At 33.1% G+C, this 143,403-nt stretch overlaps 11 protein-coding genes, 2 long non-coding RNA genes, 1 other non-coding gene and 2 pseudogenes across 32 annotated transcripts in view; 10 read left to right on the top strand and 6 right to left on the bottom strand.

The window, feature by feature from the left end:
* Positions 1–1,146: 1,146 nt before the first annotated feature.
* Positions 1,147–2,613, top strand: LOC107955349 (uncharacterized). The gene is made up of 2 exons (XR_001699938.2): positions 1,147–1,866; positions 2,345–2,613. It is a non-coding gene; the product is annotated as an uncharacterized lncRNA (long non-coding RNA).
* Positions 2,614–9,965: 7,352 nt separating this feature from the next.
* Positions 9,966–10,850, top strand: LOC107956334 (metacaspase-9-like; the record flags this gene model as incomplete). The annotated part of the gene is made up of 2 exons (XM_016892032.2): positions 9,966–10,215; positions 10,489–10,850. Coding segments are annotated over exons 1-2 (612 nt in total), but the record flags the coding sequence as incomplete, so codon positions are not given.
* Positions 10,851–10,868: 18 nt separating this feature from the next.
* On the top strand, positions 10,869–12,054 carry LOC107956859 (metacaspase-9-like). The gene is made up of 2 exons (XM_016892352.2): positions 10,869–11,235; positions 11,320–12,054. The coding sequence occupies exons 1-2, from the start codon at positions 10,869–10,871 to the stop codon at positions 11,565–11,567; spliced, it is 615 nt and encodes a 204-aa protein (XP_016747841.1). The 3' UTR covers positions 11,568–12,054.
* Positions 12,055–13,547: 1,493 nt separating this feature from the next.
* LOC107955350 (transcription elongation factor SPT6 homolog) lies at positions 13,548–23,130 on the bottom strand. Its single transcript, XM_016891100.2, has 17 exons — positions 22,631–23,130; positions 22,438–22,527; positions 21,984–22,116; positions 21,748–21,814; positions 21,392–21,542; positions 21,179–21,308; positions 20,850–21,096; positions 20,575–20,760; positions 20,374–20,499; positions 19,900–20,286; positions 19,724–19,834; positions 18,850–19,629; positions 18,024–18,165; positions 16,740–17,908; positions 15,935–16,144; positions 14,887–15,352; positions 13,548–14,462 (listed from the first exon to the last, which is right to left on the bottom strand). The coding sequence occupies exons 1-17, from the start codon at positions 22,659–22,661 to the stop codon at positions 13,954–13,956; spliced, it is 4,935 nt and encodes a 1,644-aa protein (XP_016746589.2). The 5' UTR covers positions 22,662–23,130; the 3' UTR covers positions 13,548–13,953.
* Positions 23,131–28,599: 5,469 nt separating this feature from the next.
* On the bottom strand, positions 28,600–32,007 carry LOC107956335 (pentatricopeptide repeat-containing protein At4g21190-like; annotated as a pseudogene).
* A 6,737-nt stretch (positions 32,008–38,744) lies between these two features.
* LOC107955351 (dnaJ homolog subfamily C member 2) lies at positions 38,745–43,777 on the top strand. 5 transcript variants are annotated; one of them, XM_016891106.2, is made up of 3 exons: positions 38,769–38,901; positions 40,694–40,796; positions 41,427–43,777. In XM_016891106.2, exon 3 carries the CDS (start codon positions 41,514–41,516, stop codon positions 43,458–43,460), a length of 1,947 nt encoding a protein of 648 aa, XP_016746595.2. In that variant the 5' UTR covers positions 38,769–38,901; positions 40,694–40,796; positions 41,427–41,513; the 3' UTR covers positions 43,461–43,777. The 5 variants fall into 5 exon arrangements, with proteins under 5 accessions (XP_016746596.2, XP_016746595.2, XP_016746594.2 ...); XM_016891105.2 differs by having other exon boundaries at positions 38,796–38,901; positions 40,131–40,796; XM_016891104.2 differs by having other exon boundaries at positions 38,848–38,901; positions 40,124–40,796.
* Positions 43,778–44,991: 1,214 nt separating this feature from the next.
* LOC107955352 (SAC3 family protein C) lies at positions 44,992–54,487 on the top strand. Of its 5 annotated transcripts, none has more exons than XR_001699940.2 (11): positions 45,021–45,883; positions 46,396–46,496; positions 47,378–47,599; positions 48,980–49,234; positions 49,325–49,410; positions 49,518–49,614; positions 50,364–50,456; positions 50,664–50,818; positions 53,142–53,201; positions 53,792–53,834; positions 54,070–54,487. XR_001699940.2 is itself a non-coding variant. In XM_041116174.1 (10 exons), exons 1-8 carry the CDS (start codon positions 45,574–45,576, stop codon positions 50,811–50,813), a joined length of 1,314 nt encoding a protein of 437 aa, XP_040972108.1. In that variant the 5' UTR covers positions 45,020–45,573; the 3' UTR covers positions 50,814–50,818; positions 53,792–53,834; positions 54,070–54,487. The 5 variants fall into 5 exon arrangements, 1 of the variants encoding a protein (XP_040972108.1); XR_005928900.1 differs by having other exon boundaries at positions 53,792–53,876; XR_001699939.2 differs by having other exon boundaries at positions 44,992–45,883; positions 53,792–54,487.
* Positions 54,488–55,829: 1,342 nt separating this feature from the next.
* On the top strand, positions 55,830–58,963 carry LOC121202858 (dnaJ homolog subfamily C member 2). 2 transcript variants are annotated; one of them, XM_016891102.2, is made up of 2 exons: positions 55,830–56,035; positions 56,601–58,963. In XM_016891102.2, exon 2 carries the CDS (start codon positions 56,686–56,688, stop codon positions 58,639–58,641), a length of 1,956 nt encoding a protein of 651 aa, XP_016746591.2. In that variant the 5' UTR covers positions 55,830–56,035; positions 56,601–56,685; the 3' UTR covers positions 58,642–58,963. The 2 variants fall into 2 exon arrangements, with proteins under 2 accessions (XP_016746591.2, XP_016746592.2); XM_016891103.2 differs by having other exon boundaries at positions 55,961–56,299.
* Positions 58,964–61,813: 2,850 nt separating this feature from the next.
* On the bottom strand, positions 61,814–66,104 carry LOC107955353 (transcription factor MYB33). Of its 2 annotated transcripts, none has more exons than XM_016891109.2 (5): positions 65,816–66,104; positions 65,594–65,703; positions 64,319–64,734; positions 62,727–63,723; positions 61,814–62,405 (listed from the first exon to the last, which is right to left on the bottom strand). In XM_016891109.2, the coding sequence occupies exons 3-5, from the start codon at positions 64,679–64,681 to the stop codon at positions 62,098–62,100; spliced, it is 1,668 nt and encodes a 555-aa protein (XP_016746598.2). In that variant the 5' UTR covers positions 64,682–64,734; positions 65,594–65,703; positions 65,816–66,104; the 3' UTR covers positions 61,814–62,097. The 2 variants fall into 2 exon arrangements, with proteins under 2 accessions (XP_016746598.2, XP_016746599.2); XM_016891110.2 differs by having other exon boundaries at positions 65,598–65,703; positions 65,816–66,067.
* A 3,597-nt stretch (positions 66,105–69,701) lies between these two features.
* Positions 69,702–73,120, top strand: LOC107955355 (protein GET1). Of its 7 annotated transcripts, XM_016891113.2 has the most exons (9): positions 69,816–69,923; positions 70,536–70,592; positions 70,691–70,864; positions 70,972–71,051; positions 71,138–71,208; positions 71,873–71,943; positions 72,036–72,117; positions 72,423–72,472; positions 72,861–73,120. In XM_016891113.2, the coding sequence occupies exons 3-9, from the start codon at positions 70,703–70,705 to the stop codon at positions 72,927–72,929; spliced, it is 585 nt and encodes a 194-aa protein (XP_016746602.2). In that variant the 5' UTR covers positions 69,816–69,923; positions 70,536–70,592; positions 70,691–70,702; the 3' UTR covers positions 72,930–73,120. The 7 variants fall into 7 exon arrangements, with proteins under 7 accessions (XP_040972107.1, XP_016746607.2, XP_016746602.2 ...); XM_016891118.2 differs by lacking the exons at positions 69,816–69,923; positions 70,536–70,592 and adding an exon at positions 69,724–69,808; XM_016891117.2 differs by lacking the exon at positions 70,536–70,592.
* Positions 73,121–75,078: 1,958 nt separating this feature from the next.
* LOC107956336 (type I inositol polyphosphate 5-phosphatase 10-like) lies at positions 75,079–82,917 on the bottom strand (annotated as a pseudogene).
* A 3,137-nt stretch (positions 82,918–86,054) lies between these two features.
* On the bottom strand, positions 86,055–90,898 carry LOC107955356 (type I inositol polyphosphate 5-phosphatase 10). 3 transcript variants are annotated; one of them, XM_016891120.2, is made up of 10 exons: positions 90,143–90,898; positions 89,907–89,999; positions 89,724–89,802; positions 88,515–88,596; positions 88,299–88,403; positions 87,578–88,088; positions 87,311–87,504; positions 87,057–87,165; positions 86,524–86,672; positions 86,055–86,351 (listed from the first exon to the last, which is right to left on the bottom strand). In XM_016891120.2, the coding sequence occupies exons 2-10, from the start codon at positions 89,970–89,972 to the stop codon at positions 86,207–86,209; spliced, it is 1,440 nt and encodes a 479-aa protein (XP_016746609.2). In that variant the 5' UTR covers positions 89,973–89,999; positions 90,143–90,898; the 3' UTR covers positions 86,055–86,206. The 3 variants fall into 3 exon arrangements, with proteins under 3 accessions (XP_016746609.2, XP_016746610.2, XP_016746611.2); XM_016891121.2 differs by having other exon boundaries at positions 90,245–90,898; XM_016891122.2 differs by having other exon boundaries at positions 90,325–90,898.
* Positions 90,899–93,935: 3,037 nt separating this feature from the next.
* LOC107955357 (SUN domain-containing protein 1) lies at positions 93,936–97,277 on the bottom strand. The gene is made up of 2 exons (XM_016891123.2): positions 95,880–97,277; positions 93,936–94,476 (listed from the first exon to the last, which is right to left on the bottom strand). Exons 1-2 carry the CDS (start codon positions 96,984–96,986, stop codon positions 94,171–94,173), a joined length of 1,413 nt encoding a protein of 470 aa, XP_016746612.2. The 5' UTR covers positions 96,987–97,277; the 3' UTR covers positions 93,936–94,170.
* A 1,887-nt stretch (positions 97,278–99,164) lies between these two features.
* TRNAE-UUC (transfer RNA glutamic acid (anticodon UUC)) lies at positions 99,165–99,236 on the top strand. Its single transcript has one exon. It is a non-coding gene; the product is annotated as a tRNA-Glu (tRNA).
* A 5,599-nt stretch (positions 99,237–104,835) lies between these two features.
* LOC107955358 (heat shock 70 kDa protein 17) lies at positions 104,836–112,232 on the top strand. Its single transcript, XM_016891125.2, has 14 exons — positions 104,836–105,696; positions 106,582–106,814; positions 107,564–107,723; positions 107,907–108,152; positions 108,256–108,392; positions 108,702–109,041; positions 109,176–109,337; positions 109,589–109,663; positions 109,739–109,839; positions 109,964–110,033; positions 110,241–110,297; positions 110,393–110,454; positions 111,442–111,514; positions 111,623–112,232. The coding sequence occupies exons 1-14, from the start codon at positions 104,947–104,949 to the stop codon at positions 111,815–111,817; spliced, it is 2,661 nt and encodes an 886-aa protein (XP_016746614.2). The 5' UTR covers positions 104,836–104,946; the 3' UTR covers positions 111,818–112,232.
* Positions 112,233–142,707: 30,475 nt separating this feature from the next.
* Positions 142,708–143,403, top strand: part of LOC107956860 (uncharacterized) — a 3,984-nt gene continuing 3,288 nt past the window's right edge. Inside the window, exons 1-2 of the long non-coding RNA XR_001700290.2 lie at positions 142,708–143,132; positions 143,320–143,403. The exon at positions 143,320–143,403 is cut by the window's right edge and continues 306 nt beyond it. This is a non-coding gene — a long non-coding RNA (uncharacterized lncRNA). The remainder of the gene's footprint in view (positions 143,133–143,319) is intronic.

Here is a 143,403-nt window from a genome sequence, read left to right as displayed (position 1 = left end):
TTTGAAATACGATCTTTTCTATTAATATTAATTTTAAAAAGTTCGAATTAAATCAAAGTGGTTGCTAAAGATTTTCTCGTCTCGAGATATCGAAGTGTCACATCCCGTAAGTTAGGACACGATACCATGAACTCCCGAGCGTAAGTTGTCTTTAATCCTAATTGGAAATCCATATGCTTTAAAACTCGAAAAGGATATTTGCTATTTAGAAACAATGAGAAAATCGAAACCTCATAAGTTAGGGAACAATTCCTTGATGTTCCAAAATGCAAAACATTGCCTTATTTGGGAAATTTCGTTTTTGAATAGTAACAAGTATGATATTTAAACGACATGTTTTATTTATTTAAATTAAAATAAAGCAATTTGTTGGATAAATGTATTGGGGTTTAATTTGTAAAGCGATGATATGAAATACAATATAATAATAAATATAGGCGATAATACATAACTAACATCACGTAAATATACAACAATAAGGTAAAGATGCAAGTGAACAATTTATGATACATGCAATGACGATAATGGCTCACATACATCATTCACATACTAACATTAACAATTAAGGAACAAAATATATTTAGCAATCTAAAAAAAAAAAGTCTAAAGCAAGTAAAATTGAATAAAATAAAATAAACAAGACGATTTAAAAGCTAATAGGCAAGTTGAAACAAAATAAAGTAAAATACGAATTTTTTTTTTAAAAAAGAAAAAAAATCAATAACGTATAAAGCAATTTAAGAAAAGATAATATGTATAATTTTGGAACGAATAATGTGCATATAGCATGAGTAATAAAAATCTATAATGAATAATAAATAGAATGTTTTTTTAAAAATAAATAAATAGAATTTGGAAAGGTATATGAAAACAATTTAAACTAATGGAATAAATTTTAAATAAATAATACAAAAGACGATTCTAAGATATAAAATGGTAGTTTTTAAAGTAAAATATGATATATAATGTGTTACGAATAATGTTTTCAAGATAAGATAAAATAATATAAATTTTTTTACCAAAATAGCATGCAAATTAACGAAATATAAAATAAGCAAACAAATTACAAAAGAGAACATAACATAGATAATATTTATATAAAACTTGGAATAAACAATTCTAATGAAGAGTGAAAATGAAATAAACTACATGTGTATATGTTATAAGAATTGATGGGTAAAAGAAAACTTAGAATAAACGCCTATAAAACAATTTTTGTTTAAAAAAAAGAAGGCAGATATACAAATGACACATAAATTTTAAAACAAAATACATTATAACCTCTAGGTAAATAGCAAATGAAGCACGTAATAATACGTGGTAAAACGAATCGAAATAGAAAAGCAATACCAAATAAAAGAGTAAAAGAAACAGTATACATTATAAGTGACAGAAAGCTACCAAAGTCTAAATCGAAACGCGCTCGAAATTGTGAGGACTAAATGAGACAATATCCCAAATCCAATGCGATGCGTTTTGACTTCATAGGCCAAGGATTAAAGCGAAAATGAAATGAAGTAAATGGGCGAAATTTAAAAGAAAATGCAAAAGGGATTAAATCAGATAGCCCAGGAAAAGAGGAGGTACCATGACTGAAAATATCCCATTTTAGCCTTTTAAAAATGCTGCCGTTTCTGTGACCCCTTTAAGCCATTCTTTTTCTCTTTTTTATTTCAGCTTCTATTGTTTCAAGAAGGAAACAGAGGGTCCCTTCCTCTCCCTCCCTCCCTCCATGGCCACCGCAAAGCAAAAAAGAGGAACTTCCGGTTCCTTGCTCCCACCACGGCCAATGGTCGAAACCCCGGGGTTCGACGGCCTCCAGATCGGCGAGAGGACACCGAAACGTACCCGTACCGTGAATCGGAAGTAAGTCTTTTTCTTTCTTTTATTAATATTTCGTGAAATAAAAAAATAAAAGAACGAAATAGCAGACGAGAATCAAAACTGAAAACCAAAAAATCTCATTTTTGAAAGTTTGTTCTTTTTTATTAATCTCCCCATTCAAAGTGTTCTTCTCCCCTCCTCTTTCCTTTGTCTATTTTCGTATAAAAATAAAAATAAAAAAACAAATGATACAAAAAAATAAAATGAAATCAGAACATAGAACAAGACTAGCAATAAAATCAACCTTCCTGTTTTTGCTATTGTGATTTTGTTTGCTAAAGTTCGTGTTCCCCCTTTTCAGTACAATCTCCTCTACTCCAAAGATGAGATTTTGGCTTCTTTTTTTAAAGCCGATCTCCAAAACATTTCTTTCATTTTTATTTTGTTTTTGCTCTTTTGTTTATTTTTTCCCCCATCATTCGCGTGCTTCCTTTTGTCTTTGTATTTGCTTTCATTGCAGGTGCTATGCGACGCGTGGAAGAGGCGACGTTCAGGGGTGTGGTGACCGAGGTGGCATGCGTGGGGTGAGCGGCGGCTGAAGAAAGAGGCTAGGGTTGCTGAAACAATTTGGGTAGTTGGGCTAGGGTTAGTTTTAGGCCTATTGGGTTTATTTTGGGCTAAAATCTGGGTATTGGGTTTTAATTAGGTTTTGTTTTAATTTTGGGCCATGTATTGGACTATTTTTTGTTTATTTGGTTTGGGTTCTTTTTAGGCCAAAATTGGCTATTACACTTGGTTCAATTCGAAATATTAGATTATTTTATTTAAAATTGAACTGAGCCCAGATAATCATATACCAAAAGAAAAGCACTTATATCTAGCAAAATGAAGTGAATACCCAAAATTATGGTCATTTTATTTTTATTTTTCCATTCATAACCGAAAAACAAAAAAAAATTATTCAAGAGTTTTAAGTCTCAAAGTGCATGATAAATACCGTTAAAGCTCAATACAGTAGAGGAAATTAAGTGAAATATTTCAGATACAGAAAATATGAAAATTTGCCTATAACTTCTCCACCAAGACCTACCAAAGCCTAGAGTAGTAAGGTGGGGAAGTAAAATTAATCATTGTTCGTACATGAATTTTTCTAGGATAATATGAATCATTTCAAATAGGTTTATTGTTCCGACCCAAAATACAATTAACCCAACAAACAAATAGCATAATTTTTAAATAAATCTAATATTTGTATAACAAAAATATAAATTAATATTATAAATATCTAATCCCTTAGCATCTCTTCCCTGCTACCACATAGATATTAGACAATTTTTCTCCTTTGATTATCCCTTTGGTTTTGTATTTCGTCTTCATCCTCTCGTGAATCTCGTTTCCCTTTGTTTTGTTGCCTTAGTCAGCAAACCTTTTTTTTTTCAGAGTAATTTTTGAAGTTCGAAAAGGGTGAATTTTTCAAGCCATAATTAAATTAAATATTTTTTATAGGAGTTAAAATAAAATATTATTATTTTAATAGTTTATATCTTTTTAATTTTTAAAAGATTAAATTAAAATTTTATTATTTTATAAGGGTTAAAGTAAAATTTTACCATGTACTAACTTAAAAATTCATAAATTTTAAAAGAATAAAACTGAGGGGTCGGGACCTTTCCAGCCCCAAAATGAATTTGATACATAAATTAATTTTGGATTCCCATTTTCAAGGGGGCTGTATATATACTTACATAAAATTAAAATTTACGTATTAATTACACATTGAATAAATATTTATATAATTTCAAAGTTTATTCTAACAAATTAAGACTTAATCCACAGCGAATAAAAGATTATACCTATATGTAAAGAATGTACATGAATTTTTATGTTATTTAATCAACATTTATATTAACTGAAAATATTTAATCAGTATTTATAAAATATTAGTTGATTTTATTAGTATGTAAAACATTCATGGGCAACTAGGTTTATGTTAGATTTATATTTAGTATCAATATGTTTGTTTAAGTTTGGCTCAATTTAAAATATTAGATTATTTTATTTAAAATCAAACCCGAGTTTAGATATCGTATACGTAACCAAAATAAAGAGCCTTGAATACTAGAAGAAAAGCACCGATACCTGGCAAAATTAAGTGAATACCTAAAATTATGGTCATTTTATTTCTATCTTTTTATATATAACCGAAAAAAAAAAAGATTCTTCATGAGTTTTAAATCCCAAAAGTGCATGATAAATACCATCAAAATTCAATACAGCAGAGTACTCTGATACAAAGTATGGAAAGGTGTGTATAACTTTTCCGCCAAGACTTACCCCCCAGCCTAGAGTAGTTAGCTGGGAAAGTAAAATTATTTCTTGTTCATACATGGATTTTTCTAAAATAAAATGAGCCACTACAAATAGAATCATTGCTCAACCTAGAATACGATTAATCCGACAAACAAATAGCATAATTTTTAAATAAATCTAATATTTGTATAATAATAAATAGTGAAAAAAAAGTAAACATATATTGAATAACAAAAATATAAATTAATATTTATAATATCTAATCCCTTAGCATCTCTTCCCCGCTACCACATATATTTTATACAACTTTTCTCCTTTGATTACCCCTTTGGTTCTGTATTTCGTCTTCATCCCCTCGTGAATCTCGTTTCCCTTTGTTTTGTTGCCTTAGCAGGCAATTTTTTTTTTCAAGTAATTTTTGAAGTTCGAATAAAGGTGAAGTCAGAAATTTTTTTTTAAAAAAGTCATAATTAAATTATATTTTTTTATGATAGTTAAGATGAAATCTTATCATTTTAATAGTTTATATCTTTTTAACTTTTAAAAGATTAAATCAAAATTTTATTATTTTTTAAGAGCTAAAGTAAAATTTTACCATGTACTAACTTAAAAATAAATTTTAAAAGACTAAAAACGAGATTTATCATTTTAAGAAGAGTTAGGGCCCTTCCAGTCCCAAAATGAATTTGATACGTAAATTCATAAATTCATCTAGATTCCCATTTTACATGAGGTCGTATATATAATTACATAAAATTAAAATTTACGTATTAAATTACACATTGAATAAAAATTTATATAATTTTAAAATCTATCCCAATAAATTATAAATTTTGTTTAATTTTCCTAAGTCATCCCTTTCTACTCAAGAGATAATTTTTAAGGGTAGTTTACTAGATATAGCGACAAAAAGAATATCACTAGTTTTTCTTCCCATATATACAAATCTAGAAACAAAAAAGAAAGGGGTTCGTGGACTTTTTCTTCCATGACTTTTTCTACATTATATTCATGTCATTTAGTCATTAAATTCTTCCTCCTCCCATATCAACAATTATAGGTATGGACGGTGCTATTTCCACATTGTTGATGTTGGCCTATTGTGGAAATATCCATCTTGTATTTGATTTTTTAAGTCAAACAAGAGAGGGTAAATTACATTTAAGGTTATTCCGCTATTAGTAATTTAAAAAAGTTACAAATTAGTCATTCAACTATTCAAAATTTATCATTTAAGTCATTGGACCATTAGGTTGTTAATGGATGTCTGACATGATCGTTAACTCACTATTCATCATAGGGTAAAATACACCCAAGGTCACTTAAATATTAGTAAGTTTGCACTTTGGTCACTCAATTTCAAAAGAGTTACATGTTGGTCACTAAACTATTCAAAAGTTTTAGGGTTTTAGTAACCTCTTTCAGTATTGTATTCTAGTAAGCTCACCATTGTCCGACCTCCTCCTTTAACAAAGAAACACATCAAAGTATAGCTCTTTCCTTCCCCTTTCAATTTTATGATTTAATTTTCCTTAAAATGGCCTAAAACTCCGTTGATTCAAACTCAAAACTCTAACAAGGAAGCTATTTGATCTTTGTCTACAATCATCGGATGGTCACTTGAGTCCAATATGTTCATCTTCTCAATAAGACTTTATCCTTGACCTTTTGTTTGAGCCTCCATCGCCCAAAACTTTTCGATTAACTCCTAACTGAATCCAGTACTTTTATGTCTCATTTTTTATATATATTTTCATTCTCTTTTCTTTGATTCTATAAGTCCTATTTGAGGATGCTAACATAAGAGACTTTCTTCCTTCTTTTATTTGTTATTATTTGGCATTTTTGTATGATTGATTGTGGTTGTAGTGATATTTGGTTGTTGGTTTGGGATAAGGGTGTGTGAATAGTGTTGAGGGGAGGTTAGATTTTCTCTTAAGAGAAGTCTTCGAAGTATTGCCCACTTGAGAGCCAACAAAATCCTCAACAGAAGGTATTGTCCTTGTGTCAAGGTTTTTTCCTCAACCTCTGCAAAGAGCCATTGTACCATTATCCACCAACCTAGCCCCCCTTTGAGAATTGTATAGCGGCTCTTTATGGAGGCTAGGGAAAAAATCCCGACACTAAAACAATACCTTTTATTGAAGGGTCCATCAACTCCCAAATAGATGACACTTAGAACAGTTCTCCCAAAAGAGAGCCCGATCTCCCCTCAACAAATAGCTTGATTGTGGGTTTTCTTTATATTAGTTAGGCGTATAAAGAAATATATTTATACTTATATTTTTAAATAATATTAATTGCATAATTTTAAATTATATAATTAAATTTATATATTAAAATGGTAGGGATCCGCTTACACTAGTGTGAAACTAAAGTAATTTTACACACTTTATTAATTTAACAATCCAACCATTGAATTTATCCAACCATTGAATTTATCGATATTATTGTATGATTCATGCTTGCAAATTTTCAAATTGATTTGATATTTCTATCTTATCAATCTAAAATATTTTATATATTAACATTTATTAAACAGTTAAAAGTATTTTTACATAAAACAAATAGTTAGAAATCTTTAATTTACGTCAAATTTGTCATGTGTGATTTATATAAATGAAATATGAAATATGAAATATAATATTTTTATCGTTAAAATATTAATTGTACAAAAATATACGGAAGGGTATAAACTACTTTAGTTTAATTTTAGTTTAATGCCCATAATGGTCATTTTGCTTTCTTACTATAAATCTACAAGCTATATGTTTAAATCCTAAACACACATCTCACCAGTGATTTTAATCTCATCACTATAATAATTAATCTCACTATCACCTCTATTTTCAATCTCACTAGAATTAATCTCGTCCCTAAAGGTGGTGACCGGAGCAAGCAGGGAGAGTGGCCCCCTTAAAATGAAAATTACTTTTCAGACCCCTAAAATGGAAATTTGATATTTGGTCCTGTCTAAAATCTATAAAATTATAAGTTAAACATTGTAAAATCATAATTTATCCCAAAAAATGATAAAATTTTTATTTAAGACCTCTAAAAATTATAAAAGTATAAATTAATATAATTATAAAATTACATTTTAACTCTTATAAAAATATATAATTTAACTTGAATCCTTAAAAATATTTTTCTAACATCACCCCGATTCAAATAGACCCTAAGACAAAGAAATCAGAAGCTAGGCAACAGAATCACGATTGTAGGATGGACAGCACTTGCAGACAACGTGAGTCGCGACCAAGATAAAAACATAAAGACGAGGTGGTGGACGAAGGCGAAGCAGATCATATCAGTGCTGTTATAATCATTTATCTTTGACCACCACCCTATATTTTCTATCTTTTATCTTCTTTGTCTGAAAAAGGAATACCTAGCTGCCTTTTGTTAGAGCTTTCTTGCTTCTGTCAGGAGCCACCTTCTTTACGCTATGTCCATCACAACACCTGTCTTCACCCCAATTCAGATTAATCACCCACTCCATATGTTGATTTCTTAGTAGAGGCCAAATATATCAAACTTGTACCATGGAAAGCTTTTCATATTATTGTTTTTGTGTGTATAAATTTACACGTAGTCAATCAAGCACTTCGTGCAACTCCATTAAAAGTGTTTAAAAGTAAGTACAAATAGTTGATGATACATTGGTTTAATGTTAGGAAGGAAACTTTAGTAACTTTTAGGTGGGGTTTGGATGGATAGTTGGTGTGGTGGGATTTGGATGGATAGTTGGTGTGGTACGGTTCGTTTAATTTATTTTTGTCTCACATTACAGTATTGTTACATTATCTAATCTCTACACTACCGTTATTTTTACACTAACCATAAGTAAATACACCGCTCATCCAAACTAAGCCTTAATTCTACATTTAAGTCCAAAAATATATTAGTTTGTAATTATTCTTTTGAGTTGTTACAACGGAAGTTATAACTTGTTTCGACAATTAAACAACGCAATATAGTGATTTGAGTAACTTATGTATAAAACATTCTATTACGGATTTAGATATATTTTAATTATTAATTTAATATTTTAATTAATTATTGAGTAAAACATGAATGTAATGTTTAATTAATATTGTAACTTTTAATTTTAAAAAATACAATTAATTTTTTTTTTTGATGAACCAAATAATTTTATTTTTTTATTGAAGTGAGTCATCTAATTAACTAATAGTACATATAAACCCAATTTTTTGAATAGTGCACGTCTTTTGCTCTATCCATGTATATGTATAATATGTATTATTCTTGAACACCAAAAGAAACAAATAAAATAGGCAATTATTATATCATTTATTAATTTGGTCCTTTCTAGTTAAATTTCGTCTTTTAATCTTTTAAAAGAATCAAATTTAACTATCAACCTTTTAAAAATAGACATGTTCATGGATTAGGCTGGACTCCTAAAATATAAAAGGGTTTGGACAAAAATATAGACCCAAAAAATGGACTTGGATAAAAGCCTCAAGTAAGGCTTTTTTTCCCAACTTGACCCGAATTTACAAAAAGAAAAAAATATTGTTTTCTCATTGTTTTCCTGCTATTTTACTATTATGTTACTATTTTTTTGCTGTTATTATTTGGATATTATATAAGTTTTATTTTATTGTTAATTTTGCTATTATTTTAGTAACATTTACTTGTTAAGTTACACCTATGTTAGTGTTATTTAAGTATAAAGATTTTTAAATTTTATTTTCAAGTTGTTGGGAAACATTTATTTGAATGTTTTTAGTGTTTTATATTTTTTTTAAATAAAATAAAAATTTTTATATAGGCAGGCAGGGCCAAGTTCAAGTTTTAGCATTTTTATTCAGGTTAAACTTGGGTAAAATTTTAGGCCCATTTTTCGAGCCGGGTCAAGATCGAACTTATCAAAATGAGCCTAAAATTTTGTCAAGCCCCAACCCATGGCAGGCCCATTCAAAAACAATCGAATTGATGTTTTTAATGAAAATACTAACTAAAACATTATATTTAAACATGGCAACTTACATGGTAATCCACATGTACTTCATGTTATTCTCTTAAAATTATATAAATATTTTTTTGAATATTTTTTTACTTCATGTTATTCTCTTAAAATTATATAAACATTTTTTTGAATATTTTTTTCATAAATTTTAAATTATTTATTGTTGTGACATATATGACAAATAATATTAGATCTGCATGAAGTACATGTGAACTACCACATGGATTGTCATGCCAACATAGTTAAAAAATTAATATTCTAGTCAAACATTTCTGTTAAAGAAGAATAATATAAAAAATTAATGATCAAATTTAACTAAAAAAATAAGAACCTATTTAACAAAAAAATGTAAATATTGAGAATTAAATTTCGAAATAAAAATATTGTAGGTGCCAACTTGTCGTGAGCTTATGAGTTATATGACATTGCATGGTATAACCTAAACTAGTTTGATCGTATATATATATATATGGGCAAAGGCGGATACAAGAGCGGTTGGCAGAGGCTCTGGTCCCCCCTAAATTGGAAAATTTCTATTTAGGTCCTTGAATTTTTTTAAAAATTTTAAATTAATAAAAGTAAAATTGTACTTTGACCCCTCAAAATTATAAAAATTCGATTTAATCTTTTAAAAATTATAAAGATATAGACTATAAAAAATTAAAATTTCATTCGGACTCCTTAAAAATTTGTTCTAGCTTCGCCCCTGTATATGGGTTCTTCCTGCAACATCCGAATTAGAAGACAAGCAAACTCAAAGACAGAATGAAAACAGCTCTTCTGGTGGGATGCAACTACCCCAAAGTTGAAAGGATGTATAAATGATGTGCATGCCATGAGAGACGTGATTTTGAAAAGGTTTAATTACTTTGATCCTCAACATGTTGAGCTCATAACCGATGAACCAGGGTCCCTAAAAATGCCTACACGTGCAAACATTATGGCTGGACTTGCAAAAATGGTGAAAGCGGCTAAAGAAGGAGATGTCCTATTATTCCACTTCAGTGGACATGGAGTTGAGGCAGACATGAAAACAGGCCGGAAGGATGATGCGATCGTGCCTTGTGATCTCAATCTCATTTATGGTAGGTTTTTTATTCTTCCTAATTAATGGTGTCTTATAGTGGAATTTGCACAATAATTTTATTTTATAAAGTAAATTATATTAATTTTAAAAAAAAATTGTCATTTCATTTTTTTATGAATAAAAAAATAGAAATATAGTGCCCATAGTAGGGTTTGAAGTTTGAACCCACAATTTCATAGTTTTCTAAAATTGACCCTTAAACATTGACCCATTGAAACCCAAAGTCAACAAATCGAAAATTCAACCTTAAATGTCAACAACATTGGATTAGATGTTGTCAACAACATTGGCCATCTTTTGACCGGAATCTTTCGAGACAACGTCAGTTTAAAATTCGGACCCTCTCAGGAGCCAAGGTCATTAACGGAGGATGAGGGGATTCTATTAAGTGGGTGCCAAGCCGATGAGCTATCCCTTGATTTGGAACCGAGTGACAAAACCCAAGGAAAGGCGTATGGGGCCTTTACATATTCACTTCAAAAGATTATCAACGAGACCAATGGTACATTAACCAAAAAACAGCTTGTGATGAATGTTAGGGATGAAACAACCAGCCTTGGATTTCACGAGCAAGACCCTTGCCTTTATTGCAGTGATAAGAATGCTGGTACAGCTTTCTTGGCTACCATTCCAACACCCTTAGCCTTACCCATGATTAAGGAGCTGGTGCATAACAAGAAAGCTGTTCTTGTGGGTTGTAATTACCCAAAGACCCCTTACAACCTGAAAGGATGCATAAATGATGTGGAGAACATAAGAAGGTTGATTATGAAAAGGTTTAACTTTGATCGACGGTTTATTAAGGTGCTGACTGATAATTATATACCAGGCTCATGGGCTATGCCTACGGGTATAACAATTAAGGCTGCACTTTATGAAATGGTGCGAACTGCTAGACCAGGAGATGTCCTGTTCTTCTACTTTAGTGGACACGGAACAGCTGTTCCTATTTTGAAACCCGGTCAGCCTCTCAGACTGGATGAAGCTATCCTGCCTTGCGATTTTAATCTTATCACTGGTAAGCCTACACCTAGCTTCTAATTTCCCATTGCATCCATGCATACGTATATGTTACAACTAATTAATTATACTGTTTGCACAGACGTGGATTTCAGGGATTTAGTTAACCAACTACCCGAAAAAGTAAACTTCAGGATCCTTTCGGATTCGTGCCACAGCTGTGGCCTCATCGACAAAGAGAAAGAACAAATCGGTCCCAACACTTTACGGAAGGGCGAAAAATCACCGGAGTGTATAACTCGGGGTAAGAGCATTGAATTTCATGTCATACATGATATCATAGACCTAGTATCAGATGCTGCCCACCAAGCAACAAACATAGCGGAGTAGTTTTTTGGATTTTTCGGAAGGAATATTGTGTCACTCAAATTCAATCACGAAGCTGCAAAGCAAAAGGGGTTATTGGATTTGCAGCCACATGAAGATAAAGGGATATTGGTAAGTGGGTGTGAAGCATACGAGACATCATTCGACGTGGTCCTCGACGGAAACTTTTATGGGGCGTTTAACGATGCAGTGGTGAAATTATTTATGGGAGGGGATGCTAAAATAAGCAATAAGGATCTTGTGACAAAAGCTCGAGATGAAGCAAAATGGATCTGATCAAACCCCTTGCCTTTATTGCAGTAATGCCGATTTACATGCAGATTTCTTGGGTGAGGTTGCTTAACCATTGATCGAAATGGTGTTGCTCAGGCTGTCAAAATGTAGAATAATAATGTGATATATGTTCATTGTTGGTTGCACTATTAGTAATGCTGTAATAAATTTGACAGCAACTGCTATCATTGTTTAACCGTGGTCCCTGTACCTTCTTACATATGTCTGTTTTGCGTGAAAATCTAGAGCACCCTCTGTATTGGAAGTTAAGGCTTTCATCCTTGTTCCATTTCCTATGTATATATATTAGCCTATGTTTCATCATAGTAAATAAATAAATAAAGGTATAATATCAAATTTAACCCTCAACATTTGCATCTTTTATCAATTTAAACCTTTTTTTTTTTTTTGAGATAAATTTGACCATCAAGCTTTTAAACAATAGTCAAATCACTTTTTTAATGAAAATGTTGACTAAAACATTAATCTTTTAACTATGTTAGCGTAGCAACTCACGAAGCAGTCCTTATGTACTTCTTGTTGCCCATATAATGGGGTACAATACCATTTGAAATAATAGAACCAGACACAAACACTAAAGACATCTCATAAACTCTTTAATTTGAGTTATTTAAAACTTTGAAATGTGACTGAAAAGACATTTGTTCTAAAAAAGATTTCTCATATTAACATCGACTCAATAAAGCAAAAAAAATATAAGCTTGGATCATATGTATTAAAATGTTGCATACTTCATAACTTCATTCGTAAGTAGAATTGAGATGATCCATAAGTTGAAAGTACATGAAAAAAGAATATCTTAATAATATTAATAATACATATTCAGATTCAGATGATGAATAACTCTATCAAGGAACAGATGATGACAATGAGTATTTGTTAAATGTTAAATAGGAAATAGCTCAACAAATATGAAATGTTAAAATAATTAGATAAAACTGCATATAACGTAACCAATTACAATTCGTTATGATTATAAGAGAGTATAATTATTGTAATTACCACCCTAATAATTACACTTTCATTCAATTATATTGTGTTGTCCAAACAACCTTAGATCTTTTCAAATGTAAAGAATAAATTACATATTTAATATATTTAATTTTAAAAAAATTAAAATTCACATATCAAATTACATATTGAATCAATATTCATATATCCAAAAAAAATGTTTATATATAATTTTTGAGATTTAAATGAATTATGAACTTTACTTCCCTAAGCCATTCCTCTCTCATTCAAGAGATAACTTTTATGAATAGTTATAAGTTATCAAAGTGGGATAATTTTTATGCATCTCTTGGAGAGTTTTATGCTGAATTGCTTCATTATTTTTCAAGTAGTTTTACTTGTAATTCCGCATTCAATTAGTAGACATTCTTTGTGAGAGGTTAACCTTTGTAAGAAGTTGGGACTAACTATTGAGGTCCCAATTAATTCTTTGTATAAGGATAAATCAATTGTACAATAAAACTTTCCCTGAATGTTTTCGACCTATGTTATAGGCATATGATAATCTAATATAACTTAACTAGATGTTATTTAAAGCTTGTTTCGCTTGGCGAATACAAAGGCAAATGTAAATACATCCCTTTTATTAAATCTTTTAAACATGAACTGGTTATATTTTCTTAATATTTACATTTTAACCTCAACGTGCTATAATTACATATCATAATTAAAGAAAAATACAAAAAAACATCCCTACTCTTACTTCAAATTATCAAACAATAAAAATATATACAAGAACGAAGGAAAAATGGGACCACAACTCCATCCTCCAATGTTGATCCTTGATTCCTTTTTTTACCCACATTCGTATTTACTTGGTAGTTGTAAGACTTAATATTTTTACTCAAAACCCTTTAAAATAAGAAGTTAAAACCTCACCTTAAGCAAAAATCTACCACTGCCATCTCTATGCCTACTTGATTTAAAGTAATAATAAATATATACACTTGCAGTACTAATAAGATTTGATTTTTATTAGCAAGAGTGAATAGGTAGCCTACACGCAAAGCTAAAGACGCCGCTTAAAAACTAAGCCCTATAACCCATGGCTTGGTTAAGGGGAAAAACAAAACTTCTGAGGGTTTCACCAACCACCAGAATTACTGCTCTTGGGAGCAGATCCCCATCCAGAACCCCCATTGTCAGTACCACCACTTGCTTGGTCCCAACCTCCACTACCGCCACCCCAACCACCGCCGCTGCCATTGCCACCTCCACTTTCAGTTCCAGAAGCACCCCAACCGCTGCCACCGCCACTGCCACTCCAGCCACTGCCGCTGCCATTGCCATTTCCACTTTCAGTTCCAGAAGCACCCCAGCCACTGCCGCTGCCACCTCCACTTTCAGTTCCAGAAGCACCCCAACCACCAGGGAAAGCGTCTGTACCTGGAGAGTTTTGAACTTTAGCTCCTGGGAAACTGCCCCAACCACCATCATCCCCTTTCTTGCTGCTACCTGAATCCCATTTGGGGGTATCATCATAAGATGAATCTTGCCCATTGTTACGCCCCCGGTTGCTGCTATATGAGCCACCCCTACCACGTCCACGACCACCACGTGGAGCACCACTTTGATGCCCATCTCGGCCACGACCTACATGAAACAATCAAATTGACCACAAATTGGACAAAACTTGAATATACAGGAATGTGTACAAATAAAGGGAGCAACATTCTAGGTAGCTTAATTCTAAGTTTTTCTAATGTACAGGCAATTATTACTAATTTTCTCGCACAACAAATGAACTTCATTTATTTACTGCAAGAAAATTATAAAAATTCAACAAAAGCTAAATAATTAGTCAAAACTAAAAAGATGCATTTACTGAAACATGTAGTCAAATGGTTCGGAATCAGGCTGGCTTTTCCATTGTCAAACAAACTTTGGCAGTTCACATTCAGAAGACTAATAGAAGAACTAGTGGAGAATTTGAAAATGTCAAGTGGTACTCAGTAAACGGAGATGCATTTAATAGATAGATTTAACACAAACAATAACTGGTTATTTCAATGTTTACCTGTTCTAGAACCTGGAGTGGAAGATTGACCCCTGTCATATGAATGCCCTTTCCAACCACCCATAGATCCCCCAGAAGAGCCATCAGCACCAGGGCTCCGCATTGGTACCATTGCCGCAACTGATCTAATTGATGGAGCTGACTCATGCTGTGGATCGTCAATATGCTTCTGGAAATAAGCAACCAGACGATCAATGTCCTCGAACATCCTTTTTCGGAACTTGAATCCCTTAGGATATAAGCCAATATACTCGTGATGTGGATTCGAAGTCCGTATATAAGTAAGAATAAAAGTGCCAGGATGTTCATGAGAAATGCCAAAGCAATACACTATTCTCATAGGATACTCTGATTTCTCAATCTTTAGAAGCTCATCAACCTCTACTTTAGTTCCCTTCCTGAACTTGCGATAACTCAGCATTGCCTTCAGATGAGACACAAGGGGGTCAACATATCGATCCATTACCTGCAATTTAAATGCATTCAAAAGACATCCATTACATACATTCTTATGCCTCGCAATATATCATTTTATGTTACAACAATTTATTCAAAAAAAAAAAACAGATTTTCAATGTTAATGGTTTCTTCCTAATTTTGTTTAGGGGGCTTCTGCATTCAAAGATAATAAATAAATATCATTTAATTCATTTTTATTAAGATGATCCATACAGCTTTAAAGCCAAACACATCAAGGGGCAACCATGAATTCTTGCCCAAGCAAAAAGAACAGTCAATTAAAAGTTCAGAATCCTCCAGTGTAAGTCCTCAAGGTTTAAGGCATTGACAAACAGGTTTTTTGTATGATGATAACAACCAAAAAACAATCAACATTCATTTCTTCAGCATCTATGTTCTAACCCTGAAATCTGTCTTCCAGTTTATGATCAGCCATTGTTTCTACAAGTGCACAAGATTCCTACTGCAACCTAACTCCCAATTAAGCAAAATGCCTATATGGTTATTTCCAATTTATTCACATCTCTTGCAAAGTTTAAGGCATATATCAGAAAAACCCAGGAAAACAAGAATTAAGAGAATGACTTACCTCATCCAAATCCTCAAAAGTGTCTTCCCCAATTTTCAATGTCTTCCCAATGCGGAGCAGGCTGGTAATGTCCTTGTGTTCTTTTCCACCTTCAACTATATCCTTGTGAGCATAAACTCCATTATAAACTTTGAGAGTTAAGGTTAGAAAAGAAGGCCCACGAGAACTGGGACGGATGATGCTTTCTCCAGGATCCTTATCGGATAAATACTGCCCAACACAAGAAAAGAAAAACATGATTAAATCCAAATATATAGTCAGTCATCAGTTTAAAGAAGCAAAACAAAATGAGATTGCAGATATTTCATATTTGAGAAGGAAGCAAGGTGTCATGGCTTTAAGCAACCACAAGCTGCCTTGGACAATAAATGCATCCAAAAGCTGCCAAATGTGCAACATCATCAAACAATCAAGTCATCATTTGTTAATTTTGTATATTCTATGGGATTAATTGTATTATTAGATGTTTGGATACCTTAGGTTACAGCAACTGGTCTACTTATTCACCATTACATATTCATCAAAACAGGGTTATCAATCCAAAACCTGCCTAACGTGCAACATCATCACAAACAATCAAGTCATCATTTGTTAATTTTGTATTTTCTTTTTGCACACGAAAGATGCATTAAGATTGAAATAGTATTATTGCAAGATTGGAAGTTGGAACAAGGAAATTGAGAAGAGTTTATATTTATTCTTTTGAACTTATAGAATATACTATATGACCACATACAAGGGTGAACTTAAAATTAATTCAAACCAATCAAAGGTATACTTATAAAGTTAATTACTCGCAACATACCTCAATAGCTTCATCGGCAGTAATATTTTGGAAGCGTGGATGGACAATCATCCTCGGCTTAAAATGTTTCTTGGCCATTTCCCTCTCTTTACGAGCTTTCTCTTGGTCACTCTGTATGCTGCTTCGCTCCTCATGGTAGTAAGGGTCAAGGTTCTGGACATGCTGGTGTCGGCTTCTCATCTCACTGTCTTTACAAACCAGGAACACCTGATACCTATTCTTTTGAATTGATTTGATCTTGCAGGTCAGGATGTCACCTTCATGCAGCCTATCAGACAACTCGACAATATCTCTCGAGTCATCTGCATAGTCTTCTTTCATAATCATCCCAGTCAATCCAGATTCAAGAGCACAAATAGCCCGTCCACCTTGCACTCTGCGAACTGTTGCTTGCACAACCCGGCCTTCTGCCAGGGCATCCTCAGTTTCACCCGAAATCATGTAGAACTCCTCATCTTGACTTGGTTCTTTATATGGTTTCCGCCAATCCTGAAAACCCTGAATTAGTTCCCTTCTTATATCAACAAAGGTCTCCCTCTTACTCACGCGCTTCTTGCTTTCTAGATAGTTATCAAGACGAAGGCTTTTTAATAAACTTGGTCGGTCCCTAACATGTTCTATTGCCATTTCCAATGCATCATCATCATCATTTTCACCTTTAAAATCCTCATAATAAACATCTTTGGCCAATTCCTGGGCAACAAGATAAGATTCTGGATGTATTCTAGTGTCATCCAACAAATCAATGAACTGGCTGCTATTGGCAGCAAGCCCACTCCGACGGACACGTAGAAAGGCTACCGCATTGACAAAAACCTTCTTCCCAAGTCCATGGGCTTGCAAAAAGTCTTTTCGACTGAAAATTGTTCCAACTCTTACTAATGACCTCTGCAGTGATGCTGCCTTTCTACTCCCAATACCAGAAATGAATTGCAAAGGAGCAAACAACCATTCATGGCTTGCAGCCAAATTAACATCAAGGCCAACCTGGTTTGCAACATCAACCAAAACCTGTTCAATTATGCTATACTTCTCATCTGCTGTTAGAAAGTTCTCCATGGGATTAAGCTTCCAAGACAATATTTCCTTCTCAGGGCCACACAGAGTTGCAACCATTGCCAGTGGATTTTGAAGATAACGCCCAAGAGCAACAGCCCGCTTAACAATGCCTGATAATATTTATAATGGACTAGATCATCAATAAATCAAGATGGATAGAAACTTGCATACCTAACAACAATTCAAAAACTACAGGCAGAATATTGTGAATGAAGATCTATTCACCTGATGTGCCAGGTAACTGATCCGCTGAAATCCGAGAATTTTCATAGAGACGGGGTAGAGACTCATCCCCATATACAATGCTCAGCTCATCCATTTCATGCCCAACATCTCTAGGATTTTCCTCCACCATCTTAAAAATAATCTGGTAAAGAAGACAAAAACTAGATAGCATGAAGAACAGACCATTTAAGAATCACAACTTATTGAACACTGAAAATTCATTCTTTCTGCTAAAAATGACATACTTGATATCAGAATATGATCTGATAACAATGGAATATACTAAATAAGCACAAGGAATAAAAGGACCAACTATACAAGACAATTAAAAATTGAGAACCCAACAACTTCATAAACAATTACAGTTCCATTATCATAGTTAATCAGGATGCTTGAAGCAAGTATTTCAGCAAGTAATTTGGGTCCTTTCAAGAGGAAAAATACAGAGATTTGTTCTTGATAACATGTGGGTCTTTTTATGAGGACAAGAACAGAAATTTTGCTCTTCATAACATGTGGGATAAGTGATCAGAATACTGAAGTAAGATTTACCTTTAGACGGTTCCCAAAAAAAAAAGATTTACCATTAGAAGATAAGAAATTCACTGAAAGGGACTTAAATGACAATAGGCCTTAACAAAGTGAGACACATCTCAAACAATGATCTGCAAACTTAGAAGTGGTAGAGACATGCTAAACTAATATTTTGCTAAAATAACAACAAAAAGAAATTAACCAAGAAAAACAAAACTAAAACATAAAGCTAAAGGACACTATTTTTGATAAATGGAAAAGAAAGCCTACATCTCAACAATGATAAGCCTACCTCATAAATATCATCTTTCAAGCGGGTACAAGACAAATTCACAGCTCCAAGAACAACAACATGTGGTTGATGATCAGTCATAAACTTCAAAACACGCTGCTGATCATTTTTCTTGCGTTGCTGGTCATTAATATTTTGAGACCGTAATGTAAGAGAACCAGTGTAAAGCACATCAAGCACCTCTCCGGATGAATCTAACATCACAAAAGTAGTTGCAGGCTTCCCAGGGCCCCAACAGCATGCCATGACACGTGGTGCAGCTTCCTCGTCAGAATTAATATCATTTTCCTTCTTTTGATAAGGCCCCACGGAAACTTTACTCCACAAATCCTTGCCATATTCCAAAAGTAACCAGTTCTTAGCTCCACTAGCCAACAAGGATCTTGCTTCTTTCTCCATCGATGGCAAAAGGAAACCAAAAAGAGCATCATTCAGTATCTGCTTTCTCTGTTCATTCCATTGTTGAGCAGATTTACTGACGCCATTACTGAGATATCTTTCATTACATTCTTTAATCAAGTCATCCATAATTTTTACTGGCAGCTTAAAAGTTACTTGAAGAAGCTTCTCCTCTTCAGCCTTCTGGATGAGAAGCCACTGTGCATCCTCAAATTTGCTCAATGGTTTTTCCCGCAGCCACTTAACACCAGCAAACTGATGGAAAGAATCTATGGCTATTTTTCCATCAGGTGTTGGACTGGTTGATACTACAGCATTCTCCATATGGATATTACGAACATATGTCTTGACAGATGGCTCACAACTTATCTCAAACGCCGCCTAGAGGAAAAACAATAAATAAGTAGACATGATAAAACAAGGTTGTTATGGTCAACAGTAGTACTTATTTGTTCATAAGAAGAACACTGTATACCATATGTCTGGCTCCTTTGAGGACGGATTGTGGAGTCTCAAACATTGCACATGTAAAGTTTGAAGCCATCTCTTCTGGTGTCTCCTTAGGATCTTCCAACTCATCAACAGGCTACAATCAAAGAATGAGCATTAGATCTCAATAGAATATAGCAGAAATTACCCAAGCACACTTACCAACTTTTCAAGAGATAGCTGAGATCCAAGTTGCTGAGCACTGTATCCAAACTTGCTTGCAACCTCCCAGAGACCAGCCTTATAGCAAATACTATATTGTGATCTCCTCTTTGGCCTCTTATATTGACCTTCATCCGCACCAACCTCACCTGGTGGGAAATGCAAGTTAAACTTGGCATCAACATCATCAACTTCCCTTTCTGATTCTGCATCCTTGAGATCTTTAAGAATTGACTCAAAAAGTTGTTGGTTCAAGTTAAGTCTTGTCTCATCATATATCCGACGAGATTCTTCTTCAAATCGCTTACTATAATATGACTGAAGGCCACTCTTCCTCTTTTGAAGAAGCAGCCATTTCCGGTCCAGATCCCGAATTGCCCAAAGTATCTAAAATGAAGCATAGTATCCATTATTAACAGGAATAAACTTCTGAAGTTGATTAGATACACGATAAAAAAATTTTTGATTAGTTACCTTGTGCCACTTTATTGTAGGTTTTTTATCAGGTTTTTCCTGATCAATATCATCAACCTCATGTGGCTCAGGATCTTGCAGCAGACTCAGGCACTGCTCCTTGCGATACATAGCAATAAAGGGAATCTGAAAGAAAGAATACTAAGAAAAACGAAACCAGTGCAACAGTAGTCATGTATCAATCAAATCAGTAAGTCGTACATCTAATTTCTGGACATGTGTTAGGTCCAAAAACCTCATGATGTCATCCTTGTTTATAGAAAGATCCGTCCTTTCTTTACCAAATAACAGTACTGCACCACTAGTAAGCTGTTTATGCATCCAGTTGCTCTCTTCTATTATGCTCTCTTCATCCATTGGAGGACTGCCAGTGCTTTCCTCAGAAATCTACAAAAACAAATGTGAAGCCAATCGACTTATGTTAAGAGAGATTAAGGGAATAAATAGTTAGAACATTAATAACTATATCAACAAACCTGCATTCTTTCTGGAATATCAATGGTCCGAATTTCATCATCCTTTACCGTCATATACTTTTCAGAAAGAACAGTGGGTTCGAATTGATCTTCAAGTCTCCTTTCTTTCTGATCACTATAATCTAATCCCTGTTTGCGTAGCTGCAGGAGTTCATCAACATCACCAAATATATCTTGAGCTTCCTTTAAAGCAGATGACGAAACATCAAATGCATGCTTTGATTTCTTATTCTTCATCTTCTTCCGTCTACAAAACAAGTTACTTCAAGAGACTTCCAAAATTAAAGTATAAAAGGGATCGGCATATTCATGCAGCACATAGGTTGTACCTAACAGAAGCCCCAGGCACATCATCTTCTTCTACAATAAAGTCTGCCATTTCATCTTCTTCACCCATATCTCCATCCTCTTCCTCTTCTATTTGTTCTTCATCTTCAGGAAGATCTTCAAGAGGTTGCCCTAAAATATTACATATACCAACCAGTTATTTAAAACTGAATTCAAATGATAATGATAATGGACACTATGCTTAATATACAAACCATCATCATCGCCAAATAAGGTACGCTTAAGCTTTTCCTCAGCAGTTGCTCCACCCTTCATGCTACCATCAAACTCATCATCAGAGAGCCCATATCGTACCCCATCTAAATCCCTTTGAGCCTTTTTTAGCCGCTTAAATTTCTTGCTACCCTGGAAAAAATTGTGAAGCAGAAAGCTCAATTACATAGGTAAAACAGTTGCGCAGGGAAACAAATTATACAAAAATAATCAGTATGATCAAATCTACCATTAATTCCGCAAAACTAAAAGAACTTAAATGAGATAAAATTACACTCATAGAACTTAACAATAATCATTTTTTATTTCTTCGGGGCAGGGAATCAAATCTAATAACCTTTGGTACATTAACGTCATTCTCCCGGAGGAGCTCATAGTCATCTTCATCAAGATCCTCAGCTTCCCTGAAAACATTGATATAAACATCATCAGAAATTAGCTAAACTACCCTCTCTGACTAATAGAATGATATGAAGCTTTCTTAAACTAAATAAAAAAATACTAATAATATCTCATCTTCATTTTACAGAAAATGTAGCAGTAACATAGCATCAATGGAGGAAAAATACTCACTTCTTCTTTCTTTTTTTCTTTTTTTTCCGCCTCTCCTCGTCGCTATCTTCCCTCTCTTCAGCTTCATCTACCTCTTCATCCTCCACATCATCAACTATGAATCCATCATTCTCATATTCATCTTGCCCCTCATCTGTTCAAAACAAAAATAAATAATCAAATAACTACAACGAATTTATGAACCCAGAAAAAACTGAAGAACACCCTCCCGCCCAAATGAGCAAAATATAACACCCATCATTCATGGCATTCAACCCTAATTATTTTATAATGAATTCATGAACCACTGACAAAACAGGAAAAAAGAATAACACCCATCATGGCATTCAGCCCTAATTTTATTTTCTTTCTCATTGTTTCTCTAAAAATTTAAATAAATAAAAAAACGAACTCAGAACTCAAAAAAGATCCCCAATATTGAAAGGAGAAATTGGATATCAGAAACAAGCTATACCGTCTTCTTCTTCGTCGTCGTCGTCAGGGTCGCGGCCATTGAGTGTGTCTCCCTCAATGGGCTCTCCATCTTCGTCGAGTTCCAACTCCTCTGCACGCATTGAACCCCCAAACCCAAAACAAAAAAAAACTTGTAAGAAAATTTAAGGATTCGTTAGCAAAAAAAAAACCAAAAAAAATTATTACGGCATCACCTTCTTCGTCAGATACCACGTTTTTGCCCATAGTTCAGAAAAGAAAACCAATGCAGAGAAAAACAGAGAAGGAAAGACTTCACAATTTGCGAGTGGGATTGAAACCACCTAAAATCGTTCTGCTTTCATCTGATAGAAAACCCTAGTTATTAAATATTTAAATAAATAGAAAAATTTACTTATTCTTAAATAATAATTTACCTAAAATTTCTATAACAAGCATATGAAAATATAAGAACTTATTTAAAATACAATTTTAAATTTAAAAATATTAAAAACACTACAATTACTTATTATAATATTTTTAAATTTATTAATAATAACATATGTAATATATAAATATTAAAATGAAAAACTCATATTAAATTTTGAGTAAAAACTTAATTGATCAATAAAATATATTATCTATTGCATCTCAAATCAATCAATAATATTATCAATATTAAATTTTATCTCACTCGTGAAATGGATGAATGAAAATTTTTTAATATTTTATGTTAAAAATATATTTATAAAATTATTTTAATAAATGGTTATTAAGTAGTGATAAGAGAATTTTATTTAAGTTTACTGATTTTATGTTAGATTCTTATATATTTTTTTCGGTTTTTTTAAATATTATATGAAAGTATTAAATGATAAAAATATCTTTATAATAATATAAAAAAAAACCTATCATTTAATTTAAATTTCTTTTAACTATTAAATTTATATTTTTTGTCAAATCACCTCAAAATAAATAGAAAATTAATATTTATTAACATTACTTGCGTAGTGGCATTCATGTGAAAATTTGACTATCAATACAAGTTTAATAGCTAGAAGAGATGAAAAAATAAATAGAGAACTAAAATAACATTTTTTTAAAAGTTAGAAGGTAAAATAAATTAATATACCTAATATAAATTATCTTTTAAAATAATAATATTTTAAATTTTTTACAACTAGCTTGGTGTCAAATTAATTTGTAAGATCAACTTAAGTAATTTTACATTGTAGATAGATATATAATTGAAGAAGCTAATAAAGTGTATGTAACAAAAATTAATGGTAAATTACACCAAAGTTAACCCTAAAATATTCTGTTTTAAATACAATAAAATGAGAAAAAAATCAGTCGGAAAACTGAAAGCCACCTAATTCATTGATAACAAATCATCCACTGTCATAAACCAAATGACAAAAGCATTTTATTTGGAAAAAGGAAAACACTAAAAACTAGCAGAAGACAGGTAAATGGATGGCCTTCATTTTGGAGGTGGGAGAAAGGTGACGTCATCGGTCTCTTGGACCAGAAAAAGCTTCTTTGTCTCAGCAGGAACCTTGAATGTTGCTTGAAGAACTTTAGGTGGTATAGCCTTCCATGCCTCAATGCTTTCAGCCAAGTGGGTGAACACAGGGTTGAAACTCAAATCACAACTTGCTAAGGTTTCATAATTGGCAATATTAATGGAGTTTTTAATGGATTCAAAGTCTTGGGGTTTAATGGATTCAAAGTCTTGGGGTTTAGGAAACAATGGCTTATTTTGGAGTGGTGATGATTGAGAACCACGACAACCTATCTGGATCAGCAAACTTGTCACAATCAACAGATTGCCCACTTTGACAATGGTTTACAAGACCCTTTTGCCGTCAACGCCAACCACTTGGAGGCGACCACTACCTTTGACAATGTATGTAACCCGCAAGGTTGAATCACACGAAAAGGGTCATGAGCAAAACCCATTTTAGCATCCGATGAGCTAAACTTGGAAAGGACCAAACTTTGCGACGAACTGGTTCTCCAAAATTGGCGATTCAAGGAAGAAGAAGAGGAGATGATTTGATAAGGGGTGTAGAAAAAAATAGGCTTAAGGGTGTTATGAAAGGAGACGAGAAGGTTTTTAAAGGATTTTGAATCGTCGAGGGAGCAGCAGAGAGTGATTGAGTGGGTGACTCGATGAAGAGTTTTACAGGTGAGGGAGGCATTGGCCAGTTCTCGAGGGGTTAGCCATGGAAGGATAACAAGAAAAATATAGAGAGAGAGAGAAAAAAAAAAAGACCAGCCTTTCTGAGGGTAAACAAGAAAAGGGAAGGGAGAGAAAAAGAAGAAAAGAAATAAAAAGAGGTGGTGACGATTGCTTTGGCCGAAAGAGGTGACAAGAAGTGAAGTAAAAGTAGACAAGAGGAAGGAGAAAAGAAAGAAAAATGTCATTTTTAAAGGGACTAAAACAAAATTTTTCATTTTATAATTTTCACAACAAAATATAAAATTGCTGAAGTGGTAGGTCCAGTCAATTTCTTGTTAATGAGACCATTTTAAGAAATTATTCTAATGGCAAGGAATAAATCAACAGATGGATCATTATTATTTTTTAACAAAATTAAATAAATTAAATAATTAAATCTTATGTAATTTTTGGAAGAGAGATAAATTTTGAAAATTTTACGTATTTTTTTATGTAAAAAATAAAAAATAAAAAATTATCATAAACATAAATATTATTAAATTATCAGTAAGATAAATATTATTTTTCTTAATATTTAAATTTTTTAAAAATTAAATTTTAATTTTAATTATTTCATTAAATTTAAAAATTATTTTAAAGAATAATATTTTAATTTCTTCATTTTTAACATATATTTTTCTATTTTCTTTCAATTTTTTTAACTAATTCTTTTAAATTCTTTAGTGTTAAATTAAAAATAAATTATATTTTAATTAATAAAATAATAAACAGTGCATTTAATTATATTATAATTTAATAACTTAAAAGATTTTAAACTATTTACTTTTTAATTCTTTTGATTTACAAGTTTTTAAATTTATTATTCATTTCACTATAAATAATTTAATAATATATTAATTAAAATATTTAAATAAACATGTTAATAATGCTTCAATAATTTTTTAATTGTATATTAAATTTTCAAATAAATTATAACTATAATCATATAAAATATAATCTAAAGTCTTTAATGGTCATTTTGTATTCTTATAATAATTCACTTTATCGTCACTGTTGTATTTGCATCAAAACATATATTCCATCATTGATTTTAATATCACTGCTATAGTAATTAATATCACTACCGCTACCTCTATTTTCAATCTCATCGTCCATCCAAATGAACCTTATTAAATCCGATGACATTGAAAATAGTGGTAACGGTAAGATTAGTTATTATAGTGATAAGATTGAATATTGTATCGATGAGTTTAAAATTAATATTGAATGACCAATCTCTAGTGCAACTAAAATTTTCCATCAGCTAAAGTAGTAAATGCCAATGCACGAGGGTTTTGGGGCATTAAATGAAGTTTTAAATTGATGTTCAATAGATTCACGACACCAACTTAGTTAAGTGCTTAATATATAAAAATATAAAATTTTAAATGGAAAAAAAATACATATAATAAATTTGTCGCGTCAGTCATCTAATGCAGTATATATATTATAATAAATTTGTCGCGTCAATCATCTAATGCAGTATATATATTTAAAAACAATACATATAATAAATTTGTCACGTCAATCATCAATGCAGTATATATATTTAACAATCTCATTATAGGTTTTGATCATATTTTTTTTGACACAATGCCAAAAATTACTCATAACCCCTCTCCAACCCATAAATAGGAAGATAATACGTTTCAGCGCACTCGAATCTCTTTCTTCCTACATAGCAATAATGCTCATGTCAACTGAGTTAGGATTGGATTGACAATGCAATATAAATTTTTTTTATTATACTATTTTGGTGTCTATTAAGCATTTTAAATGCGTGAGTTATGTAAGTAAAGGTGTTCAGAAATTGAGTCAAGTTTGAATCGCTAAGTATGATATTTACATACTTTATGCTTATCCAAGCTCGACTTTGCCCAAAATATGAGTCTAAAATTTTATTCAAACTCACCTATATTTGCAAAAGACTAACTCAAACCCATTTTAGGCTCGCACATATTATTTTTAAAATATTTATTTTATTTTACTTTATTTTAATATTTAAATTAGAGTAGTATTATATATTCAATATAAGTTTATTTTTAATATGTTATAAATTACATAATATATAAAAATAATATAATATAAAATATTATAAACTTAAAAAGGGTCGAGCCGGACTTGGCCCTTAAATGTTCAATCTCGAGTCCGACCATATTTTAAACAGGCCTAATATTTTTGTCTAAATCCTCTCAAAATTTCGGTGGATCTACGAACCTTGGCGGGCAGTCCGACCCACGAATAGGTTTAGGAGTATGATCTATTTTAAATGATTTTAATGAATAGTACAAACTTAAATATAACTTGTAAAATAGTATAATAATAAATTTAATCCTCAACATTTACATTTTCTACCAAATTTGTCTTTAATTTTTTTAAGCTAAATTGTACCCTTAACTTTTTCAAAAAAAAAAGTTGAATCATGCTAAACAATTCAAAAATTATAAAATGAAAAAAACAAAATTGAAATAAATAAATATAAAAAATTCATAAAAAAAAGGTGAAATACATTTTTTTGAAACTATTCCATATTGGGCTTATATTATTAAAAAATAAACCAAACTACAAAGTCTAAATACAAGCTTATTATCCTAACCGGCCCACTATTTCAGCAGGCCTCTAAATAATTCAAAATTATTGAAAAAACGATCCTAAATAATTCAAATGGCCAGAAAAAAATCTAGATATTATAATAGAATAGTCTAGAATAGCATTTATTTCGCCGAACCAATACCCAATCAGGTTCTCTGAAATCTGTCATCCCAACAGTCATCATTTCATTTCTTTTTTGACGATTTCACTCCATCAAAAAGCTTTTTCCTCTCAGAACGTTTCATTTTCTTTTGTTTTGAAGCTTCCTCTTATTCTCTCTGTTCCACTAACTGTTAACATTAATGGAAGACAATTAATAATGATTGTCATTAATATTTCGATATGTGCTTGAAAGTGATATTAATGGATTCCTTTGCTTGCTGTTTGGTATTATATATATATGCTCCTATCAATGACCGGTCTTGACCTTCTGTGTTGAATTTCTTTATTATTGCGAGTGAGTCTCCTTCGATTATGATTGACTGCCATCCCTTTGTGATTCCAAGTTGTACCGTTTTCCAACAGGCTATGGCTTCAGCAGCAAATGCAGAGGCAATACTTTGGTGGATCTCGGAGTAGGATAGAAGAACTATCCCATCCGCATCTCGAGCCACGATACCTGAAGTCGAACAATTTTGACTTTCATTGTAAGCACCGTCGAAGTTAGGGTCCGTTTGATTGCCAGTAAAATGTTTTCCGTAAAATGATTTTTGGAAAATGTTTTACTTTTCTGTAAAATGATTTACTGAAAAATATTTTCTGGTGTTTGATTGAATCTGTGTAAAATATTTTCTGCTGTTTGGCAGGTTTCCTGAAAATATTTTCCGGAAAAGTTATTTTTACCTATATTTTAAATTGTTTTTACATATATTGCAATGATTTATTTATAAATAAATAAATCAAATTAAATATATAATAATACTCAATTATTAAAATATAAAAGCATTGCAAACTACTTCCGAAATTTACTAATTAGTAGTGAATCAATTGTAGTAATCTCCTGATGAAATTATGCTCAGCATAAAAGCAATTTTTTTGTTGTCTTACAAACAACACAAATAGCATCATTATCAAATTTTAGCCACTCTCAAGTATAACCAATTCTTTAGCCAACCAATCTACATTATAACACAAAGCTAACTCCTATAAAATTTATCCCAATGCACATATTTACAGACATAAATATGTATATATGTATGCATTCAACAAATACATAACCATATGCATGCAATCAGCTATGTTCTTTGAAAGCTACTACTAGATCAAGCATTGCCCCAATATTATAGGCTGCCATCCAATAGAGAGGAAAAAATACAAGCGAAGAACCCAGCTTTTTACCTAGACATATGGCGAAACGTGCTCACGCAACTGTTAAGAAAAAATCACTCATGGCCCAAAAAAGAATTTCATAGAACTAATAGTAAAATCAAAATGAATGATACATACAATCAAAATTTTCAACTGACATCTATTGATTTAATACAACCAGGTAAAGAGGCAGACAACCATCTGATATCTATGAAGCAAATGAACTAGCAATATGCTAGAAATATCAGGAATTGCAATCAAGAAAGGCAATAGGCTCCATTGAAGTCCCCAATTTAAATTGAAAAGAGCAGTATTCCAGAGAGTCTATTATGTTGCCATGATTTCCAATTATAACAGCAGTATTCCAGAGAGTCCCTCCATGATTTATATCCCTCTCAAGAATTGAGCTTATAATGACCATGTTATACTTGAGTGCAAATTCCTGAAGAAATTGTGTAGACTCCCCGTTAACAGGTTCTGCAAATTCACACCACCTCTTTTCTCATGTACAGAAGGCAAATGGCATCATCTATGCTTCCTGAACTTGCATCATAGACTCATTAATTTGCATTTTCAGAATATTATGCATCGATCAATAAAATTGACCATACCTGCAGCATAGTATGTTGACTCCTGAAGCACCAGCAGCATCAATTATTGGTCCTAATTTCAACTGATTATTGTGCATCAATTATCCCGAAAACTGATTATTGTTTTAGGCAGATAGAAAGATTAAAAGCACGAGGAAAAGAAAGACACCGCTATGTACCATATTCACTAACCATCTCAACTGTGCTACACTGATTTTTAAGGGAATATAAAATCAGAGTTGGGAGTAATCAGATGCAGTTTATGGTTAGTCACAGAAATCAAAGAAAGATAGAAGAAATGCTCAACTATCCATTCAAATTATGGTACTGCATAAGAGTCTTGAATAAATGGCAAAAAAAAAACATAACTCAAACATCTTCTCATGCATGTCCTTGTGGTAATAAATAGAAATCATTTTATCAAAGAAAATACGTGGGGTGCTTTCTAAATTATCAGAAAATAGTTTGACCCACAGCTCTTCAGCCTCTTCAAGTCTCTCATCCTCCGCTAAGGCATTCAATAAGGTGAAATACGTTCCCATTGTTCTTCTTTGACATTTGCTTAACATCCACTTTATCACCTGCAAACCAAGTGCACTTTCCTAGACTTAACTCTTTTTAGTGTAGAAAGCCAAAAGAAAGGATAAAACTGAAGAGAAATGATTACCTGAATTATTCTCTTCCATTATTGTTCGTTCTGTAGGATCTTCAATGCTTTCTTAACTGTAATTAGAGGGAACTCTAGTTCCCATGTAATAAATGAGTCGAGAGCCCCGTAAACTTCCTCCTTGACATTTGACAGTTGCTTAACCTACATAAGGATGGCCGATAATAGATGACTATTATCCCAAGATTGCTATAAAAAGAATCAAATCCGTGTCTATAATTACTTCGCAACGAGCTCACTCAGCTTAAGTCACTCATTCCAGAATCAGCAACCATTAACGATATTTGTTTTGCTAATATTTAACTTATAAAAGTTAAGATAGTAAAGCAAACAAGAACTTACACAAGTAACAAGCTTTGCTGATTTTGAGACAGTCCCAATTCTATTCCTTGATTCCTATACCCGAGGATACCGAGGTCTTGGACCTTTAGCAGCGCATACCTGAAAATTATTTCAGATTTACTAATTCACCAATAACACCATTAAAATTTCAAACTTCATACAGCATTCCCTTCTCTCTTTAGGGTTTAGGAGGAGACAATATATCTATACATGCGAAAATTTCAATTGAAAGCCTACCACGGTATTCCTAGGCCTCTGGTTAATTTTAACTGATTCCAATCTTTTAGTAACGAGTGGCAGAGCATATCTACAACAAAGCATCCTGATATAATGCAAAACCAAAAGGAAAAAAAGAAAGAAATTTTGATTAATTGTGGTAGCATTAGTTGCCATCCACTAAACAATTTTATTGCTTCAAGAAAATCTTAAAAGAAAAGGTTAAACTTATATATTCCAGCATTTTCTCAGCAACCAAACGCAATTGCTTAAACGAGACAGAACTGAAAGAGGAATACCGGTTATATCTTGAGGGTTTAAGAACCAGCAAATTTCAAGGTTGAGACTTGAGAGTTTGCTTCAGCGTTGTAGATGGAAGATTTTTTCTTTCCTTTTTTCAATGGTTTGATCAAAAAATGTAAACAATTGGTGGGCTCCGATTGTGCATAATATTAGCATTATGCTACACTTGAAAACATAAATAAAATGTTTAATCAACAAAGTGAAGACAGATAAATTACAACCCGAAAAGCGGGAAAAAAGAATAAGAAAAGACCTGGTAGAGTTGAGGCTTGAGATTTGCGCTCAAGAGGTGGTGAAGCGAAGTATACCCACAAATTGATCCATCTTTGAAACTTTGCTTTTCTTCTGTGCTTCCATTTTCTTTCCCAATTCCATCAGTTTTCTCAATTTTCGGATTCCCTCAATTATTGCTCCGAAATCAAAACATAGAAAAAAGGTTGATGAAAGCCGGTGTCTGGTGTTAAGAATCGGTGTTGGCTGATGGCAAGCAGAAGATCAGGTGTCAAGCGAAGGGGAAGGGGAAGGGGAAGGGAAAGGGAAGATCGGTGTCTAAAATTTTCCTGAAAATGTCTTACCGAATTAGAAACGGTAAGTCATTTTCCAAAATTTAACACTTCTTTTTCCCGTGTTTGTAATTGATTTTACATGGGGAAAATATTTTCAGCCAAACAAACACGGGAAAAGGCTGAAAACCTTTTCCGGAAAATGTTTTACTACAATCAAACACACCCTTAATCTTTATGAACTCGCCAGTTGGGTGTCTCCATCTACTGGGTTCTGTTGTTTTTTCTAACTCTCTTTCTTCGATACCGTTAAGTTCATGTATGTAACTATTGATGAACTTTGTAATGTCCTTCCCAGTACTAACTGTTTTCTCATGTATTCATTTATTTCAGTCTCCCCATATGGCCCAGAATGCACAGCAGAAGAGGCAGCATTGACAAGGGGTTAGCTGATTAAACACCCAGATAAGCCACTATACAAAGTCCATGTTTTGTATCCTTACAATATACTGTAATGACAATGCTGTCCATGCTTCCACTGTAACAGGGCATTCTCGAAATAAGTGGTTCATTGTTTTAACTCTTTCACCACACCTGGGACAAATTGTATCAGTTACTAGCTCTCTGTACTGCATATTTACTTTCGTAGGTAGATAATTCCTTGAGAATCTCCAGATTGTAATCTTTATTTTTGTTGGTAAATGCAAAGTCCAAAGCTTTTTGTAAAAATTCCTGTAGATGGTTTGTAAAGCATAAGCTCTAGGGTTTTCATTAGAACTCTGTAATAGTTTATAGGCACTTCGAACCGAGAATTCACCCGATGATTCACTCCCCTAGATAAGGAAGTCATCATGAGGTGTTCGTACCAAAGGGATCCGGAAAATTCTTTCAACGTCTTCTTCTGCGAAGGTATCCTTTATCAACTCATTTTTTCCACAATCTATTACTGTCAATTAGCTCATTAACTTTAACATTACGCATATAATTAATCGTAGTAGATAATCTGAAATTAACTGTATTTGGAATCCACGCTTCATCATTGATCAATATATTCATACCCGTACCAACCCTCCAGCATAGTCCCTTTGCCAACGTAGCTTTCGCTGCCCAAATACTTTTCCACACATAAGAACCAGAATTACTTAAACAAGATTATAAAAAATGATTATTTGGAAAATATTTAGCTTTAAATACTTGCGTAACAAGAGCATTCTGATTATTAATAATCCTCTATCCTTGCTTCGCTAATAAATAAATGTTAAATTGGGCCATATTTCTAAAACCTATACCACCCTCCTCTTTTGAACTGCACATGACCTTCCATTGGCACCAGTGAATTCCTTTTCTTCCTTTGCCTTTTTGCCACCAGAATCGAGCAAAAGTATTTTCAAACTCTCCACATAGTGATTTTGGTAGGAGAAAGCATATCATCGCATAAGTTGGAATTGTTTGAAGTACTGATTTTATGAAAACCTCTTTCCCCCATTGAGATAGCAGTCGTGCTGTCTAGTTTTCAATTCTCTGTTTAATTCTGTCTTTCAGGTTTTGAAAAGTTTCCTTCTTTCGTTTTCCTACCACATTAGAAAGGCCTAAATATTTTTCCATATTTGTTTATTGTCTCACTCCCATTTCATTGGAGATGTTTTCTTTGATTCCTGCTACTATATTAGAGCTGAAGAAAATCGTGGATTTATTAAAGTTCACACATTGGCCGGAACAATTCTCATACTCCTTTAAAATCTTTTTTAAGGTCTCTGTTCCTTTCTTTGTAGCTTTGTCAAACAAAATACAATCATCTGTAAATAATAAGTGTGAAATCGTCGGACCTCTTCTGCTAGCCTTAACTCATTTTAGCTCGCCCTCTCTTATTACCAGCCTGGTTAGGGATGAAAGCCCCTCACTACAGATTAGAAAAAGAAAGGGACTAAGTGGATCACTTTGTCTGAGTCCTCTAGTAGGTTTGAAGACCCTGCCTCTACTTCCATTAATGGAGACTGTATAGGAGACTGTTGAAATACATCTCATGATTAGTGACACTCATTCCTCTTCAAATCCCATACGAAACATTACTGCTTTTAAAAAATCCCACTCCATTCTATCATAGGCTTTACTCGTTTCTAGTTTCACTGTCATAAATCCCTTTTTCCCTGTTCGCTTTCGATGTAAAGTATGCAGAATTTCATAGGCTATCAGCACATTATCAGATATTAGCCTTCCCGAAATAAACACACTTTGAGCATTGTCAATACATTTTTCCATAAATACTCGAAGACGATTAGCAACTGTTTTAGTTACAATTTTGTATAAAACTGTGCATAGGCTAATGGGTCTGAAATTAACAAGACTTGTGGCATTGGAAGTTTTGATAAGTACTATCTCGGTTAAGTTTAAAGATTCAAAGCCCCTACCTTCATTCAATACGCCCAAGCAGAAATTCTCCACGTCTCTCCCCACAATGTGCTAGAATTTTTGGAAAAATAGTGCCGGTAAGCCATCATATCCTGGTGCTTTAGAAGGTCCCATTCGTTTTAGTGTGGAGAAAACCTCTTCCACCGTATATTTAGCCAGTAGAGCTGCGTTGTCATCGGAAGAAATGCAATTATCAATGCCTGTTAACAGGTGGGATAGATTCCTGATTCCATTTGAGGAGTATAGATTCTGGAAGTACTTTGTAGCTGTCTCATTTATTTCTGACTCCTCAAAATTTTCGATACCTTCATCTATCTCCAGCCTGTGTATTGTGTTGATTCGTTTACGGATTGAGGCTTATTTGTGGAAAAATGTCGTGTTCTTGTCCCCTAGATGGAGCCAAATAGCCCTTGCTCTCTGTTCCCAGTACATTTCATCTTTATCAATCTCCATATTAAGTTCGATTCTCGTATCGATTATTTGTGCCAACGTATCGTTATTACTTTCCTACTCCATTAGACTCTCTAGCTCCCTTGTAAGATTTTGCTTTAACCCTTCTCGCCTCTTTTTTATTGAAGTTGCCCATTTTGTCAAGCTGATTTGTAGTCTTTCTATTTTTCCAATAATTGATCCGCTTGGTGACTCCCATGACTTATTAATTTCCTCTTCAATCGATTCCTCCATGGTCCACTATGCCTCAAATTTAAATCTTGAGGTCCTATTGAAATTGGTTCCATTAGTTGTGCTGATAAGAAGAGGGCAATGATCTGAAAGTGAGGATATTAAGTGATGTATGTTCCCTCCTGGAAAAAGTTTCCTCCATTTCTCATTTGCCACTCCCCTCTCTCATTTCACATTGATGTATGTATACCATACTCCTGTGTAACCCACATCTACTAATTGGCATTTTTCTAAAGCCTCGCGAAATGCTATCATTCGTCACTCTTCCCTCGGCTGGCCGCATTTTTTCTCAAAAGAATACAATATTTCATTAAAATCCTCACTCACTAGCCATGGATAATCCTACTCCTGGCCCAAATTTCGTAATAAGCTCCATGTGAAATTTTTGTTTTGTATATAATGTGATCCATAAAACCCTGTAAATCTCCATTCTACACCAGCATTCTCTTCCTTGATTAACACATCAATGTGATTCATTGAGAAATTCTTTAAACGAACCTGGATTGCTTATTTCTATGCTAGACATATCCCTCCTCGCGACCCCTCTGCTCCTACATCAATCCCATTCAAGAAGCCACACCTCCTCCAAATTTTCTCCAGGTGTTTCTCATTAACCTTAGTCTCCATGAAGAAGACCATGTGGGGGTTACATTGCTTCAACAAAAACCGAAGCCTTCTCACTACCCGTGGGTTCGCCAAACCACGGACATTCCAACATATAATTTTCATTGCGCCCGGTCGGCTTGCCCTTTGGCAGCCGTCGATCTATTTTGGTTGGGGTTGTTAATCAACAAGTCCATTTCATATGACCTACTTATAACATTTAAATAGCCATGAAAGTTATAATATTTAAAAAATTTAATATTAATGAAAATATTTAAATTTAAAAAATGAGGAATTAACGAAGATAAAAGAAAAAACGCATGTATATGACCTACTTATAGCCTCATGTGTATTGTTTGTATTAAAATTTATTTATAATAATTCCTTTAAATTTAATTAAACTGTTTGTTTAAAACAATTTTTAAAAATTATTTTAAACTGTTTTTTTTTTTACATTTCATAAACGCTTTTCACACAGTTTTGTGTAATGAATTTCTGTGGTTTATTTTCGTCTTAAGTCCATTGAACTATAAATTTTATTCAAATTCATCTCTACACACTATTTTAATAACCTTCAATTTAGTCTTTATATGTTTATTATTAGAATTTATTGTTTTAATGTTAGGTTGTCAAGACCTAAAAAAATAAAACCTACTTGAAAATGTAATTTTAGTAGATAGCAGCAAGTAGGGTTGTATCCATAAAAATCGATAATGATTTTATTTCTTGAATAAAACAAGTAAATATGATATCTTTTTAGAGGGGCCAAAGTAAAATTTTACTATGTAATAACTTAAAAGTTCACAAAATTTAAAAGACTAAAAATGAGATTTCTCATTTTAATTTCTCGTTCTAAGAAGGGTTGGGGCCCTTCCAGCTCGCAAAATGAATTTGATGCGTAAATTCTAATAGTTCAATATAGAAATTGATACATAAATTCATTTAGATTCCTATTTTACAAAGGGCCGTATATATAATTGCATAAAATTAAAATTTACGTATCAAATAACTCATTGAATAGATATTTATATATAATTTTAAAATTTATCCCCTATAAATTTTATTTAGTTGTCACTAAGCCATTCCTTTCTACTCGAGAGAGAACTTTTAAGGTATTGCTTTTTAACTCTAGATTAAAACTATTCCCAAGAAAATTACGTTCTAGATGGACAAGACCATACACAGGTACTCAAGTATTCCCTTATGGTGGGGTAGGATTAACAGCCAAAGACAGGAGAATTTTATTAGTCAATGACCAAAGAGTAAAATATTATTTCGAAGGCACTCTTGAAACAACAATAGAGAAACAAGAATTAGAGTGCAGAGCAGTGATGGACATCGAAATTGAGGCATAGGAACTAAATGAGGACTGGAGTTGGATATCGGACGAATCCGACCACTACACCTAAAATTTAATCATCGAATTTTATTATTAATTTTTGTAAATATTGTAAATTATTTGTGTTTGGGATTTTTATCTATAATTTTTATTGTTTTTACCTTAGTAAAGTAGGAATAAGGTTTTAGGAGGGGCGAGAGTAGTTTTAAAAGTAGTTTAAGGCGATTAAGCCTAACCTAATGAGTCCGATACGACTCGAGAATACGAATTATTAACCTTTCAATGCATGTTGTGAAACGGATTCATTTGTGTCTCAACATAGAACTGTGAAGCGAAAAGAATTTAAAATTTAAGGTCGTGTCACGACAGACATACCATTATGTTGCAACACATAACTTCGAAGCCCAAAAAAATGGAAAAATTAAGGGTGTCTAGTGACACGATAGTGTAATTTGTCACTTCCCTATTTCAAACTTTCACGAAATCTTCCGTGATTTTATGTGAAAGTCACTTAAAGTTAACCTTAAAATCCTTTATAAATCATAATTGAAAGATCAAACGGGTAATTTTATCATTAAATTACCTTCCAAATGTATAATTATTAACGTGAAAATATAATTTAATCTTCTTTTATGGTTAATGTTCTTCCCTTGTGTGGTTAAAATTATTTGTTTCGAATCGAATAAAATTTTAATTGTAAGTAGTTTTAATAAATTAAAAAACTTATCTAAAAATATTATATAGAAATTTATTGGTAAAAAAGATTTCTTTAGCCCCTTTTAATTTAAATATTATGTAAATTGGTCTCTCAAAAAAATTGAAGCAATTTAATCATTGTTAATTTTGAAAGCGAGCAAATAAGGATAACTGTACATAATTTTGATTGGTGTAATAATAAATTTTGCCCTCGGCAATTCGATCATGATTTATCAAATTTAGCTTTTAAGTTTATACATTCCGTCAATTTCATAATGATTTAACAATTCAGCCCACAATATTTACACATTCTGTCAACATTCATGTAAAATATATAAACATCAAAGTTTAAAATTGTTATTATACCAGCCAAAATAATGTACAATTAGAGGTGTGCATGGGCCAGGTTTGAGCCGGGCCCAACTAAAAATTAAGGCCATTTTGCTAGGCCCGGGCCCAGTCCGGCCCAAAAAATGGGCCTAAAATTTTTCCTAAGCCCGACCCAAATAAAAAAGTTAAAACTTGGGCCCGACCCGGCCCGCCCATATTAATTTTTATATTATTTTTATATAATTTTAAAATATATATAAACTATAAAAAATACTACAAACATTAAAATAAATATTTCTCAACATATTGAAAATAAATTTTAAAAAATATGTATATTTAAATAACACTAAAATAGATGCAACTTAACAAGCAAATGCTTTTAAAATAATAACAAAATTAACAAATGTGTTTAAAACAATAAAATAAATTAACAATAAAATAAATTTTATACAATATCCAAACAATAATAACAAAATAGTAGCAACATAATAGTAAAATAGTAGCAAAATAGGGAGAAAACAATAAGGAAACAATATTAAAAAAAATAGATTTTTTGTCATGTAGTGAATTCGGGCCGGGCCGGGCCGGGCTGGGCTTGGGCCAAAAATACCTTACCCGAGGTCCGGCTCGTTTTTTAAATTGGCCTAATTTTTTTGCCCAAGCCTATTTTTTGAGCCTATATTTTTGTCCAAACCCTTTCAAATTTCGAGCGGACCTTCGGGCCGGGCCGGGTGACCCGGCCCATGCACACCTCTATGTACAATTGATGGAAAACATTAATATTGTATTTAATTCCCCTTATTTGTTCGCTTTCGAAATTTCTAGGGATTAAATTTCTCCAAAATTTTTTGAGAATAACCAATTTTATCAATATCAAAATCAAGAGGGACCAAAAAGATGTTTTTACCAATTTTCTTTAAATAAAAAGTATATTTCAACAAGACTTAATCATGGGACGGGTAACCTGTCCAAACCCGAATGTTAACCCAAAAAGTAGGGAAGGTTTAAGTAAAAATATAGGCCCAAAAAATGGGCTTAGATAAAAAAATAAGGCCCTACTTTTTAAACAAACCGGGCCTAGGGTAATATTTTTTTAGCCTGAGCCCGACCAAATGTGAATTTGCTTAAAAATTTTTCCCTACTGTTGTTTGTTGTTGTTTTGCTGCTCTTTGTTATTATTTTGTAGTTGTTCTACTATTATATTGCTATTATTTTGTTGTTATTATTTGGATATCGTATAATTTTTGTTTTATTATTAATTTTGCTACTATTTTAGAGACATTGCTTACTAATTTGCTACTATTTTATTGTATTTGATGTATTATATTTTTTAATTTTATTTTTATATAGAAAAATTAATATGAGCAGACTGAGTTGAGCTTGGGTTTAATATTTTTTATCTGAGTTGAGTTTGGACGAAATTTTAAACTCATTTTTCGAGCTAGTCTAGACCTAAAATTTTGCATTTGTTTGGACCGAATCTGACCCGACCCATGATCCTTGTTTTCAGTAATTAGGCTTAAGATTTGGGCTAGCCCAAGTGTCCCAACTGCATACTCTGCTTATCTTCCCATCTCGGCCAAGAGTCGAATCATTTAGCCTTTTCCCTATATCATATATATACACATGCAATTCCCAAGTTTCAGATCGAAAGAAACTGCGTCACTAATAACATCCATTGCCTCCTCGCCGCGTTAATCCAAGGTAACCCTAGTTTTCTTGATTTTTGTTTTGTATTTTTAGTTTTTTTCCCCTTTTTTTGTGTGTTCAAACTTGAATGAAGAAAGAAAAGTATGTAATGGAACAAATTGTTGAATTCGAAGGTTAGATTGTAGGGAATATGGGAAGAAACGGTTTGTGTATGAGAAAAAAAAATGAAAGGGGAAGATAAAAGACGTTACTATATGTTTTCTTAATGAACGAGAATATAGGGTTTAATATTGTTTCATTTGTGATTGGGTGTGAAACGTTTTATCATAATTGGTTAAATAATTTTCCTTCTCTCTCTTGTCTGGAAGGATGGAAAAAAAGGGTTTTTGAAGGAAAACGAGCTTATTCACCATCTAAACTTGGCTTCTAAAGTAAATGGGTTTTAAGTTTATGTTAGAATTCGTTTCATACGAGTTGCTAAGCTAATGGAACGAATTGTTAGATGAATTTAGGCAATCAATAATTTTCCTTAAAAAAAAGAAGAAAAAAAACCTTTGATGTCTAGCTGTATCTTTCTTAATAGTTTTGATTAAAATCTTTTTCTTTCTCTTGTTTGGAAGAATGGAATAAAAATAGGCTTTTGAAGGGAAAGGGAGTGATGGTCCATTTTGTTACATTTTTTCCCCTATACAAGCTTATTCACTGTTTAAACATGGTTTCTTTAATAATTTAGTTTTAAGATTCTGTTTGAATTTGTTTTGCGCTTGTTGCTAAGTGAATCGAACATTTTGTTTGATGAATATAATCAATGAAAAAAATTTCCTTTTTGTAATCCATTAGGTCAAGACTTTTACTTAATTGCAAACCTTTGATGCCTAGCTGTCTCTTTATTCGTAATTTTGATTAAAACATTATTCCCCCTCTTGTTTACGAGGATGGGAAAATGTGTTTTCGAAGGGAAAGGTAGTGACCATCTGTTTCACTCCATTTCTGTTCCTTATGAGCTTATTAGCTGTTCATTATTGTCTTCTTTAGTAATTGAGTTTTGAGATTTTTATTAGAATTTGTTTAACACGGCTCGCTAAGTCAATAGAGAAAAGACTCCTATTATATACATTAGGTCTAGACTTTACTTAGTTGCAAACCTTTGATACCTAGCTTTATCTTTGTTCATAAAAGATGTGCCTTGTTTTAAGTGTCTTGTTTTTCTACTTTTGATGATGTGTGCACTTCTGCAAGAAAAATGAGTCTAGTTTCAAGTAATGACTTTTAGCAGTGTGCAGAATTTGGGTCAAACCCCCCAAACCAACCCAACTGACCCGGTTCGGTTTTCTGGTACGATTTGGGCGGTTTTGGTTTTATGTCGGTTTCTTACATCGGTTTGGGCAGTGATCTTGGGTCAGTTCCGATTTTGAATTTCAGAACCATAGAAACCGAATTAACAGACTTAACATACTTATTAAATATAATATATACTAAACTCAAACCCAATATCTCATAACCGATTTACACTCCAAACCCAAATTAAATCTCAAGGCCGAATACCCCCTAGCCTCAACCGGCCAGCGGCCTAAACCCAAAATAAAAAAGTTGGGAATTAGGAATGAAAAAATAATAATAATAATTCTAATTCCTAAATAAAAGTTACTAATTCTAAAACTAAAAACTAAAAAAAAGGAAAAAAAAAAAAAGCTTCCCCTCCCTGCTGCAGGCGTTATCCCATTGTCGGTTGCCCATCCCAACCCCTGTCGCCCAGCTGTTAGCCTCTCTGTCGGCCATTCCCCCCAGCTCCCCCCTACCGTCGGCCTCTCCTGTCCTCCTCACCTCTGCATCGTCATCATTGTAGGTCGGCCATTGATCTCTGCTCCTCATCTCTATCCATCGGTCGGCTGTTGACCTCTGCCTCTCTCAGTCTTTGAAATCTCTGTTCTCTGAATCACTGTTCTAAGGTAATTTCTAGGGTTTAAATATTTATTATGTATTTTTGTGTTTCAACTATATAATATCTTTCAATTTATGGGTAATGAGTTTGGTGGTTGCATTGTACTCAATTATATAATTTGTGTTTGTATTTCTTGTTGTCTCTGCTATTTTGTATTATGTTATGGTTGGAACTGTTTTATCATCATTTTATCATGTTTGGAAAAAAAAGGAAACTAATCTCGGTTTGGTTAGTGGCCGACCGAACTGACCGACCCTAATTCGGGTCGGTTTTGTTGGTTCTCCCCCAAAATCAGTTGGTTTCGGTTTCATAAAAAGAGGAAGTCGGTTTAGTCCGCTTTCTTTTTTTCTGCACCAAACCGACTGATTGCTCACCCCTAAATTGACTTTTATTTTAGAAAGGATTGAGCTTAGGGGTTGTGGATGAAGAGATAATTTACTTTTCTTTCTAGTTTTTTACTTTAATCGTACATTTGCTAGTTCCAATCAAGCATTCTGGTACTGTAGGGCTTAGCCAACTGTATAGTGCCTGCTCACCAGCCAATGCCATGAAAACATCTTTTGGTTGCATCATTTTAGCATTATATATCTGTTGTGACCATATTAACACAAGGTGTACTGATTGCAACTATTTGCAGATTGTAAAACTAGCAAAAGCTATTCCCCAGATATTGGTATTGGCATTTATTGTCCTTTTGTGGTTTTGTGCATCCACCATAAACATTATGGCGGTCCGCACAAGCATTCAGCTTTTATCGTATTCTCAGGAGCTTGTGGACAGACAGCCACTCTATGTTTCTTCAAATTGCCTTCCTGTTAAGGCTTTAAAATATGAACCGGCTGGCCATGCCTTTCATAATGCTGCTCTTAAACTCTTTGGCTGTGAGGAAGATGATACTACTGAAGTTGATGATCAGAAAGTCGGTAATGATAAGGAGCAAGCGTATATGCCATCATCTGATTCGTATAGCAACAAAGGGAAAAAGAAATCTGGTGCTGATGGCAAGCAGCAAGATCACTATGCATTGCTCGGGTTGAGCCATTTAAGATATCTTGCCACTGAGGATCAGATAAGGAAAAGCTACCGTGAAGCTGCCTTGAGACATCATCCTGACAAACTCGCGAATCTTCTTCTTGCAGAGGAGACTGAGGCTGCAAAACAAGCTAAGAAGGATGAAATTGAGAATCACTTCAAGTCCATCCAAGAAGCATATGAGATTTTGATCGATCCTATAAAGAGAAGAATCTACGACTCCACTGATGAGTTTGATGATGAAATTCCTACCGAATGTGCCCCACAAGACTTCTTCAAGGTGTTTGCTCCAGCTTTCATGAGGAATGGGCGATGGTCGGTGACCCAGCCTATCCCATCTTTAGGAGATGACAGTACTTCACTAAAAGATGTGGACAATTTCTATAATTTTTGGTATAGTTTCAAAAGCTGGAGGGAATTCCCACATGCGGATGAGTATGACCTCGAACAAGCCGAGTCTCGCGACCATAAAAGGTGGATGGAGAGGCAGAATGCAAAACTATCCGAGAAGGCCAGGAAGGAGGAATATGTTCGGATTCGTGCACTTGTTGATAATGCATATAGAAGAGACCCAAGAATACTTAGGAGGAAGGAAGAGGAGAAAGCTGAGAAACAGAGGAAAAAAGAAGCTAAGGTTCGTGCAAAGCAGTTGCAGGAGGAAGAAGCTGCTAGGGCTGCTGAAGAGGAGAGACGCCGGAAAGAGGAGGAGGAGAAAAGAGCTGCCGAAGCTGCTTTACAGCATAAGAAAAATAAGGAGAAAGAGAAGAAGCTCCTCCGGAAAGAGCGAACTCGACTTCGAGCACTTTCTGCACCTGTTTTATCACAACATTTACTTGATCTTTCCGAGGAGGATGTAGAAAGTTTATGTATGACCCTTGGCTTTGAGCAGCTTAGAAGTTTATGTGATAAGATGGATAACAAAGAAGCATTAGAGCGGGCTAAACTAATCCAAGATGCCCGTGGATACAATAGCAACACAGAAGAGAAAATAGTAGATGATGCGAACGGCTCACATCTGAATGGTTCTGTGGATTCAAATGGAAGTATCCTTTCGAGCAGCAGCTCTGAGAAGAAGGAGAAACCTTGGACCAAGGAAGAGATTGAGCTTTTGAGAAAAGGAACCCAGAAATATCCAAAAGGGACATCTCGTAGGTGGGAGGTTATTTCAGAGTACATTGGTACGGGTCGGTCTGTGGAAGAGATTCTGAAAGCTACCAAAACAGTACTTCTCCAGAAGCCTGATGCTACCAAAGCATTTGACTCTTTTCTTGAGAAGAGGAAACCAGCGGCTACTATTGCATCTCCACTTTCCACTAGGGAGGAAGTAGAAGGGGTTTCTATGCCTTCAAGGACTGAAAACACAACTGTGAAGACAAGCAGCCCTGAAGACTCTGGTAAAGCTGCAAGTAATCCTGTCGATGTGGTTTCTGGCAATGGTGTTTCATCGAGTTCAGAACAAGATGTATGGTCTGCTGTACAAGAAAGAGCACTGATTCAGGCTCTGAAGACATTCCCAAAGGAAACCAGTCAGCGTTGGGAACGAGTAGCCACTGCTGTTCCCGGGAAGACTTTAAACCAATGCAAGAAAAAATTTGCATTACTGAAGGAAAACTTTAGAAGCAAGAAAAGCACAGCTTAGTCACTTGATTAAATACCCCGACGGGGCCGAGAAGTGATATATCTTCAAGAGGGAATCGTCTTAACACATCTCGGAACCTGCGTGAGCTACAACATGTGTAACGAAACCAACCTCTCTTCTTAGTTCCTACATTCTGACTTCTGCTATGCCATAGAGGTTTCCATAACAAATGTTTTCTACAGCAGTTAGCTTTATATATTGATATAAAATATTCTACTTCTCATTGATTTTTTATGGAGCAGTATTTGCATAGGTACCAATAACAATGGCTATTTTTGTTTTAATTAATGCTATATGGTTTCAATCATTGTTTGATATATTTGATATGTTCTTATCATATTTGTATTTCTTTTAGATCATTATATTTCTTTTAGTTATTTTTGTGTATCAAATCATCTAATCCATTATTGTATGCATGTATGTATGCATGTATGTATGCACGTATGTATGTATGTATGGGGTCAAGGTGGATCCTAGTTTGATATTTTTGAAGATAAAAAAGGGTTAAGGTGGTCAGTTTTTTTTAAAATATAAAAAATATTTGCAAATATCAAATAAATAAATTAAACAAAGTTTAGTAATAAAATATTTATCAGTAGGTTTTTTTTTTAAATTTTTTATCTTAGTTCTCAATTGATTTTGTGATTGTGTTTTTTGGTGGAAGCTTTTTGTTGGTCACCATGTATGAAAGCTTGTTGTTGGTAGATAAAGTTTATTCTATCTTTTTGAAAATTGTGATTGTATTAGTCCTATGGTGGGTCTAGATGGAGGGTTCGTTGTGATGTATTTAGTTTACTTTTTATCTTAAATTACCGTATTTAATTTTTTTGTCACTAAATGCATCATCTATCTAAAACTTTTACTTTGATTTCTTTAAATTTTGATTTTAGTTAATTTTCTATTTCTTTTTAATTTTTCCTTTAGTATCCAGATAATTAGGAATCAAAGTATTTCGTTGAGATGTTTTTTAGGTGACCAATGTTTAAAAAATCATATTGATTAGTAACGACAAGTTAGCAACTCAAGATGCGACAATAACTTTAATTACTATAATTGTGAAGTAAAAGATTTCATTGTACTCAATTACCGTCCATCCAAAAACATAGCATATTGTATATTCTTATTTTGTAACTCTTTTATTGTAAGATTAGTCTCATTTTTTAATGAATTAAATTTCATAAAAGTTAATTCATTATTTAACAAATTTAGAATTGATTCACATGAAAAAAGATATCAAAATTTTATATTTATAACATGAAAAAAATTATTAAAATGTTTTAAAAAAAGTCTTCAATCTTTAAAATTGAACGATTGTTGAATATGATATTTGTGAATTTATTAAAAATATTTTTATGGTTTTTATTAAAATTTAAAAGGGATATTTTATCATTTTCTGAAAAAAATTTAATTAATTTTTAATAAATATTATTTATTACTTTTAAAATTCCTATTTTTTAATTTTTTTTCCAAAATTTTAAATTAATATTAAAGAAAATTATTCTCATAATATTTTGATTTTTTAATTGATTTTGGATATTGTTTTATGATAGCTATATTTTAACAGTCCAAAAGTCACGAGTGCATGTTATTTCCTTCTCTGTTACTGCCGACCGACTTCCGTTGGGGGCTTTCCCACCAGCAGCTACTTTATCAGATATCGTCTACGATCGCCACTGCAGCCGTGTATCCTCCTCCTTTCTTTTTCCTTTCCTCCTCATCGTTTTTTCTTCTCAGTTCTCCCACCGCCGCGCCCTTCGATTTCGCCGGATCTGATCCGTGTCGACACCGGTACGGCACCCCTAACTGTCGAGTTCGGGTAATGGAGGTCTCAAGTAATGATTTTTATTTTTGGAAGGATTGTGGCTGCGGGTTCTGGATGAAGAGATAATTTACTTTTCTTTCTAGTTTTTTTTTTCCTTTGATCGTACATTTGGTAGCTCACATCGAGCAGTCTGCTACAGTACGGCTAAGCCAACGGAATGGTTCCTGCTCACCGAACCAATATCGTGAAATAATCTTTTGGTTGCATCGTTTTAGCATTATATATCTGTTGTGACCGTATTAACACCGCTGTCGAAGGTGAAAACCGAAGCTCAACCGGGCAATAGACGCCATGGACGACAGCACCCGCCGCCTTCAACAACGTCGAAACCAGCCCTCCTTTTCTTCTTCTTCCTCGACCGGCCCAACACGTTTCCGGTCTCAAAATTTCTCTACAAATCCAACCAAAACCACCCAATCCTCAAACTTCGTTCCACTCTCCAATTCTACCACTGCAACTACCCCTAACAATACTAGAAATCCCGGCCATATCCGTAACCGGAAATCCGAAACATATGCTGGGATTAATCAACAGCAAGAAGAACAAGAAGCAAGAGAAGACGTTGGTTCTATAATTGGAACTTGCCCTTTCATGTGCCCTGGTATTTATTCATTTAATTATTTCAAAATTTGTGATTAGAAGCTAAAAGTTATCAACTTTAGTCTTGTTTTAATGTTCTGAAAGTTGGGTTTTCCGTATTTTTTTATGTTGGTTTATGATTTTTCATAAATTTGCTCGATTGTTACTTTCGTTACTTAACGTTGGTTCCTAGAAGCTGAAGAAAATGGTAGAAACAGGAAGCTCTAATTGCAACTTACTTTGCAGACATAAATACGAAACCAAGTAGCAATTAGTTTATGCTAGATTGCTAGCTACCAAGATACCTCTAGTACCGAAAATATGTCCGTACGCGTCCAACCATGTTATGATCATGTTTTAACAGTGTCCGACTTTGTTTTTAATTTTTAATTTTATTTTTCCGACACATATTTTATTGTGTTGGAATTGTATCCCACACTTGTACACTGCGTTGAGAGAAGTATCTGTGCTTCTTAGATGCTAGTTATTTATCAAAGTATGTAGTTTGTAACCTTTTCTTCATTGTTACAACAGATGGGGAGAGGGCTCAGCGGGAACGCCTACGAGATTTAGCTGTTTTCGAAAGGTTACATGGAGATCCTAGGAAAACATCTCCATCTTTAGCTGTCAAAAAGGTAAGCTGTTGTACTTTCAAGCATTTAAAATTTTTGTTGTTTTATTTGTTTGGACAGCTTTTTAATATGTAGTTCATTAAGGTGTTCACAATGGGTATTCGTGCATTGCCTTTGAGGTTGATTGAAATTTATCATCTTTAATAAATTGTTAATAAAATTACAGCTTGTAATGGCGTAGATTCAGATATCCGCAAATACTTGATCTGTTTTTTTTGCTGATTCGGATACCATAATTATCATCCATAACAAATTAGGAGCAAATGCAGATATTAACCATCAGATATTCTTTATCCAAATTCATATGTTATATAAATTTTGTACTTCTAAATATAATCAATCTTTTATGTTGTTATGTTTATGGATTTGCTATTAATATGATCCTAAAAAATGAATCATGCATGTTATCTACCATGATATCAAAATTCTGATCGTGTCTATGTTTTTTTAACTCTTTATTTTTCATAGTATTCGTGTTCAATGCATTTTCAGACATGGTCTATCCAATGATTTGAACATCACAGTTAAATCCCCCGACCAAGAATTTAGGAGTCTTGTGCACTTTTATTCTGTGTTACTTGGACTCTGTTTTGAGTGTCAGATGTAGAGAGTCCTTAAAGGATCATATCCCCATACCCATTTCCAGATATGTGTCGAATCTGAGTTTTATGTATTGATACTTAAATAAAAATGAAGAGTTGGAGTAAAATAACCATGCTACTACTACTTTATTAGATTAATCACAATCACGTGGAAAGCAATGTTTAATAAATAAGGAAGTTAATCTGTATGCTTAATCCCGTTGCTTAAATATGACAATATCTATTATTTAAATGCATTTTATCGAATGTTGAAGGCTGTTGATAATCCTTTACTTTTGCTAGTTTTGCAGAACCATATCAGTAAAGCATGTCCAAGCATCGGATGTGCGCCCTCTTGCAGTATTAGAAGATACATTAAACTACCTTTTAAACCTGCTGGACTCGAGTGAACATCCTTTCGAAGTGGTTCATGACTTCATTTTCGATAGGACTCGATCAATAAGGCAGGATCTTAGCATGCAGCATATTGTCAATGATAGAGCAATTTGCATGTACGAGAAAATGGTACGATATTCTTGCCCAGGAACATATGCCTTTTATTATTTGGAATCAAATGAGAGTGTTGAATAAGGAGTGTGTTTGTCTAACATGGGTATATTAAGTTTTTCTTTGAAGATTTTCTTATATTTGGAGGGAATGATTTGCTTGCCATAAACATTTGCCTTTTGTTTAGACCTTTATATTTGTTGTATCAAGAGCCTATGTTACTCAAACTCAAGTGAAAGTGTTGGATACAAATGTTTCTAACATGGGTATCTTCATTTTCATACCTATATCCAAATTTTAGACACAAGTGTCAAACACATATACTTACAGAAAGGTGAATAGTCTGAACAACATAATCATGAGTTGCACCTATGTTACTCGAAGTTGATTGTGAGTGGTGGACACAGATATGTTCAAATTTTCAAGATATTCATATATTTTGAGAGTCCTTGGAGGATTATATCCTCATCACACGTCAAGATATGAGTTGAGTGTCAAGCATAGAAACTTAAAGAAAAATGAAGAGTTGGAGCAACTGTTGTATTGCTTGATTTACTCTTCTCCTGATTCTATGTCAGAATTATGCCTATTGATGATACTTCATTCTACTCACTTGCATTGCATTCTAAACCTTAAAAAAGCTTACATCCTTCATCTTATTGATGATGGTATCTTTCTGGTGGATACTGTGTTTTTAACTCATTTATCATTGTAGGTTTCGGTTGGTTATGTTGCTCTGGCCCTTCATTTAACTTGAAGTATCAATGTTTGATATTTGTATTTGACATATATTTGGACATGAGTGTGGGATTTTGACTCCACAGGGATATCGTCACATGCATGAAAAAATTTTAAACCAATTGAGCGAACTTGTGGGGGACACATGCCTGTATCCAATGCTTACGTCCAAATCCGAGTAACATATCTGGTTGTATTGTGGCAGAGTAGCTTGAATAGTCTTGCTTAGATAGAACAAAATCCAGTGTTGTCAGAATTGAGCCAGACCAGTTGGTTGAACCGGGAATCAAAGGTCCAATCAGTGAGAAATAACTGGAATTAGCCAAAACAAAGTTGAAACAGTAAAAAGTTGGAAATTGGGAATAGAAAAAACCAGATTTTTTGTTTTTCCTTTATTTTTTTTTTTATCTTTTAACAAAAAGATTTGGATTTTTTCATTGTGTTTTGGTTCATTGTTTATCTTTGAATTTTGAAAATATAGTTTTCTTAATTTAAAAAAAAATTAATGATTAATTTATTCTTTTTCTAAGAGGTTGAATTGCCCGGGTCAACCAATTGAACTGGGATTGGAGGTCCAACCAGTTCAACCTCTGATTCAGTTCTTACCACATAGGTAAAAGCTTGATCCAATATATAATATTTATATATTTCACCCCACAGGTAAAATTTCATGTAATCTCTCACCAAAGGCTCAGAAACTGTACCAGTTCGAGTATTTCGTCATTGCAATATCTAAACATGGAGCAGCTTACAAAGGCTTTGGCATCTCTGTATGTTTTGTATGAAGCTAATCGCAACAACAACTTTGTTTACGAGAATGAAGCTAATCGCAACAACAACTTTGTTTACGAGAATGAAGCGCAGTTTCGTTCATTTTACGTGCTTCTTCACCTCGATTCAAAGAACCAACAAATGGTGATATCTGTATTTCACTGTTTTCATGACTATGTACTCCATCCATAATTTCATCCTTATTGGTTCTGAACTACTGCTTCGGATTTGCAGGAGGAGTCGTTGTCATATTGGTTTCGCAATGTACCTTCTCCCGTAATGAAGTCTAAAGAAATGCATTTTGCCCGGCAAGTTCTAAGGTAACCTTGAAGTTTCTCAATGCCTACTGCTGCAATTTCTTAATTATTTTCTCAGAAATTAATCTCAAATCGGAAGGGAACTAAGATATCTCTTTATTTCTCTACAGATTTTATCGAATGGGAAATTATAAGCGTTTTCTCTGTACCGTATCGACTGAGTCATCATATTTACAGTACTGTATTATAGAGCCTCATGTGAACGAGGTAATCTACCACATCATTTGTTGCATAACCTTTCTCTTTTTTGGCATTTTCTTTTTTGATTTGTTGCACATAGTTTTCAACCATAGTATTGAGTATAGTGGTACAATGCTTTGTGGACATAATGTTAAAAACTTATGTTAACAGGATTCGAGTGTGTGTGACATTGGTTTGCTCATTTTCTTTTCCCTAAATTTCTTTTCATGTATTTGAGTCCTTGGAGGATATCCCATACCTATATCCTGATATATATCGGACACGAATGTTGGACATGAGTACTTCAATAAACAAAGGAAAAAAAAGCCAGATATGAAAGTTGGCATATACAAATTCTGTTATAGTCAATTTATGTGTAAACTATACGAAAAAATTGCTAGAAAAGTATTTTCACATATACTAAATCAAAATAGAATGATTTTTTTGTGGAATTGTAAGATTGTTTTTATGATAATTTTTCATTTTTTAAGCTTAAAGATAATTTGGAAATAGGTTAAATACTCTTCAATTTTTTTAATATCCTTCAAATTTTAAATCTTACAAAAATTCCTAATAAATGTTAGCAAGTCTTTGGTATTGAGATATGATCTTTCATGGACCTTTTAAATACATGAAAAATTTTGAGAATGCTTGTGCCGATACATATCTATGTCTAATATTTATACCCAGGTTCAAGTAACATAGATAAGTTCCTTGTATTTGTTGTACGTGTTTTGCCCTTTAATTTTCATTTCCACTTTCAAATATTTTTACAGGTTCGAGCACTGGCAATTTCCTATATAAATAATTGTTGCTACAAGCTTCATCCTTATCCTTTGGAACAATTGTCCAAACTTTTGATGATGAAGGTATTATTTCCTACACTTGAGATTTTTTATTATGTTACTTGGATTCAAATACGAGTGTCAGATATCAGCATGTTCAATTTTTTCTAAGTTTTCAGATACGTGAACACGAATTCTTCAAAATAAAAGAAGAGTTGGAATAACATAGATCCTTTATTTTAGCATTGTACATGAATGTACTTTGATTTGGATGTGGAATTGTTTTTATAGGAATTGGATGTGAAATCCCTTTGCCATGCATGTGGCCTCGAGATTACATCAGACGATGGCGAAAATAAGTCATTACCGACGAAGCAAACAACATTCTCAATCCCAAAAGGAAGTTTGCAGAGCTACGAACTTGTGGGATTACAACAATAAATGAGGTAACCTTCCCTTTTAACGTAACGGGTTAGACTTTCGATTTTAGATTAGGGTCTCTTTTTGTATTTCAGGTTTAGAGCAATATGGTTACAATAAGACATTGAATGAAGAAAATACAAAAGATAAAAGCAGTTGCTAAAATTTGAACTCAAAAGCTCTGATACCATATTTGTCTATATATGCATTTTTCTACAGACAGGTTACAACCATTATATTTAAGTTTCAACAAGAATGGTGGGTGGATAATTCTTGTATACTGTGTTAACATTATATATATATTTTTTATCAATAAATATTTTGTGTTGTGAATAATATTATAATTAGGGTTGAATTCTTATGTTGATTGAGCTTTACTACTGTTGATTAATAAATTGGATATAATTATCACTCAAAAATATCACTAGTTTAGAGTTTAGATAGCATAAAGTTTAGCTAATTATTAACATTAATATTATCTTGGTTTTTTTTTGTCAATTTAGACGTTAAATGTCAATTTAAATTTTGTGTAAAATTTACATAATCAAATTGTAAGCACATATATAATTAAACATGTTCAAAAAATCGTTAAAATTAGGAGATTATTTGTTTTGAGCCTATTTATAATATGATTAATGTGTTTTAATTATGCTTCATGTTATATTTGAATTATCATGTAACACTCAAACTAATGGTTAGGTTAGGTTAGGTTAGGTTAGGTTGATGGAAGAACTTGATTGATTTAATATTGATATTTTAATAATTCAATTAAAATTTAAAATTTTGATTGTAGTTTGAAATATATTTGATTGAATTAATCCATATATATTAAAGGCTTAATACCTATTTTGATTCTTGTATTATGCATAAATTTTGAATTTGGTACCTCAATATTTTTCTTGATTACTTTGGCTCTCATGCATTCATTTTTCTCTATCTCATTAGTCCAGTTGTTAATCAATCAAATGATGTGACAGGACCACCTAAATTTTTAAACTTGAAGATATAAACGGCAGCAGGCTAGTAAAATTATACTTTTTAACTTCTAAAATGATAAGATTTTAATTTAATTTTTTAAAATATAAGTTAAAAAAGATAATTTTATAATTAACTTATTTATTTAAAAATTATTTTGAAAGGCTAACTTATAATTTCATCATGTTTTAGGGTGAATGTTCTTCCCTGCCTCATCACAATTATTTAAACTGAATTAAATTTTATATTTAAGTAGTTTTAAATAAATTAACCAAACTAAATTAGAAATGCTGTTGAGTAAATTGATCCTTTCAAAAAATTAATTTCAATTAATTTCGAAAATGAGTAAGTAAGGACAATTAATTATAATATTAATATTTTTCATCAAATATAAATATTTTTATTGGAATAATAATAAATTTAATTTTTAAAATTTACATATTTATTTAAAATTTTGGCTTGAAACATTTAGACATTCCATCAACAGTAACACAAAATACATAAACATTGAGAGTTAAATTTGCTATTATATCAATCAAAATTATATATAACTGATGAGAATGTTAACACCGTAATTAATTGTCTTTAGTTGTTCATTTTTGAAATTAGTAAGCATTAAATTGCTCTAATTTTTTAAGAGAGATCAATTTACTTAATATCAAAATTAAGAGGGATTAGAAAGACATTTTTACTGATTCTCTTTAAATATGAAATCGGTCTCAACTAGACCTGATCATGGGTCGAGTCACTCACTCAGGCTTAAAAGTCCGCTTGAAAAGTGTGGGGGTTTGAATAAAAATATAAAATCAAGAATGGATTTGGACAAAAAAAAGATTCATTTTCTAAAGATGTTAGATCTCAAGTAGATTTTTTCTGCCAAGGTCTAAATGAGCTTAAACTTTTTTTATTGTTATTTTACTATTATTTTCCTATTATATTGTTACTATTTTTTTTGTTTGGATATTACATAACTTTTGTTTTATTCTTAGGGTCTGTTTGATAGGGGGAAAATATTTTCCGGAATTGATTTTTCCCATTTTCCAGTGTTTGATTGGAGGAAAATATTTTCCTCACGTAAAATCAATTACAAACACGGGAAAAAGAAGCCTTTAATTTTGGAAAATGTCTTACCGATTTGGAATCAGTAAGACATTTTCCGATTTTTCCAGCGTTCTCCCTTCTTTACACTCTTGTTCTCCCTTCTCCTCTCTACACCGATCTGGTTTCGTTCTCCCGTTCGTTCTCCCTTCTCCCTTTCGTTCTCCCTTGATTTGGTTTCGGGCTCCTTTTCCCCCTTGATTTCTTCTTTTTATAAATTGATTTGGGGATTTTCTGCTTGTTTTTGTCTGAGATCTTGCTTGGGTTTTCTGCTAGTTTGGCTGTGCTGTTTGGCTTGTCTTGGGCAGACTTTCTTCACAGACTTGCTTTAGAAAGGTATATTTTCTTCTCCATAGTTTTGTGAATCGGTTTCTTGTCCATAGTTAGAAAGATTTTGGCCCCTGTTTATGTTAAATGTCACCTCTGCTCTCACTGATCTGTGCGTGCTTTTTTTGTTTGATTTTAAGTGTATTTTTTAGCAGATCGAAGCTTGTTTCGCTGTTTTTTATCAAAGTGTTTTTTTTCTTTTAATTTTCGGTTTTTGATCGAAATTCTGTGTTTTTCTGTTTGTTTGTCACTATCTCGTTTACTAACTGTTCATGCAATTCTTAAAGAGTATTATATCATAATGGATTCTTTTTATATGAAAAAAGAAATGCAAATTTAAGTTTCGTTCAGAAAATGATTTCTACTTCGATTTTGTTTTATTATTCTGTTTTGCACGTTCTATTTCGTGCAATGCTTCATCGTATCCATATTATGTTACTCGTACTCAGATTTGTATATATGTATATGCATCTGATAATAATATGTTCAAAGAATTACAACATTTGATGTTGAAGAACAAGAAATTAGCTTCTTCATTTTCTTTTTCTTTTTTTTGGTTTAAGTGATTCTGTTTTAAGTATATGTTTTACCTTCTGCAGCCATTTCATATCTTTCAAGCCTTCCCTCCCAAAGCAAGCCAAGGTGAGGATCTTTGACTGGTTGTGAAAAGTGAAAGAAAAGCTGGTAAATGATTCTTGTTATGCTTTAAGTCTAGCATTACGTAAGCAGGGTTTGTGGTTCATGTTTTTAAGTATCTGCTTTACCTTTGTTCTCCAGAGTAGTTGAATATTTGTTTCACAGCTACATATATAGGAATTTGTGGTTCATGTTTTTAAGTATCTGTCTTACCTTCTGCTGCCATTTCATATCTTTCAAGCCTTCCCTCCCAAAGCAGGCCAAGGTGAGGATCTTTGACTGGTTGTGAGAAGTGAAAGAAAAGCTGGTAAATGAAACTTGCATTTGTGCCGTAGAGCCTCATTTGGAGGCATAGCTTTTAACACGCTCTTATATAGAAAATAGTCATAATTGAGCATAATGCAATTTCAGTTCAATATTTCATTTCATTTATCAAGGTTTCAGTTTCGTATATGGCGGTGCTGCATTGTTGATATTATCCCAATTAAGAGATATTATTCCAATGATGCTAAAAGAGAATGGGGTAGAGCTAACAAGAACAAATTCATAGCATGTGGATGGTTTTAAATAGTTGTGCAAACACTTTGAGTGTAAAACTGCTTCATGATATGGTTGTGAAAAGATTGTGGGTTAAGCAAATGGCACAGTTTCTGTTTTAATGTAGTAGGTTGTACATTGGTTTTGGTTGCATTTCTTGGTGGATGCCGTTTGAATAACAAATTAGAATAACTAAAATTTTTTCTTACACCGATTTTAATTTTGATTCGTATAGTGTACACTGACTAAAACATTTCACACCGACTAATGCACGAACAATACTAAAAAATTATTTTTTACCAACTTTATGGATAATAATTTAATTATGGATAATAATTTAATTAAAGATACAACATAATGAAATATGGATTATTCGTTTTTCTTTATCTTTTTTTTTTGTGAATTTATTCGTTTTTCTTTATTTACAAGTAATCGATATCAAAATCTTTTACGAAAAATCTGATTAGTATATTCTCAAACTAGAATCTATATCAAATTGGTCTCTATAATTTAATTAAAGATACAACCAAAGTTTTTTTAGTTAAAAGTAAGAAGCATAGAAAAATTTGGCTTCAAAAATTTTCTCAGGGTTGAAGATATTGATACATTTATGTGGTATAATATTATACACTTGAACAATGCTGTTACTATGTGGTGTACTACTAAGTATGTATTTGGATAAATTATTTCTAGTACTCATTGTGGTTTCGAAGCAATTTATAATTATTCAATATTATTACTAGTACTCATTGTGGATAATATTTTTTCAATTTTTAACAATCAATATTGTAGCTTAATAATTGAGTATTATTATAAATAAATCATTGCAATATATGTAAAAGCAATTTAAAATATAAAAATTTATTAATATATGTAAAAAATAACTTTTCCGGAAAATATTTTCAGAAAATCTGTCAAACAGCATAAAATATTTTACACAGATTCAATCAAACACTAGAAAATATTTTCCAGTAAATCATTTTACAGAAAAGTAAAACATTTTCCAGAAAACATTTTACTGGCAATCAAACGGACCCTTAATTTTGCTATTATTTTAGAGACATTTGCTTGCTAAGTTGCAACTATCTTATTGTTATTTAAGTATAATTTTTTTAATGTATTTTCAATTTGTTGAAAATATTTATTTTAATATTTTTAGTACATTTGATGTATTATATTTTTTAAACTTGTTTTTATATTAAAAATAATATAAAAATTTAATACGGGCGAACCAGCCAAACTCGAGGATAGCATTGTCAATTTGAGTCAAGTTTAAACAAAATTTTAAGCTCATTTTTTAAATCCAACCAGATCTAAACCTAAAAAATAAACTTAAAAATTTATATCGATTTGACTTAAACCCGATCAGACCTAACCCATAATCATATCTAATCCTAACTAATAAATTTTGTTCGAGTTTATCTTTTAAGTGAAAAATAAAATAAAATAAAATGCGCCCCTATTTTGAGTAATTAGGCTTAAGATTTGGGCTAACCCAAGTGTCTCAGTTGCGTGCCGTGCTTATCTTCCATACTCGGCCGAAAGCCGACGCATTTACCCTTTTACTTACATTATATATATACACATGCACATATGTAATTCCCGAGTTTCGGATCAAAGGAAACTGCGTCACCAATAACATTCATTGCCTCCTCGCCCGTTAATCCAAGGTAACCATAAAACCCCATCATTAACAATAAAACCCTAGGAACTAAAACTGTAAAAGTTACGAGTACATGTTATCTTCTTCTCTGTTGTTGCCGACCGACTGCCGTTAGGGGCTTTTATCAGATCTCTACTATCGCCGCAGCCGTGTATCCTCCTCCTTTTTATCTTTCCTGTCATCGTTTTTTCTTCTCAGTTCTCCCACCGCCGCGTCCGTCGATTTCGCGGGATCTGATCCGTGTCCAGTGTCGGAATCCGTGTCGATACCGGTACGGCACCCCTAACTGCCGAGTCCGGGTACCGGAGGTTTCAAGTAATGATTTTTATTTTAGGAATGATTGTGGTTAGGGGTTGTGGATGAAGAGATAATTTATGTTTTCTTTCTGGTCTTTCTGTTTCTTTAATCGTACATTTGTTAGCTCCGATCGAGCAGTCTGGTACTGTAGGGCTAAGCTAACCGAATGGTTCCTGCTCACCGAGCCGATATCGTGAAATAATCTTTTGGTTGCATCATTATATATCTGTTTTGAACGTATTAACACAAGCTGAGCTGATTGCGACTTTTTGCAGATTGTCAAACTAGCAAAAGCTATTCCCAGATATTGGTTTTGGCATTTATTGTCCTTTTGTGGTTTGTGTATCCACCATAAACATTATGGTGGTCCGCACAAGCATTCAGCTTATATCGTATTCTCAGGAGCTTGTGGACGGACAGCCACTCTATGTTTCTTCAAATTGCCTTCCTGTTAAGGCTTTAAAATATGAACCGGCTGGCCATGCCTTTCATAATGCTGCTCTTAAACTCTTTGGCTGTGAGGAAGATGATACTACTGAAGTTGATGATCAGAAAGTCGGTAATGATAAGGAGCAAGCGTATATGCCATCATCTGATTCGTATAGCAACAAAGGGAAAAAGAAATCTGGTGCTGATGGCAAGCAGCAAGATCACTATGCATTGCTCGGGTTGAGCCATTTAAGATATCTTGCCACTGAGGATCAGATAAGGAAAAGCTACCGTGAAGCTGCCTTGAGACATCATCCTGACAAACTCGCGAATCTTCTTCTTGCAGAGGAGACTGAGGCTGCAAAACAAGCTAAGAAGGATGAAATTGAGAATCACTTCAAGTCCATCCAAGAAGCATATGAGATTTTGATCGATCCTATAAAGAGAAGAATCTACGACTCCACTGATGAGTTTGATGATGAAATTCCTACCGAATGTGCCCCACAAGACTTCTTCAAGGTGTTTGGTCCAGCTTTCATGAGGAATGGGCGATGGTCGGTGACCCAGCCTATCCCGTCTTTAGGAGATGACAGGAAAGACAGTACTCCGCTAAAAGATGTAGACAATTTCTATAATTTTTGGTATAGTTTCAAAAGCTGGAGGGAATTCCCACATGCGGATGAGTATGACCTCGAACAAGCTGAGTCTCGGGACCATAAAAGGTGGATGGAGAGGCAGAATGCAAAACTTTCTGAGAAGGCTAGGAAGGAGGAATATGCTCGGATTCGTGCACTTGTTGATAATGCATATAAAAGAGACCCAAGAATACTTAGGAGGAAGGAAGAGGAGAAAGCTGAGAAACAGAGGAAAAAAGAAGCCAAGGTTCGTGCAAAGCAGTTGCAGGAGGAAGAAGCTGCTAGGGCTGCTGAAGAGGAGAGACGCCGGAAAGAGGAGGAGGATAAACGAGCTGCCGAAGCTGCTTTACAGCATAAGAAAAATAAGGAGAAAGAGAAGAAGCTCCTCCGGAAAGAGCGAACTCGACTTCGAACACTTTCTGCACCTGTTTTATTGCAACATTTACATGATCTTTCTGAGGAGGATGTAGAAAGTTTATGTATGACCCTTGGCATTGAGCAGCTTAGAAGTTTATGTGATAAGATGGATAACAAAGAAGCATTAGAGCGGGCTAAACTTATCCAAGATGCCCGTGGATACAATAGCAACACTGAAGGGAAAAAAATTGATGAAACGAATGGTTCACATCTGAATGGTTCTGTGGATTCAAATGGAAGTATCCTCTCGAGCAGCAGCTTTGAGAAGAAGGAGAAACCTTGGACCAAGGAAGAGATTGAGCTTTTGAGAAAAGGAACCCAGAAATATCCGAATGGGACATCTCGTAGGTGGGAGGTTATTTCAGAGTACATTGGAACGGGTCGGTCTGTGGAAGAGATTCTAAAAGCTACCAAAACAGTACTCCTCCAGAAGCCTGATGCTACCAAAGCATTTGACTCTTTTCTCGAGAAGAGGAAACCGGCGGCAACTATTGCATCTCCACTTTCCACTAGGGAGGAAGTAGGAGTAGTTTCTATGCCTTCAAGGACTGAAAACACAACTGCGAAGACAAGTAGCCCTGAGGACTCGGGTAAAACTGGAAGTAGTCCTGTCGATGTGGTTTCTGGGAATGGTGTTTCATCAAGTTCGGAACAAGATGTATGGTCTGCTGTACAAGAAAGAGCACTGATTCAGGCTCTGAAGACATTCCCAAAGGAAACCAGTCAGCGTTGGGAACGAGTAGCCACCGCTGTTCCTGGGAAGACCGTAAACCAATGCAAGAAAAAATTTGCATTACTGAAGGAAAACTTTAGAAGCAAGAAAAGCACAGCTTAGTCACTTGATTAAACACCGAGGGGCTGAGAAGTGAGATATATCTTCACTAGGGAATCGTATTAACGCAATTCAGAACCTGCCTGAGCTACGACATATGTGTAACGAAACCAACCTCTCTCCTTAGTTCCTACATTCTGACTTCTGGTATGGCATAGAGGTTTCCGTAACAGATGTTTTCTGCAGCAATTAGCTTTATATATTGATATAAATTATGCCACATCTCATTGATTTTTGTATGGAGCAGTATTTGCATAGATACCTATAACAATGGCCATTTTTGTTTTAATTAATGCATTATTTTCAATCATTGTTTTGATTCTAATTTACCCAACATTTTTGTGATTTATACTAAGTTGCTATGTGTTGTGTGTCTTTTACAAGTCATGAACATCATTTTATGTGTGTTGTTTATTGCGATTTATAAGCATAAATGTGTGTGCATGTATGTATGTTAAATTTACTGGAGAATCTGAGAGACTCTTACCAAAGCAGATGTTGATACATACCGAAGCAAATTTGGTTTCATAATTTCATTGGCACGTGTTTGCTTTTACCACTGTTGTTGATGCCATCGCCACCGAAGCAGGAGGAATTGGGTGGTTGTGGTAGCCCTCGTTTTTAATATTCAACCCATTTTTAGTTCTTTAAATTTTTAAATGTTTTATAATATTTAATTTTGTTTTTACATTATTTACTACTATTTATATGTTTTAATACTCAATTACTGTTTTGTTCTCGAGTTGGTAGGTTCATTTGTCAAACTATTAAGTATTTTATAAGAGGTTTAACTTATAAATTAGTATCTAAATTATATCTTATTAAACAATTTTTAGCACGAAAGGTATCTAAATTATTTTTTTCTAAGTTGGTACCTCTATTAGTTTTTTTTTAACAATATTGGAGGTAGGGGATGGGGTAACATATTTTGAATTAGTGTCTAACAAGAGTTTTAACAATCGCTTCATACAAGTCAATATGGTATCTTTGTTAGCTCAATTGTTAGTTAAATTGCAAATCTTTTCTCTCTTTAGAATTAGACCGATAGTCGAACCAGTCAAGCCATTAGTTTTTAATATGATTAGTCCAACTTATCAAATAAATCATTTAAAAATTCATAAAGGTAAAAATATTTAAAATTAAAGAAACTTAGTTCTATTGGTTTTAGCTTGGTTCAATTGGACTGTATCAGTTTGTAGATCAGTACATTCAACCTTGTTTTCGGATCAATACCCCGACCAATTCTTAATCTAGTTTTGAAAATACTAATTTTAATTGATGAAACACAATTTTATATCTTGTTAGGTAGAGAAAGTAGGTAGCGAAGTTTAAAAATAAAATTAATCGCTAACATTTCAATCTTTAGAGGGCAAATTTTGAGAATTGCTTATATTCCTAGTCATAATATAGGAAGAAAAAAAAGTAGAGAGAATGTAAAAAGAAGGAAAAATAAAAGAATTAAAAATATATTTTTTTAGTTTATAAGAACTGGCAGTTTATTATTTACTGGATTTTTTTTAACGAATATATCATTTTGATGTAAATTGGGTAAATAAGAATAGTTTAAATATCATTTGTGACAAAAAAATATTTAGGTACCAAAATGAGGAATAAGTCATAGTTTAGGTACCAATTTGTGGGTTAAGTCTTTTTAAAAAATAGACTTAACAGTTTAACTAATGAATGTATCAACTTGGAAAAAAAAGTAGTTTATATACTTGTGACTAAAAAAAAAGTTTAGGTGCTAAAACGAGTAAAAGGGTATAGCTTAAATATCAATTTGTGGATTAAGTTCGGTAAGTTTTTTGAATTTTTAGGATTAGGAGCAAATTGATGGCTTATGCAAAATTTGAGGGATAAATTTATTATTATTATTTTTAGATTTAAAATTAAATTAATAAATTATTTATAATATTAAGAGCTAAACAATCAAGAGAAAGTAATATCAATATTCTCATATGGTGACGAAAGCATTTTAACGATAAAGTGACAAAAAGATGAAATTAAACTAACGAGGACTAAATTAATAAAAAAAATCTAACTGATGAAAACAAGAAAATATTAAAAAAAGTGACAAACTGAGTAGTTTACACAGCATAATACTCCGAGTAACACAAATAAAAGTAATAGAAAGAAAAACCATAAATATGTATACCTATATGGCATTTGCCATTCTACGCCTCTACCTACTCCTTTAACCAAGGTGTGAGATTTTTTCTCCTTCCCAATTCAGGGAAGTCTTGAATTTCAATTTTAAGTTCTGTAATTAATTTTTAATATAATTTTGTATTTATATTTTTATAATTTTATCTAAATAATTAATATTATTATCTATTTCTATTACAACTACAATGTTGATGCTATTTTTTCTTTTCTTACAAAAAACATTATTTCATCGTATCGAATTTGAATAGGTGATTTTAGTAAAAAAAAATTTACATCAATATTTTCAACTTGGAAGAATTTCAACTTTTTTCTTAATTTTTGAAATGTCACATTTAATGGAAGAATTTTAACAGAAATAACAACTAAATTTTAAATTTTAAAAATAAATTAATTAAATTCCTAAAAATAAAAGTAGAGGTGTACAGAGACTCGAATCATATTTGAACTTCAAAATTTTTTTTTCTCTATATTTGGAATAAACAACCAACGTGAAGCATGGGAAAATCATACTAAAAAATTAAAAAGAGGGGAGCAAAAACTAAATAAGACGGCAACCGCAAGTAGAAAGGTACCAATCCAATCCACCGCAACTCCCCATAAAAATATGTACCAAACCGTAAACATTAAAAAGTAAGAAGTCCCAAAAGTGCAAATAAATAAATCTTCAAAGAAGTTAATAAAATAGAACTTCAAAGAAGGAACCAAACACCAACATAACCACCAAAAGTGGTTAAAGAAACTTTTCATACGTTTCTTTCAGAGCCATGTTGCGCACTAAAAACACCTGTGTCCGATATAAGTATACTAAAGACACTCCGAATACATGAAAAAGAACTAAGAGATTATTGAACAACCTGTATCGAACACATACTCCTATTTGATACTTGTACCCGAATCCGAGTAACATAGATGCAATGTTGGTATGACTGAGAACTAAAAATGGGTTTCATACACAAATCAGCATCAGCTAAGACACATGCATCAAATATCCAAAACCATGGTACCAAGATTCCATGCTAAAAGTGCACAATTATTCTAAAATTATAACAACATCTTGAACGCATCTGTATGCCTAATAGTTCTGTATCGGCATACACACATTCAACAGTTCAACAAGAAAAACATCAAAAACAACAAACCGGACATTCACGACTCTTACCATATTATAGTCTCACCCCAAATGAACTTCGTTACATCAGGCCCGCTTGACCACACACGTCAAACAAATCATGCAATGAATGAAACAAAAAGAAAATAGCTTCAGAGAAGTTCATACAATCAAGATGGCTCATCTCAAGGGAGTTCGGACATTTGACAGACGGCAGGCATATTGTTCCATGCACAAGAACCAAGGCCCCATGCTTGACTCGAGATAGATGTTCCAGCTGCCATATTCTTGTATTCAGTACTCAAATCATCACCAAGATGGGCTGCTATGGAATCGGTCATGATGGTTTGGTCCTTATCGTAACCAGAATCTTGCTCAAGCCAATTAGAAGCAAGTAATGTATCAGGGTGACAACTGTCCAACCGAATAGGAGCCTCATTTTGTATCTCTGGGGTGAAAACATGGTCAGCTGGCTCTGATTTCACTTGAGACTCTGAAAAACAATCCAAAATCGAGTTACTACACACTAGAAAAACAATAGAGAAATTGAGCATGTACATTTCTCGCCAGTACACTTGGAATATTAGATCAAGTAGGGATGACGATGGATAGTTAAAAGTTGGATATCCAACACTATTTGATCCGATTTTTGCGGATTCATATCTGATATACAGATATTAGATTTATAACCCGAGACAAATTCGGAGCAGATACAGATAGGAATCCTAGGATATCTGAATACGATATCCATTTACATTTTAGTAAAAACTACAGAATATCATGTTTAGCAAGTTTAGATCAGAGAGATGCTCACCAGTAAAGGTTTCAGCAGGTGGCTGTTCATCCAACGTACTGCCACTTGCACTGATACACTCACTTAAAAGAGAAGTTGCTGAATGACCCATTGGAGAAAGAGGCTCTCCACAGTTTTCCCATTCTGTCTCACAGATGTTGAAGGTGGAACTTTCAGCTACATCACCGGGAGTAGCTGAATTTGAACTCTTCTCAGATGCATGGTTCTTTGCGCTGCTTAGAGTTTTTGCCTCGTGAAGTAAAGCATCCAGCAGGCCACTATTATGGGGTGAAAGGCTATCTGACTCTGCTATGCTGGTTGGTGGTGGTGACTGGATAAAAGCATCAACAGACTCAAGTAAAGGTGGTGGGCAAGAAAATGTGCCCCAGTTACCTAATTCAGTTTCTGGATATTGGAGTGAAGGGAGCTCCAACTTCACAGCCTCCAAAGGAGGCTCTGAAGCAGAGAAATTGCCATTTGAAAGGTTATGGCTACCTGGGAATACACCAAATTGCAAGGAGTTCTTGGTTGCAGGATCTGGTTCAATTGGAAAAGACAACCCAAAGGATTGAGCAGCCTTGTCTGAGATATCATCTTGAAACTGCTCAAACAAGGGGCATTCATTTTTAACAGCACCAGTGTAACCAGGGAAAAAGGCTGTAGCTTCTCGAAGACGTTTCTGGCGATGGATTGTTGGTGGCATGAAACTACAATATTGAGAACCTAGACCTTTCATCAGCATGCTGCTTGTAGATATATCAGGAAGTTCAGGGACATAAGGCAGGACATTTTGACTTGTCTTTAAACTGTCAAATATGACATCAGGTATCTCATAGCTGTTGTTCTGCAAGATATCATGAGGTCCTTTATCCCCTCCATTAACTGCACTGGTACCGTGACTGTCCTGCAACGCTTGCAAGCACACTTCAGGAGGGTAGAGAGGTAACCCAGCACGCTGACGTCTCTTAATCCGGGTATTCCAATAATTTTTTATCTCATTATCTGTACGACCAGGCAACTGCACAACAGAGCAAAGAGTTTCAGACACCTAAAAGACAGATGTATAAAACTTTGGTAGCTGGCAGTTTAATCATGCTTTGCACAAGTGTTTAGCATTTTCAAGGTGAAATAGCTGCCATAGAATTCTGGAAAACATAAATTGCTATTGTTCAGCATCTAGCACAAAAAATCATAACACAGAAAAAATGCTAAATGTGGTTTATTCATTTCAAAGAATGACTAAATTGTCTTTCTGTTCTCTTACTAATATTCCTTTTTGCTTCAGGAGTAAGACCTGATAAGAACAGGGGACGGAAGAAGGGGAAATCATGATACCGAGCAGTGTTTTTTATTAATTGTTATAATCCTGGGATATGACCAGTTCAACCAGGCCAGGAATAACATTGCTCTTATGAGTGAAATCACATAAAAATCACTAACCCACTGTCTCAAGTCATTTAACCTCTCTAAATTTGTTATAGAAGGAAAGTGTTCAAAGTATACTTTTTTTATGTAATACTTTTTAACTCTTTTTTATGGTAGGTTCAAAAAATTTCTGTATTCAACCAATCATGAAAATAACTAGATCCACATTAACTGAATTGAACACTCACATGTGCAGCCATTCGAGCCCATTTATTTCCCATCTTTGCATGGAGTTCAATGATCAGCTGTTCTTCTTCTTGAGTAAATGCCCCTTTCTTCAAGTTTGGCCTCAAGTGATTTGCCCAACGTAAGCGACAACTTTTTCCACAACGAAATAGTCCAGAGTGCTTCTGAACAGCATTCCAGTTGCCTTCCCCATGCTTCTTCACATAGTCAATTAAAATTGCATCTTCAGCAGACGTCCATGGTCCTTTCTTCAGAACAACTCCCCCACCGGTACCTCCTCCACAGTTGCCATCATCAATCAACGATGATTCTGTCTGATCCTTAGAGAGAATCCCATCTTCCCTCTCATTTTTTGTGTGACTCATCTCTTTGTAATCATACACAAACTCCCTACCAACAAGTGAGAACCATCCAAAACCTGAAACAAGAGAAAAGATGGAAAACACGCAAATTTAAAATACCGAGAACCAAAGAGAACGCAGAACCTTTTCCTCTCACTTTTTCATAATTGCACTCAAACTGCTATAGGTACATGATTATCTCTCTCTCTCTATCTCTCTCTTTTTTACGATATACGCACTTTATGCATCACGACAAGCTACAAGTGGATCAACCAGCTGACTCCTTTATTCAAATATTAAAGAAGAAATTAAGAAAGCATAAATACACATTTTAAATCAATGGAACCAAACAAAAGTCGTTGGGGAAATATATTCACATCTCTCCACATAGAACAAATTCAGAGACGACATATAAAGTCCTCTCTCAAAGGATAGCTGTTTAGCGAACAAAAGAAACGTCATCTATCTACAGATAACCGATTCGCAAATGACCGAAAAAGTCATGGAATGCAGAAAGATTAGAGACGGTTGACAGAAAACAAATTTATCCACAGAGTATAAAATACAGAAAACATGGATGTAAACCGTGTATCAAGGTCCAATTCTATTCCAAAAAAGGAAAAATCGCTTCAATCTTTGGAAGTTCAATTAAACCCTTTAACCTATTTTAGAAAGCGAATAACACATTTCCAGAAATGATGACAATAAATAAGTTCAGATAAAAGGTAAAATCCAAAATGCATTTATTGCAGAATAATTCTGTCATAAGTTACTCCAATAATCCGTCATTAATAATCTATACGCTGCAATAATTGCACTGTCAACTATCTAGTTCCATTAGATTAATCCATATCTACCAATTTCAATAAAGAATCAGAAAAAAGAAGAAAAGAACTACAGGAAAAAAAAAATCTAAGGAAATGTAGAATCGATTACCTGCCTTAAGGAGTAGGGGAAATTTTTGCCAAAAATACGAACTATTTGAATTAGCTCAATAATGGTTTCTGATTGAACTGAGAGCTGAGGTAATACCGAAAACTAGAAATCTGAAAATCAACACGAAAAAGATAATTAAAATTACAACAAAATCCTTGATCTAACAATCATTAATAACAAAAGAGGAAACCCTTAAACCAATATATATATATGAATTCTAACCGTAATTTTTGAGCTAGAAGAAAAAGGATCCGAGAATAAAAAGAACAAAACATCGAGATTCAGCAAAACAAACGATCAAAAAACACAAATGGGAAATCTTTTCTTTTTCCTTTTTATTTTTTATTGGAATTTTGAGGATTTGTGATTGGGGAGAGAGAAAATCGAATGAGAAAATGAAAAAAAATAATAAAGAAAAGGGAAGTAAGAGAAGGAAATGAGAGAGAATGGGAAGCTAAAAGCTTAAGAGAGAGAAAGAGAATAAAAATCGTCAAAAGTAGAGGGGATAATGGAGAAAAAAAAGGAAGATTTATTATTATTTATTTTTTGAGCAAACTCAATTATCCAACATTTTCATTTTAGGTATTCAAATAAAATATTTATAATTTAGACATTAGTTTAATCATTTTGATGAATCTTGTTTAGACCCAATCATAAATTTGATTACATCCTAAGACTCAAAAGTTCGTTTAAAAAGTGAGATATAGTCTCGAAAAATGAGTTTGAACAAAAAAATAAGACTTATTTTCTAAACGAGCTAAGTCTCGTATAAATTTTTTTATCCTTTCTCTACCTGAATTTATTATTGTTTCGTTACTGCTTTGTTACCATTTCACTATAATATTATTAATTGTGCTACTATTTTAGAGTATTTATTTATTAAGTTGCAACTATCTTAGCTCAGTTTAACATTGTTTCTCAAAAGTACTTTTGAGATAACAGTATTACTTAACAAGATATTTCAAAAGTGCTTTTGGAACAGAAAAAAACACTTTGGAAAAACTTTTTTTTTGCTAAAAGAAGTAAAAAAATTTAACTTTTACTCAAAAGTGTTTTTTGACCCAAAAATACTTTTGAAAGGCATTGTTAAACTAATGTTTAGTGTTATTTAAGTTTAAATACTTTTGTATGTATCAAATTTTTTAAATTTGTTTTTATATAATAATAATAATTTAATACGAACAAACTGGATCAAACTCAAGTTTAATATTTTTAATCTAAATTAGATTTGGACATAATTTTAGACTCATTTTTGGATTAAACTAAACATAAACCTAAAATTTTACATCAACTTGATTCAAACCCAAAGTCGGGTCTCGTTAAAATCCAAACAAAAATGAAATTTTTTGTTAAATAATATTATTATTTTAAAAACTACGCCTTTTATTTCTTTATTTCATTATCACCATCGTCCTTTACTCATTAAAAATTTAGAAAAAGGTTGGGTATATTTTTATCTACTTGATTCACGCACAAAAAATACGTCTAAAATATTAATCTAAATTAATATAATCTAGATCAAAGAATGAATCTAAAATTTTACCAAGTCCATCTCATATTAAAAATGCTAAATTCGAGTTCGGATGATAGTATCAAAATGGATCACTTGTTTCATCTTTCTAATAAAATCTTCACATTTCTTGTTTAACTCTTCATTACTCAATGACTTAAGATCATCTTCATCCTCCTGTATTGAAACAACCTCATTTGATCTATCGTCTTCGTCTTCTAGTTCTACAACCAAGGGCACCCTCTTCTTCTCTTTCATCATATTCTGCAACAACTGTCTCTTTTGAAATGGACCCTTTTGGCTCTGCCTTTGATGATTCCACCCCTAATTCTGTTTGGCTACCTCCCTTGCTCATCTTCACACCCTTTTCAGCTTTAATATCAGTCTCTACACTACAACTATCGATCAAACCAGAGCTGGTGGCAATAAAAACAAGCAGCCATTGCAAAGCAAAAACATGTAATTCTTGCCTACACTGAAACTAAAGAATTCTAAACCATATGCCAAAGCTTAGAAGCTGCATAAAAATGGGTAGGATAATATAACAGAAAGAAGTGAAAATGGGAGCAAAATCTTGATGACTAGCTTCAGCAAATGAGAGGTGGTGATGAATTGAAGTGGGGTTTGAATTCTCTGGTTTTTGTTTGTAATCTCCATGCTTTTTATCTTCTCTGTTGGGCTATGGAAAAGGGATTGGGAAAAATATTTGAAGAGAAACAGAGAGGAAGCTTTTGGGGGAGTAGATTCGGGAACAGATTTTTTTTTCGCCAACAAATTAAATTGTAATTTTTACAATTTTAAAAAAATAAATTTGTTAATTTAATAATTTATATTTTTAAATAATTAAATTAAATTTCTATCACTTTTAGGGGATTAAAGTGTAATTTTATTTTTATTAATTTAAAATTTTTAAAAATTTTAAAGGATAAAAAATTTTTATTTTGAGGGAAGTCAGGTTCCTACCAACCTTCTCTAGTTACGCCCAAAATTAACGACTCCAATTTTCTTTTCTAAATTTTTAGTCAACTTTTTTGTGATTATAATGTTTTGGTGAAAGAAAGAAAGCAAATGTGAAATTTTTAAATAATATTTTTATTCAACAGAAAATTCTATTTCTTTTTTTATTTTAATAGGAATGACCAAAATATCAAACTGTATAATTTAAATTGTAAAATTTTTATTTTAGTGGTTAAAATGAAAATTTTTTATAATTAATTGAGTATTCATATAATTTATCTCATTTTTTAAGGATTATATAAAGATCAATTAATAATTTATATATAAATATAATTAAAAAATTATTTTCCAAATATTTACAAATGGATAAACATTATCCTGTTTTTACAAGGAAATTTTAGATGGCGATATATGTGATTTGGAAGTAGGGATGTTGATTTTTGGATTTTTTTTTTAATTATGAATTTTTTATATATAATTTTTTATTTGCTTTTAACTTTTTAACTATTAATTTTCTCAGATCGAATTTATGTATAATTTATATGTGTAACTTTTAAATTTTTTAAATTTATAATGTTAATACTAATTATATAAAATATTGATGTAAATTGGGATTGAAATTATGTTTTATACTCAAATAATTATATTTCACTTTTAAAGTAATGATTTAAAGTCTAATTATTTTATTTAACATGTTTAAAATTGATTTTAATTTTTTGTATAATGATATATTTCGCCCTCCAACTTTACAAAAAAAAATATTTTAGCTTTTCATTTAATTTTTAGTTCTTTTTAGTCCTTAAATTTGCCTTTATTTTGTCAAATCACCTCAAAATTGATTGAAAAGTTATTATTAACATGGCATACATATGGATGACATGTCAACATTTAATTAGTTTTTCAAAATTTTAAAAATTCAAAAAATTTATAAAAAATATTTTTAAAAATTGAAAACCATTAAAAATATTATAAAAATATTTTTAATTTTTTTTTAAAAAATCAAATGTTGACATGTCATCCACATGGTAATCTACGTGTATGCCACTTCAGCAAAATTAACAAATATTAACTTTTCCATCTAATTTGAGGTGATTTGAAAAAAATACAAGTTTAATAGCTAAAAGAGATGAAAAAATAAATAGAGGCCTAAAATAATTTTTTTATAAAGTTAGAGGATCAAAAAAATTATTATACCTTAATTTTTTAAACAAATTTTTTTTAAGTCAGGGAACAATCTATTGCCAATGGCTTAACTCGTGTGACCTCTCTCCCCACATCCAAAACAATTAAAAAGAATGGGAAAGAAAGGACATTAATTAAATAAACAGAGGTTACAAATATGAAGAATAACAATTGAACTGGATTTATCACCTTATAAGATTTTTAAACAAATGGAGGTTTCGATGTTTACTGTAACAACAGAACGAATATTTTCAATCATGAAAATTATGAAGACTAAGCTCCGAAATAAAATTGGAGGATGATTTTATTTCAACTTACTTTGTGATGTATATTGAGAAAGAAATAGCTAGAGAATTTTGGACTTACTGTTAGTCAAAATTAAATTTTTGAAATTCAGAAAGTATAGAGATTAAAATGATTAAATTAAAATACAAAGTTAAATCCATAATTTACACATACTACAAGGACTAATAGCAGAATTTAACCACTAATTAACTTGCTTTCCATTTTTAAACAAAAATTTCCGCAAGCTCTGCATTTTTATTTAGCAATCGGCTGTTTCCCAGGTAAGTTATTAATTTCATGTCTCTCTCCTTTAATCGATGCTCGTTATGAATTATTGTTGATATTTGTGGGGGTATTTAGCAATTAGCGTTTGGAATTTTACGCTATCTTCGATAGGTAGTGTTAAAAGGCTTTTTTCGGGATTCCTATGGTGGTCTAGTAAGAGATTAATGGGTGGGAATTTTGAATAAATTTGCTTGTTTAGGGTTTGGAAATTCCTCTGTTAACGACTGTTTGATTTATGAGACTTATTAGATGCGTGTTAGATCGTTATCATTACAGAAATTAGGGTTTCTCTTTCAATTTTTTTTTCAATTTTTTGTCTCATTCCTGATTCTATATCCCATGGTCTTTCCTTCCGTTTGTTGGAACTGGTTATTGGTGTCTGTATTTATTTATTTATTGTTATTTTGAATTTTTGTGTTTTCATCTCCTAGTAAATAGGTTTGCTGCAATATCCATGAAGTTTTTGTTATTGTTATTATTAATTTGTTTCTCCTTTCATGCGGAACTAATGACATTGAGTTAAAGCTCTGACTTGCAGAGTGTGTCGTGTTCGATTTAATATCGGTGAAGGTGAAAGATCTAGTAAAGACAAAAAAAAATGGTTTATTTAAAGTAAAGTTCATATAGGGATTCAAAGGAAGATTTCATCAAAGTCGAATTTGCCTTGGGGAATCAATTTTAATTATAATATTTATTTAGTTAAACTCATGCTTTTATAAACAGGAAGAACAAAGGCTTGATTTTACAATGGAACATTTATTTGTATAGGACTTGAATAAGGTAAAATGTAATTCAGGCTGCAAAAAAGAAGGAAAATTTCATTCCTAGGTATATTTCCTTGATACGTTTTTCTTTCCCTCAAAATTTTCATGTAACAGCTTAAGAGAAACATGGAAGGAGAAATAATGGGAGAAGGAGAAATCCTGGGAGGAGGAGAAATGCCGGGAGGAGGAGAAATCCTAGAACGAACAAGATCATTGGCAGCTCCTTTTGTTTTCTTCATTATCATCGCCTTTCAATTTGCCGCCAAACGGCTCCAAGATTTGAAGAGGGTACCAAATTCCGCTTGATATTGTCATTTATGGTTGCTTAATTTTAATATACTAGAGTCTCTTGTGGTTTTTCACAATGGTGATTATATTTCTCTTTTCATGGTTAGGGAGCATCCAAAACTGATAAGGAAATGCAGCTTCGTGCAGAGATTAACCAGCTTCTAAAAGATGCTGCCTCCTATTCGCAGTAAGTGATTTAAATAGCGTTTAATTCCATTTAATCAGCTTATCAATCACAATTGGCGCATAAACAACATCTATTTTGCTTCATAGGCCATCTACATTTGCACAAGCAGCTAAGCTTAGGAGGATGGCTGCTGCCAAGGAGAAGGAACTTGCAAATTGTGAGGCCACTTTTGGTTTTAGCCTTTGGTTAATTGCTTAATATTTTCCCATTGCATAAGCTTTTATGAATTTGATTCTTTGAACAATCAAATAATGGTTGATATGGAGATTTGATTTATGTTACTCAGACTCGGGTGTTAAGTGTTGTATGGGTATGTATCTGACACAGGTTTGTTTAATTTTTTCTTAAATTTTTCATGTATTTCAAGGATCATTTGAGCTCATTATTACCGTATCCATGAGCTGGACACTGAGTATTGGACATGGATACAACAAGAAAAATGAAGGGTCCAAGCAACATGGGTTTAGTGGTCTAAATTGATGGAATATCAGGTTTTTAAACCTTGTTTGGGGAAATATACTGAATATTTACTGTTAAGTTTAACAGGTGAGGAGAGTAAGGATTAATTTAATCCTGAGAGACGAATGAGATCAATATCATTGCCGTACAGATTATACTTATATTATGGAAAAAGCCGACTTCAATTACTTGACCATATCATTAAATATTCTTTCTTGTTCTTCAGCTATATTTCTTTTCTTTTCCAAAAAAGAAAGCTTCATTACATAAACAGTCACTATAGTCTAGTTATTTCCCTTTCTTTTTAACCCCTAAGTTGTTACCTTATCATCTGTACTTATAGAAGCAACATTTGATTTCAGATCAGGCACATCTGACCCAAGAGATGAAGCTGTCATATGATTTGTATTTGAAAGTATTGTTCATTGTAAAGGTGTTTCTCTGTGTAATGAAACTATCTAGAAGTTTGTATATGCTTGTTGGCTTGATTAATTATCCTAAGAGATTTATCGTCTTCTTGAGCAGGTTATAGCTCATGTTGTGATAATCCTTTGGTTTTGGAGCTCTCCTGTTGTTTACGTATCCCAACATCTTGTGCAGCCCTTTGGTAATGCACGATTATGATTTTGGCAAATATTTAGATTCTAGCTCATTTTCTTCATTGATTATTAACTTCAGTTTGTCTAAATATGCTTGAGCTGACACTATCATGTTGCCTATAAAGTTTGGTATACATGCTTCTTAATGACATACTCTGAAAAGTAGATAAAAGTTTGTCCCTTGGATGACAAATGAATAAAAGAACACACAGAAAGCATTAGCAAGAAGCAAATGGAGGACAAATATAAATTACACAAAATCGGAGAAAATCGATTATTTATTGATTGGATTACAATTATCCATTTTTTGCAGGGAGGCTGTTATACTGGAAGATTGGGGGTTCTTCAGACAACAATGTCCGGGTAAAAATTCTTTTCAATATTAGCAAATCTAACCGTAATTATAATTTTAACTTCTTCCTTCTATAGAAACAGGATATGAATTCCATCTCTGATTTTCTCTTGTTTATTCCAATTGTTCTTAACATGGCCTATCTAAAAGACCATCTAAAATCCATATTGAGGTGTGTAATGCCATTAACACAAGTACTTTGCCTCGGCCGTACTTGCCTGTTTCTCATATGGATTAAAACGATATTACTTCGACTCTTCATCTGTTCTCATATGGATTAAAACTATATTACTCCGACTCTTCATCTGTTTTTGAAGGATTCATGTTCGATATCTTTGTCCAACCCATATCCTAGCATAGCAAGTTTATTGGTTTTGCCATTTATCTCCGAAATTGCAGGTTGGGATTATACCCTGGTTGATATTGTGTTCCAGGGTTAGCAAGTTTGTTTGTCGACTCATCAAGTAACGGCGCAAAGGACCTATCTAACAACATACTTTTTGGTCAATGCTCTGCATCTTTGGATTCATGAACATCTGTTAGGATATATAGTTTTTGATGTTTGAAGTTATGAATTAACATCTGTTCTGAAAAATTCGTTCATTTCATTTTATCAATAAATAAAAGTGAGCAATTTTGATGTGCTTTTTCTTTGATCATCTACTTTTCTCTGTTCTACCATTTGCTTTATTTTGTTTGCTTATCAATTTATACATAATCAATATAGGTGATGGGCTTCGAAACCACCAAATATAAATTTCTATCACAAAATAACAATAATTAGCAGTATAAAGCAGTAGGGTCGAATCTATAGAATTGGTTAAGATAATAAAAGAAGAAAATATGAAAAATAATAAATAAAATATTTTTTAAACTTAGCCTTAGCCTCGGTGTGCTCCAAACTTGAATTGATTCTTAAAATAAAATTTTCCTTCCAAGCACTAAGTTGATTATAGCGACTAAGAATTTTCGATAGCCAATTTTTCCTTATGTAGTTAATCTCGGTACAACTTGCAAATTGACTCTTATCAAATTTTTAATTGCGATACACGTGTTTCTAAAAAGCTCAACTCAAATCAATAGCCTCAACTGCATCGGTCGTTTAAATCTGATCTCTATTTCCCTTAACGGAATCCAACTGTCTTTTCCCACCTAGACACGTCAATTTGTTCGCGGAAATTCGAACACAATACGACCGATTTGTCTTCCTAACTGTATGCTAATCAACTCCAACCCAACGTGTATTTTTTGAATCGAAGTTGAATCAACTTTAAATGACGAATTTGTTTTATTAGAGCAATTTCTGGGCTAAAGCTAAAAAGAGTTTAGTTAATCATGGAAAAAAAACATACTTTAAAAATAGATTTATAGAATTGTGAGTGATGAAAAGGGGAAGGGCCTTGGAAGGCAATTAAACCAAAAGGTTGAAAGTAAAAGAAATAAATTCACTGACGCATATAATAAAGAATTTATTAAATGCCAAAGGCAAAATGTGTGTTCAATTTAGTACTAAAATTTAGCTAGATTTTTCCTAAATATTATCACTAAATAATCCTAAATATTATTATTAAATAATTCTAAATATTATTACTAAATAATTCAAAATTTAAAAATTAAATTTAAATTAATTACAGAATTATAACAATAACAAAAATCCTTCAATATTTATCCAGCCACTTTTTAAAAAAATCTTCAACCCTTTAATTTTATCCAGTCATCTTTCTTCAATCTTTCAATCGAGCCATTCTCTTTGTTTTTTGTTTCAATTTAGTTCTTTTTGTAAGAGTTTAAATTCGGCACACTAATTTCATTCATGATAAGAAAAATCTAAATTTAATAATATTTTATTTGATAATTAGCTAAAAATAAATATATTAAAAATACAAATTTATCTTACTATGTATAATTTTCATGGCTCAAACTTTGAAAAAAACTATGAAGAAATATAATCATTCATAGCTTGATTATTTTCCTTGTACCTGAAAAGTATATTATTTTATTGAAAATATATAAATATAAGTCATTCATGGCTATTTTTTCCTTGTACCTGAAAAATCTTGGCCTTTTTTAGTTTGTTTGAAACTATATTATTTTATTTAAAATATATAAATGAAAAGTTTTGGAATTTTTATGACTCAGCTTATGGATACTTTGAAGTTATTTAAGTGCTTATAGATTGGGTAAAGTATATGAATTGGATAAATTGTCAAAATAGTAACTTTTATTTTTCTCAAGCTACATTTTAGCCACTTATGAAATAGTCACTTTGCCGTTAAGATCTGTTAACATTTCAAATATAAATGTAACCTGATACAAACAAAAATGACTATCAAATGTTTCTAATTTGGATAAAGTTTTCGAGGAAAAAAAAAAGGAAAATTTATAAAAAAATTTTTGTAATAATTCGGATTTGAGTAAAATTTCTCCAGTGTAGAACAAATAATACGTTTTTATGATCTTAGTAGAATAATTATTTTTAATTTTCGAAGTGAATTAATTTACATTTGCTGTATGCCTAAACATGGAATAATTGTAGAAAATAACCAGATTTTATGATTTTTTTTCTTTTTGGAAAATGATTTCTTCTTCCTGTCTATTTAACAAAAGGCCATCTTCTCTTTGATCCATCCTCGCCATCCTCGCTATCCTCGCCATCTTCTCTTTGATCCATCCTCCATTGCCCCAACGCTCACCCAAAATGTCACACAAACCGACTGATGATCGGAAAACCTCGATTCTTTCCGTTCATACGAAAGCTGATATATTTCACTTCCACGCCATAGTATTCTGTCACACTTGAAAGCTCAAAACCGTTAGAATCAATAAAAGAGTTCGTTCTTATATGGGATACATTCAAATTATTTTTAAACTGACCAATCTGATCAATTAAACCGAACACCTAAAATCTGACCAGTTTAAACTCCAATCCGATCCGGGTTTTTAACCTGAAAATTTACAAATACATACCAAGCTGGAGTTCTCCTTTTGCTTTTAGTTTCAACGGTCTCTCCGGCATAGATGTCCGAGTTAAGAGAGTATTTGTAAGTTGGTGCAAATTGTATTTTTCCTTCTTTCCATCCCTTGAATACTCGCCCCGCCTCTCTTTCGATCTTTAGCTGTGCATCCAGATGCACAAATAGTTCTTGTATTAGCAATAATCATCAATTACCCGAATCAATACATGTAGTTTATGATTACTCTGAGAGAGTTGAATATGGATATATGTGTTGAAAAGACAAATTAAAAGGGGTGTTGAAAAGTCAAAAAATGGGATGTGCAAGTGGCACCGAAAGAAAAAAAATGGTAGGCAAGTTGTTTAAAGTTGAATGGGATAATTGCAATTTTGGTCCCTAATTTTTAGGCTATTTGCAAGTTAGTCCCTGAACCTCAACTATAAATAGGCCTAACCATTTCTCATTTACACCATCCCAACCAATCTTTCTCTCTTAGTTTTCTCTCTTCTCCCATTTGAGAATTCTTAAGGAATTCTATTTGTTTGTAATATTTTGGAGATAGTAAAGTTATCATCTGGTGTTAGTGCCCGAGGACGTAGGTATAATTTACCGAACCTCGTTAAAACTCTTATGTTCTTTTTGTCTTATTTTTCTTTCAATATTTGAGGGTATAATAGTAGTATTTAATTGTGCTATTAAATTACGTTAGAAGGAATATTCTGACTAAGGAAAGACTTGGTATTTAAGAGATCTTTGTGATCCACCTCTCTTCCCTGGGAATTGAACTTTGTGTGATTTTTTAGTACAATAATTTACACGCTTCCGACCCTATTGGAACAACAAGTGGTATCAGAGCCGAAGGTTAATCGTAGTATGCTCTGTGGTTGCAGTTTAAACTGATCTTCCACATCAGAAAAGATTTCCTTAGGTATATTGAAAGATTATGGAGAAAACGGTCGGTGTAGGAGCTTCAACATCGTCCATGTGGACAAGACCGACAATTGCAAATGCAAGATTGGCCGTGGAGATCTTTGATGGCACGGGCCATTTTGGTATGTGGCAAAGTGAGGTTCTAGATGCCCTTTTTCAGCAGGGTCTAGACATTGCCATTGATGAAGAGAAACCAGATGATGTACAGGAGAAAGATTGGAAGGCGATCAATCGGTTGGCATGTGGCACAATTCGATCATGCCTTTCTCGAGAGCAGAGGTATGCTTTTTCAAAGGAGACTTTTGCAAATAAGTTGTGGGTGGCACTTGAAGAAAATTTTTTGAAGAAAAACAGTCAAAATAAGCTCCACTTGAAGAAAAAACTGTTTCGCTTCACATACGTCCCAAGTACCACAATGAATGATCACATCACCAAATTTAATCAGTTAGTCACTGATTTGCTGAATATGGATAAGACATTCAAAGATGAAGATTTGGCTTTGATGCTGTTGGGGTCACTTCCTGAGGAGTTTGAGTTCCTAGAAACTACTCTACTTCATGGCAGGAGTGATATATCTCTGAGCGAAGTCTGTGCGGCCTTATACAGTTACGAACAGAGAAAGAAGGACAAACAGAAAAACTCAATCAGAGATACAGAAGCTTTAGTAGTCCGAGGTCGTTCATACACTCGGAAAAAAACTCAAAAGGAGAGATCAAAGTCAAAGTCCAGACTCGGGAAAGATGAATGTGCTTTTTGTCATGAGAAAGGCCACTGGAAGAAAAATTGTCCAAAGCTGAAGAATAAGGGAAAAGCTGCTGTAGATGATTGTGTTGCTAAGCATGATACTAGTGACTCTGAACTATCACTGGTTGCATCATCATCATCGTTCCATTCAGATGAGTGGATATTGGATTCGGGTTGTACCTATCATATGTCCCCTAACCGGGAGTGGTTCTCTGATTTAGTAGAACTAAATGGAGGAGTTGTTTATATGGGCAATGACAATGCCTGTAAAACTGTTGGGATAGGTTCAATCCAATTAAAGAATCAAGATGGATCAACCAGAGTTCTGACTGATGTTCGGTACGTGCCCAGTTTGAAGAAAAATCTCATCTCATTGGGAGCCTTGGAATCCAATGGTTCAGTTGTTACTATGAGAGATGGGATTTTGAAAGTGACATCTGGCGCACTTGTGATATTGAAGGGCATCAGGAAAAATAACTTGTATTACTACCAAGGTAGTACAGTTATTGGAGCAGTCGCTACAGCTTCCGGTAACAAAGAATTGGACTCAATGCAGTTGTGGCATATGAAGTTGGGACATGCCAGCGAAAAATCCTTGCAAATTCTGGCAAAGCAAGGATTGTTGAAAGGTGCAAAGGCTTACAAATTAAAATTTTGCGAGCATTGTGTTCTGGGAAAGCAAAAGAGAGTGAAATTCGGTACTGCTATCCATAATACAAAAGGTATTTTGGAATATGTTCACTCAGATGTGTGGGGGCCTTCCAAGACACCTTCATTGGGAGGAAAACACTACTTTGTTACTTTTGTTGATGACTTTTCCAGAAGAGTTTGGGTGTATACCATGAGAACTAAGGATGAAGTGCTTAGAGTTTTTCTTAAATGGAAAACTATGATCGAAAACCAGACTGGCAAGAAAATCAAGCGGCTTAGGACGGACAATGGAGGGGAATATAAAAGTGATCCGTTCTTCGATGTGTGCCAAGAGTATGGTATTGTTCGACACTTCACAGTTAGGGATACACCACAGCAGAATGGATTGGCAGAGCGTATGAATCGAACATTGCTAGAGAAAGTTCGATGTATGTTGTCCAATGCTGGGTTGGGCAAGCAATTTTGGGCTGAGGCTGTGACATACGCTGGCCATCTTGTTAATCGTTTGCCATCATCTGCATTAGAAAGAAAAACTCCTATGGAGGTATGGTCTGGAAAACCGGCTACAGATTATGATTCCTTACATGTGTTTGGATCCACTGCATATTACCATGTGAAGGAGTCAAAGTTAGATCTGATGGCAAAGAAAGCTCTCTTTATGGGAATCACTTCTGGAGTGAAGGGATTTCGTCTTTGGTGCTTAAGCACAAAGAAAATGATCTGTAGCAGAGATGTTACCTTTGATGAATCTGCCACAGTGAAAAAGGTAGCAGATAAAGATATTCAGACGAGCAATACTCCACAGCAGGTGGAGTGTACTCCAAAACAGGTGGAGTTTGAGCAGATGGGGATTTGCCCAGTTAATAAGTCTAATTCTCCAGCCACAATGGAGGAATTAGAGGTTGAAGAGGTTCTGACCCAAGAACCACTAAGTACACCAGAACCAGTTGCAGTTGCAAGGCCACGGAGAGAAATTCGTAAACCTGCTCGATTTACTGATATGGTGGCCTACGCCCTTCCCGTTGTTGATGATATTCCTATCACTTATCAAGAAGCAATACAAAGCTTAGAAAGTGATAAATAGAAAAGCGCCATGGATGAAGAAATGCAGTCTCTCCTGAAGAACAATACTTGGGAATTGGCACAATTACTGAAAGGTAAAAGGGCAATCGGATGCAAGTGGGTATTCGCAAAGAAAGATGGATCTCCTAGCATGAAGGATATTCGCTACAAGGCAAGATTGGTAGCTAAAGGCTACGCTCAGAAGGAGGGAATTGACTACAATGATGTATTTTCCCCTGTTGTGAAGCATTCCTCCATTAGAATTTTGTTGGCCTTGGTAGCACAGTTGAATTTGGAACTAGCTCAACTTCATGTTAAGACGGCTTTCTTGCATGGTGAGTTAGAAGAGGAGATCTATATGACTCAGCCCGAAGGATACACAGATGCTGGTGGTAGAAATTGGGTTTGTAAGCTGAACAAATTGCTATATGGATTGAAGCAATCCCCGAGGCAGTGGTACAAGCGATTTGATAGCTTTATGAGAAGGCAGAAGTACACAAGAAGCAAATATGACAATTGTGTATATTTGCAGAAGCTGCATGACGGATCTTTCATTTATCTACTCTTGTATGTTGATGATATGTTAATCGCTTCGAAGAGCCAAAATGAGATAGATAAGCTGAAGGCTCAGTTGAATCAAGAGTTCGAGATGAAAGATCTAGGTGAGGCCAAGAAGATTCTCGGCATGGAGATAAGTAGAGATAGACCGAGAGGCAAGCTCTGTTTAAATCAGAAGCAATATCTGAAAAATGTATTACAATGTTTTGGTGTAAATGAAAACACAAAACATGTAAGTACCCCACTTGCTTCTTATTTGAAACTTAGTGCTCAATTATCTCCGAAGACTGAAGATGAAAGAGAATATATGGCGAAAGTCCCATATGCTAATGCAGTTGGGAGTTTGATGTATGCGATGGTGTGTACGAGGCCTGACATTTCACAAGCTGTTGGAGTTGTGAGCAGGTATATGCATGATCCTGGAAAAGGACATTGGCAAGCTGTGAAATGGATTCTACGGTATCTTCGAAAAACCGTAGATGTTGGTTTAATTTTTGAACAGGATGAAGCACTTGGTCAGTTTGTAGTTGGATATGTTGATTCCGACTTTGCTGGTGATTTAGATAAACGTCGTTCAACTACGGGGTATCTGTTTACTCTTGCGAAAGCCCCAGTGAGTTGGAAGTCTACCTTACAGTCTACAGTAGCTGTGTCTACTACAGAGGCAGAATATATGGCAGTTACAGAAGCTGTTAAGGAGGCTATTTGGCTTAATGGATTGTTGAAAGACTTAGGAGTTGTTCAAAGTCACATAAGTTTATATTGTGACAGTCAGAGCGCTATTCATTTAGCGAAAAATCAAGTCTATCATTCAAGAACCAAACATATCGACGTAAGATATCACTTTGTGCGGGAAGTCTTTGAAAAAGGAAAAATTCTACTTCAGAAGATTCCGACAGCAGATAATCCCGCAGATATGATGACCAAGGTGGTAACAACAATCAAGTTTAATCATTGTTTGGACTTGATTAACATCCTGAGAATTTGAGCACCTTTAGGTGTATGGCGCTCGAGAGCGCATTTGGAGGCACTACAAAAGATAGCTTTATCGAATTTGGGGAGTTGAAGGAAGTATGTGAAGATGTGATTATCCTAATCAAATCTTCAAGGTGGAGATTGTTGAAAAGACAAATTAAAAGGGGTGTTGAAAAGTCAAAAAAATGGGATGTGCAAGTGGCACCGAAAGAAAAAAAAAATGGTAGGCAAGTTGTTTAAAGTTGAATGGGATAATTGCAATTTTGGTCCCTAATTTTTTAGGCCATTTGCAAGTTAGTCCCTAAACCTCAACTATAAATAGGCCTAACCATTTCTCATTTACACCATCCCAACCAATCTTTCTCTCTTAGTTTTCTCTCTTCTCCCATTTGAGAATTCTTAAGGAATTCTATTTGTTTGTAATATTTTGGAGATAGTAAAGTTATCATCTGGTGTTAGTGCCCGAGGACGTAGGTATAATTTACCGAACCTCGTTAAAACTCTTATGTTCTTTTTGTCCTATTTTTCTTTCAATATTTGAGGGTATAATAGTAGTATTTAATTGTGCTATTAAATTACGTTAGAAGGAATATTCTGACTAAGGAAAGACTTGGTATTTAAGAGATCCTTGTGATCCACCTCTCTTCCCTGGGAATTGAACTTTGTGTGATTTTTTAGTACAATAATTTACACGCTTCCGACCCTATTGGAACAACAATATGTCCGACAAAAGTATGCATCTTTTGAAGCTTTCATGCATGTATGTGTCAGACATTAAGTGCCAAATGCAGTACTTAAAAGAGAAATATAAAGAATCGGAGCAACATAAATCGATGTAATATAGAAAATCCTGCAACAGTTGAAATCTGTGTGCCCTGGCTCTTCATTTCTGCTTACTCAGTCTGAGTAACAAAGGAAGCATCGGATATGAGTACGTATCCAACACAATCGCTTACAATACTTCTCGAAAATTTCCATGTTCAGGTCTTTTCTTTTTTAATATAGTATACGAAATTACCTGATCATTGTTATACAATGTATCCCAGGCTTTCTCTTTTAGAAGCTTTCCGGTATCAGAGTAGCTTAAAGCTATCCTGTAGTTCAAATCCCCTAGCCATATGACCCGACTGCAAAAAAATTTCCGATGAAAATAAGTAAAATAATACGAAATTTTCTGAAGAAAAACATTGAATAATACGGGATTGTAAACGTCAAAAACTGCAACAGATTTGACAATTTTAAAATATGGTTCATAGTTTCATAGATGCATACTCATGATCCAGAATTTTTTCCGGCACCCTACTGTTCGATGTTTTGCAGATCCTCGGAAACTGCGTGTTCCGAAGTATCTCTATGACATCCGAATTTCTCCGAAGTTCATCGCCTTCTTTTTCTCCAGATGCCAAATGACTGCACAAGAAACATAAGGTTGTCTTGTGGAAAAGCATGCTCACCGATATATAGCCCTGCATTCATAAATCTTTATTTCAATATATATCCGACGGAAATAAACAATGCATGGTTCAGTTCTCAACTTACTTTGTTGCCAAGGCACCCGAAATACCGCGACCAACGCAGGATGTCCGTAGGTGGCTTACGTATTGTACAAGCTCTTTCCTCACCCATACCGTGAGAAAAATTCCCACCATTTGCTTGCTTGCTACAAGGCTATACTTAATCGAGTTTGCACTAGAAGGACCGTTAGGTCCGTCTTCATCATCTTCGGATGAAATATCATTTTCATTCGTTTGCGATTGAGGACACCGGAAACAGAATTCTTTGCTATTCTTCCTTTCCAAACCTATAGGACAATTGCAGGTCTTCAGCTTCCGTTTATTCTCTGTCCTCAAAGCTTTGCTGGCCTTTCTAAGTGAAGTTTTCGGGAAAACCAGTGAACCCCTGGGTGAGCCAATGGATCTGTATCCTCTTAAAGGAACATAATTCGCCTTGTTTAGTGACCGGTTTATTAAGGTGAGCCATTTCACCGCAGGCTCGTTGTCTTCGATCACAAGCACATTTCCGGCATTCAACGGAACGATTTGCTGAAAACTAATAAACCCAAAAGAAAAAAATTCAATATAAACAATTCCCTTTGCATGATAAAAACATATCCAACCAGAATATTAGTGAAAATCCTGTAACAAAACCCTTCAAAATGGATTTTTTTCCAGGTTAACTCAACCAGCTTATACTTGCTTTAGCACAAACTAAATGTTAATCCAAGAATCTCAAGGCAAAATCTGAGAGAGATTGCGAAAATTACCCTAACACATATATGTCTGATTCTTCACTAACTTGAAGAATATCATCGAGGTTGAATTCGCTATCTGGAGATTTACGTCCTACATTCCATGTCGCAACGAAGACACTAACAAACCAAATGAAACATTGATAAGAGCCTGGTTTATCAAATAAGCAAGCCTGCTTTTCAAAAAAGACCAAGATAATTATTAAAAAAAAAAACCCATCTAAGGACACTACCGGAAAGATATATTCTCAATAGCAGCTTTCGTGCTTTTTTCTCTCGAAAGCAAAGGTTGAAGTGGCAAATCATATTGTTCTTCTGCAAAAACGAACAAAATCAACAATCAATTACGAAGTAAGATAAAAAAAATAAAGAAACAAAATTTACTGAATTTGTTGCAATTTATAACCGTATGAAGAACAAGAACTTTCTTTTTCGACGAAACATTCGTTGCTAGAAATCAAACACTCGATTTTCCTACCAGTACTCGATTCAAAACTAAGAACTAAGACTATATAAAAAGCAAAAAAAGAGAATGCTAAGCTTCCATGGATAAATGTTCCAAAACAAGAATATATTCTCAAACGAATTGCCATTTTCTTGCCTTTTTTCGTGGTAATTGTCTGAAATTATATATATATATATTTATTTATCCATGTTGTATCACCATAGATACGTATACATGCTTTCATAATCACCATAAGTATCAACCTTATCATCTAAATGAAGGACACAAAAAGATAAAACTTAGAAATTCCGGCACTTAAATCTAGTTGGTTCATGTAGCCATCTTTAAGAAGTACCCGCAAATTTCGAATCTCGACATCTACAACCCCTCTTTCCCAATTTCCCCAACCCGAAAATTTGGTATACATGCTTCTTAATGACATACTCTGAAAAGTAAGTTTGTCCCTTGGATGACAAATGAATAAAAGAACACCGGAACAGAAAGCATTAGCAAGAAGCAAATGGAGGACAAATATAAATTACACAAAATCGGAGAAAATCGATTATTTATTGATTGGATTACAACCATCCATTTTTTGCAGGGAGGCTGTTATCCTGGAAGATTGGTGGTTCTTCAGACAACAATGTCCAGGTAAAAATTCTTTTTAATATTAGCAAATCTAACCGTAATTATAATTTTAACTCCTTCCTTCTATAGAAATAGGATATGAATTCCATCTCTGATTTTCTCTTGTTTATTCCAATTGTTTTTAACATGGCCTATCTAAAAGAACATCTAAAATCCATATTGAGGTGTTTAATGCTATGAACACAAGTACTTTGCCTCAGCCGTACTTGCCTGTTTCTCATATGGATTAAAACTATATTACTCCCACTCTTCATCTGTTTTTGAAGGATTCATGTTCGATATCTTTGTCCAACCCATATCCTAACATAGCAAGTTTATTGGTTTTGCCATTTATCCCCTAAATTGCAGGTTGGGATTATACCCTGGTTGATATCTTTGTCGACTCATCAAGTAACGGCGCAAAGGACCCATCTAACAACATACTTTTTGGTCAATGCTCTGCATCTTTGGATTCATGAACATCTGTTAGGATATATAGTTTTTGACGTTTGAAGTTATGAATTAACATCTGTTCTGAAAAATTCGTTCATTTCATTTTATCAATAAATAAAAGTGAGCAATTTTGATGTGCTTTTTCTTTGATCATCTACTTTTCTCTCTTCTACCATTTGCTTTGTTTTGTTTGCTTGTCCATTTATACATAATCAATACAGGTGATAGGCGTCGGAACCAACAAATATAAATTTTTATGACAAAATAACAATAATTAGCAGTATAAAGTAATAGGGTCGAATCCACAGAATTGATTAAGATAATAAAAGAAGAAAATACAAAAAATAATAAATAAAATATTTTTTAAGCTTAGCCTTAGCCTCGGTGTTCTCCAAACTTGAATTGATTCTTGAAATAAACTTTCCCTTTCAAGCAATAAGCCGATTATAGCAACTAAGAACCTCCTGATCTCCAACTTTTCCTTATGTAGTCAATCCCGGCCTTTCAATCTAAAAAACCCAACTCGAATCAACGGCCTCAACCGCATGAGTCGTTTAAATCAGATCTCTATCTCTATTGATAGAATCCAACTAGCTTTTTCCCACACCAATTTGTTCGCGTAAATTCGAACACAATACGGTCGATTCGTCTTCCAAACTGTATGCCAAACAACTCCAACTCAACGTGCGCTTGCACTTTTTGAATCGAAGTTGAATCAACTTTAAATGACGAATTTATACTATCCAATATACTAAAAAGATAGAAAATACTGCATTAAGAAGTTTTTTTGAGCAGGCTCGTATCTCACGATTGTTTTATTGGAACAATTTCTGGGTTAAAGCTAAAAAGGGTTTAGTTTAAAAATAGATTTATAGAATTCTAGGGGATGAAAAGGTGAATGGCCTTAGAAGGAAATTAAACTAAAAGGTTGAAAGTAAAAGAAAAAAATTGAAATGTCAGAATATAGCACTGACGCATGTAAGGAAAAAATAAAGATTTTATTAAATGTCAAACGGAGAGTGTGTGTTCAATTGGCTGTACTTATTGGGTATTTATACAGATTTTTAGTATTAAAATTTAGCTAGATTTTTCCTAAATATTATCATTAAATAGTCCTAAATATCATTACCAAATAATTCTAAATTTAAAAATTAAATTTAAATTAATTACAGAATTGTAACAATAACAAAAATCCTTTAATATTTATCCAATCACATTTTAAAAAAATCTTTTAACCCTTCAATTTTTATTCAGTCATCTTTGAATCTTCAATCTTTCAACCAAGCCCTTCTCTTTTCTTTTTGTTTCAATTTACTCATTTTTTAAAAGTTTGAATTCGGCAAACTAACTTCATTCATAATAAGAAAAATCTAAATTTAATAATATTTTATTTGATAATTAATCAAAAAAAATATTAAAAATACGAATTTATATTACTATCAACAGGTATAATTTTCATGGCTCAAACATGAAAAAAACTATGAAGAAATATAATCATTCATGGCTTGATTATTTTTTTGTACATGAAAACTATATTATTTTATTGAAAATATATAAATATAAGTCATTCATGGCTTGATTATTTTCCTTGTACCTGAAAAATCTTGGTCTTTTTTAGTTTGTTTGAAACTATATTATTTTATTGAGAATATATAAATGAAAAGTTTTGGATAAAGTTTATGAATGGGATAAATTGTCAACATAGTCACTTTTATTTGTATCAAGTTACATTTTAATCACTTATAAAATAATCACTTTGCCATTAAAATCTGTTAACATTTCAAATATAAATGTAACCTGATACAAACATAAATGACTATTAAATGTTTCTAATTTAGATAAAGTTTTCGAGGGAAAAAAAGGAAAATTTATCAATTTTTTTTTCTAATAATTCGAATTTGAGTAAAATTTCTCCAATGTAGAACAAATAATACGTTTTTATGATCTTAGTAGAATAATTATTTTTAAATTTTCAAAGTGAATTAATTTACATTTGCTGTATGCCTAAACATGGAATAATTGTAGAAAATAACCAGATTTTATGTTTTTTTTTTCTTTTTGGAAAATGATTTCTTCTTCCTGTCTATTTAACAAAAGGTCATCTTCTCTTTGATCCATCCTCCATTGCTTCAACGCTCACCCAAAATGTCGCACATACTGGCCGATGATCGGAAAACCTCGACTCTTTCCGTTCATACGAAAGCTGATATATTTCACTTCCATGCCATAATATTCTGTCACACCTGAAAACCCAAAACAGTTAGAATCAATAAAAGAGTTCGTTCTTATATGGGATACATTCAAATTATTCTTAAACTGACCAATCTGATCAATTAAACCGAACACCTAAAATCTGACCAGTTTAAACTCCAATCCGATCCGGGTTTTTTAACCTGAAAATTTACAAATACATACCAAGCTGGAGTTCTCCTTTTGCTTTTAGTTTCAACAGTCTCACCGGCATAGATGTCCGAGTTAAGAGAGTATTTGTAAGTTGGTGCAAAGTATATTTTTCCTTCTTTCCATCCCTTGAATACTCGCCCTGCCTCTCTTTCGATCTTTAGCTGTGCGTCCAGATGCACAAATAGTTCTTGTATTAGAACCAATCCATGTAGTCTATGATTACTCTGAGAGAGTTGAATATGGATATATGTCCGAAAAAAGTATGCATTTTTTGAAGCTTTCATGCATATATGTGTCAGACATTAAGTGCCAAATGCAGTACTTAAAAGAGAAATATAAAGAATCGGAGCAACATAAATCAATGTAATATAGAAAATCCTGCAACAGTTGAAATCTGTGTGCTCTGGCTCTTCATTTCTGCTTACTCAGTCTGAGTAACAAAGGAAGCATCGGATATGAGTACGTATCCAACACAATCGCTTACAATACTTCTCGAAAATTTCCATGTTCAGGTCTTTTCTTTTTAATATAGTATACGAAATTACCTGATCATTGTTATACAATGTATCCCAGGCTTTCTCTTTTAGAAGCTTTCCGGTATCAGAGTAGCTTAAAGCTATCCTGTAGTTCAAATCCCCTAGCCATATGACCCGACTGCAAAAAAATTTCCGATGAAAATAAGTAAAATAATACGAAATTTTCTGAAGAAAAACATTGAATAATACGGGATTGTAAACGTCAAAAACTGCAACAGATTTGACAATTTTAAAATATGGTTCATAGTTTCATAGATGCATACTCATGATCCAGAATTTTTTCCGGCACCCTACTGTTCGATGTTTTGCAGATCCTCGGAAACTGCGTGTTCCGAAGTATCTCTATGACATCCGAATTTCTCCGAAGTTCATCGCCTTCTTTTTCTCCAGATGCCAAATGACTGCACAAGAAACATAAGGTTGTCTTGTGGAAAAGCATGCTCACCGATATACAGCCCTGCATTCATAAATCTCTATTTCAATATATATCCGACGGAAATAAACAATGCATGGTTCAGTTCTCAACTTACTTTGTTGCCAAGGCACCCGAGAATACCGCGACCTACGCAGGATATCCGTAGGTGGCTTACATATTGTACAAGCTCTTTCCTCATCCATACCGTGAGAAAAATTCCCACCATTTGCTTGCTTGCTACAAGGCTATACTTAATCGAGTTTGCACTAGAAGGACCGTTAGGTCCGTCTTCATCATCTTCGGATGAAATATCATTTTCATTCGTTTGCGATTGAGGGCACCGGAAACAGAATTCTTTGCTATTCTTCCTTTCCAAACCTATAGGACAGTTGCAGGTCTTCAGCTTCCGTTTATTCTCTGTCCTCAAAGCTTTGCTGGCCTTTCTAAGTGAAGTTTTCGGGAAAACCAGTGAACCCCCGGGTGAGCCAATGGATCTGGGTCCTCTTAAAGGAACAAAATTCGCCTTGTTTAGTGACCGGTTTATTAAGGTGAGCCATTTCACCGCAGGCTCATTGTCTTCGATCACAAGCACATTTCCGGCATTCAATGGAACGATTTCCTGAAAACTAATAAACCCAAAAGAAAAAATTCAATATAAACAATTCCCTTTTCATGATAAAAACATATCCAACCATATTGGTGAAAATCCTATAACAAAACCCTACAAGATGGAATTTTTTTCAGGTTAACTCAACCAGCTTATACTTGCTTTAGCACAAACTAAATGTTAATCCAAGAATCTCAAGGCAAAATCTGAGAGAGATTGCGAAAATTACCCTAACACATATATGTCTGATTCTTCACGAACTTGAAGAATATCATCGAGGTTGAGTTTGCTATCTGGAGATTTACCTCCTACATTCCATGTCGCAACGAAGACACTAACAAACCAAATGAAACATTGATAAGAGCCTGGTTTATCAAATAAGCAAACCTGCTTTTCAAAAAAGACCAAGATAATTATTAAAAAAAAACCCATCTAAGGACACTACCGGAAAGATATATTCTCACTAGCAGCTTTCGTGCTTTTTTCTCTCGAAAGCAAAGGTTGAAGTGGCAAATCATATTGTTCTTCTGCAAAAACGAACAAAATCAACAATCAATTACGAAGCAAGATAATAAAAAAATAAAGAACCAAAATTTACAGAATTTGTTGCAATTTATAACCGTATAAAGAACAAGAACTTTCTTTTTCGACGAAACATTCGTTCGTTGCTAGAAATCAAACACTCGATTTTCCTACCAGTACTCGATTCAAAACTAAGAACTAAGACTACATAAAAAGAAAAAAAAAAAAAGAGAAAGGAAACATCAACAAAAGTGGTGGTGAATGCTAAGCTTCCATGGATAAAAGTTCCAAAACAAGAATATATTCTCAAACGAATTGCCATTTTCTTGCCTTCTTTCGTGGTAATTGTCTGAAATTATATATATATATATGTATTTATCCATGTTGTATCACCATAGATACGTATACATGCTTTCATCATCACCATAAGTATCAACCTTATCATCTAAATGAAAGATAGAAAAAGATGAAACTTAGAAATTCCGGGACTTAAATCTAGTTGGTTCATGTAGCCATCTTTAAGAAGTACCCGCAAATTTCGAATCTCGACATCTACAACCCCTCTTTCCCAATTTCCCCAACCCGAAACTCTTTTGTACCAAAAAAAAAGCAACTTTACAAATCTATCCATAAACACCTTTTGCTTCACTTCAATAAGCAAAACAAAAAAGCAAGTAATACACATAAAGATAAAAAAGGTGCTTTGGATAATAAATCCAGAACCGGAACATAACTCGGTTCGTTCATGCAGTCATCCTTAAATCGTGGCATCGGATAAATCCGGGTTTCGAATCGCACTATCCGATTTATCCTATTCCCAAATCTCAACATATTTTTGTACCCCAAAAAGCAAAAATAAATGGATGCTATTTATGTTCAAAAAAATGGATGCTAATTACTTTCCATTTAAAAAAGGAGAATAGAATAGCATCTTTGACAAATACTCAAAATAATTGAATTTCTTTCATGAAGAACAACTTTTCTTCTTGAATCAAATAATTAAAAATATGATAAGAACATTTTCTTTTCCTATCACCTTTTTTCTAATTTTTTTTTGGCAAATGCTAAAATATCTTCAAAGTGAAGAAAATTATGATAATTGGTAAATTCATTTGATACTATAAGCACTCACCTGAAGAACCAAATCTCACTTCAATCTCTTTATTACTTTGATTTCTTCCCTTCACACTCAATATTTTACCAATCAAAGACTGGAAAAAAAAATTAACCCAAAATAAATTGAAAAATATTTAACAAATAAAATTAATTAAAACTTAAAAATAAAAAGAAAATAAGTAAAGTGGGGAGAATTTACTGAAGCCTGCTGGTTTGTTCTGTCTTGATTCATTAGTGTAATGCCAGAAAATCCAACCCCAATCATCACCAAATTAAAACACCTTAAAATTACCTGCAATAAATGAATAAATAAAAAAAATTAAATTAAATAAACAACAAAAGAAAATTATGATTCAAAACATGAATTTAACAGTAAAATTTGTGATTTTTTTTTCTCATTAGAGAAGAAAAAAAAAAGAAAGAAAATACCCATACTTTCTATTTAGAAATCAATCAGTTTTCATAGAAGGAAGGAAGAAGTCAACTGAAGCAAACATATATATATAAATAAAATAATTGTCTATATATATTTGATACCTCCCAATATGAGAAAAACTTAGTCAAAAGAAGGAGTTGAAGGAGACAAAAAGGGTCAAAAGAAAAAGAAAGAAGAAAACCTGAAAAAATGTAAGAATATTGGGGTGATTTTCTTTTTAAGTGTGTGGTTGAATTGAAACCCAATGACCAATTGGGGTTAAAATAAAACAATAACAAAAATACAAAAGTATTGGAGTTTCCCAAAAAGATGTCTGCCTTTAGATTTATTGTTCAAAGACAAGAACCCAAATTTGCTTTGTTTCTATGAATGTTAAATAAAATATAAACATTGGTTTTTTTTGGGGGGGGGGGTGGGGGGTTGGCTGTTGTTTGTTTAGTCGGATTTTGAGAGAGATTTTCTCGAGAAAATAAAATGGAAAAGAAAAAACCCAATAGTTCAAAGACAATATTCAGAACCCATATTAGTATTAATATTAATAAAAATATAAGAGTGGGTTTTTTTTTGGTTATTGCTTGGTTGGTCGGATTTTAGGAGATAGATTTTCTCGGGAAAATAAAATGAAACGCCCCAAAGAAAAGAAACTCCTCAAAACGAAACGGTCAAACGTGGGGATCGAATCTCAAAAGTCCCCTCCATCATTTTTTATGGGTAAAGAGTTAAAAAAGATGCTTTGTTAGATTTTTCTTGGCTTTTAAGTATTTTTTTCTTGGAAAATAAAATAAATTAGGTTCTTTTCTTTGTTTGTGTGTGATCTTTTTGAATGAAGAGTTCAAGAAAATTCTTTTATTCCTTTGGATTTGGAAGTAGTTAAAGCGTGTATGATCTGAGATTGGTCCAACTTATTTTTTTAATTATTTTTTATAAATTTTATATAAAAATATTATCACTATTTTTTTTCATTTTGGTATTTAAGTTTTCTCTTATTTTATTACTTAAATTTTAATTTTGATCTTTTTTTGTGAATTACAACCTCGAGCTCGAGGATGGAGTTGTTTAATAAAAAGATCTATTTGTCATATTATTATTGTATTGAAAGATTTTAAATTTAAACCACTTGACAGATATATAATGCGCCCAAAACTAAAAAAAACCGAATAGTTAAAAAAGGGATAAATAAAAATACAAATATGACATATCCTAATATATAGAAGTGAAGGATTACGGGGTAAAACCTTAATAATAACGTGATTAATACGACTCAAACTTAAGCCCCAGGTCGACACACGGAGTTCAACTTTAATTTTGATCTATTTTACTTTTAAAATTTATTCTTGATAATAATTTATCATTTGTCATGTTTTTATCAATAAAGTTTATTTTATTTTTAGATAAATTGAGATAAAAAATAATAATTTAGAATCAAAATAAAAAAAAATTAAAGTAAACAAAATAAATATAAATATAATTGATACCCATAAACCTAAATATTAAAATATGCAGTGGATTTTTTATTAATTAAAAAATACAATTTATTTTTAATTTAATACTAACAAATTTTAAATAAAATTTAAATTAGATTATAACGAGAATTTTTTTAAAATTTAATGATAACAAATTTAAATATTAAGATAAATAATATTTATATTTGTGATAATATTATTTATCTTGATTTTATAATTTTTTATTTTCTTACTTAAAAATTAGGAAATTTTTCAAATTTTACTTAAGATTTTAAATTTTATTTATTTAAAATTATTAAAAATAATAATTATCCACATGCTAGTTAAATAAACTATTCAAATAAAAATCTAAAGCTTGCAATATATAATAAATTATATGAAATTAATATAATAAATATTTAATTCTCATAATTAGTAAAGTATTTATAATTTTTATTTTTACTTAATCCGACCATATTAATAAACCCATAAAAATGGGGTCAAAGGCCGCTCGGGGCGGTCAAAGGCATTGCCTACCCTTTAAAGCATTGACTCCCCTAGATCTACGCTTCATGATCAATGGTCCCCCACCGGTCTAAACCATTAATTTTGATCATCAAACCGGATTCCCAAAAACCGGTCTATTAAACTGATTTTAGTATTTAGAAACCAAATTAGCTACATAAAACAATCAAATAAGCATGGGTTTTGGTTAAAAAGATAAAAATTTAAAAAATTTAAGTCGATTGACTGTTAACTCGGTTGATATGGGTATTGTTATCAATGCAAGAGAATGTGAGTTCGAGTGCGCTGAAGTGTATTATCATTCTATTTATGGGTTAGAAAAAGAATATAGATAATTTTAAGTCTAGTGTCAAAAAAATAAAAATATGACCAGAACATATAATGAGATTGCTCAAAAAAATCAAATCTAAAAGGTTATATAAAATCATTAATCCAATAGATAAAAGTTTTGAACGTCATAATTAAAAAAATCTGACTCGAGTGATTGAGATTTAACTAAAACCCGATTCGATTTGATAAGGTATATAAATTGATAATTATAGATAGTGGTGATCATAATCCATCCAACAATGTATTTCATATTATAAATAGTATCATAGTATTTCATGGCAACATTCAAATCATTGAAGAAACCTTTGTCCCCTCTCCAACCACCAAAGGAATCATCCAGCAGGAACAGCCTTTTTTCCTCCTTTTTTTGCTCATTACAGTTCATAAAACACATGTACCAAAAAAAAGGTTCATAAATCACTACTTTATCTTTGAATTAATAAATAAACTAAATTAATAAATTAGGCATTGTAATTTTTATCCGCCAAAAGTACTAGACATGGAAAAGAACAAACTAAATATGATATTACAGAAGCAAATAGAAGAAATATATATAATAATATTATTTTGGTTGAAATAAAAAATTTGAGAGCAAGCATTATTTTTTCTAGATTTTTATGAATAAATAAAAATATTTTTAAATTAATATTTATTACTATGTTAAAATAAGAGTTTTGGTAATTTAACAATTGAGTTAAGATTCCATTACAGTTGACACCAACTCAATATCTCGAAATTTAACTAAATTTTATCACATGCATATGTGTGTGAAAATCACATATTTAGAACACCATATGTAAATTTGATTTAGTGGTAAAATTTTAGTTCAAATCCAATCATGTGTAATTTTTTTTAAATAAAAATATTAAAATACCCTCAAATAATATAATTCATTTTAATTACAAACAAATATTTTAGTAATTTCCTTAACCGAGTTTATATTTGATTGATTCACACCAACACCAACTCAATCAGGGCTTAAATAATTTTATAAAAGTAAAAATATAGATACAACCGATGAAAGTGATAAAACATGTATAATACAATTAAAATGTAAATGGTATATTACAATAAAACTTTGATTTAGTAGTGAAATTAATATTTTATATGATTTAAATGGCATGGGTTCAAATCTAATAATGTGTAATTTTTTTTCAAAAAATAAAAAGATTAAATATAATTTATTCTAGATACAAAAAGACAAGTTTTGTAATTTTCCTAAGTGAGTTGGTGTCTAATTAACTTGTGCCATCAACTCAATCACAGGCTTAAATAATAGTATAATATAGATGGATAGACATATAGTATAGATATAGATGTCAGAATTCATATGACTAAATAACACCTTAAACATGATTTTGACACAGAAATAACACAAGCATGACATGAATACACAAGCTATCAAATCTACTACATACCATTCCGAATTTTCCGGTTAACACGTAGGAAACAAAATTCTATGAAAATTTTCCTACCAGGAGACAAAATTCATCTATTTCTGGTTCATATATATATGTATGTATATATATATCAAAATCATTGTTCTTAATTCAAGTAGAACCTAACTGGAAAGTGGAAACATAAAAGTAGATTCACACTCATTTGCTACAGAGACGGAATTCTAACAGGATAAGGAATCTGTATCTAGTTATTAGAATGATCTGAGTCAATATATAATAGACAAAATCGACAAGTACCGAGAAGAATGCAGATAGCAAATACAGTATAGATCACAACTCCGTTTTCACCATTAAAACAGAATCGGGTTCGTGACCATGCACCCTCAAACGGTAAATGCAGGTATGTGAAGCACTTCCATGGTTGGAAGAAAAATCCAGCCTAACTGTGTCAACAATTCCGATACCTGCTGTATCCAATACATCAAAGGTCTGAGCATTACTCTTCTCAAGGTCATACGTGAATTCTGCCAAAAGAAACATCTTGTCGGCATCAACAGTGACATCAAGATCACGGCCTTGCAGCCAGCCAGAGACGCGGCAATCCTTGGGTGCACTGGATCTATCGTATGCAACACTCTGGACATGGTACATGCACAACACAATAAGCACTTGTGACAAAGTTGACAGAGAATGAAAACAGAAAGAGCACTCCAACGATTTCAAATGAAAATTATACGAAATTGTCAATTTGCGTAGGTCTATCTTGAGTGCACCAGCTTGACTGAATTCCAAAGAGTTTTGGGCACAAAACTTTTTTTTTTTTTTTCATCTTGCTACAATCATAGTAAAAATTTCTCATTGCCCCTACCAAATTACGCTTAAAGCCAAAACACATAAATCCTTGTGCTCTTATTTTTCCACATTATTTCTAGCTATATACTTGGTTATTTTTCAGTAAATTGCCATTGTTATATTAGCTTGTTCTGCCTGGTGTTTCAACATTTTCCATAATATTAAATTCTTTTGCTATTATCTTAAAATTATGAAAAGGGCAAGGCTGCAAGAAACAAAGGCATGTATATTCATACAAACAGCGGTGAGCTATCCTAATTCTGACATCATAAATGAAAGGTGGGAAGCTCAACCAAGAATGATTCTTTTATTCATTAATCAAGTGACAATGGTAAATTTCAACTTTGGCAATCCATCACTGGTTGGTTTAGTCAAGATAGGCAAAACAAGACAGATTAACAAGAACAAATAATGGCACTTCAAGATGTTGTAAGTTAAAATGGAAGGCAAAAACGAAACCCCTTTTCGCATTTTTCAGCCATCTACCAAAGGGTCCTTTCTGTTCTTCAAGCAACAGATACCTAATATCTTAAGTTGAAAATCGCCTGCGGGAAACTAAATATAAGAAACAAAAATTGACAACCAATCAAATGTCTATTCCTAGCAATCAATTATTTTTCTACAAATACAAATAGCTCTTGTACTCTTTAGATGCAAATCAAGCAGCGCCAGGAAAATCTATATCTTCACTCACCACTTGCACAAGTATGCCACTATGCCTCTGCTAAAAGTAATTACATATATATACAATGTCCTCATCAGCACACGCTATTCAAACAATCCTCAGCATTTGTATTGTTAACCAATATCTCTTTGCATGGAACCACTTTTGAAGGAAAGGAAACACTATTAAAACCTCGTTATTTACATATAACTGTAAAAAATAAGACAAAAATATTTACCTATTTGAGGTAGGATGCAGGGAAGCATGGTGTTATATTTACCAATCCTTATTCAAAATCCATATATATCCAGATATATGTTGTTACCTGGTACAATCTTTGTACATGTTTTTTTTTTTCCTTTAATTTCTAAATAAGCTCAAGTTTGAATATTCCCATCCTATGGATCTTATGTTAGAGCTTCAGACTCATCAAAAGAAATGCATTACAGTTACACGTTGCATCATAAAACAAATACAAATATAAAGAAACTTTAGAACAATGTAACCATAATGACAATAATACCTTGGCAACATGTTCCAAAGTAATAGCCTCAGGGATAATAGCGGTGCGCAGCTTAATCTGAACAAACCCATTGCTTCCTTTCAATGGAAAGCACTGCCCTGGCTCTCCAAAACTTGGCTTCAACATCTTGTCTGCATCCTGATGAACTCCATTTCGGCTAGTTTTCAGAAACCAATTGATTCCCTTTCCAGCAAGAAAGGGCTCTGAATGCCGAACAACCTTTCCCCCACCTAAAGAGAGAGCATAATCAACCCTGCCGAGCCCATCCGAGGCATGCTTCTCAATCTCATTCTTCACAATCTCTCTCGCATAGGCTCCTAGATCGCTTAAACTCACTGCATTCTCAGACTCACCATTTTGACCCTTCTCTTTTAACATTTGTTCGTACATCCTTCCAAACTCTTCCTTTGTCAACAAATTCGCACTCTTCAATTCACTCAAGGACTTATCTAATTCCTCATTCTTTTCTTCCAATTTTTTCAATGAATTCTCCAATACCACAGTTTGATCCACAATTCTCTCATTCAATTCCTTCCTTAACCCACCAATTTCGTTTTCAATTTTCCTATCAACAACCTCTACCTGAACCTGAATCATCTTAGCCGTGGTCTTCAAAAAACTCTCAACCTCAGCAACCCTACCCTCAAATTCAGTTAATCCCGTATGTGTCCCAACGCTACTAACATCCCCAGATTTCAAAGCCAATCTCCTAACAATCTGAGCTAATCCAACCAAAACAAGCAAAAGTGCTAAATTCTTACCAAAAATGCTAACCGCAGTCGACCACCGAGGTTTCTCGGCCTTGTTAACCGCTCCTTTCCGCGATCGTCGCAGCGGGCCGTTCGAATTTTGACCCACGACAACCCTTTTCCCTTGCAACGAGTCCTTTGACGGCTCCGCAGGACCCGAATCGTGGCTCAGATCTCTTCTGTAACCGGCAGTACCAACGGCAGCAGCGGCGGCTTTGTCTTCCACAAGGTTAACCCCAGTAGCATTTGGATCAGCAACCAAAGCTTCAATGTTCGATCTCTTATCGGCGACGAGGGAACGCCGGCGAGGCGTCGCCGCCGCTGGGTTGGCGGTGATCGAGACGGTAGATGCGGACATTACTGTTTTCGATTCAAATCAACCCCAAAGTTCGATTTTAAAACCCCCAAAACAATATAAAGGAAATTCAATTATATATTACTCAGAGTCGCTACTTGTTGGTTTGGTTTTGGGGTAAAAAGGGGTCGCCGAAGATGTTTTTTGAGCGCTTCTTATGCTTCTGGGTTTCAAATGATTTTAAATTATTCTGTTCATGTTTGATATCCGGGTTTCAATATCCTTTTTTAATAACATCTCTACTTATCATCGGTCTACGCTTAGTTCTGTTTGCACTGGAGTAAATCTCTTCTAATTTTTGTCCTAACTATATACAATAATGTTAAATTTATGTTATTTTTGTCTATTATGTCTTAATTCAATTGTAATAAGTATTATTATCAATGTAAAAAATTATGAAATTGAATATGCTGAAACATATTATACTCCTAAAATAAACTTATACCATTTGTTCAGAAATTTTAAAATTCAAAAAACTTCAAAAATTAAAATTAACTAATATGAAAAGTACATTAATTAAATTTGACCAGATTAAAGTATAAGAACTAAATCCACACAAATTTAACCTAAAATATTTATTCTTCCAAAAGGAAATTTCAAGTCATATTTGAAAGACAACGATACCAAGCTAGATGAAAGATCATTTTAGAGATCAATTGGAGAATATGACAATAATTAATGCAATAGTGATCGACAAAATCAATGGGTTGATAAGTGTTTGAACTCAAATGCAGTGATACTAGTAAGACGATAATTGAAAATGATCTTTATAAGACGTTGAAGTAAAAATTGTATATAATTAAAAGTTTTGGTTATTTGTTAACCTCATGTGATGGTTTTATAGTAAAGAGTGTTTACTGTCTTAGGTGTGATTTAGATTCGAGTTACGCTAGTCATATTTGTTATCCGGGCTTTACTCTATTATTGTAATTCATCAAAAAAATAAATTGGTTATTTAAGTTTTATAAAATTAATAAAAAAATATGTTAAATTATAATTTTTATTATTAAAGTAATAATATGTATATTTTTTATTTTTAAGTAAATATTTTTTTGTTGATTTTTATAAAATTATGGCCAAAAGATTGTATTATAGAAATATTATAATTTATTTATTTATAAAAAGTTATGGCCAAGCATGTACATAATTTATTTACGTATTCATATTATATATTATAAAAATAATATATTTATTTTTAAAAAGTGTTATAGGTTCTTTGATCATAATTTATTTATAAAAAATAACTTTCTAAAGTTATTATAAAAAATTATATATTTTTATAAAAAGTGATATGAAAGTTTTGGACAATTTATAAAATTATTTCTTCTAGAGGTTATTTATTATAAATTTTATATTATTTTGACTTAATTTACGTGTTATAAAAAGGGATATAATCTAGTATAAGTCTTTCTTTAAATTAAGTTTATATAAGTTTTATAAGTTTTTTTGCACTATATAGTGGGGTATGATACCATTTGAGAGAATAGTGTCAGATACAAGTACCATAGATAGCTCACAAACTCTTTAATGTAAGACATTTAAGGTTTCAGAATGTGATTAAGAAGACATTTGTTGTTCTAAAAAAAATTTATTTTCTACATTAATAGCATCACATTATTATAGCATAAAAAAAGAGAGGTTGAATCGTACTAGCTTGTTCCATATTTCATAACTTCAATCATAGGTGAAAATAAGTTGATTCATACTTTGTAGAGTACATGAAAGATGAAGATTGGTTGCAATTTTGCCTCATCTACTAAAAAAATAGACAAGTTAGTTATTGTACGTTAGATTAAAAAGCAAATTGATTATTTCTATTAAAATTTTGATACATTTGTCTTTGTTAAAAACTTCTGTGGCTAACAAAATAATCATACAGTGACATGTGACATGTCACATGTACCTCATGGTAATGTATAAAGACTCGTTTTTAATAGTAGAAATACATGAAAATTTTAAAAGAATAACCAATTTACTCTTTGATCTAATGTATAAAAACTAATTTGTCAAATTTTTTAGTGGAATGATCAAAATATAATCTAACCCTTAATATATAATTCTATAATACTTTTATCAACGTTTTACGAAGAAACATGAGAAAATTGGGTTAACTTGTAAAAACAATTACACCGAGCAATCGGATCCTTATTTATAGATATTTTTTAGAACTTCATCAAACATTCCATTGTCGTCCAGTGGTTAGGATATCTGGCTTTCACCCAGGAGACCCGGGTTCAATTCCCGGCAATGGAAATGTAGTGTTTTTTAATTGGTGACTGGGTTACCATAATAGCATTATTTTGAACCGCCTTTGGGCTTTTAAATTTTGTTTCTAATTAATGATTTATTTGATCCTTTAATTTTATAAAAAAAATTATTTTAGTTTTTTTATCCAATTTTGAAGGGCCAAATAACTTATTATACATTCATTAAATGTCTCGATTTATATATATTTTTTAATAACGTGACATACTCCATATTCTTATTGAAAACCGACAAATTTTTAGGGAAAATAGAATAAAAATGATACTTTATATAGCAATGCAAGATAAAAGAAATTTTATTTCAAAATGAGAAAACACATATAATTCGAGGGCTAAATCATAAATAAAGGCTAAATTTTATTTCAAAATTGTTTTTTACATTATAAAAAAAATGCTTAATTTTTAATTGTGGTTTTTAGATTATATAAAAATATCACATTTTAATTTCAATTTCGATCTTTATATTATATTTAAATTTGAGATTTAATTTTTATAAATAAATTTTTAACATAATTTGATGCCTCAATGTTTATAATGTTATTAGTTAGTCTAAATATTTTATTTTGATTAAAATGTTAATTTGAATTTTAAGAATGGTTAACATCGTTAAAATTTTCCCACTGAATTTTAGAAAAAAATATAATCCCAACGTAAAACATAAGTTAAAAACCAAACTCATTATAAATATATTGAACTTGTAAACTTAGAATAACCTATTGTCGTTAAAAATTTACGTAATTTTAACCATGAGAGTTAGGTGAGATGGTAATTGATTTATCATAACACATCGAAATTATCTTTACATTGATATTGGTTTTACCTTTGACTAGATTCACATTATATTGATTTTCTTATAGGGAGGTACCAACTTGGTTGACAAAATACAAGTTCATGGATCATCTAGGTCCAAAAAATTTAGGGGCCAATTAGGTAAAAATAGACAAGTTCAAGGGTTAAAATATATATTGACCCTTTATTATATTGTCTATTGCAATATTTCTTTTGACAGTTTTAATTATAATTTAGTTTTTAATTTCAAAACTCGCCAATTGTTTTTATTTCACTTGTTTTTATTTAAGAAATAAAATTATTACCGGTATTTGTAAATTCAGCCCTGCTCACCGTTATATAAAAAGTTTATATTTTTTTGTAGGGCATTTATTTTTATTGAATTCGACACCCATAATAAACAAATCATCGATCTTAATGCTTGTCGCTTCGTGTATCTACTTATTTCTTGCAAGTCATATTACTCGTACTATTACTATAAACACTTTAAATTTTATTAAAAAATATTCTAATTGATCAGATTGGTTTGATCATTACATAATCTCTCAAAGTAAGGGGCGAAGGCAGAAATTTTTTTAGGAGGGCTAAAGTTAAATTTTAATTTTTATGATAGTAAAAATACAATTTTACTATTTGAATAGCCTATATCTTTATAATTTTAAAGGATTAAATAAAAATTTTATCATTTTTAAAGTGGTCAAAGTATAATTTTACTTTTATTAATTTAAAATTTTAAAAAATTTAAATGACCTAAATGAAAAAATTTCCCTTTTAAAAGGGGTTGCGGCCTCTGCCAGTCCCCTTGACTACGCCCCTGCTCACCGTGTGAATTGCATCTTTATGATTTTTTTTTAAAAACATTAATATCATTATAAGTTCTTATTATATCTACTCTTTTAGATATAATGCTTAGAACTACCTATAGCTAGAGGTGTGCATGGGCTGAGCTACCCGGCCCGGCCCGAAGGCCCGCCCGAAATGTGGGAGGGTTTGGGCAAAAATATAGGCCCGAAAAATGGGTTTGGACAAAAAAACAAGGCCCGTTTAAAAAATAGGCCGGGCTTGGGTAAGGTATTTTTAGCCCGGCCCGGCCCTAGTTCACTAAATGACAAAAAATCTGCATATTTTTTTTAATGTTATTTTCTTGTTGTTTTATCCATATTTTGCTACCATTTTACTATTATGTTGCTATTATTTTGTTGTTATTGTTTGGATATTGTATAAATTTTATTTTATTGTTAATTTTCTTATTATTTTAAAGGTATTTGTTACTTTTTATTATTATTTTAGAAGCATTTGCTTGTTAAGTTGCATTTATCTTAGTGTTATTTAAGTCTACATATTTTTCAAAATTTATTTTCAATTTGTTGGGAAATATTTATTTTGATATTTTTAGTATTTTTGATGTATTATATATATTTAAAAATAATATAAAATAATATAAAAAATTAATACGGCAGGGCCGGGCCGGGCCCGGATTTTAGTATTTTTATCCGAGTCGGGCTTGGGCAAAATTTTAGGCCCATTTTTTGGGCCCGGCCCGGCCCGAGCCCATAAATGGACATGATTTTTTAGTTGAGCCCAACCCGAACCTGGCCCGGTCCGGCCCATGAACACCTCTACCTATAGCCCTCCTCCAACCATTAAATAAGAAGATAATGCACTTCAACGTATTTAAAATTACGTCCTCTTGTACAGAAAACAATGCATAAAATTAATAATTTATTATAGATTTTGTAAAGGATGAATCAAATTGTGATGAAATTTCCACCAAGTAATTTTTATCTTTCACAACATTGTTAATTGCTAAAGTGAAATATTTTTTTAAAAGTATAATAAACTAATAATCCATTATAGGTAATAATAATAGTTCTTTGTCAAACGATTTGAAGAAGATATTTACTTTTTGATTCAATACAACAATAGTTCTTTTGGTTAACCGAGGAAATTTTACAATTAAGTGAAAATGAGTGTTGCAGTAATTAAAAAACAAGTGTAGTGGTAGGTGACGATGATGGAAGTAACAGGGGATTGAGAAAACTAAAAGCTATGAAAGTTTTTGTGATTGTAGAAAGATGGAGAGAATTTTTAGAGTGTTGAAGCTTGTCAAAAGATGAAAAAGTTCTGAATAAGATGTTCAAACCTCTATTTATAGTGTAAGACACCTTACTCGAGTTAAAATGATAACCCAAGCAAAGGATGTCACATTTAGGCACTAAATTCACCGACTTCACAAAATTTTATAAATAATATCAAACACTTAATGTGAAGTTTATTAGAATATTTTGGAGTAATTTGAATAATTTTTAAGCTTTAAAGTTTTGGTTGCAATCGGAGATCATTTGGGACTTGTTTGAGCAAACTTTGAACCAAAAAAAAAAGGTAAAACAGGGAACTTGTACCGATACTCACTATTCCAAGTATAGGTACAACTCTCCTACATTGTTCATTTTTACTTTCTGGATTACTTGTACCAATACAAGTTCACCTGGTATCAATCAAGGGTGCAGGGGACCTAGAATCAAGCCTAAAACATCTCAAATTTATGTATAAACAACCTTTAACCAGTCCCGATCATTCTTAACCATTTTTAATTCTCAAAATACCTCAAAATGTCATCCAAAACACACATGTTCACCACTTAGCAATTATCCACAATGTACTTGAACATTTCTACTTGAATTCAATATTACAATTCATTTAGAACACTATTTTTCACTTTCGACCAAATTGTATATCTACGTTCATGCCACTTTAATTTCATAATTTATTTTTACAATTCATAATTCATACCTTGCCAATGATGAGATGTGATTCATATAGCTTAATTGAACTCTTTTCCTTCTGAATACTATTTTCATACTACGCGTTAAGCTTCACAAAAGCTTAATAAGTACTCATATGAATCATAACTTTAATTAAGCATTATAAATTTAAGTAATATCACTAGCTCTTTATTTAAGTTGCTTTAATTTAATTAATGCACTATAATATGTCTATTTATATTTTGGTATAACGCATTTAGATATAATAACGCTCTCACTACATATTTTCCTTACCATATCTTTCTTTAACACTTATTTAATTAGTCACATATCTCTCTTTTTTAATATTTTTTAATCCCTTACCATGTATTTTTCTCTTTAGTCGACAGCCCATGATTGACTCAAATGAACAAGCAAGATATGTTAAAATAACACTAAAATGTCTCGAAGCGCAGAATCACTGAAATACTCCGAATACTAACTTCACTTTTCTGCATTGAAATGTAAAATCACTGAAAGTGCTACTCATACTTTCACAAATTCAATCACGAGAAATTTGCATAATCAATTAACTGCTAAGAATAACTAGAGGTGTGCATGGGCCGGGCTACCTGGCCCGGCCCAAAGGCCCGTCCGAAATGTGGGAGGGTTTGGGAAAAAGTATAAGCCCGGAAAATGGGCTTGGACAAAAAAATAAGGCCTGTTTAAAAAATAAGCCGGGCCTCGGGTAAGATATTTTTAGCCCGGGATCGGCCTGGCCCGGCCCGAATTCACTAAAGGACAAAAAAATCTGTATATTTTTTTTACTTTTAAATGTTATTTTCTTGTTGCTTTCTCTATATTTTGCTACCATTTTACTATTATGTTGCTATTATTTTATTGTTATTGTTTGGATACTGTATAAATTTTATTTTAGTGTTAATTTTATTATTATTTTAGAAGCAATTGCTTGTTAAGTTGCATTTATCTTAGTGTTATTTAAGTCTACATATTTTTCAAAATTTATTTTCAATTTGTTGGGAAATATTTATTTTGATATTTTTAGTATTTTTGATGTATTATATATATTTAAAAAAATAATAAAATAATATAAAAAATTAATACAGGCTGGGAGGGCCGGGCTCGGGTTTTAGTATTTTTATCTGGGTCGGGCTTGGGTAAAATTTTAGGCCTATTTTTTGGGTCCGGCCCAGTCTGAGCCCAATAAATGGGCATGATTTTTTAGTTGAGCCCAACCCAAACCCGGCCCTACCCGGCCCATGAACACCTCTAAGAATAACCAATGAGATCATGTACAAAGTAAAAAAATTGTATGGATAAAATTTACATCTCAAACACGAAAGTCAGACATAATGCAATTACTAACAAATTTTTTCATAACTATCATCTCAAACATGCATGAATTTTTTTTGAACAATCTCATTATATATTCTGATCATATATATCTATTTTTTGACATAATGTCTAGAAATAACCATAGCCTCTCTCAACCCATAAATATGGGGATAATACGCTTCAATGCACTCGAATACACATCCTTGTACATTAAAAACAATTCATAATATATAACTTTAATTTCACTTTATAATAAGAGAAAATTGTATGAAACTATGATTTCACGTCGTTCCTACTCTTTTTGTCAGTAGGGAAAAGCTAAAAATTAAAAAGAAAAATCTTACTTATCATTCTCTCGCTAGAAAGGGACGGAGATGATCTTCTTATAATAGATATGAAACTTAGTTTTAAAAGAATAAATTTAGTATGAAAGTTTCTATTGAAAATGAAAAAAAAAGTTTATTTTATTTTATTTTTGAGGATATTTATTTTATAAGGTGTGAAATTAAAAGGTGAATTTGCCCAAAGAACCCGCAAACGACCAAGTAATGGACACGAAAACACAACACATCTAAGCAGCTAAAAAATTGCCACGTGCCAGTTATTCCACGTGGCTTCTTTTTATAGGACATTTACACTCTCCACGTCAAACACACTCCCTAGTCAGCTTACTGTATAAATAACCAGAACTCGATCTGCAGCAGCCCCTCCCTGACTCACTGCGTCAAGAACCTTCGTCTCTTCTCTGAAGTCTTCTCTCAAATTACTTTAGAACAAAAAAAATTGTAAGCAATACTTTTGAGGAAGAATATGCTATTCCGATTAGGGATATTCTTATCCCTGCTATCGTTATTCCTAATTAGGTCGGAGTCGGCTGTTTCAAGCATAGATCTAGGTTCAGAATGGCTAAAAGTGGCCGTCGTGAACCTGAAACCTGGCCAAAGTCCGATCACCATAGCCATCAACGAGATGTCCAAGCGGAAATCCCCAGCGTTGGTCGCATTCCAATCGGAGACTCGCTTGCTCGGTGAAGAAGCCGCCGGGATCGTTGCTCGTTATCCCGACAAAGTGTTCTCCAATCTTCGAGACATGATTGGGAAGCCCTATCAAGACGTCAAGCGCTCCGCCGATTCAATGTACCTTCCGTTTGATGTAGTTGAAGATTCTAGAGGCGCTGCCAAGATTCGAGTTTCGAGCGATGTTAGTTACTCCGTTGAGGAGTTGTTGGGGATGATTTTGAAGTACGCGTCGAATTTGGCGGAGTTTCATTCTAAAGTGACGGTTAAAGATGCGGTGATTTCGGTGCCGCCGTATTTTGGACAGGCGGAGAGGAAAGGGTTGTTGAAGGCGGCGGAAATGGCCGGAATAAACGTCATTTCGCTGATAAACGAGCATTCGGGGGCGGCATTACAGTATGGGATCGATAAAGATTTCTCGAATGAGTCGAGACATGTGATTTTGTATGATATGGGTTCGAGTAGTACTTATGCAGCTCTTATTTTTTATTCTGCTTATAATGCGAAGGAGTTCGGGAAAACTGTTTCTGTCAACCAATTTCAGGTAAAAAGCAAAAAACTTTACAATTTTAAAACGTATATGGAACCTACTTTTGCTATCGCCTTTAAACTGTTAAGCATCCAACTAGAAATCTCTTAATGTTAGTGTTGGTGATATGTTAATGAGTTATAGGGTTTGTAATGAATGCAATTGTTAGGAATTGAAATCTGATTGTTGATAACCTGTAATTCAGTGAATTAGATTGATCATTGATTCTTTATTCTGTTAATCAATAGAGGATAATTGGTAAACTGTAATTAAATCGATGAATTAGATAAGATCATTAGTTTTATTCTTTTAATCAATAGAATTTGATTGATAGTCTGTAATCAAATCAGTGAATTGGATTGATCATTGATTTCTTTATTCTGTTAACAATTCTATGATTAGAAATACCAAGATGCTAAAAGCTTAGGTTTCTCTTAAAAGCTTCGCTGTTTCTAACGGATCCAGTAGTCTATTCTTTTATTTGACATTAGGAACGAATCTTTATTCTTTTATAAGGCTTTTCGTTGACTGCATCAATACCTTCCATGCTGAGAAGAATGGGTCTGATTGAGCTTAAACTTGCTGAAAGTTGGTAAAAGATTTAGTAATGCTGTAATTTCATCACTGTAATCCACAATTTCTTTCTTGCTGACTTATATTTCCACTGAAGAAGAACCTTTTAACCACTTTTTAAAATGCTTTTCTACTGATAGTTGTTCCAAAAGGAGGACTGCTCCTGCATCTGCTTTCTTCCTAGGACAATATCGAATGGACTTTGGATTTACTCTTCTGATAACCAGCTGTTGCCTATTATTCCAATCTGGTCTCACAGTTAAATGTCTCATCATACCATATCTGGATATTGTTTCCATGTTCGTTGACATTTAACATCTTTTTCAGGTGAAGGATGTTAGATGGGACTCAGAATTAGGAGGACAGAACATGGAATTACGGCTGGTGGAGTATTTTGCAGATGAGTTCAATAAACAAGTTGAAAATGGGGTCGATGTGAGGAAGCATCCCAAGGCAATGGCTAAGTTGAAGAAACAGGTTAAGCGTACAAAAGAAATTTTAAGTGCAAATACAGCAGCTCCAATATCTGTTGAATCCCTCTATGATGATCGGGATTTCAGGTATGTAGCCTTTAAATCATCTTATCTAATTCTAGGTACATGCTTATGTATGGATTTGTATATTTCTTATCCATGATAGAAAAACTTGAGATTGAGTATGACTTTGTTTCATATTCCTCTTAGAAAAAAAACTTATGATTGAAGCCAAGGATTGAGATGTTTACTGTTTCTCTAAAACTGTTGACTAGTCTTAACTGCTTGAGTACTTCTGGGATCAACATTTGCATCTTCTAGTTTTCTGTATTCTCTTCTAACTTGTTTCATATTTTTATCTTATTAATTCCAGGATATCATGTAAGAATCTGCGAACAATTTATAGATATTGCTCTCTTCGACCTTCCCCTTTAGGGCCTTAAATCATTCCTTTAGGAAATATCATCATTTCTGTGGAGTTCGCAAAAATGATAAAAAAATCTATTAATTGTTCTTTACCCATTCATTCTCATCCTGTCCTTAGAAGTTATAAATTGTTTTGCTTTTTCTTATCAAATAAATGGTAGTGGACAGCTAGGTGTCTATATTTATGGATACTTCATAATTTGAATATTAAATAAAATAGAGAAAATTAAATGAACAACAAAATTTTAAGCTAGAAAGGGTGTGTAGGCGTCATGCAATGATTTCGTCGCACAATCACAGAGAAAATAAGTTTGAACATTATCTGGAATTTGTGGTAATCTTTGGGTGCTATGCTTGTGCTTGTGCTTGTGCTTGTCTGAATTTGCTTTTTTGTTCTTTCTTCCCTTCAGGAGCACCATAACTCGTGAGAAGTTCGAAGAGCTCTGTGCAGATCTTTGGGATAAATCTCTTGTACCTGTAAAAGAAGTGCTTAAGCATTCAGGTCTTAAAGCTGATGATATATATGCTGTGGAGCTGATTGGAGGTGCTACTAGAGTTCCAAAGTTGCAGGTTTGTTCTACATTTTCCCCTGTTGCATATGTGCAGAAACAAATCATTAAAAAGAATTGAAAGAAAGAAGGTTTACTTATTTTATGTAGAATTACCTAGTTGCATTTTTGTCGAAGGTTCACATTTTTATACATGAGGAGGTGTGGTATAAAATTTTATTCTTGTTTCTGTTTTCCTTAACAGGCTACACTCCAGGAATATTTTGGAAGGAAAGATCTAGACAAACATCTCGATGCTGATGAAGCTATCGTTCTTGGTTCTGCACTACATGCTGCAAATTTAAGTGATGGAATTAAGTTGAATCGTAAGCTGGGGATGGTTGATGGTTCCTCCTATGGTTTTGTTGTTGAATTAGATGGGGCTGATCTCTCAAAAGATGAGGTGACCAGGCTTTTACTTGTTCCAAGGATGAAAAAACTTCCCAGCAAGGTAAAACATGTGTTGTTTGAACCCTTGTAGAGGTATGGTTTAAAAGGAGTACTTATCTTCTTAGTAGTTTTACTAATGGTAATGCCTGATTTTTCATTTACAGATTTTCAAGTCCATTAATCACGGTAAAGATTTTGAAGTATCACTTGCCTACGATCGTGAAGATCTTTTACCTCCAGGGATAACCTCTCCTGTATTTGCTCACTATGCGGTGTCTGGTTTAACAGATACAGCTGAGAAGTAAGGATCTATGCAGATCTTTGTCACCTTGCAATGATTTGGTGTTAATAGTTTGGTTTAGTTTCTTTTGAAGGGGATTTTGAGACTGTATAAAAGATCTGGTATCATAACATTTGAAACAAATGAAAATGACTTAGGAAAGACCTCATACTTTTTGGTTGGGAGGGTGAGGGTCAAATGTGAACTTATCAGTTATGGAGACATTATGAATTAATTCATAGAAAAAACTTACTTAATGGTTTATTATAATTTTATTTTACTACTTCTGCAAGAAATAATCGAAGGTGTTTTGTTATCTGCCTTATGCAGGTACTTATCAAGGAATTTGTCTGCTCCCATCAAAACAAACTTGCATTTCTCTCTTAGTAGAAGTGGAATTCTTTCTTTGGATCAAGCAGATGCTGTTATCCAAATAACAGAATGGATAGAAGTTCCTAAAAAGAATTTGACTGTAGAGAACACAACCAGTGCTTCCCCCAATGCTTCTGTTGACAATGGTACTAATAGTACTTCTGAAGAAAGTAACAGTAACTCAGAGTCAGATGGCGGAGTTAGTACTGGGTCTAACAGTACTGTTGAAGAACCAAGTACAACGGATCTTGGTACAGAAAGAAAACTAAAGAAGCGGACCTTTAAAATTCCACTGAAGGTGCACACAATGTTGGAACATTTAGTTACATGCGATTATTTGCCTTTCTTTTGCTAGAATATATATTTTTTTGTATTAGCTCATTACTGTTGCTTTTTTATCTTATCCCTCTTCCCATTTTCTTTTATCTGCAGATAGTGGAGAAAACAACAGGACCTGGAATGCCTTTTTCAAAAGAATCTTTGGCTGAATCTAAACATAGATTGGAAGCATTGGACAAGAAGGATGCAGAGCGAAGAAGAACAGCAGAGTTAAAAAATAACCTTGAAGAATATATATATGCTACGAAAGAGAAGGTGTGGTTTTTTGTTTTTCTGTTTAATTTTATTTAGCTGTTATATTTGCTTTCTGTCATGATGGATGTTTTTTGAGTTACGTCTCCCCCTTTTTTCAGATTTTCTGCATACGGAAATTGTTTTAGTTTCTGCACTTTATCTAATTTTTCACTGTCTGGTCAATTGTATGAGTTTTTCATTTGTCTGCGGCATACAGTCTTTCTTTTAAAGAACAAATTCAGTTTTAGTAATATGTTTTGTATTATTTTCAGCTTGAAACATCTGAAGACTTTGAAAAAGTATCTTCAAATGATGAGCGCCAATCTGTTATCAAAAAGCTTGATGAGGTGAGTACCATCTTTTCAGAGATTGTTTTAGTAAGTTCACTCATAAAAACTAAGCATAGAGCATTCTTTTTTCAGGTTCAAGAATGGTTGTATACTGATGGTGAAGATGCGAATGCCTCGGAGTTTCAAGATCGTCTAAATTCATTAAAAGCAACAGCTGATCCAATATTTTTCCGGTATCCTCTTTTTTTCTTGGGATTATTTTTTCTTTTTTAAATGTGGCAATATAATCTGAATAATTTTCCATTAAAAAGGCTTAATGGTGGACTGAAACAATTTCTATGACTAACTAATGTGTAGATTTAAGGAGTTGACTGCACGGCCAGAAGCAGTAGAAGTTGCTCGACAATATCTCTCTGACTTGAAACAGGTACATCAGATTGTTTATCTGTGACACGCTTTCTATTGTTTATCTGTGACATGCTTTCTACTAAATGTTACCTATAAGGTTTTATGTAGTTGTTATGCCTTAATAAATCAGAATTCAGACCCATCTATCAAAAGACCATCATCTTTGAGACAAAAAGATTTAGTTAACTTGATATATGGATATTTACTTTTGTGGGTATCTGTGTAGACTATTCATGGGTGGGAGACAGAAAAACCCTGGCTGCCGAAAGAAAGAATAGACGAGGTATTTGTTCACTTTTGAAATTCTCTTTGTGATATTTTCTAGATTAGGTATCTGCTTAAGCTGTGGCAAAAACTTATAAACATTTTGCTTTTCAGTTGTCGACCAGTATGGACAAGTTGAAGACTTGGTTGGATGAGAAGGAGGCAGAGCAAAAGAAGTAAGTTATTGCTCTTAGTATTATGTTTGAAGTCATTCATATAGCACAGTGAGATCTTGGATCTTTAGAAATTTATATTTTTATGTGCATACACTGACCTCCCTCTAAAGTATTATATAGATCATCTGCATAGGTGAAAGATAAAATAGGAAAAGGTACCTTTTATGGCAAAAGAAAACTGAGAAAGTAAAAGTGACAGACATCATAATAACTTCTATTATTTTTGAATTATTAATGTCATTAAAGTTAGCGTTTTTTTTTTTTTCATTTTTGAATTTAATGAAGATACAAGGATTTTTGGGTTAGAAGATACAAGGATTTTCCTCATATGATTTGGCCCGCAGGAGCCAGACTTGGCTCCTCCCATTGTAAGATCAGTGCCAAGGAGGGACCTGTTTAGCCCATTTATGATAATATGGTTATGCTGAGTGATGACCCTGCCCAGTTATGACTCGTTTTGTGTGCTTGCCCTTGTGGACCCTTAATCTGTATTTCTCTGATTTTATTTTTCTTGAAGCATCCATATCCATTTCACTTTTCTTTTAGTAGCCATGTCCAATCCATGTCTCTTTGTAGGTATAGGATATGAGGATATGATCCTTCATCGACCTTCCAAAATTATGGAAATCTTGAAAAATAATTGATGACACCATATTCCCCTATAACCAACTCATATCAGAGTCCAAGTAACATAGCCCTTAATGATGCATTGCCTTTTCTGATCTTCTTTCTCCCCCAGATTATTTTGTTTTGAGTTCTTATAGTTTTCTGGAACTGGTTTCTTTTATGCTAAACATTCAAATCATTACTTGCGGCCTTTTTATTATTGAATATTTGCTTTTCTTGATCCCAAACTTAATGGTCCCGATATTTTAGTCACATGCTCTGAGTAAAACATATGTTTGTTGTCATGGTTCTCTTTTAATCCTGCTTTTGAACCTTTCTTACATGTTCAATTTGACAACTATCATGTCAACCTTTGTCCAGGACGTCTGGATACGGCACACCTGTTTTCACATCTGAAGAAGTATACGAGAAGGTGTTCAATTTGCAAGACAAGGTATTGCTGCCTGTTTTAGTTGATCAATGCCAGAAAAAAACGATACTTTTACTTGGTAGTTTGCTTAAATGCGCCTAGCTTGTGTTTAATATATTGCTATTGGTTTAGGCTGCTAGTGTCAAGAGAATTCCGAAGCCAAAACCTAAAGTCGAGAAGCCCGTAAAGAATGAAACCGAGAGCAAATCAGAGAACACAACCAGTTCTGAGAAGGATACCTCCGAAAATGACAAACCCGTGGGGGACTCAGATAGCTCAACCAACGAAAAAGTAAAAGGAGGATCCGAGCCACACGACGAGTTATAATCTGTTTTTAACACAACAAGCAAGACTCTTTTTAACTAAATTATCAGCCTTTCAGTAACTAGAGATTGAGGGTAGCATCCAAGTGGTTGAAAGGCAGTTTTGCTGATGGGTTTTCGGTTCCCTCCATCGGCAACGGTGATAGGCAAAGGAGCATTTCTTGGTAGTCTATCTAAACGATGTTAGGGAATTTTGTTATGGAAATGAACTACCACTACAATTTTATAAAAAAAAAAAAACCGAACGAAACTATAGATAGATAAATAGATTGATAGAAGAATGTGATGCCTGAACCAAACTTCTTTGGAATTAAGTTAAAAAGTTGTTACGCATTTGGGTGCGAAATGGTTACTTTATGGAGTTAATTGACACTCCAAACTCCCCTTTTTGATATTACATATTTTGTTATGTTGGACTACATTGCTTGGTTGAATGAGCCATTCATCGTATGAATGAACTTACTTAAATTTTACATATACACTATTTTTAATGATTAAAATATACTATAAATTTCTATATATTTATATATTTTTTGTAATTTAAGTTTTTTTAAAAAAAATAATTCTTGTACTCATTTCTATATATTTTTATGTGTAAATTAGGAATATAGCTTGTAAGTTTCAAATTTCAAATTTAATTATTAATATTATTAATTTTATTTGTTAAATTTTATAGTATAATATTTAAAAAAAATGATGTAATTGTGTCAATCATTGAATTTTTTTATATAAAAAAAATAGAGATAGAGAGTCGTTGAATGGGATCCATTGAAACCTTAAAAATAAGTTTAATAAAAAAAAAAGAACACAATTTCTTTATGGGAAAGAAAGGAAGAACTTAAAACACATCTTCACCTATAAAATGTTGCAGTGCAACATAATAAATGCCAAAGCTGAAATAGATTGGAAAACCCTAACCCTAGGGCTTACTGGTAGTGTGTGTATATAAATGTATAGCGTGATAATTGAATTTAATAACTAAAATTAAATATTCAATTAAACCCTGTAACTCACTTCTTCCTTTTTCCCGGTTCTGTATGTTGGTCCCATGCCATCAATCAACAAATTCAAAAATTCAAAAGCTTCGAAAATCCTAAATTTGAGATTGGGAAAAAAAAAACTCAAATACTTTTAAATCTCCAAACTTTCACCTAAATCTTGACTTTTCCAGGTTTAAATATATTTTTATATTCAAAATTCAGTCTTTCTATTTTTAAATTTTAAAAATGTAAATTTGTTATAAAATGTAAACTTTATTAAAAAATTCTATTAAATTCATGTTTATTTATAATTTTACCTTTTTAGTAAACTAGATAAGTAATAACTCAAATATTAGAAAATTTGTTTTCGGGAGTAATATATTTTAAAATTGATATAATAATAATTTTAATCCTTAATATTTATACAATGTGTCAACGTAGTCTTAATTCTAAAAATTTTATCCTCAACATTTACATATTGTCTAATTTGATCTCTTTTAGAGGTTTTATTTTATAGTAGTCATTTCATCTAAAAAGCTAAAAAAATAAATTTATCAGTTAAATTTGATTGAAAATATACAAAAAATAGAAACACTCCAAAATCCAAAATAATAATTTTTTTTATTTTTTCTCGTTCTTTTAAAAATAATCTTTAATGTCACAAAAAAAGTAAAACCGTGGAAAAAAATAAATTACACAATGTGTAAATATATAGGGTTAAATTTATTTTAGAATTAAAACTAAATTAAGAGTTAAAATTACTATTATGTCAATTTTAAAAATTGTCACTGGTAAAAAAATAAAATTGAATAATTATGTGATTATGTCGTAACTTTTTATAATTAAGTGACTAAGAAAGAAATTTAGTAATAGTTGCATGATCATTTTATAACTTTTCACAATTAGATGATAAAAAAAAAATTCTCGCTAGTAAATTTAATAAATAAATATTAATGATATTAATAATTAAATTTAAAATATAAAAATAAAAAATAAAATAATCATTCCTTAAAAAAATTACTATTTCATTTTTATTTATTATTTTAAAATATAATATATTTATAGAATAATATTTTCAAAAGTTTACACCACATAATGCCATTTAACATGGAAAAAAAATTAGTGTGTGTATATATATATATTTAATTTTTACCCACATGGGTAGGTAATTTATTTATTTATTTATTGTGAATGAGAACGAAAAAAAATATTAAATAATATATATATATTCTTAGAGCAAAGCTTTTAAGCACCCCAAATCCCATCTATCTACACCTCAAAGTCGGTCTACTGTTCTTCGCTTTCTTGCTTTTCTTCTTCTTCTTCTTCAGGTAAACACCAATTCCATTTTGTGTTAATATTTTATGCTAAAAAATATATAATAATTGCTTCCTTTTTCAAGATAGAACCCTAGATCTCTTTGTCTTCACACTTTCTGTTTATTTATTATTTTTGGCATAAAAAGGGTCAAGAATCGTGAAAAATGAAATGGGTATTTTTCTTGTTTTTAAGAAATGCTTTATTTTAAAGATTTGATTTCTTTTTTTTTTCTGTAATATTTTTTCCACATAGGACATTGATTCAGTGCAGCTGAAGTGGGTATTTCCTGGTTTTGAAGGAAAGAAAAAGGGGAAATTTTTTTGGTTCACATAAGAGCTTGGTTTAGTGCTTAAACAAGTCAAGAATGGTGAAAAATGAAGTGAGTATTTCCTGGATTTGAAGAGAATAGGGGAAATTTGTGGTTCAAAGGGCTTATCTTTCTGTAATTTTTGTGGTTTAGTTCATAAACAGGTGAAGAACTGAAGTGGGTTTTTACTGGTTTTGAAGAGAAAAAAAGGGGGAGAAAATTTTGGGTTCAAAGTGCTGATCTTTGTGTAATTTTGGTTCACATAGGAGCTTTGTTTAGTGCATAAACAAGTCAAGATGGAGGACACTTATATGGGTTTTTCATGGTTTTGAAGAAAAAGGTTCAAAGGACTAATATCGCTGTAATTTTGGTTCACATTGGGGCTTTAGGGTTAGTGCATAAATTTTTTGATTGAAAGACTTGATTTTCGTTTGAAATGGAAGGAGTGATGGGTGGAAACACTGTTCATCCAAATTCAATCAATAAATCTGAAGTTTTGGATGTAAAACCAGTGCGTACCTTGGTTCCTATATTCCCGGAGCCATACGAGGGTCCTCCATTTGTTTGCGTGCCTCCTAACGGCCCTTTCCCATCTGGATTTTCCCCATTTTTCCCATTTAGTGGATCAAACCCAAATCCTAATCCTAACCAAAACGATATCAATCCAACTCCTGCCCCGGTTCGGCCATTTACAGCTGAAACTTCCAATGGCCAAAATGTGTCACCGATGGGTACACATGTTAATCAAGGACAAAAACCGGCTCCTTCGTATCCTGTCAAGAAAAGGGGAAGGGGAAGACCGAGGACTCGGTTTCCTTAGAAACCACAATCGGTTAGTTTCAATCCTGGAATTAGTTTGTCTGAACAATAAAGATGTTAACATGGAATAAGTAGAAAAATGTGCTTTTGAGGTTTGATGCTAGCAGAAGAAAAGCTTAGCCAAATGGAAGAGGCGAATGAGTCGAATTCCGGCATTGTTTAACATGCAGAGTTGAAAGCTGGCAACATGAGAATCCGGGCTGTTTGATGTTGGAACCGGTGACAATCGTTATCTTCCAAATGGAGTTGTGCTTGGTGAGGTTATATTCTCGGTTTAGTAAGGGTGTGATTTAGAGGGGATAGCTAGTAGCTTTAAGCATTTGTATTTAGCTAGTAGCTTTAAGCATTTGTATTCTGAGAGCAAGTAGATTTTAATGTATTTAGAGAGTCGTCGGTCATTGGAGACGTTTGGGATCTTTGCTTATCATTGTGTAATCATGCAACTCTCTCTGTGTAATCCTGTGTTAAATGTTAGTAGCTTTGTATTAGGGAGTGAGTGCCGAATATTCGATATGTTGGATATGAATATGTTTCGTTCATCGTGTTCCTAAGTTATGTGAATTGTATTCTTATATTCATGTCCGAATATGAGTCGTTTACGATGGTCGGATACGACTAGACGAGATCAAAATGAGAGAACCTGACTAACAGTATCAAAATACATGGTATTTTACTTTTGTCAGTTTAAACTATTTGCTATTCAAGTTTTTGTTCCCATACTTAAAATTTATTGATTTATTTATTTTTATTGTATTATATATATATATATTCAAACAGGGATGTGGGGTTGAAATAAGAAATAAGATTATGCCAAAATAATTGGCAGTGAACTTAATATAATCAAGAATTACACCTTTGAACTATAGTTGGCATTATATTCCTATATGATTTTATTGTATGCATTTCCTCAGACATGCTTTTGATATATATATATATATGAATTGTATTGTATAGATTTGACCAAAAATATTGACCATGAGAGCAGCCTGGATAATATATACCTTGTGTCTAGAGGATAACCTAATCATTTGATAATAATAGGTATAGAAATTACCCATGATTTTCTATTATTATATATAAATCATTTTTTAGGGGAAAGTTGGTTGAAATTTATTAAATTACTAGTAAGTTTAAATCATTCAACTTTAAAAAATTATAAAATAATTATTAAATTATTCTAAAGTTTTATTTAAGTTACTTAATTATTCAAAAGTTTTTTTTAAAACTATTACTGTATGACTTTTTTTGTTCGCATTTCATTGTTCAATTTTTTATTTAGTAAAACAATTTTAAACGTCACGAATAGTGAATCAAAATCTAAACAACATAAAATAGTCTCTTTAAAATAAAATTTGTCCTGTTCTAATCACTCTAATTTTTTTCTCAATTTAATTATTCTAATTAATATAATTCTAATTAATATAATTAGGTGAAATAATCATTGCAGTTAAAATTTTCTTATATAATTTAGATATGGGTGCATTCACTGATTTTCTATCATTCTCTATTTCTATTATTATATATAAAATTTTAAAATATTTTTAAAAAATAAATAATCAAATTAAGATTAAACTTTTGATTATTCATATAAAAAATCATTTTTAAAAATTGTCCAATAAATGTTGAAAGAGTAAATGATAATTAAATCAAAGATATAGAAGAATTAAAACTTAATAACTTTTATTTGAGCATTTTATAAAAAAAAATATTTTTATATAGCAATTTTGAAAGATGTAATACATTTTACTATTACAAAAAAACTCAAAAAACATTTATATAAATAAATATAAATAAAAAATATTGAGCTTATTATTAAAATTTTAATTTAGAAGGCGAGATAGATGTCACAATACAAAGATAAATTTTGAAAAAGTCTAACCTATTATGGCACCAAAGTTTGCAAAACTAGACTAATGATCCAACCGATCAAACCACCAATTCTTAATTCGGTCAATCCGACCAATTCATTTGGTTTCATTAAATAAATGATTAAAAATTTAGAAAAATAAAATATATAAAATTTTCAATTCAATAATCTAATCACGAATCCCGAACATGCACAATAAAAAGAACTTAAAAATTAAATAAAAAATTATCCTTATTTATAATTATAATTTAATTATTAAAGATATTTAAGTTTCGAAATAGTCCAAAAATTCATTTCAAAATTTCCAAGTAACTACTTTATAAGTTTTATAAAACATTCAAAACCATATTTATTAAACTAATATTAACCATACTTCAAATCATGATTCAGATTAATTGAACATTTCACTTTAACAAGGGATCAAATATTTGAATTAACCCTATTTATAGTTGAGACATGAACTCCATTGAGCTTTATATGTTATTGTTCTTTCTTTAAAAATATTTGACAATTTGATTTAGGTATATATTTTTTATATAAAAAACAAGCTTAATTTTGAACAAAAATTTCAGTAATATATAATGTGAGAATAATTAAATTAATCAACATTGCTGAAATAATTTAAATAAGAAATAATTAAAAAAACAGTTAGTTTTCATAATTCTAATCCAACAAATCATAAATTAATATTGAATTCAAATCTTACAAACCCAAACAAATTATAAATGAATCTCATACTAATATTGAAATCAAATCATACAAACACAAATAAATGAAATGTCAATTCACACTTAGAATTTAAGCATCTTTTCATCAAAGAAGTATGAATGAAATGTCAAATCCTTTGTGAATTCCTTTGACCAGATAAATCTTTTAGTGCTTTCCATTTGAGCAAAACACATCTACAACCATGAAGACAATTAGAACTGATGTTAATAACGGAAACAAAATCATGAAATAATAACAACGTTGATGATTTAAAAAATTAATAGCTCTTTAATCATCCAGAGTACTTACCACAAGGCTTTAGACTTAGAAATACCGGCATTTGCAATGGATAATACAGTTGCGTGTAGACTCTTCACACTCGAGAATTTCTTCTTGGCAAAGCTTACCACAATGAGAGCATTCAGGATAGCCTTCGACCTTCCTAAAAAATTTAAGAGCATGATTATGCCGAAAATAATAATAATAATAAGGCACTGTGCTCCCATCCTTTAGAAATGGAAATTCTCTGAGAACACATTTGAGATGAGCAGAAGTATCACAGATTGAACAAGAATAATACTAAAGGCTTGGATCTCTTTCTTGTTCACAAATATCGCAATAAGATTCCTCCTTATCATCATGATAAGTACGGTTTAGCATGTGTTCATCAATTTTGTGAAAAGCTGAATGTGGTAATGTTAAGCATCCAAAATCCAAAGTAAATTTGCACTTTCCACATTTGAATGCAGCACGCCTACAACGGTTGCCACAACCATTACAATATTTGTCGCTCCCTTTGAAATCAAAAAAGAGAAAGTGATGGTGTCCTTAACATTTTATGATATCAGCAACTTTAGCACACCTTAAGCACATGTCCCAATATTTTTTAATTTTGTAGAAGAAACCACTATAATGTCGATCGCAAAAGTTAAATATGTTGAAGCTGTCGAAATTGAGGGTGGCATTGCTTTGACGAAACCAATGTTGCTTGATTCTTGGTAATTCAGCACAGGTTTTATGAAGAAAAAATGGGCATTCTGAACAATAATAGAAAATATTTGAGATAGGTAGCATGCACCCATCACATTTTCTATCAATTTCCTCCTCCATCTTGTCTGCTAACACCAAGCAATGTTGATGACTGAAATGTTCAATCTTTGTAGCTTCCCCAGCTTTATTCACCTCAATAACGCGAATGATGGAAGACTGCATAGATTTTTCATAAAACTCCTCACATTGATTTTCTTCCTCAATTACCTTGTACAACTTATCATCTTATAAGACACAATTCACATGGACAACGTAATTGCAACCTTGTTTCACACAAGAGTAACTCCCACGCTCTAGTCTTACTTCTTCGAAACAAATCTTGCAATCTTGCCTTGTAAGACCTTTAAGAAAATATTTGTGAAAAATGCAGTGATCATATCAAAAAAATTTGATGATGCGTGGGAGTGAGATGCAATCCTTATGGACCATGAGGCTGCATGTTGAACATATATATGAAATATAATTTCCTTTAGTCCCACATGCATCACAAATGAATGAATCTTGTCTCCTAAATAAGGTGAATGGATGCTGATGACGACTTCTATCTTCAACAGTAGACCTTGGCCAAGCACATTCAACATTAATGTTAAAATGGCAAAGAGAACAACCATAAAAAGGTCTGGAATGTTGTTTTTGGCATAGGTTGCACAAGTAATCACTATCACTAGGGTTAAGAATAAGAGGGTGTAAGCGATGTGTAAGGTGATCAATTTCAGTGAGTAACTCATCAAGGCATTTCTTGTGAATGATGAATAATGGACAGTCAAGACAAAGATATATAGCATCTATCAATGGTTTATGACACCAGGAGCAGTTAAATCTTTTGGGTACATCTATGGTTGACGTGGGACTTTCTATTAAGGTTAATGGATGTTGGTGGATGTCATGTTTGGATGGTTGGTTAAACTTATATGAAGAAGATAATTTAGCACATTTAATGTCAATGGAAAAATAACATATTGTACATTGATAAAAAAACATGTTACCTTTTTCCTTGCATAATGCACAACCATATACCCAATAATCACTAGAATACAGCCTTTGTTGAAGAAAAAAACCTGAGCTTGAATGCTGGGGATGGAGAGGGTGATTAAGAAGTAAAAGGGGTGCCTTTGCACATTGCTTGTGAAAGGTGATAATTGCAATGAATACAAGTGAAGCATGGAGCTGAAAGCAGTTCCCCACATCCATCGTAGTAAGCTTTGAGACCTTCAATATTGCTTTGCTCTGCCACTGACACCAAGGGGTGTTACAGATGAAAAGGATGGGTAATCTGTTGGACCGACTTGTGGTGTCACTCATTCTCATTCTCCATCTCCATGGATTAGTGTGTTTGTGAGAAATGAAAGAAATAAAAGGAATGAATAAAGGAGATGAATAAAAGGAGGGATAATTTTGAAGCAGAGGAATAATGGAGAAATGGTAGTCTGAGGAGTAGTGGATTAACACAAATATTTCTCAAATTGGTAGTGTCAGATTGGATTCTTTTCCTTTTTCTCAAGTATGCAAAGATTATCAGTTTAAAAAGTATAAAAAAATTAAAGAAATGTGGTTTGGTTAATGGTAAGCACAAAGAAATTTAGTAATGGTAATTAAAAGGGAAGAGTAGAAAACTAAAATAGAATTGATGGGTACGAGTGATAAGTAAAAATATTTTAACGAGTAAGAAATGAAAGATGAAGAGATATTATGAGCGCCATATGATTTTAATAAAGACGATTATATATATTGGATAAAGATGATAATAGATCACATATATGCAATTTTTGTAATAAAATTCAAATATGAAATTTCATAATTTGTTTATTAATGAATTAAATCTATTTGAATCCAAAATAATGATTATGTATTAGTTATCCAAATATGATTAATATATAAATCTAGTAAATTAAAAAATTAAAAATAATTTTTGATAGAAGAAACCACTACAATATCGATCGCAAAAGTCACATGTCTTGAAGCTGTCGAAATTAAGGGTGGCATTGCTTTGACGAAACCAATGTTGCTTGATTCTTGGCAATTCAACACAGGTTTTCTGAAGAAAAAAGGGGCATTCTGAACAATAATAGAAAATATTTGACATAGGTAGCATGCACCCATCACATTTTCTATCAATTTTCTCCTCATCTTGTATGCTAACACCAAGCAATGTTGATGACTGAAATGTTCAATCTTTGTAGCTTCCCCAGCTTCATTCACCTCAATAACGCGAATGATGGAAGACTGCATAGATTTTTCATAAAACTCCTCACATTGCTTTTCTTCCTCAATTACCTTGTACAATTTATCATTCTCTAAGACACAATTCACATGGACAACGTAATTGCAACCTTGTTTCACATAAGAGTAACTCCCACGCTCTAGTCTCACTTCTTTGAAACAAATCTTGCAATCTTGCCTTGTAAGCTCTCGTGTTTGAAGAAAATATTTGTGAAAAATGTAGTGATCATGTCGAGAAAATTTGATAATACGTGGGAGTGAAATGCACTTCTTATGAAGTGTGATGCAACATGTAGAACATGTGTAAGAAATATAATTTCCTTGAGTGCCACATGCATCACAAATGAATGAGTTCTGCCACCAAAATAAGGTAAATGGATGCTGATGACGACTTCTATCTTCAACAGTAGACCTCGGCCAAGCACATTCAATATTGATGTTAAAATGGCAAAGAGAACAACCGTAAAAAGGTCCGGAATGTTTCTTTTGGCATGGGTTGCACAAGTAATCACTATCAATACGGTTAAGAATAAGAGGGTGTAAGCGATGTGTAAGGTGATCAATTTCAGTGGGTAACTCATCAATGCATTTCTTGTGAATGATGAATGGACAATCAAAACAAAAATATATAGCATCTATCAATGTTTCATGACACCAGGAGTAGTTAAATCTTTTGGGTACATCTATGGTCGACGTGGGACTTTCTATGAAGGTTAATGGATGTTGGTGGATGTCATGTTTGGATGGTTGGTTAAACTTATATGAAGAAGATAATTTAGCACATTTGATGTCAATGGAAAACCAACAACCAAGATGATAACATTGATAAAAAAACATGTTACATTTTTCCTTGCATAATTCACAACCATATACCTTGTGATCACTAGGATATGGCCTTTGTCGAAGAAAAAAACCTACGTATGATTGCTGGGGATGGAGAGGGTGATTAGGAAGTGAAAGGGGTGCCTCTGCACATTGCTTGTGAAGGTTATAATTGCAATGAATACAAGTGAAGCATGGAGCTGAAAGCAGTTCCCCACATCCATCGCAATAAGCTTTGAGACCTTCAATATTGCTTTGCTCTGCCACTAACACCAAAGGATGTTCCTCATGAAAAGCATGCTGAATTTGTTGCATGGACTTGAAGTGTCTCTCATTCTCATTCTCGCTCACACTCACACTCTCATTCTCATTCTCCATCTCCATGGATTAGTGTGTTTGTGAGAAATGAAGGAAATAATAGGAATGAATAAAGGAGATGAATAAAAGGAGGGATAATTTTGGATGGAGAAATGGTAGTTTGAGGAGTTGTGGATTAACACTAATATTTCTCAAATTGGTAGTATGAGATTGGATTCTTTTTCTCAAGTATCCAAAGATTATCAGTTTTAAAAGTAAAAAAAAAAATTAACGAAATGTGGTTTGGTTAATGGTAAGCACAAAGAAATTTAGTTATGGTAATTAAAAGGGAAGAGTACAAAACTAAAATAAATATGATGGGTATGAGTGATAAGTAAAAATATTTTAAAGAGTAAGAAATGAAAGATGAAGAGATATTATGAGCGCCATATGATTTCAATAAAGACGATTATATATATTGGATAAAGATGATAATAGATCACATATATGCAATTTTTGTAATAAAATTCAAATATGAAATTTCATATTTTGTTTATTAATGAATTAAATCTAAATTTTACTATTTAAATCCAAAAGTTATCCAAATATGATTAATATATAAATCTAGTAAGTTAAAAAATTAAAAACAACTTTTGAAAATGTAAATCGAATCATTCAAATCCAAAATAAATATTTTTTTAAGTAAAAAAAGAACTTGAAAAATAGTTAAAAAAATGTCATTAATGATTTTAATAACTTAATTATTTTATTAACAAATTTATGCTTTTTATAATAGTTTTTAAATTTTATTAACAATTTTAATAATTTTCTCTTTTTTTAAATATTTTTCCATAATTTTACAATTTTTATTTTTTGTAATTTATATATATTTATGTTTTTTAATATTTATTAAAAAATTCAATTTTTAATAATTTTTATATTTTATTCCATTTATAATATTTTTAATTTGTAGATATTTATATGATTTTTAATATAAAATATCCTATTTCACTGCATGGCACAATCTTGATGTGCCACATGGGGAAAACAACATCTAAAAATAGCTATAATTACTCTTTTAACAGTTGGCCATTAACTTTAATATAAAATTATTTTTTACATTTTGAATAAAAAATATTATGAATTAATTTGTGCGTAAATTTGAGTTTTGTCCCTTAATCTTATATCATAGTTAAAAAAATTTAATGCATCAAGCATATGATTTACTCAAAGAATTTGATCTGAAAATATACCAACTGAAAAAAGCAAGGAATTTTTTTTTTGAAAGAAAAAACAATAAAATTAAAAGTAAAACTTGTTCTTTTCTTTTATTTGCAAATTAGGTAGCCACTTTGTTTCTTTTAAGAGTACTTGATGGTATTTGTTATAGGCCAATTTTGGCCCAATTTCAAACCCTTTTACAATATAAGCCCAACTACCCAATACCCCTAACCCATTTACAATTATTACCCCATGACCCATTTACATTGCAAAAACCCAAAATTTTACCCCAAACCCGAATGGCCCACTAAAGCCTAAGCCAACCTAATACCCAAACCCAACATTCATCAGCCCAAACCCAAAACAAAAAATAGAAACCCTAAACCTAACAGGCACCGAACCTAGCTCCTCACTTGCCTCTGCCACCACATTCGGCCACTTGCTCTCTGACTCACCTACTCCACCGTCCCATCTCCTTTACCGCTACCTGCAAACAACAGCAACAAGAAGACAGTACTAGTGCATAATAGAAAGCAAAAATGTATTGCAAGCGGGATATAAAAGCCAATCTCTTGAAAACGAAAAGGGGACTTTTCGACTTTTTTTGCCATCAATACAAATAATAGATTAAAAACATATATGTAAGCAGTGATTCAAAAGATAAGAACAGGAGTATAACACGAACCAAAGAATCAAAAAGTCAAAAATCCAAAAACTTAAGGTGATGTTATTTTCTTTTATTGTTTTACTTTTATTTTTTCAAATCTATCGATCTGCATAAATATATACATTAAATACAAAATAAATAAATAAAAAAGGAAGAAAAATTTTACCTGAGGCGATTTCTGGCCACCGTGTATGGTGGCCGGCACAGCGGAGCCACGGTGGGAGTGGCCGGACCCCTTTGGCCAGTTCTGGGACTTACCCAGAGAGAAGACAACTCCCACACTCTCTCTCTTTTTTTTTTTTTTCTAAAACTCGGAGGAAATGATTTTTTTTCAATTTTTTTTTTGTTTTTATAGCTCCTTTGTACGACGTCGTTTTGGGGCAAACACTTAAGGACCAAAACGGCGTCGTTTAATCACCTGACCCGAACCCCGACCTGAAAACCGCTCAGGATCTGCGTGTTTTTTGATGGAGGGGTTATTTGCGCGTTTAACCCCTCTGCTTTTTTATTATTTTGCAATTGAGTCATTTCTTCATTTTTAATCTGGCCTTACAATTTGTTGCGCTTTCCAATTTGGTCCCCAATGCTGCTGTGCGTTTTTATTGAAAGGGTTTATTTCGTTTTTAGTCCCCCCACTATTTATGCGCGTTGAAATCGGTCATTTTCTCTTCTTTGTTATTTCAGATTTTCCCCCCGAACTTTATTTTTAATTCGACTTTAGTCCTTTATGTTTATTTTCATTACTTTATTATTATTATTATTATTATTTTCTATTATCATTGCTATTATTATTCTTGCTATTATTATTTATTGTTATTATTATTCCTATTATTAATATTGTGTTTTGCCATTTATTATTATTGTTATGCTATATTTAGTTTTTTTTATGTCTCGTTTTCTACTATTATATGTATATATTTACTATTATTATTATTATTATTATATCTATTATTAGTAGTACTAGTATTTATTTTCATTTAATATTTATATATGTGTCTACATGTACGTATTTATGTATTGTGCTAATAGCTTTCTTTTTTATATTATTATCTCTAATATATGTATATATTGTATATGTTTAATATATATATTATATATATTTTTTATGTTATTTATTGTATATTTCTTTACTATTCCATGTATATATTTTTATTTTTATACCATATCATGTATATATCTTCACTACTCCCATCATCATTATTAACATTAACATGTGTTTTGTGTATACATCTTTATCGAATGCACGTATATATATATCTTTTAATGATGTATTTTCATTCTTAATATTATATATTGTATGTATTTTCGTAATAACTATATATATATATGTATAGTATGTACGTATTCTATTATTATTACGTAATTTTTTAAATATATATGTATATGTATGTATATATTATGTAAATATTTTAACATTATATTGTATATGCATTTTTATATATTATGTATATGTATATACCTTTTTAATAGCGTTCTTTTATATATATCATGTATATATTGCGAATATTATATATAGTATATTTCTAATACTATTACTATTTATATATATATTACGTACATATTCTTAATATCATTATTACGTATATACATTCACCGTTTCCATTTCATGTTTAATTCTCGTATTATGTTTAATATCGCATATATCTTTATTGTTTGTAATATTATTGTCACACTTATATTTGCTTCAATATACTTCTAGATCTGTCTTCTATTTATTTTTATTTATTAATTTGCTTTGCATTATTTCGAAAATCTTATTCTTGTTTTTAATAAGTAAGGCAATGTATCGATTTAACATTAAGCCGTAGATTTCATCGCTATGTTGGATGGAATTTGTCGGCTCGTGTTAAAGACGGAACACCATTCTAAAAAACCAAAAAACTAAAATTTCTCGTCTTTTCAACAGGATCACGATTAAATCTTACATTGAACTCGTATTTTTGAAAATCAAAACAATGCGTGTTTTGTAAGATACCAATTTTGGGCGTCGCGAGGGTGCTAATACCTTCCTCGCGCGTAACTGACTCCCGAATCCTAATTTTTCTCTGGCTTTTGACGTAGACCTAAACTCGGCCTTCTTTTTATTTAAAAAATAAATTTTCTTTCAAAAGAAGATGATTCATTAAGTGTCCGATCACACCTAAAAAAAAGGATCGGTGTCGACTCCCCTCTTTATTTTAAAATCAAATTTCAGTTTGTCAAGTTTTCACTAAATCGCCACAATTAGCGACCAAGCTAAAATTTTTACGTCGCTACAGCTGGCGACTCCACTGGGGATTCATTTTTGAGAGTCAAGTCGAATTAAACGCGTGTTGTCAAGATTTTTAAAATTCCTTATTCAAATTAATATTTAGTCGTGGTCCTAAAATTATGTTTTTGAAAAGTCATGCATTTGCATCGTGTCGTATATATTCTTCTAACTTGTTTTATCTGGTTGTTTTTCAGCTTTAAATGTTTATGGTTTTAGTTTTGGTTTAGTTTTTAAATAAAACGTAAAGGTCTGTGAGTTTCTCCCCACACACCGTGCACTTGCATTTTGCATAACATGAGATCTCTAGCCGAGCTCCGTCCGTTTAAGTGAAAGTAAACGCTATGCCTTCGTGAGTTAACTCGTCCCTCCGCACAGGCTAGTGAATACTTTTGGGTTACATATGACTTATGCTTTCGTGAGTTAACTTGTCCCTCCGTATAGGCATAAGTAAATGTGACCCCTCGAATTGAACTCGTGAGCCTGTGATGGGTTACGACTGAGGCTTCGCACTAGTCTTAGTAGACGATAGTACGAACAATTCGAGTACCTGTCTAAAACCGAAACCGCATATAGTAAACCATACGAAACACCTAACTAGAGCCATGCCGAACCTCTGTCCGTTAATAGTCACCAAAATAAGTACATGGGAGACGCGTTTCTTACCTTTTATTTCTTTGACATTTGCACTTTTTATCTGGATTTTCCGTAATTTATATTTTTTATGATTACTAACTAAGGTGTTGACTAGATATTGGTTGCCAAAAAATGGGTTTCTAATGGAAGAGTCAATTATACAAACAACCGAGAAGAATGCCGTGGTTCGGGACTGGTCTCTAAAAACTCAGAAAGAAAAAGGGAATAGTCTAGTGGAGGAATGTATTGCCAATCTGCCCGAGCACGTAACTGTGAATGTTCGCCATAATAACCTTGAAGATTTGGTCCGAGTTTGGAATCAGTGGGACTCAGACACTAGGGGTATCTTCATTGAGAGGTACGGAGATATAGCCCACCTGATCACTATCAACATAGACGAGCGTTTGATTCAAGCTATGATCAGATTTTGGGATCCGGCCTACCAATGTTTTATTTTCAATCAGGAAGACATGACCCCGACTATAGAAGAGTACGCTGCCTTGCTTCGTATTGATAATGTGCAATTCTACAAGATTTATGTGAAGGAGCCCAAGCTGATGACTTTCAAGAAAAAGCTGGTAAAGTTGACTGGCTTGACCGACACGTGGGCTGAGAAACAAATAAAGAAAAAGAATGAAATCAGCTGTATTCCGTGGTTTTCCCTGCGGGATTTACTCCTAAATCATCTCGATATTTTGAAAAGAGTGAATCTATTCGCTTTGGCCATTTACGGATTGGTCGTCTTCCCAAAAGTTCTGGGACATATAGAGGTTGCAGTAGTGGACTTATTTGAAAAGTTAAAACAAGGAATCAACCCTATCCCAACTATTTTGGCCGAGTCCTTCAGATCCCTAAACAGTTGTAGGAAAGTGGGGAAAGGATGCTTTATCGGATGTGCGCAGTTACTCAATGTCTGGATTTTGAGCCATTTCTGGAAAGTAGAGCGCACACTGTACCACATGTTTTCAAAAACCTTCACTCCGTTGGAAGCCTATCTTGAGAGAGAATGGCCAAAGGATGTCACCGAAGAGTATTGGGTTTCAATTTTTCAGAACTTTCGAGCTGAAGATGTAACCTGGAAAGCACCATAGATCCGCCCTTCGGTTCTATTATACAAGGTTAGAAATCAAGATTGGGTGCCACTACTCGGGTTATGGGAAGGAATTGGATACACTCCGTTAATGGTTCAAAGGTAATTTTCTTCACGACAATTCATACCCGCCACCGGAGGATTAGCACAGTCTGAGTTTACTTTTGCGGGTGAGGGATATATGAAGAGGGTCCGAGATACCGCAAAGTCTTGGAAGAGAATTCATCTCATGAAATTAGCTCTATACGCTGACACTCTCACCCAAGATTACGACATATGGAGAAAGCAGCGAGTAAATAGTCAGCACGTCTAGTCGACAAATTACACCGTCCAGAATCTTTTCTCGGAAGAAGTGCCATCTGAGCTAAAAATGGCAAGAAAAGAGTTTGAATGAGAAAAGGCCAAGATGTCTCGGGACCTTAGTGCTCTTCAAGAGGAAAACTACCAACTGAAGATCGACGTTCAGATTGAAAGATCTAGAACTGAGAAAGTGCAAAAAGAAGCTGAAGTCGTAAGAAATGACTTAAGGGACCTCCATCTGGAAAATAAAAAGTTAAGAGGTGAAATAAAGAACAGTGGGTTGGGCAAGTCATCAGCGAAATGGAAAGAAGAATTAAGCAACATCAAAGGCGGGATGAAATTCTGGAAAGGGAAAGCGAAGAAAGAAGAAGAAAAGGCTGCGCAGACTATGATGAAGCTAAGGAAGAAGAATGTCGAATATGAAGCTATGTCTGCTGAGGTAATGACTAGTCGATCCAAACATCAAGAACTAAAAGAGATGATACGAGATTTAGAAGACATGCTGTAAGATCGTCAACAACAGCTAGATACTCTCTTGGAGGCTTTGGAAGAAAAGAATAGTCAGTATGATAGAGACACTCGTGCTTACGAAAAGGGCCTCCAAGAAAAAGAAATGCAACTTAGCTATTTGATCAATGAAATTCGTGGGGTAGCCATGCACGTGGTACAATTATCAGAAGAAGCTGAAATTCTCATTTGTCAATTCCCTCCAAGTCGAAGATCAAATATATCAGAATTCTTAGCACGAGTAAAGAAATATGGCGATATAGCTAGGAAGTTTGTGTAATGGCTGAATCAAAAATGGAAAAATATTTTGTAATAGACTCTTTTGATAAATGAAATGCCTAAATAGGGGCCGTCTTCAAATCAACACTAAATTCTTGCATATTCATTCATGATTAACATTCATTTGACATTCATGCATTCATTCATTCATCCATTGGATATCCCATAATCGTTCGCTAAGGTTAAAACATATAATTCGGAGTTGTAATACCATAAGACTGGAACCACGTCATTCGTATAGAACGCGTCGACAAGCTAGAGTAATGGAGGCTGAACTTAATGAAAGGATTGAAAGGATGGAAAGAATCCAAAGGGAATTACAAGAGCAGTTGGCCAAGTCGCAGCAAGAAACAAGAGACTTGATGGTGAGATCTCGAGAAGAATCGCTCGAACAGAAGGATCAAATGGCCAAGATGATGGAAATGATGTCGGCTCTAGTAAAAAGAAAGGGACCTATGAACCCTGACGTTATGGAACGACAGTCAAGGGTTAACCTCGATCAAGATTCGCCCCATCCTCCAGGATTTACTCCACCGCACGCCCACGCAACACAAAGAGGGTACGCTCAATGGGAACCTACAGGCCTGGAGCAACGACCTGCGCCACCTGCTAATCTAGGGCAAGGAGTGTTCGTATCAAACCTAGGGGCTAGTCCTACTGATCCACTCGTTCCAGATTTGGACGATCCAGCAGAGATAGCCAGAATGAAATTGGATGATCATAATACAAAGGAGAAATATAGGAGCCTAGAAGAAAGGTTCAAGGCGATAGAAGGCACTGAAGTCTTCTCTGCACTAGGTGCTAAAGAACTCAGTTTGGTACCCGATCTAATTCTGCCTCCGAATTTCAAGGTGCCTGATTTTGAAAAGTACGATGGGACAAGATGTCCAAAAGCGCATCTTGTCATGTTTTGCCGAAAAATGACCGGTTACGTGAACGAAGATAAGCTACTCATACATTGTTTTCAGGATAGTCTGGTAGGATCAGCTCTTCAGTGGCACAACCAGCTTAGTAGGGAAAAGATCTGATCCTGGAAGGACTTGGCATTAGCATTCTGTGAGTAGTACAAGCATGTATCGGATATGGTGCCTGATCGAATGACTCTACAAATGATGGAGAAGAAACCAGCAGAAACCTTTAGGCAATATGCTTAAAGGTAGAGAGATATCTCGGCTCAAGTGGAACCACCACTGACTAAGACTGAGATAACAGTCTTTTTCATCAATACTCTGAGAGCACCATTTTATGACAAGTTGGTGGGAAGCGCTAGAAAATATTTTTCGGATATCGTGATATTCGGAGAGCTTATTGAGAATGCCATCAAAAGTAAGAGGATGGAAGGTTCAAAAAGTTCAAAAAGGGTAGTACCCATGACGAAGAAAGAGCCAGAAGCCCACATGGTGGGAACTGGAAGCCATTATGCTCCCAATTCATACCCAAATCAACTCCAACCTCAATATCACTCATCTTCAAATGTCTATTTCCCTCCTTAAAACCCTTACTATCAAACACCACATCCTTACCCGTCCTACCCTGTGTATGCCACGAATAACCAAAGACCAGCCACTGCATTCCCATAAAATACTATACCCTCCCAAGGCCAACTTAAAAACGAACAAAGGATAACAAGACCTAATCCTGAGAAACCATAATTTACTCTTATTCCTGTGTCGTATGGGGAACTGTACCCAAAACTCTTGGAGAAACAATTAATATCTCCCCATTACATGGCACCCCTTAGGCCTCCATACCCGAAATGGTACAATCCTAATGCTAGTTGCATGTACCACGCTGGAAACTAGGGGCATTCTACAGAAAATTGTTTGGCTTTTAAAAGGAGAGTTCAAGGTCTTATTGATGCAGGCATTCTACGATTTGATGGTGCTGGTAACACGGCTGGAAATCCGCTCCCTAACTACACTGAAGGGAATGTGAGTGCGGTGACAAAAGAAGACATGTGGCATGCCAAAAGTCGTGTTTTCGAAATAAAGACACCGCTACGAAAGATTTGGGAGGTAATGGTTGAAAAGGGATTGTTCAGTTATCCCAACAAAATTTTCAAAGAAAGAAACACGAAAAGTCAATATTTTTGTGATTTTCATGGGATTGAGGGGCATGACATCCAGTCTTGTGAAGAATTCAGAAAATTACTTCAAGACAGGATGGACAATAAGGAGATGGAGATCTTTAACAAAGTGGAAGAGGCCGATGAAGAAGAAGTATGCGCTTCTGATAGTCAATCACCAAGTTCCTTTTATAGCACTGATCGACCATTGGTGATTTATTACGATGCAAAAAAGGAGCAAGTGAAACCGAAGATGATAATTGAAGTACTATCTCCTTTTCCTTACAAAGACAGCAAGGCGGTGCCGTAGAAATACGATATCAACATTGTCGCACCTGAAGGTGAAAAATCTGAAACCACGACTGGAAATGTTGGAGAAGTAGGTCATTTCACTCACAGCGGGAGGTGTTATTCTAAGGTGGTCGAACCAATGAAGAAGGCTAGTGACTCGAAGCAGAAGGGAAAGACACCGATGCGTGAGGCCGAGGTTGAACTTGAGACTCCGTCCGAACAAGAAGCTAAAAAGCCTATGAATGAAGAAGAAGCACATGAATTCTTGAAGTTCATCAAGCATAGTGAATATAATGTCGTGGAACAGTTAAGCAAACAACCAGCACGAATCTCAGTATTATCCCTACTGTTGAATTCAGAACCACATCGGAATGCTGTGTTGAAGGTGTTAAATCAAGCTTACGTGGCAAGTAATATATCTATTGAGAAGCTTGATAGGTGGGTGAACAATCTGAACGCGGACAATTTCATCTTTTTTAGTGATGATGAGATACCGCCAAACGGTAGAGGCTCAGTGAAAGCACTACATATTACGACTCGCTGCAAGGGCTACATAGTACCGAACGTGCTTATCGATAATTGGTTGGCACTCAATGTCATGCCTTTGGCCACGCTTTCTAGAATTCCGATGGATCTGTCCTATTTAAGGCCCTGTCATTCCACAGTAAGGGCATTCGACGGGACAAGGCGTGAAGTCATGGGAAAGATTGAGATTCCTCTAGAAGTGGGCCCTTATATATACGATGTTGAATTTCAAGTCATGGACATTACACCATCATGCAATTGCCTCTTGGGAAGACCTTGGATCCATTCTGCTGGAGCAGTTCCGTCCTCTCTCTATCAAAAAGTGAAGTTTATCATGGATGGCGTTTTGGTCACTGTTGAGGGAGAAGAAGACATTATCGCATCTATCTCTGCCGATGCACCATACCTAGAAGTGAGCAAAGATGCAATAGAATGTTTCTTCCGATCCCTTGAATTTGTCAATGCCATATTTGTTGCTGAGGGAAACAGAATTCCCATGCCAAAAATGTCGAGAAATACCAGAATGGGTATCAAGATGACTATGGGAAGAGGAGCCCGAGCGAGGAAAGGTTTGGGAAGGTATTTGCAAGGAATAGTCAGGGCTTTAAAGCCAGTACATCACAAAGCTCGATACGGTTTAGGGTTCCAACCAGATGTGCGTCAAAGAAGAAAATAATGGAAGAAAGATCAGGAAAGAAGGATCGCAAGAACCTTAGGCCGAGAAATAGAATGGGAGCTCATAACGTACCCTCCTTTGTCAAAAACATTTACATCTGCAGGAATGATATACCCCGAGCAAGACAATCAACGAAGCACACTGTCAATTATTGAAAGTGGTCTTCAGAATGTCAGTATAAATGTCATTGACAAAAGAGATGATGCAATTAAAGATGTTTCAACGATACGCCCTTGTCCTCCTGGATTTGTTTTGAACAATTGGACTGCTGTGGAGCTCCTTGTAGTTTCTAAATCTTCTCCAGAGTAATGCTCAATATTAACACTATTCTTTTTGTGTGTCCCTAAGTAATAGAGGGATTCTTTTGTAAGAGTTTATGATTCGCTCTTTATCATTAAAATGAACATTAATGAAGATGCATTTTGTCATAGTCTTTACATTCTCATTAACTTTATAATTTTTCCCTCTTTTCACAGCCTGTCATTGCATATATCTCATATCATGCCTGTTGGTTCCAATACTTTGATGCTCCTCTATAGTTTCCTTTTCTATTCAACTTTCAGGTGCTCAGATATCAACGGCATGAACAAACCCGTTACGAGTCTTGAAATCGATTTTGAGAAGGCTGTTTGTTTAGGAGAATTCGAAGCCGAAGAAAATGCTGAAGACTATGTCTCGTCTCCTGACTTGCTAAGAATGGTGGAATAAGAGGATAAACAGATTTTACCTTATTAAGAATCTGTTGAGACAGTAAATTTGGGAAATGAAGAAAGGAAACAAGAAGTGAAGATTGGGACCTCTATTTCAGGGGGCACTAGGCATAATTTGATTGCTTTACTCCGCGAGTACAAAGATGTATTCGCATGGTCATATCAGGACATGCTAGGATTGGATGAAGATGTAGTGGTTCATAAGCTTCCATTAAAGCAAGAATGTAAACCCATTTAACAAAAGCTAAGACGGGTGGGACCTGAGATGTTGAAAATAAAAGAGGAAGTTAAAAAGCAATTTGATGCGGGCTTCCTACAAGCCTCCAAATATCCAGAATGGGTGGCTAACATAGTCCTGGACCTAAGAAAGACGGCAAAGTATGAATGTGCGTAGATTATCGTGACCTGAATCAAGCAAGTCCTAAAGATAATTTTTCCTTACCACACATTGATACGTTGGTGGATAACACAACAAAACATTCATTGTTTTCTTTCATAGATGGATTCTCGGGGTATAATCAGATCAAGATGGCTCCTGAGGATATGGAGAAAACTACCTTCGTAACAATGTGGGGAACATTCTGCTACAAGGTGATGCTATTTGGGTTAAAGAATGCTGGGGCAACATATCAGAGGGCTATGGTGACGTTATTCCATGACATGATGCATAAAGAAATAGAGGTCTACGTCGATGATATGATTGCTAAATCTCGAGGGGAAGAAGAGCATGTAGTAAACCTCAAGAAGTTGTTCGGAAGGCTGAGAAAGTTTCAGCTAAAGCTTAATCCGGCCAAATGTACGTTTGGGGTTACCTCAGGAAAGTTACTAGGCTTCATTGTCAGTGAAAGAGGTATCGAGGTTGATCCAGATAAAGTAAAAGTCATTCAAGAGTTACCACCTCCGCGCATGCAAAAGGAAGTCAGAGGATTTTTAGGGATGTTAAACTACATCGCTCCGTTCGTTGCTTAACTGACCAACCAGTGCGACCCAATTTTGTGACTCCTTGAAAACATAATCCGGGAGAATGGAACGAGGAGTGCCAAGAGGCTTTTGACAAGATAAAATAGTATTTGTCTAGTCCCCCGGTGCTAGTACTGCCAACTCCAGGAAGGCCATTAATATTGTATCTGACTGTGTTCAAAAATTCAATGGGTTGCGTACTGGGGCAACATGATGAGTCAAGGAAAAGAGAAAAGGTGATTTACTATCTCAGCAAAAAGTTCGCAGAGTATGAGGCAAAGTATTCGTCTATAGAAAAATACTGTTGCGTTTTGGTTTGGGTAGCTCGGAGAATATATGTTGTATCATACGACATGGTTAATTTCAAAGCTGGACCCAATAAAGTACATGATTGAGTCACCTACACTCTCAGAAAGAATGACACGATGGCAGATCTTACTGTCAGAGTATGACATCGTCTATGTGAGCCAAAAGTCGATAAAAAGAAGCGCAATAGCTGACTTCTTAGTAACTCGAACAACGGAAGAATACGAGCCATTGAGATTTGATTTCCCAGATGAAGACTTGATGTGCGTTGCAGAAAAAGAGTGCGAGTCATCATGGAAGATGAGCTTTGATGGCGCATCGAATGCCTTGGGGCATGGGATTGGAGCAGTCTTAGTATCACCAGAAGGGAACCATTATCCGTTCACTGCCAGGCTAAATTTCTTCTGTACCAATAACATAGCAGAATATGAGGCCTGTATCATGGGACTTCGTGCAGTAATTGAACGAAACATCAAAACTTTAGAGGTATATGGAGACTCAGCATTAGTGATTTACCAAATCCGTGGAGATTGGGAAGTGAGGGATTCAAAATTAGTCAAATACAACGATCTAGTGGCAGGACTGATTAAATAATTCAAAGAAATAACTTTTAATTACTTCCCACGAGAAGAAAACCAATTGGCTGATGCCCTGGCCACTTTGGCTTCAATGTTCAAAGCAAACAAAAAAACAGAAATAATGCATCTTCAAATGAGCATATATGAAGTCCCTGTACATTGTTTCAGCATTGAAAAAGAGCCAGATGGACGACCATGGTTCCATGATGTCTTAGAATATATCAAGAATCAAAAGTATCCCGAACAAGTAAATGAGAACGATAAAAGAACAATCAGAAGAATGGCAGCGGGATTCGTTCTTGATGGAGACATCTTGTACAAAAGAGGAAAAGATCTGGTGCTCTTGAGATGCGTGGATGCTGTTGAAGCCAGAAAAATACTTGAAGATGTCCATGAGGGAATTTGTGGGACACATGCCAATGGTTTCACTTATCTTATGAGACTCGGTTACTACTGGTTGACGATGGAAAGCGACTGCATTAGTTTTGCAAGAAAATGCCACAAATGTCAAATTTATGGCGATAAAATTCACGTAGCCCATTCGCCCCTTCATGTCATGACTTCTCCGTGGCCTTTTTCTATGTGGGGCATGGATGTTATAGGGCCAATTTCCCCAAAAGCTTCTAATAGACACTGATTCATTTTTGTGGTCATTGATTACTTCACGAAATGGATAGAAGCCGCTTCGTTTGCCAATGTGACGAAGACTGCAGTTTGTAGGTTTTTGAAAAAGGAAATCATTTGTTGATATGGTTTGCCTGAAATAATCATTTCAGATAACGCCATGAATCTGAACAACAAGATGAAGGAGATGTGTGAGCAATTTCAAATAAAGCATCATAACTCATCACCCTATCGCCCAAAAATGAATGGAGCGATTGAAGCGGCCAACAAGAATATTAAGAAGATTATTGGGAAAATGACCGAGACATATAAAGACTGGCACGAGAAGCTACCATTTGCTTTGTACGCATATCGCACATCTGTGCGGACATCTACGGGAGCAACTCCTTTCTCTCTGGTCTATGGAATGGAAGCTGTGCTACCTATCGAAGTTGAGATCCCCTCTCTACGATTCTTAATGGAATCGAAACTAGAAGAAGTAGAATGGGTTCGAGCTCGATATGACAAGTTAAACCTTATTGAAGAAAAATGTCTGAAGGCAATCTGTCATGGACAGATGTACCAGAAGAGAATGATCGCAGCCCATTACAAGAAAGTACGGCCAAGAGAATTCCACGAATGAGAACTCGTACTGAGAAAGATTCTCCTAATACAAAAAGACCTACGAGGAAAATGGGCACCAAATTGGGAATGACCATACGTCGTAAAGAAAGCATTCTCGAGCGGAGCTTTGATTCTTACTGAGATGGATGGGAAGGAGTTACCGAATCCAGTGGACTCAGATACTGTAAAGAAATATTATGCTTGAAAAAAGAAAATCAAGATGAAAACGTGAAAAGGGCATCTTAAAAAAAAGAGATTAAGGTGAAAACCCGAAAAGGGCGTCTTGATTAACACAAAGGATTAGGATGAAAACCCGAAAGGGCATTCTAATTAAGTAAACCCGGGCTTAAAGAATAAAGCGTTTTCGAAAGTGGGTCAAACAGCGAGACTACAGTATTTGAAGCTTTTCTGAAAGCTCAAAATCTTTTACGCAAGAAGCCATGCTCGAAAAGATTCTTGATTGAGGAACGTAGAAGAGTTCATGCGTTGAATATCTAAAGCATTTGTACCCGTTGAATGCGATCCCTTTTCTCTTTATGACACTTTTTCACTATCGTTGGTTAACTTTCTTTGTTTGCTATATTTGAAATGAATAAATGTGAGGTATCCTTTTGTCCCTACCTAACCATTTTCATTATGTGGTTTATTTACATGATAAATAGTTAAATGACATACTCTAAACAAAAGAAATATTAAGCATTACCTGGATAAGAATTTGATAAATAGAAGAGCCTCAACGCAAGGACAAAGTTCAACCAGGGGCAAAAGAGCGATATCTGAGAAACACTGATTATTCGTGAAGCTTGAGGACGGGTCCAAGGCCTGAAGAGAAAGTCAAGAGTCGAACCAATGAACGTAGATCATCAAAAATCATGACAGAAAAGGACATATGACAAACAAGCCCAAGGCTCATAGCATAATCATGTAGGCATAAAGACAGTTAAGACAAACATGTGCATATCATGATAACATCATGCATGACATATATAGGTACTCTAGTAGAGCAAGAGGATATGATGATAGCTATACTGAATCAAAGGAAAAGACACCTGAGTTCAACCAGATGACGGGTTTTGGTATTTTGATTTTTTATTTCTATTTCCAAAATTCAACTCATATTGCGAAAAATGAGTTGAGCCTCAGGGCACGTTGAGGCATTTTCAATTTCTGTTTTTCAAAAAAATCGACTCATATTACGAGAGGTGAGTTGAGCCTCGGGGCACGCTGAGGTATGTTCAATTTTTTGTTCTTTAATTTACGTTTCAAAAAAATGAAATCATATTGCGAGAGATGAGTTGAGCCTCAGGGCACGCTGAGGAATTTTCAATTTCTGCTTTTCAAAAAAATCAACTCATATTGCGAGAGGTGAGTTGAGCCTCGGCTCACATGCTGAGGTATTTTCAGTTTCTGTTTTTCAAATTTCTGTTTGTCAAAAATCAACTCATATTGCGAGAGGTGAGTTGAGCCTCAAGACACGTTGAGGTATTTTTAATTTATGTTTCAAAAATCAACTCATATTGCGAGAAGTGAGTTGAGCCTCGGGTCACATGTAGAGGTATTTTCAAAATATGCTTTTAAGTTTCAAAAACTGACTCATATTGCGAGAGATGAGTTAAGCTTTGGCTCACGTGCTGAGCTATTTTCAATTTCTGTTTTTAATGTTTGTTTTTAAAGAGTCAATTCATATTGCGAGAAATGAGTTGAGCTCAAAATCGCATACCGAGTAAAGAATAAAGATGGGAGCTGATTGAAAACACCAGATTTTGTATCCCTGAAGTTGCAGTGGAGCTGATCGAGGATATCAGATCTTGCCTTTCTAAAGTTGCAGAAGAGAAGACTACAAACCTTATCTCACTGAAGCAATAGAAGAGCAGATTGAAGCTAAAGGTATATATCAGAAGATGCAGTGGATTGAACCAAAGCTACAAGATGCGATAGACTAGAAAGAGACTACCTGAACAAAAGGAGCACCAATGAAGTTAAGACTCGGCAAGACGGGGCAAAATTGGCCTTTCATTATGTCTTTGCTCTATTCCTGTTACACGACAACGAGCAAAGAGGGGCAGCTGTTACAGGCCAATTTTGGCCCAATTTCAAACCCTTTTACAATATAAGCCCACCTACCCAATACCCTTAACCCATTTACAACTATTACCCCATGACCCATTTACATTACAAAAACCCAAAATTTTACCCCAAACCCGAATGACCCACTAAAGCCTAAGCCAACCTAATACCCAAACCCAAAACAAAAAATAGAAACCCTAAACCTAACAGGCGCAGAACCTAGCTTCCCACTTGCCTCTGCCACCATATTCGGCCACCTGCCCTCTGACTCACCTGCTCCACCGTCCCATCTCCCTTACCGCTACCTGTAAACAACAGCAACAAGAAGACAGTACTAGTGCAGAATAGAAAGCAAAAATGTATTGCAAGCGGGATATAAAAGCCAATCTCTTGAAAAAGAAAATGGGACTTTTCGACTTTTTTTGCCATCAATACAAAAACATATATGTAAGCAGTGATTCAAAAGATAAGAACAGGAGTATAACACGAACCAGAGAATCAAAAGTCAAAAATCCAAAAACTTAAGGTGATGTTATTTTCTTTTATTGTTTTACTTTTATTTTTTCAAATCTATCGATCTGCATAAATATATACATTAAATACAAAATAAATAAATAAAAGAGGAAGAAAAATTTTACCTGAGGCGATTTTCGGCCACCGTGTACGGTGGCCGGCACAGCGGAGCCACGGTGGGAGTGGCCGGACCCCTTTGGCCAGTTCTGGGACTTACCCAGAGAGAAGACAACTCCCTCTCTCTCTTTTTTTTCTGAAACTCGGAGGAAATGATTTTTTTTCAAATTTTTTTTGTTTTTATAGTCCCTTTGTACGGCGTCGTTTTGGGGCAAACACTTAAGGACCAAAACGGCGTCGTTTAATCACTTGACCCGAACCTCGACCCGAAAACCGCTCAGGATCCGCGTGTTTTTTTATGGAGGGGTTATTTGCGCGTTTAACCCCTCTGTTTTTTTATTATTTTGCAATTGAGTCATTTCTTCATTTTTAATCTGGCCTTACAATTTGTTGTGCTTTCCAATTTGGTCCCCAATGCTGCTGTGCGTTTTGATTGAAAGGGTTTATTTCGTTTTTAGTCCCCCCACTATTTATGCGCGTTGAAATCGGTCATTTTCTCTTCTTTGTTATTTCAGATTTTCCCCCCGAACTTTATTTTTAATTCGACTTTAGTCCTTTATGTTTATTTTCATTACTTTATTATTATTATTATTTTCTATTATCATTGCTGTTATTATTCTTGCTATTATTATTTATTGTTATTATTATTCCTATTATTAATATTGTGTTTTGCCATTTATTATTATTGTTATGCTATATTTAGTTTTTTTTATGTCTCGTTTTCTACTATTATATGTATATATTTATTATTATTATTATTATATCTATTATTAGTAGTACTAGTATTTATTTTCATTTAATATTTATATATGTGTCTATATGTACGTATTTATGTATTGTAATAATAGCTTTCTTTTTATATTATTATCTCTAATATATGTATATATTGTATATGTTTATATATATTATATATATTTTTATGTTATTTATTGTATATTTCTTTACTATTCCATGTATATATTTTTATTTTTATACCATATCATGTATATATCTTCACTACTCCCATCATCATTATTAACATTAACATGTGTTTTGTGTATACATCTTTATCGAATGCACGTATATATATATCTTTTAATGATGTATTTTCATTCTTAATATTATATATTGTATGTATTTTCGTAATAACTATATTATATATATGTATAGTATGTACGTATTCTATTATTATTACGTAATTTTTAAATATATATGTATATGTATGTATATATTATGTAAATATTTTAACATTATATTGTATATGCATTTTTATATATTATGTATATGTATATACCTTTTTAATAGCGTTCTTTTATATATATCATGTATATATTGCAAATATTATATATAGTATATTTCTAATACTATTACTATTTATATATATATTACGTACATATTCTTAATATCATTATTACGTATATACATTCACCATTTCCATTTCATGTTTAATTCTCGTATTACTTTTAATATCGCATACATCTTTATTGTTTGTAATATTATTGTCACACTTATATTTGCTTCAATATACTTCTAGATCTGTCTTCTATTTATTTTTATTTATTAATTTGCTTTGCATTATTTCAAAAATCTTATTCTTGTTTTTAATAAGTAAGGCAATGTATCGATTTAACATTAAGCCGTAGATTTCATCGCTATGTTGGATGGAATTTGTCGGCTCGTGTTAAAGACGGAACACCCTTCTAAAAAACTGAAAAACTAAAATTTCTCGTCTTTTCAACCGGATCACGATTAAATCTTACATTGAACTCGTATTTTTTAAAATCAAGACAACGCGTGTTTTGCAAGATACCAATTTTGGGCGTCGCGAGGGTGCTAATACCTTTCTCGAGCGTAACTGACTCTCGAACCCTAATTTTTCTCTGGCTTTTGACGTAGACCTAAACTCGACCTTCTTTTTATTTAAAAAATGAATTTTCTTTCAAAAGAAGATGATTCATTAGGTGTCCGATCACACCTAAAAAAAAGGATCGGTGGCGACTCCCCTCTTTATTTTAAAATCAAATTTCAGTTTGTCAAGTTTTCACTAAATCGCCACAATTAGCGACCAAGCTAAAATTTTTACGTCGCTACAGTATTCATGCCATGAAATTTTTATGCTCGAATATTTTACTTGATATTATTGTTGTTTATGTATTTTTATACATCTAATTGATCTATAAATTGATTTCAACGAAGAAAACAATTAACGAAAGAAGTTAGTTGATTTTTTTTATTAACGATAAGGATATAATTAAAAAAAATTATGAATTAATTTCATATGATGGAATAATTAAAAACAAGGCATATTAGAGTAAATGGTAGGAAGTAAGGTATATTCGACATGCAGAAGTATGAGTTTAAAAAAAAAAAAATTAAAGTATTGTGCTTTGCTTCATTGTAAGCACAAAGAATATTAAAGTATTGTGCTTTGCTTCTAGACTTAAATTCATTTTTCATTGTAAGCATAAAGAATGTTAGTTTTGGTAACTAAAAAGAAGCATGTCTTATTCTTCAAGAATTAAATACATTTTTCAAAATTATAAATATATTAAATTCATTTAAATACATCACATAAATATAGTTTTTGTAATATTTAAATATGAAATTACATAACTGCTTCAAAATTCAAATTTGTTTACTCGAGTCCAAAATAAATAATTATTTATTAGTTATCTAAATATGAATCTAGTCAGTTATTTTATTTATAATTTTTAATATTTCTCTTCATAGCACAATCTTGGTGTGCCATGTGATAAAAACAACCCTTAAAAATAGTTATTGTTACTCTTTAACGAATGGTTTAATAAATTAAAATATGATTCAATAAGTCAATCGAATGCAAAAAAAAAAAAAGTATAAGGGCTTAATTATTTTTTGAAAAAATTCAGGGACTTTTAAAAATCCTTTAGCCTTAGATTTTTACATCATAGCTAAAAAAAATTAATACATCAATCGTATCACACACTCAAAAAATTTCTTAAATGAAAAGACAGTTAAATACAAAGTAAAGTTGGTATGTTATAAAAAATCCAAACAAAGTAAAGCATTTCTACAAGAACAATATTTTGCTAACTGTTCTTTTCTTTTACTTACAAATTAGGTAACTACTTTGGTTCTTTATGTATTTAAAGTTACTTAATCATGCTATGAATATTGTTATTTATATATTCTTATATATCCAATTCACCCACCAATTGAGGTAAATGAGATGCTTTGCTTTTGGTAATTAAAAATAAAAAATTGAAGTATTGTGCTTTGATTACTTGTAAGCACAAAGAAGGTTACTTTTTGGTAATTAAAAGGAAGCAGCCCTTATTCTTCAAGACTTAAATACATTTTTCAAAACTTAAATGAAAAATGCTTTTTTTTTCAAAAAAAATTTGTTAGAAAAATATATTATTTGCTTAATGTTATAAAATGTATTGTTTTAATGAAATTACTAGTATATGATTTTATTTTATTGTATTATATTTTATAATTTTTTTTAAAGGACTCGATTTATTGTTTCGCCACGTTGCTTTAGAGCTTACTAAAATAGATAATTTTTTAATATAAAATTATAATTAGTAGTTTAAGTATATCATACCAATTAAACTTGTCCATGGGTTGGGTCACCCGGCCCGGTTTAAAAGCTTACCCAAAATATAGGAGAATTTGAGCAAAAATATAAGTCCTAAAAATAAGTTTGGACTTAAGAATAAGACTCGTTTGAAAAAATGGGTCGGGTTTCAGACAGTTTTTCAGTCCAGACCCAGCCTAATTTTATTACCTAAATTTTTCTACTGTATTCCCTCCTAGACCCAATCCCTCATTAAGTCATTCCCTTTCCCTTTCCCTTTCCCCTTCCCGTTCCCAATCCCTAATTTCCTTCCCTATTAGTTCTTATTTCTTAAAAAAGAAAACCCCTAGTGCTCAGTGTCGTTCACCACCTCCACAGCTACACCAGTGACCTTTAGCACCACTACCCGTACGTCAGTCTGCCCATGAATATAATGTTACATGCATTAATTTATTGAATGATCATTGCATAATGCATAATATGCTATTATGCTATGAATTGAATATTTTATTGTTAGAATAATTATATATAATGATTTAAGATTAGTCTCATATTGAATCGTTGTAAGTTTATTCCCCCTTTCTTTTTCTCTCAGGTAGCAGAGAAAATTAGGGCTCGAAATGGCATCGGAGGAATCTCAAATTAGCAGCTTATTTTGTTTTTATTTAAAAGTTCCAGT

This window comes from Gossypium hirsutum, chromosome A06, assembly GCF_007990345.1.
Source record: "Gossypium hirsutum isolate 1008001.06 chromosome A06, Gossypium_hirsutum_v2.1, whole genome shotgun sequence".
Taxonomy (NCBI): domain Eukaryota; kingdom Viridiplantae; phylum Streptophyta; class Magnoliopsida; order Malvales; family Malvaceae; genus Gossypium; species Gossypium hirsutum.
The sequence above is the reverse complement of the archived record's forward strand: the minus strand, read 5'-3'. Positions and strand labels throughout refer to the sequence as shown.

Excerpts from the sequence above, each read along its gene's own strand:
- LOC107956859 (XM_016892352.2), top strand. The coding sequence starts at position 10,869 with ATGATTAAGGAGCTGGTGCATAACAAGAAAGCTGTTCTTGTGGGTTGT. Across the intron at positions 11,236-11,319 it reads CGATTTTAATCTTATCACTG|ACGTGGATTTCAGGGATTTA; the intron begins GTAAGCCTACAC and ends CTGTTTGCACAG.
- LOC107955358 (XM_016891125.2), top strand. The coding sequence starts at position 104,947 with ATGCTATTCCGATTAGGGATATTCTTATCCCTGCTATCGTTATTCCTA. Across the intron at positions 109,042-109,175 it reads CCTTTAAAATTCCACTGAAG|ATAGTGGAGAAAACAACAGG; the intron begins GTGCACACAATG and ends TTTTATCTGCAG. Across the intron at positions 111,515-111,622 it reads TGTTCAATTTGCAAGACAAG|GCTGCTAGTGTCAAGAGAAT; the intron begins GTATTGCTGCCT and ends CTATTGGTTTAG.
- LOC107955351 (XM_016891107.2), top strand. The coding sequence starts at position 41,514 with ATGGCGGTCCGCACAAGCATTCAGCTTTTATCGTATTCTCAGGAGCTT.
- LOC107955350 (XM_016891100.2), bottom strand. The coding sequence starts at position 22,661 with ATGGGCAAAAACGTGGTATCTGACGAAGAAG. Across the intron at positions 22,528-22,630 it reads CGTGGTATCTGACGAAGAAG|AGGAGTTGGAACTCGACGAA; the intron begins GTGATGCCGTAA and ends CAATGCGTGCAG. Across the intron at positions 18,166-18,849 it reads TGAAAGATGATATTTATGAG|ATTATTTTTAAGATGGTGGA; the intron begins GTAGGCTTATCA and ends CTTCTTTACCAG.
- LOC107955352 (XM_041116174.1), top strand. The coding sequence starts at position 45,574 with ATGGACGACAGCACCCGCCGCCTTCAACAACGTCGAAACCAGCCCTCC. Across the intron at positions 47,600-48,979 it reads TTTGCATGTACGAGAAAATG|GTAAAATTTCATGTAATCTC; the intron begins GTACGATATTCT and ends TTCACCCCACAG. Across the intron at positions 50,457-50,663 it reads CCAAACTTTTGATGATGAAG|GAATTGGATGTGAAATCCCT; the intron begins GTATTATTTCCT and ends TTGTTTTTATAG.
- LOC107955357 (XM_016891123.2), bottom strand. The coding sequence starts at position 96,986 with ATGTCCGCATCTACCGTCTCGATCACCGCCAACCCAGCGGCGGCGACG. Across the intron at positions 94,477-95,879 it reads CTTTGGAACATGTTGCCAAG|AGTGTTGCATACGATAGATC; the intron begins GTATTATTGTCA and ends TACCATGTCCAG.
- LOC107955356 (XM_016891120.2), bottom strand. The coding sequence starts at position 89,972 with ATGATTGGGGTTGGATTTTCTGGCATTACACTAATGAATCAAGACAGA. Across the intron at positions 89,803-89,906 it reads GAACAAACCAGCAGGCTTCA|TCTTTGATTGGTAAAATATT; the intron begins GTAAATTCTCCC and ends TTTTTTTTCCAG. Across the intron at positions 88,089-88,298 it reads TCAGACATATATGTGTTAGG|TTTTCAGGAAATCGTTCCAT; the intron begins GTAATTTTCGCA and ends TGGGTTTATTAG.
- LOC107955355 (XM_016891118.2), top strand. The coding sequence starts at position 70,703 with ATGGAAGGAGAAATAATGGGAGAAGGAGAAATCCTGGGAGGAGGAGAA. Across the intron at positions 71,052-71,137 it reads GATGCTGCCTCCTATTCGCA|GCCATCTACATTTGCACAAG; the intron begins GTAAGTGATTTA and ends TTTGCTTCATAG. Across the intron at positions 72,473-72,860 it reads CTTCAGACAACAATGTCCGG|GTTGGGATTATACCCTGGTT; the intron begins GTAAAAATTCTT and ends CCGAAATTGCAG.
- LOC121202858 (XM_016891102.2), top strand. The coding sequence starts at position 56,686 with ATGGTGGTCCGCACAAGCATTCAGCTTATATCGTATTCTCAGGAGCTT.
- LOC107955353 (XM_016891109.2), bottom strand. The coding sequence starts at position 64,681 with ATGAGTCACACAAAAAATGAGAGGGAAGATGGGATTCTCTCTAAGGAT. Across the intron at positions 63,724-64,318 it reads GGGCTCGAATGGCTGCACAT|TTGCCTGGTCGTACAGATAA; the intron begins GTGAGTGTTCAA and ends TCTGTTGTGCAG. Across the intron at positions 62,406-62,726 it reads ACCTGCTGAAACCTTTACTG|AGTCTCAAGTGAAATCAGAG; the intron begins GTGAGCATCTCT and ends ATTGTTTTTCAG.